The sequence below is a fragment of the Oncorhynchus masou genome, chromosome 9, assembly GCF_036934945.1.
Source record: "Oncorhynchus masou masou isolate Uvic2021 chromosome 9, UVic_Omas_1.1, whole genome shotgun sequence".
NCBI classification, from domain to species: Eukaryota; Metazoa; Chordata; class Actinopteri; order Salmoniformes; family Salmonidae; genus Oncorhynchus; species Oncorhynchus masou.
Window position 1 is genome coordinate 21618751 of NC_088220.1, and position 144179 is coordinate 21762929.

The following is a 144179-nucleotide window of genomic DNA, read 5'->3' on the forward strand; positions in this document are numbered from 1 at the left end:
ATGGCCCAAAGCCTACAGTGGTGATCCATGGCTCGAAGCCTCCAGTGAGTGAAGAATTCATAGACTCTAACCACTTCTGGGAAAATTGGAAAACATTTTTTTTTATTTCACCTTATTTTAACCAGGCAGGCCAGTTGAGAACAAGTTTTCATTTACAACTGCGACCTGGCCAAGATAAAGCAAAGCAGTGCGACACAAACAACAACACAGAGTTACACATGGAATAAACAAATGTACAGTCAATAACTAATCTATACACAGTGTGTGCAATTGAGGTAAGATTAGGGAGGTAAGGCAATAAATAGGCCGTAGTGGCGAAGGAATTAATATTTATCAATTCAACACTGGAGTGATAGATGTGCAGAAGATGACTGTGCAAGTAGAGATACTGGGGTGCAATGGAGTAAAAATATATATATATATGAGGATGAGGTAGTTGGTTGGGCTATTTACAGATAGGCTATGTACAGCTGCACTGATCTGTGAGCTGCTCTGAGAGGGATATATGAGTTTCCAGCTTCAGTGATTTTTGCAATTCTTCCAGTCATTGGCAGCAGAGAACTGGAAGGAAAGGCGGCCAAAGGAGGAATAGGCTTTGGGGATCACAAGTGAAATATACCTGCTGGAAATACACACTCAGGATACACACACACAGGATACCTGTATCCGTAACATACAGGAAGCAAATTTCTGTTTGAAAAAGCTAGCTTTTGCTTTCCTAAACTGCTTGTTAGTTGATTCCTAACTTCCCGAAAAAGTTGCATGTCGCGGGGTCTATTCGATGCTCATGCATTAAGCCACTAAACAAATAACATTTACATTTAAGTCATTTAGCAGACGCTCTTATCCAGAGCGACTTACAAATTGGTGAATTCACCTTCTGACATCAGTGGAACAGCCACTTTACAATAGTGCATCTAAATCATTTAAGGGGGGTTGAGAAGGATTGCTTTATCCTATCCTAGGTATTCCTTGAAGAGGTGGGGTTTCAGGTGTCTCCGGAAGGTGGTGATTGACTCCGCTGTCCTGGCGTCGTGAGGGAGTTTGTTCCACTATTGGGGGGCCAGAGCAGCGAACAGTTTTGACTGGGCTGAGCGGGAACTGTACTTCCTCAGTGGTAGGGAGGCGAGCAGGCCAGAGGTGGATGAACGCAGTGCCCTTGTTTGGGTGTAGGGCCTGATCAGAGCCTGGAGGTACTGCGGTGCCGTTCCCCTCACAGCTCCGTAGGCAAGCACCATGGTCTTGTAGCGGATGCGAGCTTCAACTGGAAGCCAGTGGAGAGAGCGGAGGAGCGGGGTGACGTGAGAGAACTTGGGAAGGTTGAACACCAGACGGGCTGCGGCGTTCTGGATGAGTTGTAGGGGTTGAATGGCACAGGCAGGGAGCCCAGCCAACAGCGAGTTGCAGTAATCCAGACGGGAAGAGTTATCTATCCAAAATGGATATGTATGGGTAAACCACTTCTCCAATCCTTTTAGCTCTATAACAAAGAACCAACAGGAAAAACATATACATGATCAAATACAAATCTTAGAATCAACTATTAAAGACTACCAGAACCCACTGAATTCTCCAATTACCTTAAATGAACAACAGGACAAAATAAAAACCCTCCAACCCAAAAAGGCCTGTGGTGTTGATGGTATCCCAAATGACATGATAAAATATACAGACATCAAATGTAAGTTGGCTATACCTAAACTCTTTAGCATCATCCTCAGCTCTGGCATCTTCCCTAATATTTGGAACCAAGGACTGATCACCCCAATCCACAAAAGTGGAGACAAATTTGACCCCAATAACTACGGTTGGATATGCGTCAACAGCAACCTTGTGGAAATCCTCTGCATTCTCATTAACTGCAGTGCATTTCCTCAGTGAAACAAGGTACTGAGCGAATGTCAAATTGGCTTTTTACCAAATTATCCTATGACAGAGCACATATTCACCCTGCACAACCCTATTGACAAACAAACAAAGAAAAAACAAAGGCAGGGTTCTCATGCTTTGTTGATTTCAAAAAGGCTTCGATTCAATTTGACATGAGGGTCTGCTATAAATGAATACACAAATAACAGGTCTGAGGTTAAAATTAAAAACACACACATTTCCTTCCACAGGGCCGTGTGGTGAGACAGGGATGCATCTTAAGCCCCACTCTCTTCTACATATATATCAACGAGTTGGCGAGGGCACTAGAACAGCCTGCAGCACCCAGCCTCACCTTGCTAGAATCTGAAGTCAAATGTCTACTGTTTGCTGATGATCTGGTGCTTCTGTCACCAACCAAGGAGGGCCTACAGCAGCACCGAGATCTTCTGCACAGATTCTGTCAGACGTGAGCCCTGGCAGTATATCTCAGTAAGACCAAAATAATGGTGTTCCAAAAAAGGTCTCGTCACCAGGACCACAAATACAAATTCCATCTAGATACCATTGCCCTAGAGCACACAAAAAAACTATAAATACAGTTGAAGTTGGAAGTTTACATACACCTTAGCCAAATACATTTAAACTCCGTTTTTCATAATTCCTGACATTTAATCCTAGTAAAAATTCCCTGTCTTAGGTCAGTTAGGATCACCACTTAATTTTAAGAATATGAAATGTCAGAATAATAGTTGAGAGAATGATTTATTTCAGCTTTTATTTCTTTCATCACATTCCCAGTGGGTCAGAAGTTTACATACACTCAATTAGTATTTGGTAGCATTGCCTTAAATTTTTTCGGGTAGCCTTCCGCAAGCTTCCCACAATAAGTTGGGTGAATTTTGGCCCATTCCTCCTGACAGAGCTGGGGTAACTGAGACAGATTTGTAGGCCTCTTGCTCGCACATGGTTTTTCAGTTCTGTTAACATATGTTTCCCATGCCAATAAAGACCCTTGAATTGAATTGAGGCTCTGTCGTAACCGCCCGCGACCGGGAGGTCTGTGGGACGACGCACAATTGGCCTAGCGTCGTCCGGGTTAGGGAGGGCTTGGTCGGTAGGGATGTCCTTGTCTCATCACACACCAGCAAATCCTGTGGCGGGCCGGGCGCAGTGCGCGCTAACCAAGGTTGCCAGGTGCACGGTGTACCCTCCGACACATTGGTGCAGCTGGCTTCCGGGTTGGATGCGCACTGTGTTAAGAAGCAGTACGGCTGGTTGGGTTGTGTGTCAGAGGACACATGACTTTCAACCTTCGTCTCTCCCGAGCCCATACGGGAGTTGTAGCGATGAGACAAGATAGTAGCTACTACAACAATTAGATACCACAAAATTGGGGAGAAAAAAGGGTTAAATTCAACAACAAAAAACAAAAAAAAGGGTAGACATCCATAATGTCAGCCGTTTGAGTCCTGCCATGGAGTTATATTAAAAGTGTCCTTCCAAGAAGGCTCAAGGTCATTGGCCACAGATAAAATTATGTCAAATCACGTTATAAAGTGAAGTCTGAAGTTTACCCACACCTTAGCCAAATACATTTAAACTCTGTTTTTTACCATTCCTGACATTTAATCCTAGTAAAAAATCCCTGTTTTAGATCAATTAGGATCACCACTTTATTTTAAGCCTTAAAATGTTTTAACTTGGGTCTAACGTTTTGGACAGCCTTCCACAAGCTTCTCACAATAAGTTCAACTGTATGTACAGTAGCTTTGATTGGAATGATTATGTTTCTTTCAAAGTCTTAGCTAGCAGTCATCATCATGAATCAAGTCTACAATCTACTGGCAAATTATTTTTAATCCTTGTGATATGAAGAGAAATAAAGAAGAGAATTTATAGATTAAACCTACCGGTGCTCATTTGCCCATAAAGATTACACAACAAGTTGGAAATCGCAAATTCAACAATGAGTGGTTTGTAAGGAATCGTTGGCTAACTGCAAGCATTGCAAAGCAACCTCTAAGGTTAGCCTGCTATTCAATGGAATGTTTTCTTTTCTTTGAGTTCCCACAATACATCCAGAAAGTGCAAGACTTTGATAACAAAGTTTGATGACAAAATTTGCCCACAAAGGACTGCAACGCCACCTTCACAAGGTGAGTCCAAAAATGTCTTGCATGCTGCTTCATAAATGATGTAAAATGCAAGGGAGATGTATGTATACTGTAGCTAAGAAAGTAATACTAAGTGTATGTTGTGTAGTAAGCTGTTAGTAGTCCATGTGCCTCACCCTAATCATTATTTTCACCAACGCTGTATTGTATAGACATCGTTCGTGGCCGGTGTGTGCTTGTTTGCACACTTTTTTGTACAGCATTGACTGTGCTGCTGATAGCACTACGGCCATTCATGTGCAAAGTATTGCATTTCCATGAGCATAGTGATCAGCTGTATGTACGATAGTGGAATTCCTTTTTGTCTCTCCCTTTCCCTCTCTTTTGAATCCTCCATTTTGTGTAATAAGCTGTCATATTGGTTTAGTCGTCTAGGGACCTTCCATTGCCTTGTGTTAGAAACCAATAACTATGCCGTGTGTGTTCATGTATTTCTGTGTGTTCATATAGTTTAGTTAGTAAATAAATAATTAAGCCAATTTGAATATCGCTGATTCATAATTCATGCTAGGAATCATGCAGATATCCAAGAATTTTGCAACATTCAGAATGAGACTGATCAGGTAAATAAGAATGAATGAATTGACTGTGACTGATGTAAGAGATATTTATATCTTTAAAGATTAGTCAGGAGATAGTAACATGTTAAATAACTTTTCCCGTGGTGCCCCAGATTACTAATTCATTAATTGTTATATGATTAATTGAATCGCATAATAATTGAACGTGGTATGTAATTATTTTATAAAATAACAGTCAAACACATTAATGACAGTCAAGACACGACATAGCAGTGGTCAGGTGTTGGGACTGCTGTTGGGACTGTTGGGACTCTGCTGATGTAGGCCCTAACAATTTGTGGGCACTGTTTGTCAGCGTTATAGTACAATTCATGTATTTTTTTGTGTTGTGTTGTGGCTTTTCTGGCATGCATCCCACATCTTTTTTCCCCCACCAAGATTTAAATGCTAAAATCGCCGCTGATTATTCAAAAATGGAATTTGCTAATCACAGATATCCCCAGACACATATACCTTATCGTTCATAAGTTTGTTTATTTACTCCACACTTATCAATCAGAATGACTAATGACTTGCAGGAGAGAAGTAGCCTATGCTGACAGACCACCTGCCAATAACAAATACTTTTTGCCAGCAGGTCCCAGAGGTTTCCATTACAGCATGACTTCCCTGCACCCAATTAAATCCTCCTCACAGCTGTTGTGACAGTTCGTCAATTAATAAGGATTCAAATTTATTAGGGAGGCATGTGAGAACATCATACCTTTGACGGAACCTTCAGTACTGCTTAACCACTGACAAGTTTTAATGGCACCCCTATTCACCTTACCAGTCACAACACACAGTCATAATTGGATAATAACAATTAAACCTGTGATGCACTTTGGAACTGGATCTGTGGTGTCCAATTAGCAATGTACCCCTTTGTACATACTCTCTCTCGTTCTCTCTCCCTCCATTTCTCTCTCCCTGTCCCATATTTTCATCTACTCAGGAAGTGACAGCTAAAGATTACGGGACAGGAAGTGTCTGAAGAGCGGTTTGTTGATTGGGGAGAAATTGACAGGCCATAGAGGAAAAGGCTTGCAGGCGTTCTCCAAAACAATATGTCAAATGCACATGCTGAGAGAGAGAGAGAGAGAGAGAGAGAGAGAGAGAGAGAGAGAGAGAGAGAGAGAGAGAGAGAGAGAGAGAGAGAGAGAGAGAGAGAGAGAGAGAGAGAGAGAGAGAGAGAGAGAGAGAGAGGGAGAGGGGAATCATAGCATCATCCAGTTGGTTGTCTCTTTGGCTTGAGTAAACGTGTCACGTTGTTGGTGTTATTGTGTGAGCAAAATACTGTACATCAAGTCGCCATAGTGAATCCTGTCCAGACCACAAAGTTCCAGTTTAATCACTGGAGAAAAGCTATTTTCCAGTGAACCAATCCAGGGATCACATTTCAACATTTGATTCCAATCACAGAAATTCTCAGAGAGCCAAAACGTCTCTGGCCGCCACCCCAAAATGTCAAAGCAATCACTCTTTGCACAATAACATGAACAATATAGCGAGGATGACGCAACACCACTTGGTATGAAAACATCAAGAATTAAGTTACATATTAGAGTGTGGAGTATTGGAGGAATATGCAGGAGATTATTTGATTCTCAAGTTCATTTATATTAATTTTATCCATTTCCCCTCACACTGTGCAATGCTGGACATTTGTGGGAGTTTGTAACAACCCAGAATGGCTTTAATCCATTTAGAGTGATTGTTAATTTATTTATTTTTTAACTAGGCAAGTCAGTTAACCTCTTGAAACTCCCCATCCCGGATCCGGGATTGTGACTAAGCCTCAGGCTCATTAGCATAACGCAACGTTAACGATTTCTGAAAATCGCAAATAAAATTAAAATAATGCGTTTGCTCTCAAGCTTAGCCTTTTCTTAACAACACTGTCATCTCAGATTTTCAAAATATGCTTTTGAACCATAGAAATTGACTAATTTGTGTAAGAGTATGCAAAGCTAGCATAGCATTTTGTGTAGCATGTAGCACGCAACATTTTCACAAAAGCCAGATAACCAAATAAATAAAATCATTTACCTTTGAAGAGCTTCTGATGTTTTCAATGAGGAGACTCCCAGCCACATACCAAATGCGCAGTGTTTCCTGAAAGCGTCTGTGTGTAGGAGAAATCGTTCCGTTTTCTACATTGCGCCTGGCTACCGAAACGAACCGAAAATGCAGTCACCTACAACATGAAACTTTTTCCGGATTAACTACATAATATCGACCGAAACATGGCAAACGTTGTTTGGAATCAATCCTCAAGGTGTTTTTTCACATATCTCTTCATTGACATGCAGTTCGTGGAAGCTTGCTTCTCTCTCTGTGCCCCATGGAAAAATACTGGCAGGTGACTTTTGCGCACCAATTTCGGCGCAGGACACCGGGCGGACACGTGGTAAATGTGGTCTCTTATGGTCAATCTTCCAACGATCTGCCTACAAATACGTCACAATGCTGCAGACACCTTGGGGAAACGACAGAAAGGGCAGACTCATTCCTCTTACGTTCACAGCCATATAAGGAGATCATGAAAGACAGAGCCTCAAAAATCCTTGTCATTTCCTGGATGCCAAGTCATCTTGGTTTTGCCTGAAGCTCACGTTAAAGGGCACGCACAGAGAAGATATTTGTATTTCTGGACACGTCAGAGTGTTTTCTTTCGAACAGTAGCAATTATATGCATAGTCGAGCATCTTTTTGTGACAAAATATCTTGTTTAAAACGGGAACGTTTTTCTTCCAAAAATGAAATAGCGCCACCATAAGTGTAAGAGGTTAAGAACAAATTCTTATTTTCAATGACGGCCTGGGAACAGTGGGTTAACTGCCTGTTCAGGGGCAGAATGACAGATTTGTACCTTGTCAGCTCAGGGATTTGAACTTGCAACCTTTTGGTTACCAGTCCAACGCTCTAAACACTAGGCTACCCTGCCGCCCCAGTTAGAGTGATTGTTAATGCCTATGTGTTTACTCCAGTTAGAATGATTGTTAATGACAGCCTATGTGTTTAATCCAGTTAGAGTGACTGTTAATGACAGCCTATGTGTTTAATCCAGTTAGAATGATTGTTAATGACAGCCTATGTGTTTAATCCAGTTAGAGTGATTGTTAATGACAGACTATGTGTTTAATCCAGTTAGAGTGATTGTTCATGACAGCCTATGTGTTTAATCCAGTTAGAGTGATTGTTAATGACAGACTATGTGTTTACTCCAGTTAGAATGATTGTTAATGACAGCCTATGTGTTTAATCCAGTTAGAGTAATTGTTAATGACAGACTATGTGTTTAATCCAGTTAGAGTGATTGTTAATGCCTATGTGTTTACTCCAGTTAGAGTGATTGTTAATGACAGCCTATGTGTTTAATCCAGTTAGAGTGATTGTTAATGACAGCCTATGTGTTTAATCCAGTTAGAGTGATTGTTCATGACAGCCTATGTGTTTAATCCAGTTAGAGTGATTGTTAATGACAGCCTATGTGTTTAATCCAGTTAGAGTGATTGTTAATGACAGCCTATGTGTTTAATCCAGTTAGAGTGATTGTTAATGACAGCCTATGTGTTTAATCGAGTTAGAGTGATTGTTAATGTCTATGTGTTTACTCCAGTTCGAGTGATTGTTAATGACAGCATATGTATTTAATCCAGTTAGAGTGATTGTTAATGGTTATGTGTTTAATCATGGCTTTAGAAGCTTCTGATAGGCAAATTGACATAATTTTAATTATGTCAATTGGATGTGTACTTGTGGATGTATTTCAAGGCCTACCTTCAAACTCAGTGACTTTGCTTGACATCATGGAAAACTCAATAGAAATCAGCCAAGACCTCAGAGAAAAAATTGTAGACCTCCACAAGTCTGGTTCATCATTGGGAGCAATTTCCAAACGCCTGAAGGTACCACGTTCATCTGTACAAACAATAGTACGCAAGTATAAACACCATGGGACCACGCAGCCTCTCAAGACATCAGTCAGGAAGTTAAAGCTTGGTCGCAAATGAGTCTTCCAAATGGACAACGACCCCAAGCATACTTCCAGAGTTGTGGCAAAATGGCTTAAGGACAACAAAGTCAAGGTATTGGAATGGCCATCACAAAGCTCTGACCTCAATCCCATAGAAAATTTGTGGGCAGAACTGAAAAAGTGTGTGAGAGCAAGGAGGCCAACAAACCTGACTTTGGTACACCAGCTCTGTCAGGAGGAATGGGCCGAAATTCATCCAACTTATTGTGGGAAGCTTGCGGAAGGCTACCCAAAACATTTGACCCAAGTTAAACAATTTAAAGGCAATTCTACCAAATACTAATTGAGAGTTTGTAAACTTCTGACCCACTGGGAATGTGAAGAAAGTAATAAAAGCTGAAATAAATTACTTTCTACTATCGTTCTGACATTTCACATTCTTAAAATAAAGTGGTGATCCTAACTGGCCTAAAACAGGGAATTTTTACTAGGATTAAATGTCAGGAATTGTGAAAAACTGAGTTTAAATGTATTTGGCTAAGGTGTATGTAAACTTCCAACTTCAACTGTATTTAGATTGTTGGGCTAAATGTTTACATTTTGAATATTGTTTTAATTTTAGACATTCAGTTACATGGTATTGCTTAAATATTCCCCATGTAATGTTAATGGAGAGCTAACATGGCGGCCATAGAATGTTGTAGTGTCATGTAAATGCATCATGATGCAGAAACCACATTGGCCCAACTCTCTAGATACATGGTTCTGATGGAACCAGATAAAAGGTTCAACATGAAAAAACTAATTAGCTCATAGTTCTAAAAGATTCCAAATTATCAAAATCAAGAGAACAGTAAATAGTGTAATTTCCCTCTTTGATGTGGGAATTAAATATTTATCAAGAGCAGAGTTTTCTTTCATCACTCGTCAAAGAGGCGCCTTTGAGAGATAAAGGTCCAATAAATTCTGAATTTGTTTTCAATTTCAATTTGAAGGGTAAGAAGGGAGTTGGGCTGTGTAGTACGTGCAGTATGCGATCTACTTGGGTGGCATGGCAATGTGTAGTCCTCGAGTGACTGCAAAACACTCCTAATAGTTATTGAATTGTTTGGATATCTGGCCCGTGCCCAAGGGGAAAGCTCTGACCCCTCCAGTCTCATTATATCCAAAGATACTTCAATGCCATTGAAGTGATTGTTTTTTGGTTCACTGGGATTTCTATTGCTTTCAGTTGTAATGATCACACTTGGCGCTGGGAAAGAGGTTGATAATGAGCGAAGGACATAATCAGATTCAGGGACTGCTAATCACACTGTCTTGTCTCTGCTCTGCCAGAGGAGTGATCCTGTTCAGGAACAGTTTAAAGTGCCATTAGAAGAAGTGTGGCCTCTGTCACAGTCACACTCACGCTGGTAGTCCAGCAGTTAGAGGCGAGCCGAGCCAGCAACCGGGGGGTTGCCAGTTCAAATCACTGGTCTGATCAGAAAAATTGAACAGGATGTGAGCTGGCAACCAGAGGGTTGCTGGCATTAAATCCTAGTGGCCATTGCCTGCTGTTGTGCCCTTCAGCAAGGCACTTAACCTCCCACAACAGCTCCCTGGGTGCCCAGTGTGAACTGCACTTCTCCAAAACATCTATACTGTATGTCTTTCGGAGGGATTCGGTTAAAAGCGGAAGTCAAATTTTAGTTGGACCAATAAAGTGATCTTAATCACATTTCCAGCCTGTTAATCTTGGCTCTGGTTCAACTTATACCACAGACGGCATGTTAGCCATGTCACTCTGTGCTAGCATGAGGGCAGAACATCATTCCACAGACGGCATGTTAGCCATGTCACTCTGTGCTAGCATGAGGGCAGAACATCATTCCACAGACGGCATGTTAGCCATGTCCTGCTGTGCTAGCGTGTGGACAGAACATCATTCCACAGACGGCATGTTAGCCATGTCACTCTGTGCTAGCGTGAGGACAGAACATCATTCCACAGACGTCATGTTAGCCATGTCACTCTGTGCTAGCGTGAGGACAGAACATCATTCCACAGATGGCATGTTAGCCATGTCACTCTGTGCTAGCGTGAGGACAGAACATCATTCCACAGACGGCATGTTAGCCATGTCCTGCTGTGCTAGCGTGTGGACAGAACATTCTTCCACAGACGGCATGTTAGCCTTGTCCTGCTGTGCTAGCGTGAGGACAGAACATCATTCCACAGACGGCATGTTAGCCATGTCCTGCTGTGCTAGCGTGAGGACAGAACATCATTCCACAGACGGCATGTTAGCCATGTCACTCTGTGCTAGCATGAGGACAGAACATCATTCCACAGACGGCATGTTAGCCATGTCCTGCGGTGCTAGCGTGAGGACAGAACATCATTCCACAGACGGCATGTTAGCCATGTCCTGCGGTGCTAGCGTGAGGACAGAACATCATTCCACAGACGGCATGTTAGCCTTGTCCTGCTGTGCTAGCGTGAGGACAGAACATCATTCCACAGACGGCATGTTAGCCATGTCACTCTGTGCTAGCATGAGGACAGAACCTCATTCCACAGATGGCATGTTAGCCTTGTCTTGCTGTGCTAGCGTGAGGACAGAACCTCATTCCACAGACGGCATGTTAGCCTTGTCCTGCTATGCTAGCGTGAGGAGAGAACATCATTCGTGTGGGCAGGCATGAGAGTGACGGGAATTGGACGCTGGTTTGTAGCTCAACTACATTATCCTCAATTGCATGGCCACTGTTACATAAAGTAACTTCAGAAAGTATTCAAACCCCTTGACTTTTTCCACATTTTGTTTTGTTTCAGGCTTTCAGCCTGCATTTAAAATGGATTAAATTGAGATTTTGTGTCACTGGTCTACAAACAATATCCCATAATGTCAAAATGAAATTATGTTGAAAAGTTGAAATGTCTTGAGTCAATAAGTACAGTTGAAGTTGGAAGTTTACATACACTTAGGTTGGAGTCATTAAAACTTGTTTTCAACCAGTTGACTGTGCCTTTTAACAGCTTGGAAAATTCCAGAAAAGTATGTCATGGCTTTAGAAGCTTCTGATAGGCTAATTGACATCATTTGAGTTAATTGTAGGTGTACCTGTGGATGTATTTCAAGGCCTACCTTCAAGCTCAGTGCGTCTTTGCTTGACATCATGGAAAAATCTAAATAAATCAGCCAGGACCTCAGAAAAACGTCCACAAATCTGGTTCATCCTTGGGAGCAATTTCTAAACGCCTGAAGGTACCACGTTCATCTGTACAAACAATAGTATGCAAGTATAAACACCATGGGACCACTCAGCCATCATAGCGCTCAAGAAGGAGACGCGTTCTGTCTCCTAGAGATGAACGTACATTAGTGTGAAAAGTGCAAATCAATCTCAGTACAACAGCAAAGGACCTTGTGAAGATACTGGAGGAAACAGGTACAAAGTATCTATATCCACAGTAAAACGAGTCCTATATCGACAAAACCTGTAAGGCCGCTCAGCAAGGAAGAAGCCACTGCTCCAAAACCACCATAAAAATGCCAGACTATGGTTTGCAACTGCACATGGGGACAAAGATTGTACTTTTTGGAGAAATGTCCTCTGGTCTGATGAAATGAAAATATAATTGTTTGGGCATAATGACCATCATTATGTTTGGAGGAAAAATGGGGATGCTTGCAAGCCGAAGAACACCATCCCAAACGTGAAGCATGGGGGTGGCAGCATCATGTTGTGGGGGTGCTTTGCTGCAGTAGGGACTGGTGCACTTCACAAAATTGATGGCATCATGAGGATGGAAAATGATGTGGATATATTGAAGCAACATCTCAAGACATCAGTCAGGAAGTTAAATCTTGGTCGCAAATGGGTCATCCAAATGGACAATGACCCCAAGCATACTTCCAAAGTTGTGGCAAAGTGTCTTAAGGACAACAAAGTCAAGGTTTTGTAGTGGCCATCACAAAGCTCTGACCTCAATCCCATAGAAAAGTTGTGGGCAGAACTGAAAAAGAGTGTGAGAGCAAGGAGGCCTACAAACCTGACTTAGGTACACCAGCTCTGTCAGGAGGAATGGGCCAAAATTCACCCAATTTATTGTGGGAAGCTTGTGGAACGTTACCCGAAACGTTTGACCCAATTTAAAGGCAATGCTACCAAATACTAATTGAGTGTATGTAAACTTCTGACCCACTGGGAATGTGATGAAAGAAATAAAAGCTGAAATAAATAATTCTATCTACTATTATTCTGACATTTCACATTCTTAAAATAAAGTGGTGATCCTAACTGGCCTAAGACAGGGAATTTCTACTAGGATTAAATGTCAGGGATTGTGAAAAAGTGAGTTTAAATGTATTTGGCTAAGGTGTATGTAAAATTCCGACTTCAACTGTATTCCACCCCTTTGTTATAGCAAGTCTAAATAAGTTCAGGAGTAAAAATGTGTTTAACAAGTCACATAATAAGTTGAATGTTTGAAGTTGAATAACCTGATTTGTGAATGACTACCTCATCTCTGTACCCCACACAATTATCTGTAAGGTCCATCAGTCGAGCAATGAATTTCAAACAGAGATTCAACCACAAATACAAGGGAGGTGTTCAAATAGCTCACAGAGAATGGCTCCTATTGGTAGAAGGGTTCAAATAAAGAAAAGCAGACATTGAATATCTCTTTTAGCATGGTGAAGTTATTACTTACATTTTGGAATGTGTATCAATACACCCAGTCACTACAAAGATACAGGAATCCTTCCTAACTCAGTTGCCGGAGAGGAAGGAAACCGTCAAAAGTGACTTTATAAGGTCTGTGATAGGATCAACAACATTGTAGTTACTCCTCAATAATAACCTAATTGACAGAGTGAAAAGAAGGAAGCCTGTACAGTAAACAAATATTCCAAAACATGCATCCTGTTTGCAACAAGGCTTTAAAGTAATACTGCAAAAAAATAGCTTGTTGTCCTGAATACAAAGTTATGTATAGGGCATATCCAATACAACACATTTCTGTGTATCACTCTCCATAATTTCAAGCATAGTGGTGGCTGCATCATGTTATGGGTATGCTTATAATCGTTAAGAACTGAGGAGTTTTTCAGGATAAAATATTTACGGAATGGAGCTAAGCACAGGCAAAATCCTAGAGGAAAACCTGCTTCGGTTTGCTTTTCACCAAACACTGGGAGATTAATTCATCTTTCAGCAGGACAATAACCTAAAACACAATGCCAAATCTACACTGGAGTTGTTACCAAGAAGATAGGAAATGTTCCTGAGTGGAAGAGTTACAGTTTTGACTTTTATCTACATGAATGACAAGACCTAAAAATGGTTGTCTAGCAATAATTACCAATGATTATGACAGAGCTTATAGAATTTTGAAAAGGCTAATGGGCAAATGTTGTGGAAGGAGCTTAGCCTTGTTCACGTTCGCATTTTGAAGTTACTCAAATCCATTTTTTTTTGCATATCCATCTCGAATCTCTTCTTGTTATTTTAGTCTGAACAGCCAACAAACATATGGAATCGGATATTTGAAGCCACATTTCCAACCACCTTTGTAGGTGGTTTGAAGTCAGATAAAAATCAGATTTCTGGCCGTGTGACTTGTGTCTGAATGGTCAAATCTGATTTATTTGCCCTCAAGTGGTTTTTATACTGTTAATCGGCACATTATGTTCCTTGCAAGCTACTCACTCTGTTGACAGTTTGATAAGAACATGTGGTAGCTAACTAGCTTGTTCATTGTTTACAAAGAAATTAGTGAATGTGCCAGAAAGCTAAACAGCCACCTAGATAGCTAGTTGACTGCTGTGGCTAGTCAAAATGGACTTGTTTTGAAAGTTGGATAATTTTATGAGGCTTTAAAAGTGTTTTCTTACAGTATGATTCTTAACATTAAAAGCAACCGGGTAGAATACATGTGTTTCTGCCATTTTCCTTCTTTCAGACACGTCCCCTCTGGGTGAGCTTTTAAAGGATGGACTCGTTATACTCCAGCGTCATATAGGAAAACATGTTATAAAGTGACTCCAGGTCTCCTATGCAGGATAACATGTTATAAAGGGACTCCAGGTCTCCTATGCAGGATAACATGTTATAAAGGGACTCCAGCATCATATGGGATAACATGTTATAAAGGGACTCCAGGTCTCCTATGCAGGATAACATGTTATAAAGGGACTCCAGGTCTCCTATGCAGGATAACATGTTATAAAGGGACTCCAGGTCTCCTATGCAGGATAACGTGTTATAAAGGGACTCCAGGTCTCCTATGCAGGATAACGTGTTATAAAGGGACTCCAGGTCTCCTATGCAGGAAAACATGTTATAAAGGGACTCCAGGTCTCCTATGCAGGATAACGTGTTATAAAGCGACTCCAGGTCTCCTATGCAGGATAACGTGTTATAAAGCGACTCCAGGTCTCCTATGCAGGATAACATGTTATAAAGGGACTCCAGGTTTCCTATGCAGGATAATGTGTTATAAAGGGACTCCAGGTCTCCTATGCAGGATAACATGTTATAAAGGGACTCCAGGTCTCCTATGCAGGATAACGTGTTATAAAGCGACTCCAGGTCTCCTATGCAGGATAACATGTTATAAAGTGACTCCAGGTCTCCTATGCAGGATAAGTGTGTAATTGGAATTTCCAGTTGAACAAAAAGAAGAGCAGTCGTAGGTAAAGTTAATCAAAAATCTATCTGGTTTAAGTTGCAAAAGGGAGACACCTCCAGCATAGAAGCAGAGAAAATGTAAAGTGTCTGCTTGATAATTGTCCCCTCTGGGCAAGCCTGCTTAGAGGATGAACTCTGGTATTCACCAGCATGGATAATATGTTTTTAAAGGATTCCTAAAATATTAAAAGGGGAATGGGCCTAAATGGATGAGCACAAGGTCATGTTGCACCAATGGCAATTATATATGCGATAGAACCAGATCCCACCAGATCAAACAGCATCCACTCAGAGGAACAGATGATGAACACCAGTCACTTCAGGTTCACTATGTTATTCTCAGAGTGGTGGTGATGATAGTAGTTATGTTCCTGTCACAGTGTAGACACTTCTCTTACCGTCACTAATGAGTCACAATCAACCTTTCACCCTCGACCCCTGTTTATTGAAGATGAAATCTCCCATCAGTCATTTCTGTATTATCTCATCAACCAGGCAGAGAAGAAGGAAGCATCTCTTATCTGTCACATTACGACTATATACTGTACAGATGAGTAACACCAAACCATGCAGTGAAATGGAAACATGTTCTTCTTGAATTAGAAAATACGTATTTATGTTCAGCTGAATAATGCAAATGAGTTTGGGCCAATTAACAAGAGCAAATCAGTCTCCTCAGTTTAGCTTTAGGGGATGACATTTACCACAGGCTGCAAATTGATATAAACATTTCTCTACTCCCATTAGGATGTTATTTTCCTGAACAATAACTGTGTATGGTATAAATAATATTTTGTAGCCATACTTTCATTCTTTCAATAATATATTGGATAGTCTTCCCTTGATGATAAGTGCTTGAGCTGCTGCTGCAAAGATAAATCATGCATTTCCACCAATTACATCATGGCTATGTGCTGTAATGCTGTGCTGTAATTTTCAGTTCCACCACCACAAAAGCTCTTTTAATTGCATGTTTAAGACAGAAGCGACTAGCTGTCCTTTAAAGCAGTGTGATATACAACTATTTCATTACACTTAATGTGCTGGAGTGATTTAAGCAATCTAGCAATGCCCCTGGGATGCATCTCCCTCTAATTCCACAATCTCATAGTATTATTATTATTATGATTAGCCAGTGTTTTTTCAGAAGTAGTGTCCTCATTCTAACTCAGGTCGTTATGATTCCTGTTTTAGCACCCTGCCTGCACCAGCACTTCCTTCTCTGACTTGGTAAAGCGTAAACAGATGGCCCTGTACCATCGGAGATTACAGCACATCACAGCAGATGGCAGTCTGAAGGGCACAGACCCCAACATCACCATGCTGAGGATAGAGGGAGGAGAAGAGGGACTGAACCTTGGGGTAATGATCTTACACCTCAAGTGATCTTACACCTTTCCTCCCAGTGTTCCTAAGGTCCAGTGAGATGCTTTCACATAGCACCCTAGTAGAAACTATACAATTAATCGATTAATTTAAGTAGATCGACAGGTTTCGGAAATTGGGTCATCTTTATTCATAAAACCTATAGCAAATTCACCACAAAAAAATACTTTTGCATATTAATTGATATTGGCACACACATTTGAATAACAATTTCAGACAGCAATATTATGTTTGTATGAAAATCTTAGAGGAAACTTCACGTAATTGTCTGATATGGAATGTTTTCACATGGAGCGTCAACTCTGGATCTGTTTTACTTTGTAATGCATCTCCATGGAAATGTTTATGACTGAAATTAAACATATGGTAGCTGTCAGTAGAAAAAGAGGTACAAAAAAGACGAATTATGCATCTTTGAAGTTACTCTTATTAAATACACAGACAGTCGGGTAAACAAGAGTCACAGATAGTAGGTCTATTTAAAGGACTGGCCAGTACAATAGTGTAAGTGTTTTTTTTGTGTCACACAACACAATGCCACAGATGTCTCAAATTGAGGGACTGTGCAATTGGCATGCTGACTACAGGAGATGTTGCCAGAGAATGTAATGTTGTTTTCTCTACCATAAGCCGCCTCCAACATTGTTTTAGGGAATTGTGTGTGTGTGTGGGAGGGGGGTGCTAAGGAGTATTTCTGTCTGTAATAAAGCCCTTTTTAGGGAAAAACGAATTCTGATTGGCTGGGCCTGGCTCCCAAGTGGGTAGGCCCTATGCCCTCCCAGGCCCACCCATGGCTGCGCCCCTTCTGTCACGTGAAATCCATAGATTAGGGCCTAATGAATTTATTTCAATTGACTGACATGAATTCCTTACATGAACTATAACTCCATAAATCCTTTGAAATTGTAGAATGTTGCCTTTACATTTTTGTTCAGGATATAAATAAAATCTTACAAACAAAAGCATTGTATTCTTTGAGACGTATAAGGGCTTTTGGAAGCCATCCATTATCAACACTGAAATATCCCCTTATTGCTACTGTATGTTGAGAGCATAGTAGTGACCACTTGTCTCCTATCCCAGGCGGCTCTGTTAAACACAGCTGTCAACATGATCACTACTGAGATAGTCCTCTGCTCTGGCTGTGGGCTACATCTCAGCTTCACTGTGCCAGGAGAGAGGGTGATGAAAAGGGAGGGGAGGAGGGGGGCATAGACTCTCTGCTGGCCTGGCTGGCGCTCTGCCTCACTAGGCCAGATGGAGGGCATCAGATCCTGGGCTGTAATATCTACCACACCATTCACTGGAGCACTGCTGTCTACCAGCCATATCCTACAGTACAACATCCTCTGGAGAGAAACACGGTCTACCAGCCATATCCTACAGTACAACACCCTCTGGAGAGAAACACTGTCTACCAGCCATATCCTACAGTACAACACCCTCTGGAGAAAACACTGTCTACCAGCCATATCCTACAGTACAACACCCTCTGGAGAGAAACACTGTCTACCAGCCATATCCTACAGTACAACACCCTCTGGAGAGAAACACTGTCTACCAGCCATATCCTACAGTACAACACCCTCTGGAGAGAAACACTGTCTACCAGCCATATCCTACAGTACAACACCCGCTGGAGATAAACACTGTCTACCAGCTGCTCCTCTCAGTCAAGCTACAAGGACAAGGCACATTTGCCCACGAGACATAGTGCATTTCATGCAAACAAATATACATACTGTACGTATAATGCAGTTTTGAGTTTGAGGAATAATATAGTTTCTAATTACCATATTCTGCAGGCAAGGACAGACAAATAAGATACACTAAATCAATGATAAAACATAACATTGGTCATTTTTGTAAATCTAGGTTCATAATGAATTGCTGGTGTAGGCCAGTTGTTTTGAATAGTTGCTGTGAGCCATAACCAATCTCAATACCAGACTGTGGAGACAGGCAACGTTCAAAAGAATGAGCACTTCATGAGCGAGCTCTCGCTCATAATGATCTCCAAGTCGCTCTGATTGACACCTATTACACTGGCAGACTAGTTCCTAACAGTCCAGCTGGCTTGTATGGGTTTGACATTGGGCTGCTATACAAGTCTCTACTCTCCCTCCTCCAGCAAGGTCCTGCTGCTGCAACTTGGGAGTTGCGTTTCTAAAACAAAGATCGGTTTTTCAGCAACATTCTCTCAATTCATTAATCGTCATCAAGCATTTTTTTCATGAATAAATTGCCATTACCCGCTACCCTAATAAGGTGCATCTGAATCAGCAAGACAAAGTGACACTAATTTGATATGGATTTCTTAATACCGACAAATGGGGATTGATTCCTAAACACAACTGACCAATCTGCATGTGATTTTCAAAACCAACGCTGGATGTATAACATTCATTCACCACACAGATATCACATGGTTGTATCAAAGTAATAATTATCTTAAGCAGTGACCCATTACCACATCCACATTGATTCCTTGTTTAAACATATTAACAGGTTTGCATGGTTAAAGTCCATCGTCTATCAGAGTTAGGTCACATTGTCTACTTAAGGGGAAAAACATTCCTGTGTGAGTCAATGAAGCGCTCCCCTGTCCTATTACATCAGGATGGTGGTGCAACTCAAGGTTGAGTGTCAGTGCCTGACAGATTAAAGTCAAATTAACCAATTTTAGTGTACGCACTACTTCAGTAGATCCACTCTTATGAAATAAGTAGTGAAGAATACACATTTGTATATAGGATTAGTTGAGTGGTAAGAATAATTATTTTTGGACAATATGTTTGAGGAGTTGCACATTCGCCAGATAACACTGTCTGGGAGCTGAAAGACACTGCCTCATTCACAGAGGAAGGAACCTAAATGGGGAACATTCTAGCAGAATTTGGAAACAGGAGTTGAAAGAGAATTAAAATCACAGATAAAGTTTGAGCACAAATGCAATTCCCCTTTGGCGCAAGCAATTAAAACAAGCGTCAAGCAGCCCATGGATCCATCTCCAACTGGCCTGACCTCACGTTTAGACTGCAAAAAACAAGAATGGAATTTTCCAGCCCAGCTGGCAATGAAGCCTGTCTGCTGGCCCTGAACACACTGGGGTGGATCCTCCGTGAGGACCAGTATTTTTCCTTCTACTGTACATTGACAAGATTATCCCCCCCCCCCTCAAAAAAAAAGGATATGCTTATTTGGATGAATTTGGTACAACATTTAAAAATATATATATGTGCAAAGTATGAACATGGATAGTTTTACAGTACAGCATGTTACCAACACCACCATGTTGGCCCTAATGATCTCTCCCTATATAAATACACATTTCACCAGCAGTTTGTTACAGTACATTACCTTATGCTTGATAAATAAGTCTGATCTCAAACTAACATACTGATAACCAGTGATCTATTGGAGTTGTTAGGTTCAATTTAGAGCTGATGTCAAATTCTTGCCATTGAAATTCACCATCAACATTCAGAAACCTGAACTGCTAAGACAAGGATTACACCTAAAAACTTAAAGTGCCAATAGAAGCTGAAACAATCCAGATAGGCACGTGCCTAGAATGGAAATATCCCTTATGAACACAGCAAAATAGTTCATTACACAAAGCATCATGCCATCCCTTTAGATTTATTCCCTGCAGTGAGGTATAGGAGGTGTTGTTTGAGGGTCTGTGCCCAGGGCTGCTGGCCCTGGCCCAGCTTGCAGAGCAGCAGGCTGTGCTCAGAGGTGTTGTACAGGTTGTGGTCCTGGCCTGGGTCTTCCTCCAGGAGGTACAGCTCCCCACCATGCACGTCTGACAGGTTAGCCTGGAAGCTAGCTGGATCGAAGCCCGCCCACACGGTGAAGCGATAGTCCCAGGAGCGCAGAGAATAGCCCATTATCCGGATGTCCTTCAGGTCGGGCAGGTCGGAGTTTTCCTGGGGGGTGTCGGCGGGCCGGGGGTACTGGCTGAAGGCAATGGCCTCAGACTTCTTGCGGTTGTCGTCGTTGAAGGTGTAGGCCAGGTCGTGTCCCTCGGTGCAGAGCTCCACGTCAAAGGAGTTGTCGGGACAGGGGAGCGGGGGCTTCAGCCCAGCCAGTACAGACACAGTGGGGAAGATATCTAGCAGCTCGTTCACGTTGCTCACTGTTCCTCCTGTGGAGAAGAGGTAGTGTGAGTCACAGCCCCACAACCGATAGTTTACTACATTATATGGGGAATAACAATGTTACATAGGCTGCCTGTAAATGCAGCCTAATGCTGATATTTTCACCAATGAGAAAAGCACTGAAAAAGATGATTGATCAAAAGCCCAATTAGTGGAAAAAAAAATCTGTATAGTGTAGATGCAGCCATAGTGGAGCACAAACTTCCTGCAATCTGCCTGGGAGAATGACTTCCAGAGAGAATAGAATAGTGTGTCTCAAAGGCTGCATTTACACAGCCAGCCCAATTCTAGCGTTTTCACTAATAGGTCTTTTGACCAATCACAATAGGTCTTTCCACATCAGCTCTTTTTCCAGGGCTGATCTGAAAAGTCAAGACCAATTCCTGATTTTTTTTATAGCAGAATTGAGATACCGGTCTAAACGCAGTCCATTTACATACTCCTCACATCCTTCTCAGAACCCATTGGATGAGAACACCAGAGGTCCCTCCTCTGCCTCTGCCAATGGGTTTTGAGAAGACAAGAGGAGAAGACGCAAGGAGTATGCAATTCAATCTTCCTAATGGCTTCCTCTCCTTCACTACCACTGATGGGAAGAAAAAAACTGGATTGGTTTCCACCATACTGCCTTCATCACCACATCTTGCCAGATCTGTGATAAAAAGTGCACGAGGAATGAAAACTAGTTATTGACTATAGGAGTGTATAGTATACCTCGTGTGAAGCGATGCGGTGTTGGGCCAAACACATTAATGTAAGGGAAGGTCTCTGGCCGAGGACGGACTGCAGTCACACCTGCTACGTAGAACATTAGTGGAATGCGAGTGGCCACGTCAAAGTTGCTGTATTTGGCCCATTCTCCATGCTCCCCAAGTGACCAGCCTGTAAGAGAAATGACTCCCATTACAAATACATACCCAAACAATATATTTAAACAAGACTAACATTTAATTATCACTATACAACATGCATAAACAGTTCCTAGTCAAGTTAACATAAGGTTTGAAGGGATCCAAGCTTGAGGCTGGTGAAGTCTGTCAACTCAGGAGTGTAAAGGCAGAATTTGTGTTGTCACAGCCCCATCTAGTGGACAAACTACACAAGAAATGTACCCGTTGACAAGCTATTATAGGCTAGACAGCAGTTTGATGCATGCAGCAGATTTCACATCTTTACAGTACATAACGTATTGAAACAGAAGGAAGAATTGACGTACCATGGTCAGATGTAAAGACCACAACAGTGTCTTCAGCCAGGCCAAGATAATCCAGAGTATTCAACAACCGACCCACTTGGGAGTCCAGGTATGACACAGATGCATAATAGTGCTGTTGAATCTGGAGCTGAAGCCAACATTTATGGTACATCAATAATACATAACAGTATGCAACCTGCTGTAGTATAATATGCTGCGTCTACCTGTAGGTTTCTGTAAGAATGTTTAAATAGTTCAACATTTATCTGCATCATATCACCTCGTGTAACAGATTGGAATTAAAGAAATCCACCAGTTGTGCTTCAACCATCTACAGCCACATTAAAAACCAGAAAAGACACCTTGCGCCTACAAATAATAACCGATACCTAACCAACCTGGAAATCTTTTGGGATTGGCCCATATGGGAAGCTGATGTTTAGAGCTTGGACATCTTCCCTTCTCCTGATGTCAGTCCAGGGATTGTAGGCCACACTGGGGAGGCCTTTAGGAACGTCAGGGTCTGGAGCCAGGCTCATCTTATCCAGGGGATAGAGTGTCAAGAAGTCCTAATACACAGTTAGGCAATTTAAATGCAAAGGCAGTTTCATCAGTATGTTACAAATCATACCATCACATTTATTGAGAGATGGTATTTATTGCTCACCTACATCATGGTTTAACCCAGCATATTCCAAACGCCGTCCTCAGGACTCCAAGTCGTGAACGTTTAGTTTTTTACCTTAACACTACACAGCTGATCCAAATTATCAAAGCTTGATTAGTTGATTTGAGTCAGCAGTGTAGAGCAAAAAAACAAAAACGTGCACCCCTTGGGATCTGAGGACCGAGTATGGAAAACCCTGGTTTAACCGCTCCTAGTGTAATGGTGAAGTAAGCCAGGAAGCTGCAGTACCTGTGGGATTCTGAAGGGAATGTGAGGTTTGTGGAATCCAACAGCCAGAAAGAAATTCTTGCCAGAATCCCTTGTGGACTTGAGCAGCCTGATGGCCTCCTCTGTGCTCTCCATGTCTGGCAGTGTCCCAAGAGGGGTTTCAGACACATTAACTGAGCACAACAGGTTGGCATGCAGTTTGCCATCACTGCCCTTGCAAACCTAAACAAAGCAGTACATTTCATTCATGCTAAACATTAAACCCTTCTGAATTTTTTTAAATGCATGAGAAACATTTACATTAGGCAGTTAAATTAGACATAATACACAGAGGGCTCAAATCAGACAACATGCATAAGCACATGTAGCAATTTCTTAAAATTAATGCCTACTGAATGGAATCCATTCACTAAAGTAAATAGACTATTCAGTATACTGACATCACTTAAGCCATATGGCTAAAGCATCTGTAGACCATGGAGTTATGGCAGCAGTCAAGACAAACACTGACCTTCATATTTTCATACTTGAAAGAGGGAGGATGATAAGGAGGTACAGACCAGCTGTACGGGTAATCATCTGAGTGATTAGAGGCTATGCCTTCAGCACAAAACACAGCGATATTAGTATTAAGACGACATGGGAAACAGCCTCTGACAATTTGATAGATTCACATCACATGACAAGAGATTTTGCTTATTTTGTGCAATAAGGGGGTTTTAAAACACTGAACACAGAAGCACAGAAGATAATTGTTACTAAATGTTCAATGTAGACTTCTAAGAATTCACCAACCAATAACATTAAGTAGGTCTAAGACAAACGGCAGGTTGGCATTTATCGGGATGAATCCTGTCCTGGCGGCAGCTCTGTTGGTTGGTCACTAGCCACAGATTTGAAAACTAAACACACTGCTAACTTTACACCCAACTTTCAATTAGGACCAAAAAACATTTGTGAATGGATTTAAAAAATACTATATAGCCAATTTTGACTTTGCGTCTGTCCCATCAAGCAGAAACCACTCAGCCTTCAGGAATAGATTCATCCCAATAAAATGTCAACCTGCTGACCAAATGTCTAGGATCCTTTTACCTGGGTGAAAAACCTTTCCAACAGACATGGTGGTGTAGCCCTTTGACTTGAAGTACTGAGGGAGAGTGGTGTAGTTCCCCGCATGCACTCTCCAGTAGGAGTTAAAGTCATATAACCGGGTTGTGTCAGGTCTACGACTTGTTAGTAAGGAGGTCCGACTTGGTGCACACACTGCTTGCTACAAATTGAATGAGAGATAAATTACTGTCCCATTTTGTCTATATAGTTACAATCACTGGTAGAAAATAAATTGCCAACTAAAGTAGGCTTGCGCTACAGCGTTAAATCACTTTGTTGCAGGACTACCTGGGCATATGCGTTGAGAAAGACGTTACTTTTAGAGGCAAGTTGATCAATGTTTGGTGACTTTACAATAGGATCCCCGTAGCATCCTAATGTTGGTCTCAAATCGTCAGCCATGATGAAGAGAACATTGCTCCTAACTAAAGAAAAACATATTAGTCAAGGTTACAATGGCTGCGTTAACACAGGCAGCCCAATTCTGATTCAATCGCCACTAAAATTGTTATTGACCAATCAGATCAGGTATTTCGCAAAATATCAGAATTTGGAAGGCATAATTGCCCCGCCTTAAAAATCAGCTACAACGTAGCAAGCTTTGAACGAACGCCATATATTGGGCAACATGACTAAAGTTATAACAAAGTTACTGATCAATAATACGCGCTCACAGAAACTCAACATCAACAAGAAGCGATTTACTATAAAATGTTTTTGAAAAGTGAGTTACCTGTTTTTGCAACAACGTCATGAGAGAACATATACAGAATCAGGACGCAAAACCATTTCTGGATAGCCAGAGTCATCGTGAGCCAACACAGCTTCGCCAAGCGAAAACAATTGTAAGCTAATGAAGCTGGTGCGTGGTCTATAAAGGTGGTGCATGGACATATATACACACGCGACAACTAATGACTGGGTCAAAACATTGATCGCATCGTGTCAGCTGAAATACCTTCCTGGTGAAAGGACCTCCCCTCTTTCAATTCCCATTGGTCGTTGGAAAGTCTACGTCATGCTCTGAAACGTAGACGCCCCGCCTTTATTTATGTAGTTGACAGGTAATCCTATAATTTTCAATATGCACAAATGTATTCTATACAAATAAAATCAGTGAGTAGCTACCTTTCCATCCATCCAATTGGAGACAGATTTCCATGCGAATATTCTAGAATCTGCATAACACATTTGGCATTTTCCCACAAGTGGCATGTTTCCACAAAATGGACTTGTTTGAGTTACAAATCAGTGAATGATGACGTAATGTACGCAATGTACTTTTTCGCTTAACTGTTCTTGGACGGAATAAAAAGCTAAAGTGCAATGTGTTTCCATCGCATTTTCAACTCTACGGATAGTTTTGTCACAAAAACACATCGCAAATGTGTCAACAGCTCGCAGATGCAGTGCTCTTCTAAGCTCTTCATGTAGGTTATTCTACATGAAGATATTATTATGGATAAGGCGGACAATATTTGTATTTGTCAAACGGCAGTCAAGCATCGATGATCATGTCAACAGAATAAGACCCTTGATAGGCTATTGGAAAGTAGCATCAAGCGCATCATCGTGCACTTTCACCACCCTGTGAAGTTCATCATAATTTATTTTATCTGTAGCCTAATAAACTGCATGGTTTCCCGGGTCGTAGTGGGAGGACCCCACCATATCATCACGAGAAAGTTAACGTCGATATGATGGTTATTGTGTCAACTTTTGCACGAAAGGCGTTTTCACCTCCATTTACCACATAATTAATTTGGACCATGGCTGGGAAGACAATGGGAACGGCTTTGGGCTGATGTAGGTTGACTTGTGTGCATATGTTGTTGATTGTGTGAGAATAAGGAAGCAGATTTTACCAAGGGGATTTCTGTTTAAATCTGACAGGTTTTAATAGCATCTTCCTATTCTTCTTTTCGGTAGGCTATTCATTCATATTACATTGCATTTGATAATTGCTCCATGGAGCTAGAAACACAACATTTCATGATTTTGAATTGCAGTGATGCTATAATCAGTGGCTTGAATTGTATTTTAGGAAAGCATTAAAAAGTGGTTTGATTGATTTATAAATATTTTCTTTCCGTAGGATCCAGGCGAAATTCCCAGCATGGCCCAAGGAGCACCAGCTGAAAGGTGTGTCTCACCCACAACTCTACTCTATAGTTTGATAGAAGCAGTGCTGGAAAAAGTACTCAATTGTCATACTTGAGTAAAAGTAAAGATACCTTAATAGAAAATAACTAGAGTGAAAGTCTAAAGTATTTGGTTTTAAATATGTGCCTACTTAAGTATCAAACATAAATGGAATTGCTAAAATGTACTTAAGTATCAAAAGTATAACCCATTTCAAATTCCTTATATTTATCAAGCCAGAAGGCACAATTGTATTTATTAACATTTTTATTGGCAGATAGCCAGGGACACACTCCATCACTCAGACATAATTTACAAGCAAAGCATTTGTGTTTAGTGAGTCCGCCAGATCAGAAGCAGTAGGGATCCCAGTGATGTTCTCCTGATAAGTGTGTGAATTTAGACAATTTTCCTGTCCAAATGTAAAAGGTACTTTTGGGTGTCAGCGAAAATTGTATTTTCTTTGGGAATGTAGTGAAGTAAAAGTTGTAAAAATATAAATAATAAAGTACAGATACCCCCCAAAAACTACTTAAGTACTTTACACCACTGGATAGAAGTAACGAGTTGCATGTTTGTTATGTTTGTGAATGCATGCATACCATGGCAAAAATCTATTGTCTGTGTCTTTTCAGGTGGGATTTCAGCCTACAATGTCAGGGACAAAAATGTTTGCACCTATGAGATAATGGACATGGGCACCACTGGGGGTGACTATTCCAATGAGTCGTTGCCAGATCTCAATGGTTCAAAAGCCAGGGTTATTGAAGAGTCCGGGGGTGACTATTCAAAAGCAATTGAAGTCGGGGGTTGCCAGATCTCAATGGTTCAAAAGCCAGGGTTATTGAAGAGTCCGGGGGTGACTATTCCAATGAGTCGTTGCCAGATCTCAATGGTTCAAAAGCCAGGGTTATTGAAGAGTCCGGGGGTGACTATTCCAATGAGTCGTTGCCAGATCTCAATGGTTCAAAAGCCAGGGTTATTGAAGAGTCCGGGACTATTGACTAATTTCCAATTATTGAAGAGTCGTGACTATTCCAATGAGTCGTTGCCAGATCTCAATGGTTCAAAAGCCAGGGTTATTGAAGAGTCCGGGGTGACTGACTATTTCCAATGAGTGACTATTCCAATGAGTCGTTGCCAGATCTCAATGGTTCAAAAGCCAGGGTTATTGAAGAGTCCGGGGGTGACTATTCCAGTGATGTTGTTGCCAGATCCTACTTCCTACAACTTTCTTGTACTTTTCCCCCTACTGTAGGCCTTTACCACCTGTCTTTGAGTCTGCTTATGGTGAAAATATCTCCATCTCTTTCAAGCTAATTGCAATGACTGATGTGTGGACTTGTTTAGTTGGACTTTAACTGCATGTTAGTCTCTTTGGATAAAATACTATGCCAAATTGCTAACATCTAAATGTAGAATACATGTATTCTATCTAGTTTCCGAATAAAATCATAATAGAATTGGTGTGTGGTCAACTTGTATAATGCATAGATTTGTCAAATTTTAAGACAGAATCATTTAAGATCCATACAAAAAACTACCACTAGAGAGCATTGCTGGCCATATATTTTCCCATCAATTCTCCTAGTTCCCCAGCACATATTATACACGGTGTTTGATTTGGGCAGGAACTCACTGGAGCTGAGTACCTGTACCATTTATAGAATATTAGCTCAAAAGTACTGTCGAGCTCCTGCACCTATAGAAACAGTACCAGCACCCGCAACTATTTCAGTCCGAGTCAAACACTGATTATCTATGGACATAAAATTACTTGACCAGAAAATCCGTAAAGATTTTTTTTTTTAAATACAGATGGAATTGAGACACAAATCATACAAAAAAACAATAGATAGGGACGCTAGGGGACAGTGCACTTGAAAATGTTGCATCTTTGAATGATACTGTTTGATTAAATTGTTTGGTTAATTTTACAGTTGATATTTATCTAAAGAAAATTCCCAGTGAGTCAACTGGTGCACACAACTCGTCGACTTTCTCGCGGACGGCATGGGCGGTACTCCAGTGCTTCTGCAGGCTCGTTGAAGACACGAGACCTCAATGGGCCAGATCTAATCATCACAAATCACCGAGGTCTTCTTGACTTTGATGGATGACTGCGTACTCTGAAATATATAACTCAGTTTGTAAGTACCATTTTCTTCAAGACAATTGTTTGATAGATATGCGAAGCTTCCATATGGTTCGCTCCAGTTTTCTATTTTGCTTTGTGTTAGATTCGCAAAAAGCCTGTTGAATTCAGTTAATATTTTCTTCAACTTCACCGAAGCGTTGTTATTGAATTATACCTCATTTGAAGAATCTCCTGGGACACAATTCGATGTTATATTTAGTTTGCGACTCATTATCCTCTTAAATATATTTTAAACTATCTTTAAAAAAAACATTTTTTACAATATCCTATTGCAACACATAAGGATAATGGTGATGAGTGTTTTTGCTGTTTCAGTAGGCTGTGGTCAATACAATTTAGTCCAGTTGCTTATTGCCAATAGCTATCTGGTATGATCTGTCCATTAATAACTTTACATTCCTTATTAGAATACAAATAACGCCTCATTTGAGGGATATAAAATGCTGTTCACTATTGCCAAGTACCTCAACTCCTCTACAGAGTTGAGCGCATAGGCTACTAGACTTAAAAATAAAACCTTTTTTTAACGAACCTCTGACTCAGAGTCCCTTTACATGATACTTAAAGAATGTACATTCTTAAACCCTTATCATGTACCTATGTTTGACCTCTGTTGTAGCATGCCTTTGTTTGCTGAAATCCATACTTTTGAATAAAACCTTAAACACAACCACCGACTCAGCAAGAAAAATAAATGGTTCCAATCGTTTTTCCACCATTCATTTTCCCATAGGGGATTTTAGAAACACTTAAAATAAGGTCTGTGTCTCATGTAGGCTTACCCTGGCGTGATGTTTTGATTACCATTAGTTTTTCTAACAACGATATATGGCATTATTTCTGAACATATTGGCATGAAGAAAGTGTATTGGCTTTGGCAGCTGGTCCACAAAGTTTTTAATAGGGGTCAGTTCTCAACCACACCCATTCGACCAGTAGAACCAACCAGATTGAGTCATGACACGAATTCCATGTTTTCAATAGAGGATATCACTAAGAGCACAACACTTAAACCATTTTTTTAAAAGCACAATTAGTTGATTATCACCATGCAATGAAACCCTTCAGATAAATACCTTCTCATGTGCCCTTAAGGCTCACACATGCTGTGGAGCAAATGATTTGGAATGGAAGGAATGCCTTGTGAAAGCAGCAACAACTGTAGGTTAAAGGCAGACTAGAGGGCCTTTAGCAGTTTAATCTAGCAGTAAAACCCAGTAGGATCCCTTTTCACGTGGAGAGTGGGAGAGCAGAGTGGGTCGTTTCAAGGGTCAGCTCTAAAAGGTTTCCAGCACCATGAGAAGGGAACCAGGCCAGACCGAGAGGAGAAGTGTGTGTTGTTGCTGCTGTATAGACATCCCTGTCTGTCTGTGACACATTCAGCCTCAGCCTCCCACCCAGCATCGCTAGCTCACTCGCTCAGTTCCACAGTATAATGTTGTTGTTATTTCCAGTTCTGCTGCATACATGGCCTTAATTCGAGTTGATTAGAGCCAGAGATCGCTGCTCGTAGAAGATGTGTCCCAGATGTGAGCAGGAATTCGGAGCGCTTTGTAAAGAAAAGAAACAGTACTCTGCAGGGGTTATCTAAAGAAACCCGAGTCAGAGAGAACTGTTGAGGGGATGAGGGATTCAAGAGATCAGGGGAAAAGGGCCTCCTGCTCAATCATGGGCAAATATTTCATTCTTAAGAATTCAACTTTATATAAGTAACTATAGTTCAAATCAGTGTTATTTTACTCTGAATATCAACTACAGTATCTTGGTAAACCACAAAGTTGAGGACAATCACAATGCTTGATATTTGCATTTGCACTGAGAAATGATCTCCTGTCCTTCTCACCATCGTTAGCTGCTTTACTTTCTCAGTTCTGAGCAAAGCAGTGGGTTTCTGTGGGGGCAGTTTAAAAATGGTTCAGGAAATACCACAAAAAAATCCAGGAGTAAAACTGACATGTGTTTTTGAAATTAGTCCACATATAGTTTGTATGAATTGAGATTTCCCATGTGTGATGATCTACTCTGTGTCTGGTAGTCTGTCTGGATGTTTCAATACTAAGATGATGATTGCTGTCGGTGTATAGAAGACACCAGATTGTATACATTGAGTTGATAAGCGAAGTCTATTGATTCTAATGATGTATTTGATCAATTATTTGTTGTCACCCAAGTCATATTCCTTTGGAATGTCATTAGGTAGAGTAAACGCTATGGTAGTGCTGTGGTTACTCTCTGTGACACAGGCTTCTAAGGTGTTTACACTTTCAGGATGAGGGAAATATTTCATTTTGAAATGGAGTCTCAGAGGTCTGGAGCTAATAGCGTTTCAGTGGATTGTTTACGTGAACACATTCTTTATTCCTAGGAAAATGGCTCCACTTGGGTAGATTCCAAGCAGTTCTGGCCATTTTGGTTGTATTCTGATCCAGCTTTACCAAATCCTTCACAGACCCCGATCTCACATAGAGATGTTCAGTTAAAAACTTCCAGACTGACTTGAGTTATTCATGAGTAAAACGTTGCATTCGTTTCATTTGACTATTGTTGTAGTAAAAGGTTTCTTGTCTTGCACAAGTTAGCATTCTGCCATAACATACTTCTGGGCAATTCCATGGTGACAGAATGATGCTGAGACTTAGAATTTTCACTTTAAAATCTCAAACAAAATCCACTGATTGGAAAGTTAAACAAACCATACAACTCTATGCACAAGGACAACTGTTAACATTTCCCACAGAAAAAGTTACAAAAACACATTTTACTTGAACAGTGCAGATGCAAAGTTTGGTGACAGAATGATGGTTTGTGCTGTTTATCTGACAATTAGGCTTTATTATCCAACCTGTGGATCAGTAGCCCATAATGATTTTCTACTTAGTCGTCCATATGAATTGACATCCCAACATGAATGACACAAAGGTTGAACCATAGTTAGCCATAGTTAGAGGTTAAGATTTAGACATCTGTTGTCTGTGTTGACTCAGACTCTATGGCAGGGTGGTACTCTTGGTTGGGCTGTTTTGTTTTTCTGATGGGGATAGGATAGAGTTCCTAGCCAGGACAATCCTCATCTCTCCTCACGACACCCCCTATCTAATTATCACAGAGACACGGGTCAGATCGGCTGGAAGTAAGCTGCCTGGTTGACAATAGCTGCAGGCTGCCGCTCGGGATTAGGCTAATGACGGGGGAGGGAGTGGGAGGAGGGAGGTGGAGATGGGTGGGAAAAGTAGCTTGGGGCGGGCTGTTAGTTCACACTAGTGTCCTCTCACTGTAGGCAGGTCACTGGGAGGGAGGGAGGGCAAATAGCCTCAGTTAGCTCGGTGTCTTTATGGTTGTCTTTCTGCCGTTCTGTCTTAATTCATGTACATGAAGAAGAGGGGTGTTTGTGTGTAGTGGACTGGTGGCCTTTAACGTTGCAGTTGGGGCTTGCACAGGGACTCTTCCACTTGCTGCCATCCCTCAGACAAGCTGGGAAAGGATGTACTGCCTGCTGGATCTCTTGAACATTCCCAACTAGAAACCATGGCTGGATTTTACGGCTGCTTGCAGGGAAAGAAGTAAGTCTGTTCTCTCTGCTTTTCTGGTTCAACTTGTTTGATATCCTGGCAAGGTATGAAGACAGAGGAAATATGTATCGCCAGAGCATTTATCTGAAGTGAACATAGTCATGTATGCTATTTGTTCCAGGCAGTCTTCTTAATGTACATGGCATGTGTGCATGTCTGTCTTTAGAGAAGGGCAATAGTTATGTTCTGATTCTGAACACTAATATTAGGACACAGTAGGCCTGCATTGATTCGGCAAGTCAAAAAAGATGAATAAATAGTTAATTTGTAACTAAGACCACTGTTGTAGCCTCGTGGACTAGATTGTAAATGCACTGTATAGGGGCTGTTTATTCGCAGTGTTAAAGAACCATCTCCCCCTTTATCTTTCCGTCTCAAGACATTAAGAAGACAATAAAAGCTTTATTGACCCCTCACTCAGTTCATTGATAAAATGTGAGAAAGAGAGCCAGGCAGCCTTTTCTTAAACTGTGAACTGACCCACTTAACAGTAACAGCCTGAAAGGGACCAGCTCTTCTCCCCCAGAGTGAGAAACTGACTGCCACGGTTTATTCACATCCATCCACATCCCAAACATCCATTTCATGGTTTGTGTCTGTCAGCTGTCCCAACTAAGTTCCTCTTAGCAGAAGTCTGGCTAAGTAATGGCTTTCATGTGACATCTTGTACACAGACTGACTTAGAAATGGAGAATGTATGACATACAGTATAGATGAGTACAAAACATAACATGCTAGTGTAAACAGCTTGGCTCAGATGTGTGGAACACCTGCACCGTTTCACATGGTTCTCGTTTAAACATTCATCTTTCCTTGATATTGGACCGTAAAAGCCTCACTTTTTCCAGATGGAACTTGTCTGATCTGGTTTAATCCTCCTTGTCCTACAGAACAGGGGTAAGGAAGGCTGTGTTGAACTATGCTCTACTACTAACACCAACATGTTTATTTCTCCTCTTGTTGGATTCATATGTTCAAGCTATTACTGAAGATTAATGCATTCACGCATGTTAAGCCCTGTTGCACACAACATCATGTGAGCGCAACACACAATGTCTCTCTTGCTACACACAACATCATGTGAGCGCAACACACAGAATGTCTCTCTTGCTACACACAACTCGTATTTGGGAAAGATGTGTGGCCGAACCCTTCCGTACTGAATGCACCCTTGATACAACTTGTAAATTCAATAAGCTTTTTTTCAAAGTCAAACTTAGTCACTCCTCTCATTTAGAAAGAGTGAGGAGAGGAAATTCCATGGGTTTGTGGCTCTGGTTCAAGACAAACATTAAGGTATGTGAGGTTTTACTCAACAGCTGAATTTTTTTTTGAAAAAACAAAACTGTACTGTGATGAGCAGACCATCCACTTGGATATGCAGCCTCATATATGGGGGCGCCACCCAATGAAAAGTGTTCACTCAGCATAGCAGAGAATGGTGGGTTGAACCTCCAATAAAAAAAAGACAGCACATCCTTCCTTGATATCCTGAAAGTCCGCCCATTGTAACTACTCTAGGAGTTCTTCCTTCCAGGCAGCTGTGCCCTGCAGTAGCCTTGTCCTGGGTACTGTGCTTCTCCTGTTAAGTTTCATTGGAGCTCCTGTTTGGTTGCTGTGATCATCTTGTATGTTCTGGGGAATCGATGGCTTAGCCAGATTGCATTCAGTTTGGACATCTTTATGTAGGGCTACTGGCCTACTACACCCACTACTAATGAACTACACTGCACATCATCTACGGTGCCTTCGGAAAGTATTCAGGCCCCTTGACTTTGTCCACACTTGGTATTATTATTCTAAAATAGATTTTTTTTTATTCACTCATCAATCTATACACAATACCCCATAATGACAAAGCAAAAACATTTATTAAACCCTGAAATATCACATTTACATAAGTATTCTGACCCTTTACTAAATACTTTGAAGCACCTTTGGCAGTGATTACAGCCTCAAGTCTTCTTGGGTATGACTCTACAAGCTTGGCCCACCTGTATTTGGGGAGTTTCTCCCATTCTTCTCTGCAGATCTTCTCAAGCTTTTTCCAGGTTGGATGGGGAGCGTTGCTGCACAGCTATTTTCGGTGGTCTCCAGAGACGTTAGACCAGGTTCATGTCCGAGCTCTGGCAGGGCCATTCAAGGACATTCAGAGACTTGTCCCGAAGCCACTCCTGCGTTGTCTTAGCTGTGTGCTTAGGGTCATTGTCCTGTTAGAAGGTGAACCTTCACCCCAGTCTGAGAACCTGCTCCAGAGCGCTCAGGACTTCATCAAGGATCTCTCTTTGCTTCTTTCATTTTCCCCCCGATCCTGACTAGTCTCCCAGTCCCTGCCGCTGAAAAACATCCCCAGAGCATGATGCTGCCTCCACCATTCTTCACCATAGGGATGGTGCCAGGTTTCCTCCAGACATGACGCTTGGCATTCAGGCTAAAGAGTTCAATCTTGGTTTCATTAAACCAGATAATCTTGTTCCTCATGGTCTGAGAGTCTTTAGGTGCCTTTTGGTGAACTCCAAGCGGGCTGTCATGTGCATTTTACTGAGGAGTGGCTTCCGTCTGGCCACTCTACCATAAAGGCCTGATTGGTGGAGTGCTGCAGAGATGGTTGTTTCTCCACAGAGGAACATCGCGTTCTTGGTCACCTCCCTGACCAAAGCCCTCCTACGATTGCTCAGTTTGGCCAGGCGGGCAGCTCGCTTTGTCATTATGGGGTATTGTGTGTAGATTAATGAGGAAGGCTGTAACGTAAGAAGATATGGAAAAAGTCAAGGGGTCTGAATACTTTCTAAATGCACAGTATATCTGTCCTCGGCGCTCCACAGGCTATGTGTATAATTTAGACTGCCAGAGGACTCTTGCGCCAGTTATAATTTAAAGGCATGCCTGTATAAACCATCAAACAAAATGGCCAGTATCATTGCTTGGCATTACTGCTAAATATATTCACATGGAGCGTTTTATTTTTTACCTTTAAAAAAACATGCATTAAAAACCTTGGCGTTTCTGAGAATTTTTGTGTTCAACATAACTGGGTGGAATGTGTTGTGTACCACCCCTACTTAAGATAATGTAATTGCTTATTTATTTATTTCTTTGCGCTGTTACATAGGCATATTAGTCTATATTGGATTGACTTCAGATATGGTTTGATATAAAATAATGTGAACTCCTACAAACTCCCTATTTCCTTTTCCACAAATACTAGAAGTATCCTGGATGTTGAGAAGAATACGGTCTCCGAGGACACTGAGAGTGTGTGAACATTAGAATCAAGTTGTTGTCTGTCTCGTACACCCTGCTAGTTGCTTGATTGCAAAACATAGGTGACTCCTCATATCTGGCTCTGAAATAGGGGATCGCCCGGTACTGAAATAGGGGATCGCCCAGTACTGAAATAGTGGATAGCCCAGTACAAAAACAATACTCAAACCTGGCTGTGTCTTGGAACTGGCCGACTCACCTGTTGAACACCCTGTGATCAAGTATTTTCTCATCTTCTAAATAATGGTTTTGTTTATCTAACAAGCTCTTTTGTTCTCATAATGTAATACTGCTCCTTCCCACCAACTCTCTTCCCTTTCAACCCCTGAAAAGTTAAGACATGAAACAGAGGACGTCATCGCTGTTGGTCAGTATTGGAGTCAGTCCAAGGTCAGTCCATTAGCCCAGCTGAACCCTCCTGCCCCTGAACCATGTTGCCCCACTGCGTCGTGCGTACTCAGTTGTGTTCTCTCCTTTTCTAGTGGATGTTCATCTGTGGAAGCAGAGCTGTGTGACTGGGGTTGGTCACATGGTCAGACCCTGGGAAGTTATGGTTCATAGGCTAGCTGTGACAACAACCCCAGGCTGCATTCTCCCCAGAATGCTCTCTGTTGGTCACAAGTAGTACTCCTTCCCATGGTCTAGTCTATAAAGATCCCCAGTCTCTCTCTTATTATCCCCTAGTCTGTGTGATGTGTCTGTGTGTTTGTGTTGTAGATGTATTGGTAGTGGGGGGGTTTCAGTCTATCTCTGAAGTGTCATTTCTCTGTGAAGCAGGTAACATTTACTCAGAGATACAGAGGAAATGAAGAGGCCGATTGGATCTCTTTCTCTCTCTCTGTCTCAATTCAAAGGGCTGACAAACATCGTGGAATGTTTCAACTCACAAAATAATACTTAGAATGTTTATAACATCTTTAGTTCAGTAAAGTTACTACTAGACAACACATTGTCTGAGAAACTGAACTTTTTTTCAGGTGCTTTCTGTTAGATTGGTTTTCATAACTATTCTAACAGAAAACACCGAGAGAAGGTTCAGTTTCTCAGACAATGTGTTGTCTAGTAGTAACTTTAGCTAGTCTGGAGTGGGCCTGTCTGTTGTACTGTTTGGTACAAGCATTGCCAGGGGAACAGGGAAGCCAGTTTGAATGTATGTTTATTTATAACTGTCAAGGGTTTGTAAATGGTTGAAATAAACAAAATCAACTAATGTAATCAAATGCACTGAAAAGGGCCTGCAGTTAGGAGTTCAACATATGATATTCTCACAGCTGGAATAATGATGTTGCCATGTGTTGATTGATTAGTGAAGAAGATTTCAGAGACAGAAGGCACATGTTTTATCTCACACAAGGATCATTCTGTTCTTATTGAACAACAATGACACGGATGGGGTAGTCTCAGGCTTGAATTGAATGCAAGCTATTGGGACAGGGCCTTGGACTTCAGCGGCGATGTAACTGTAGATGTTACGTCACCGCTGACCCAGGAGGCTTCCAGCAGCTTATGTCACACCAGGAAGTGGAGTCCAAGTACTGCCTTTGAATTTTCTCAGCTGGGTTTATATTTATTCTCTGACTGCCTCCGGTATTTGTACTACGCTTCTGGGTGTAATGGTTACAAGTTTTAGTATTGTAACTTCTAATCATTTCGTTCACTGTTTCTGTTGAGTGTTCCTTGCTCTTATAATCATCACATCCAGACTTAAGCTAATGTGGAAATAAACAAGTCAATCCTGAGATATTATATTTGAGCGCCCCCGAGACATGGATATAGATTTTGACAAACATAGCCGCTCTGAGCTCATCAGGTTCTTGACAGAGTTGGCATGAAGCCATATAGGCGGAGGAGGTAATTACCTTATTAACAGAGTAACTCATTTTGCATGTGCGGTCGAAATCCAAATTGCCTCCACATCCTGTTTAACCATTCCGTGGGGCCAGGGGTTGAGACTAGCTGTCACTGACCGCTGATGGCTTCCTCCTGCTGGGTCGGCATGGCGTGTCTGAGGCTATCCTGCTGGGAGCTCCAGACCAGCGCTAGCTCCAGCCCCAGGCAGCCCCCTCCAATAATCTGCCCCAGGCACAGGCTGCTTATCTCTGCCTCAGCCTGTGACATGACAGGGCGGTGTCACTGAGGGCATTGTAGTAGAGAGAGATTGGTAGGCTGAGACCATCCCTGATCTCTCCTTCTATAGAGAGCAGGGTTATGGATGTGGTTGTTGCCCTCAGTGGAGATACATACAGCTGAGTTACAGTAAATAGGGATGAATGAAATAGTGCCTGATTTAATCTACATTGTGCTCAGCCCAAACTGACTGTGGTCTCATTATTAGTTGCCCAAATCCCTGGAAGGCTTTCTTCTATAATATAGCTAATTATCTCTCCCTCTGCTCCACAGTCAATGGCTCTCTCCCTCTGCTCCACAGTCAATGGCTCTCTCCCTCTGCTCCACAGTCAATGGCTCTCTCCCTCTGCTCCACAGTCAATGGCTCTCTCCCTCTGCTCCACAGTCAATGGCTCTCTCCCTCTGCTCCACAGTCAATGGCTCTCTCCCTCTGCTCCACAGTCAATGGCTCTCTCCCCACAGTCTGCTCCACAGTCAATGGCTCTCTCCCTCTGCTCCAATGGCTCTCTCCCTCTGCTCCACAGTCAATGGCTCTCTCCCTCTGCTCCACAGTCAATGGCTCTCTCCCTCTGCTCCACAGTCAATGGCTCTCTCCCTCTGCTCCAGCAATGTCACAGTCAATGGCTCTCTCCCTCTGCTGTAGTCAATGGCTCTCTCCCTCTGCTCCACAGTGGTCAGGTAGCCTAGTGGTTAGTCAATGCTCTCTCCCTCTGCTCCACAGTCAATGGCTCTCTCCCTCTGCTCCAGTCAATGGCTCAAAATGATTGCTAGTCAATTGAATCCCAGTAACCAAAAGAGCTGACAACAAGGTACAAATCTGTCGTTCTCCTCCTGAACAAGGCAGTTAACCCACTGTTCCTAGGCCGTCATTGTAAATAAGAATTTGGCTTGCCTAGTTAAATAAAGGTTTAAAAAAATGACTCTCTCCCTCTGCTCCTTAGTCAATGACTCTCTATCTCCCAGCAGTGACTGCAGTATCATGGCCTCTGGACCATCAGATGTGTTGTCCAACCAGGATCCAGCAGACACCACTGAAGAGTGCACAGGTAAACCCATACTTTAACTAATTGCTAGCTCTTCACTTTTCTCTGGTCATGGAACTCTGTCTGTCTGTGGTAGTGCTATGGTCAATGTGTGACAGCAGATTCTATTTGATCAGATTTACAGTATCTAATCTTTACAGTATCTAATCTGTGGATCTATGCCTCCCCTGAAGATTTGCGTCTGAGAAGCCTTGTGGTTCATTGCAAGTTGAAGTGAGATGATTTTATCATGATGAGAATCCTTCCACAAGATCCATGCTCAAGTATCAGTGTTTCTTCTCGACCAGTGTGCTATTATCTCTTTATTGCAGAGAGCACTGGGCTTCAGGGAGGATCAGGTCAAGCTTAGGAAGGAGATTTTCTTAGTTTTATTGGCAGGAAATGAAGTACAAAAAATAAGAACATAAGAACACATTTTCCCACTGTCTGTCTGCCAACCCTTCACCCTGCTGTGATGCGCTCTGGGAACAAGGAAGTCAGGATCTGCAAGGTCAGGCTGGGAAGCGTCTCTGGAGGGCTAGCTGGGACGTGGATTAGCCCTGTCCTTCAGGAATAGCTCCCACTGAAAAGGGGAATAATCTACTCGATCAGATTGAATTTCTAAAGCAGAGCACGGAGGGCGAAGTCCATTAAAATAAATAATTAGTCAATGGCTGGCGGTGGGCTGGCCGGGGGATCATTTGGAATACCCTGATGGGCGGCTGCCTCATGGCAGTATCCTCGTGACGACCTGGGAGGATAGTGGGGGACGGGTGAATATTCCAAGGAGTTAATCTTCAGTCAAGATAGTAGTTCTTCGTGTACTACAGACTAGGTCTTGGTCATGACTCTTCCCAAGATTTTTTGATTTATAATACACAGTTTATTAGGTACAACCATCTAATACTCCCGAGTGGCGCAGCGGTCTAATTACTGCCTCTGTGCTTGAGTCATCACTACTGACACCCTGATTCAAATCCAGGCTGTATCAAAGGGTGACGCACAATTGGCCCAGCGTCGTCCGGGTTTGGCCGGTGTAGGCCGTCTTTGTAAATAAGAATTTGTTCATAACTGACTTGCCTAGTTAAATAAAGGTTCAATTAATAACATATTTTTTTCATAAAAGTACTGCGTCGGACACCACTTTGCCTCCAGAACAGGGTGAATTCTTCAGGGAATAGATTCTATAAGGTGTCGGAAACGTTAGTTGCTGAATTGGTATCAAGGGACTTAACGTGTGTGGGGAATATTTTCCTGGGACCAGTATACCACCGGCACCAGCCTGTACGAGGCAGGATGGGTCCATGGACTCATGCTGCTTACACCAAATCCTGACTCTGCCATCAGCATGATGCTACAGGAACTGGAATTTTGTCGAACCAGGCAATGTTTTTCCACTACTCAATTGTCCAGTGTTGGTGATTGTGTGCCCACTGAAGACACTTCTTGTTTTTAGCTGATAGGAGGGGAACCTAGTGTGGTCGTCCTTGGGTAATAGCCAATCCGTGACAAGGACTGACGAATTGTGCGTTCCAAGATGCCGTTCTACACACCATTGTTGTACTGCATCATTATTTGTTTATGGTCTGCCTGTTAGCTTGCATGATTCTTTCCATTCTCCTTCCACCTCTCTCATCAACAACCTTCTCTGTAAACCCTAGACACTTTCGTGCTTGAAAAGTCCAGGCACCGACGATCATACCACGCTCAGTCGCTTAGGTCACTAGTTTTTCACATTCTAACGTTCAATGGAACAGTAACTGAATGCCTCGATGTCTGTCTGCCTGCTTTATATAGCATGCCACGGCCACGTGACTCACTGTCTGTAGGAGCGATACATTTTCATGAACGAGGTGGTGTACCTAACAATAAACTGAGCAGTGAGTGTATATAATATTATTATTATGTCAATTAGCAGACGCCTTTATCCAAAGTGACTTAGTCATGTGTGCATACATTTTCTTTATGGCTGGTCCCGGGAATAGACCACGTACCCTGCCATTACAAGCGCCATGCTATACCAACTGAGCTACAAAGGACCACGTTTACCTGGGATAACAGTTTGTAATAGGTTTAACATCAGCTCAAGGGGAGTAAGTTGTGGTTGGGTACGGCAGTGGTCTCAAGATCAACAAGTAAATTCAGTTTCTGTTTCTGACTGTTTATCTCCTGGTCATGCATCTCCTTCATGTGTCCCATCTAGGCCTACATTTAGCCTGTTTGACAAAAAGACCCTCTCTGAACAGAATGTCTTCGTGTTTACATTTTCAGCTATATGTACAGTATGCATCCAAAATATGTAGTACCTCTCCTATTGGGATGACGTTTTCCATGAATTGTTGACTTTTCCAGCCATACTGAATGGGCCAGTTTAAAGTGTGTGCTCATACCAGCTCTAGGCCTTGTCTACAGTTGGATCTCAGTCTTTTCCAGAGCATGTGAGCCAGTCACGGGATGGTGTGGCTTTGTATATAAATAGTGTCTCACTAGCAAGCTTCAATCCTCCAAGCAGCACTCACTCTTTAATCAGACGATTGCATTCCTGGCTGCTGAAGGTCTCCATCCGAGGATTGTTCACGTTGCAGTCATCCCCTCCCAAATATTGGCAACATTTCTATGGATCCAACTAACTTGACCTTCTCTTTTAAGAATTGGCCATTCTGCTTTGTTTCTGGTTATGCTGCTACTTTGGCGTAATCAACATATTGTTTCTCAAATAGCTTGATGTGTTGTATCCATGAGCTGTAGGCACCACCCTTATCACCTAGCAAATGTCTCAGATCTTGGCCTGCTATTATTCTCAACAAAGGAGTTGAGAGAGTTTCCTCTCACAAAAAAACACTTGAAGTAGTTAAAAAGAGGTGTTGAATTTCTGCTGTGGTGCTCATGTCAATGGAACAGTGGGAGTATCTCTACTGTGGTGCTAATGTCAATGGAACAGTGGGAGTATTTCTACTGTGGTGCTAATGTCAATGGAACAGTGGGAGTATTTCTACTGTGGTGCTCATGTCAATGGAACAGTGGGAGTATCTCTACTGTGGTGCTAATGTCAATGGAACAGTGGGAGTATTTCTACTGTGGTGCTAATGTCAATGGAACAGTGGGAGTATTTCTACTGTGGTGCTAATGTCAATGGAACAGTGGGAGTATTTCTACTGTGGTGCTAATGTCAATGGAACAGTGGGAGTATTTCTACTGTGGTGCTAATGTCAATGGAACAGTGGGAGTATTTCTAAATGTCAATGGAACAGTGGGAGTATTTCTACTGTGGTGCTAATGTCAATGGAACAGTGGGAGTATTTCTACTGTGGTGCTAATGTCAATGGAACAGTGGGAGTATTTCTACTGTGGTGCTAATGTCAATGGAACAGTGGGAGTATTTCTACTGTGGTGCTAATGTCAATGGAACAGTGGGAGTATCTCTACTGTGGTGCTAATGTCAATGGAACAGTGGGAGTATTTCTACTGTGGTGCTAATGTCAATGGAACAGTGGGAGTATTTCTACTGTGGTGCTAATGTCAATGGAACCGTGGGAGTATTTCTACTGTGGTGCTAATGTCAATGGAACAGTGGGAGTATTTCTACTGTGGTGCTAATGTCAATGGAACAGTGGGAGTATTTCTACTGTGGTGCTAATGTCAATGGAACAGTGGGAGTATTTCTACTGTGGTGCTAATGTCAATGGAACAGTGGGAGTATCTCTACTGTGGTGCTAATGTCAATGGAACAGTGGGAGTATCTCTACTGTGGTGCTAATGTCAATGGAACAGTGGGAGTATTTCTACTGTGGTGCTAATGTCAATGGAACAGTGGGAGTATTTCTACTGTGGTGCTAATGTGGTGCTAATGTCAATGGAACAGTGGGAGTATTTCTACTGTGGTGCTAATGTCAATGGAACAGTGGGAGTATTTCTACTGTGGTGCTAATGTCAATGGAACAGTGGGAGTATTTCTACTGTGGTGCTAATGTCAATGGAACAGTGGGAGTATTTCTACTGTGGTGCTAATGTCAATGGAACAGTGGGAGTATTTTCTCATCTCATTAATGCTACCTGGGTTTATGACCAGCAGGGTAACTACTCTCACTTGAGTTCGCATGAGGGAATAGTTACATTTCAAATAATGATTGAGGTTTGTTACAAAGCTTTCAGTTAGGTGGTCTTATTTGTTCAGTGGTGGAAAGATGTGAAGGAAAATGATAAAGAATATGGTTAAAAACTGGTGAAAACTGGTAGTGAAGGAATAGGTCCCATTTGTTAACTGGAGATGAATAACCTCTGCCATGCTCTATTCTTGATGTGATCTTCAATGTAGGCAAGAAGAAGTCCAAGTTCCAGACCTTCAAGAACTTATTTTCTAAGAAGAAGAGAAAGGAGGCCACTGCTCCTGCCGGGGGGGACAGTGGGTTGAAGTGTAGCCAGTCTAGTGATAATGTCAACGCCCCCGAACCTGCACTTCTCATCCGCTCTGAGAAAGACGAGGGCTCTGGGTAAGATGACTTTCTTTACACAATACAGGCAATTTAATTTTATTCCAAAGGAACAAATGCGTCATTGAATTTCTACCGGATAGTGTGAAGTGTCCCCTACATATGTTTACAACTTTAAAGGTACATATTTGTCCTAATTTAGAGTGGACTGCTGGAAATGAACGTTCTCCCTACCACTTAGTCACCTGAATAATAAACCCAGTCTTCTCCGCTCATTCTAGAGCTTAGTGAATCTTTATTGTTTAAGCATGCAGCCTTATAGGCTACCTGCTGCAGATTCTGGGTTTGTGTCCTAAACGGCTCCCCATTTGATGCACTATGTTTGACCAGGGTCCATAGGGCTCTGGTCAAATGTAGTGCACCATACAGGGAGTAGGGTACCATTTGGGACAGAGGCAGGGCTAGGGACTTGTCATTCTGCTTTTTAGGTTTTTCTACAAACTTTATTAGACTTAGTCCTACATGATTGAATGGAGATGACCCAGCCACTGCCTAGAAGCGCAAATGTTCTGATCTGTCATTTTTTTTTTCTATTTCTTTCTTTCAAAGGTCAAAAATAAATATGGGTAATAAGGCTCTGTCACATGACAGTGTCTTTGTCTCTGAATCTCCCCTGTCAGAGGTGACTGAGGGTCTGGGAGTCTCTCAGGACCGCATCCATGGGAAGGTCACGTCTCTACAGGTGGGTACTAGAGCCTCCGTCCTATTCCTCCACAATGGGACTGTAATATGACCGGTTGTAGCTATTAGTCCTGTACTGTACTATCTCCGACATTCAGGTCTCTCCATCGGTATTAGCGTTGCCACTCCGTCTGTAGAACCTGGGTATAAAATTAGCCCGTCTGGTCATAAGCCGGTTAGACTGGGTGCTAGTTAGCCAAGGCTCATCCTTAGTTGTCACCTGTTGTAGACAGCATCCCACCGAAGGTCAGAGTGTACGTACAGAACTCTGAAGCACAACACAGCTAGTGTTGGCTAGGCACAACAACATGCTAGAACAAGGAGGAGATAATCGAGAGAGAGACTTGGCTGGTGTTGTTCAGTCATTTTGGAGAAGGATATGGATTCTAAAGCCTGGGAGGAAACAGACCTCAGACTGTGTCCTAGGGAGCAGCTGAGCTCATACTAATAGAGTATTTTCAGTTTGTGTGTCTGTGGTACTGCTTTCTTTCACCACACACAGTCTATTTCTCGGCTAGAGAGGACCTATTATTTCTTTAACACACTTTCACTTAACATTCCACTTTGAAAAGAGTTCTCTACCAATGGGTTGGATAGCATGGTCTTGGAGAACACTTGGTCTGACAGGAAAAGTCACTCTGCTTAGTAAACTAATCCTGCACACACATCATGATAGCCACTCCCTATGAACACATAAAAATACTGAAAACGCTTGAAAATAGCTAGGAGTGGTTGATAAGTATGTTATTCCCCTGCAGCTCCAGCTGAAACGATCAGGCTCTCCTCCGTCTCTATTGAAACAGGTCATCAGACTAGGCTCTCCTCCGTCTCTGTTGAAACAGGTCATCAGACTAGGCTCTCCTCCGTCTCTGTTAAAACAGGTCATCAGACTAGGCTCTCCTCCATCTCTATTGAAACAGGTCGTCAGGCTAGGCTCTCCTCCGTCTCTGAAACAGGTCATCAGGCTAGGCTCTCCTCCGTCTCTGAAACAGGTCATCAGGCTAAAAACAGGTCATCAGACTAGGCTCTCCTCCATCTCTATTGAAACAGGTCGTCAGGCTAGGCTCTCCTCCGTCTCTGAAACAGGTCATCAGGCTAGGCTCTCCTCCGTCTCTGTTGAAACAGGTCGTCAGGCTAGGCTCTGCTCCGTCTCTGAAACAGGTCATCAGACTAGGCTCTCCTCCGTCTCTGTTGAAACAGGTCATCAGACTAGGCTCTCCTCCGTCTCTGTTGAAACAGGTCATCAGACTAGGCTCTCCTCCATCTCTATTGAAACAGGTCATCAGGCTAGGCTCTCCTCCATCTCTATTGAAACAGGTCATCAGACTAGGCTCTCCTCCGTCTCTGTTGAAACAGGTCATCAGGCAAGTCTCTCCTCCGTCTCTGAAACAGGTCATCTAGGCTCTCCTCCGTCTCTGTTGAAACAGGTCAGGCTAGGCTCTCCTCCGTCTCTGTTGAAACAGGTCTAGGCTCTCCTCCGTCTCTGTTGAAACAGGTCATCAGACTAGGCTCTCCTCCGTCTCTGTTGAAACAGGTCATCAGACTAGGCTCTCCTCCGTCTCTGTTGAAACAGGTCATCAGGCTAGGCTCTCCTCCGTCTCTGTTGAAACAGGTCATCAGGCTAGGCTCTCCTCCGTCTCTGTTGAAACAGGTCATCAGGCTAGGCTCTCCTCCGTCTCTGTTGAAACAGGTCATCAGGCTAGGCTCTCCTCCGTCTCTGTTGAAACAGGTCATCAGACTAGGCTCTCCTCCTTCTCTGTTGAAACAGGTCATCAGACTAGGCTCTCCTCCGTCTCTGTTGAAACAGGTCATCAGGCTAGGCTCTCCTTCGTCTCTGTTGAAACAGGTCATCAGGCTAGGCTCTCCTCCTTCTCTGTTGAAACAGGTCATCAGACTAGGCTCTCCTCCGTCTCTGTTGAAACAGGTCATCAGACTAGGCTCTCCTCCGTCTCTGTGTGTGAAGAAGATGGATGATGCAGGAACTCTTTCAGAAGATGACGGCCTGCCCTGCAGCCCACCAGAGTACTCCACCCTGCACACTGTCCTGGCTGGGGTGTCCCACAGGGTACGCATCATTATGCAGTCAATACTGGCATAGTATTCATGGGGTCTGTGCGGTCAACTTCATGTTAGCGATCATTGCACCAGATTAGCTACTTAGCTAATTCTTGTCTTCAGTCCCTATTATAATTGTGTGGTATGTACTACGTGACTGCAATCACACGGTCCCTGGCACATACAATAGATATACAATACATACCACACATTCATTCTTCATGAAAGCTACCAAGAGGATGACTCCATGCAGTCATGCTTACTTCTAAAGCACAGGAGGCTGTTGAGGGGAGGATGGATCATAATAATGCCTGGAATGCAGTGAATGGTATTAAAACGTATGGAAACCATGTGTTTGATACCATTCCAGGAATTTCGTTCCAGCCATTACAATGAGCCCGTCCTCCCCAATTAAGGTGCCCCCAGCCACCTGCGGTCTACAGATCTATTACTGCCAATCACCCTTTTTCTAACTGCATTGTCTCATCCCATCTGTCTCTAATTCCAGTCGTCCAAACCGGTGCAGAGGAACAGCTCCCTGAGTCTGGAAGGGACCGACAGTGATGAAGACCAGGTAATAACCAGTTATCCATGTCTCTAGTTTACTTCTTTGTTTTTGTTATGCGCTTCCTGTTCAGTGGACAATCTTCCTGATCATTTGATCACCATGACCAATCAGAATATGAGTGGGCTATTTTGTCATTTGATTTTAAGAATAAATGAATGTCCTCCAGACGAATTACATGAGTTGATGTCTCAGAGCACATCTTTCTTTTGATGAAGTATGAAAGCTGTGTGTCTTTTGATGAGGTATGAAAGCTCTCATGTCAGATGCAGTGTCGAGCAATAGGAGTGAATCAGGATGGAGACATTGTTGAGCTTCATACATCCACAATATGTAGACCAGTGATGGGCCACTGGTGGTCCGGGGTGCAATTTCGAAGTTTGGTTGTGCATCACCAGTCACTCAATTAGCCCATGTCAGCAAAAAAAATATGCGATTGGTAAGTTAGTCTAGCGGCCAGCTATCTAAACTTGTAGTAAGCATGGTTAAATTACCCGACCGGGCAGGGGCCCATTGATCATCAGTTATCATATTAAAAACGGCAAATCTTTGCCTCCACACTATGGCAAAATGTGTAGAATTGCACATAGCTTCTATTACTTTTCTATCAATGATGGCAGACCATTTTTCTCTTCCGCTGTCTTTTCCACATAGCCATGAGTTTAACAGGAGGTCATGGAGGGGAAAACCTCCAGAGTACCTGACTCCATTCAGCGTTTTAACATCTAATTTGGTTTGTAAACAACCAGTGAAGACTAACAATAAAATGCTTACAGTCCTTCCCAACAATGCAGAGAGAAATAGTAGAAAAAATAATAACACAAGGAATAAATCCACAATGAGTAATGATTGGATACATACATGGGATGCCATTACCAGTGGATGTACAGGGATATTGGGTAGTTGAGATAGCTATGGACATATAGGTAAGGATAACGTCTTAACTGATGCCTTGTGGGATGTCAGAAAGATAGGGGATAGTCCCATGGGCACATAAAACAGGACTATATCTTACCATGTGTGATTTTCAGAAGTTGGTGACTGTTCATCCTCAATGACACACACAGACACACACACACACACACACACACAGACAGATGCAATAGTTAGTGCCTGAAGCTCCAAATAGTTGTCAATGTGCTTGTGTTTTGCCTTGTTAGAGATGTTTCAGCTTGACCCAGAGCTGTAACAAGCTAGAAGATGGTTTTTCAAGCCATAAGAGGGAGCGTACTGTTGAACAAGCCATAAGAGGGAGCGTACTGTTGAACAAGCCATAAGAGGGAGCGTACTGTTGAACAAGCCATAAGAGGGAGCGTACTGTTGAACAAGCCATAAGAGGGAGCGTACTGTTGAACAAGCCATAAGAGGGAGCGTACTGTTGAACAAGCCACAAGAGGGAGCGTACTGTTGAACAAGCCACAAGAGGGAGCGTACTGTTGAACAAGCCATAAGAGGGAGCGTACTGTTGAACAAGCCATAAGAGGGAGCGTACTGTTGAAAGCCATAAGAGGGAGCGTAAACAAGCCACAAGAGGGAGCGTACTGTTGAACAAGCCACAAGAGGGAGCGTACTGTTGAACAAGCCATAAGAGGGAGCGTACTGTTGAACAAGCCACAAGAGGGAGCGTACTGTTGAACAAGCCACAAGAGGGAGCGTACTGTTGAACAAGCCACAAGAGGGAGCGTACTGTTGAACAAGCCATAAGAGGGAGCGTACTGTTGAACAAGCCATAAGAGGGAGCGTACTGTTGAACAAGCCACAAGAGGGAGCGTACTGTTGAACAAGCCACAAGAGGGAGCGTACTGTTGAACAAGCCAAAGAGGGAGCGTAATGTTGAACAAGCCATATATCTAATGTCAAGCCACATCCACTGTTGAACAAGCCACAAGAGGGAGCGTACTGTTGAACAAGCCACAAGATGGGAATTTACTGTTGAACAAGCCATAAGAGGGAGCGTACTGTTGAACAAGCCATAAGAGGGAGCGTACTGTTGAACAAGCCATAAGAGGGAGCGTACTGTTGAACAAGCCACAAGAGGGAGCGTACTGTTGGTTTTACCTCTGTGTGCAGTGAGCACCACTGAGAAGCCCAGCACAAATCTTTAGTTGAAGATGTTGACCTGACAGTAATATTGCTGCATGTCATTTGACTGCTCCGTTTCTGCAGGATGTATTGTTTAACTCGGAGAGAGGAGGAGGGGGGGAGGTTGTGTCTCCTGTGTGGTCTGAATTCATTCCAATAGTTTTCTCTTGCATTCAGACTGTCTGCTACAAATGGGGACATAACACAACTCTGCCAAGTTGAGCTCTGGTTGTAGTCTGGCTATAGAACAAACAAAACATTAATTGACTATATATCTAATGATCTAATCCACTGCTGAATACAATAACAAACACAACATGAATTTACTATATATCTAATGATCTAACCCACTCTGCTGGATACAATAACAAACACAACATGAATTTACTATATATCTAATGATCTAACCCACTCTACTGGATACAATAACAAACACAACATGAATTTACTATATATCTAATGATCTAACCCACTCTGCTGGATACAATAACAAACACAACACATTTAATTTACTATATATCTAATGATCTAACCCACTCTGCTGGATACAATAACAAACACAACACATTTAATTTACTATATATCTAATGATCTAACCCACTCTGCTGGATACAATAACAAACACAACACATTTAATTTACTATATATCTAATGATCTAACCCACTCTGCTGGATACAATAACAAACACAACATGAATTTACTATATATCTAATGATCTAACCCACTCTGCTGGATACAATAACAAACACAACATGAATTTACTATATATCTAATGATCTAACCCACTCTGCTGGATACAATAACAAACACAACACATTTAATTTACTATATATCTAATGATCTAACCCACTCTGCTGGATACAATAACAAACACAACACATTTAATTTACTATATATCTAATGATCTAACCCACTCTGCTGGATACAATAACAAACACAACACATTTAATTTACTATATATCTAATGATCTAACCCACTCTGCTGGATACAATAACAAACACAACACATTTAATTTACTATATATCTAATGATCTAACCCACTCTGCTGGATACAATAACAAACACAACACATTTAATTTACTATATATCTAATGATCTAACCCACTCTGCTGGATACAATAACAAACACAACACATTTAATTTACTATATATCTAATGATCTAACCCACTCTGCTGGATACAATAACAAACACAACACATTTAATTTACTATATATCTAATGATCTAACCCACTCTGCTGGATACAATAACAAACACAACACATTTAATTTACTATATATCTAATGATCTAACCCACTCTGCTGGATACAATAACAAACACAACACATTTAATTTACTATATATCTAATGATCTAACCCACTCTGCTGGATACAATAACAAACACAACACATTTAATTTACTATATATCTAATGATCTAACCCACTCTGCTGGATACAATAACAAACACAACACATTTAATTTACTATATATCTAATGATCTAACCCACTCTGCTGGATACAATAACAAACACAACACATTTAATTTACTATATATCTAATGATCTAACCCACTCTGCTGGATACAATAACAAACACAACACATTTAATTTACTATATATCTAATGATCTAACCCACTCTGCTGGATACAATAACAAACACAACACATTTAATTTACTATATATCTAATGATCTAACCCACTCTGCTGGATACAATAACAAACACAACACATTTAATTTACTATATATCTAATGATCTAACCCACTCTGCTGGATACAATAACAAACACAACACATTTAATTTACTATATATCTAATGATCTAACCCACTCTGCTGGATACAATAACAAACACAACACATTTAATTTACTATATATCTAATGATCTAACCCACTCTGCTGGATACAATAACAAACACAACACATTTAATTTACTATATATCTAATGATCTAACCCACTCTGCTGGATACAATAACAAACACAACACATTTAATTTACTATATATCTAATGATCTAACCCACTCTGCTGGATACAATAACAAACACAACACATTTAATTTACTATATATCTAATGATCTAACCCACTCTGCTGGATACAATAACAAACACAACACATTTAATTTACTATATATCTAATGATCTAACCCACTCTGCTGGATACAATAACAAACACAACACATTTAATTTACTATATATCTAATGATCTAACCCACTCTGCTGGATACAATAACAAACACAACACATTTAATTTACTATATATCTAATGATCTAACCCACTCTGCTGGATACAATAACAAACACAACACATTTAATTTACTATATATCTAATGATCTAACCCACTCTGCTGGATACAATAACAAACACAACACATTTAATTTACTATATATCTAATGATCTAACCCACTCTGCTGGATACAATAACAAACACAACACATTTAATTTACTATATATCTAATGATCTAACCCACTCTGCTGGATACAATAACAAACACAACACATTTAATTTACTATATATCTAATGATCTAACCCACTCTGCTGGATACAATAACAAACACAACACATTTAATTTACTATATATCTAATGATCTAACCCACTCTGCTGGATACAATAACAAACACAACACATTTAATTTACTATATATCTAATGATCTAACCCACTCTGCTGGATACAATAACAAACACAACACATTTAATTTACTATATATCTAATGATCTAACCCACTCTGCTGGATACAATAACAAACACAACACATTTAATTTACTATATATCTAATGATCTAACCCACTCTGCTGGATACAATAACAAACACAACACATTTAATTTACTATATATCTAATGATCTAACCCACTCTGCTGGATACAATAACAAACACAACACATTTAATTTACTATATATCTAATGATCTAACCCACTCTGCTGGATACAATAACAAACACAACACATTTAATTTACTATATATCTAATGATCTAACCCACTCTGCTGGATACAATAACAAACACAACACATTTAATTTACTATATATCTAATGATCTAACCCACTCTGCTGGATACAATAACAAACACAACACATTTAATTTACTATATATCTAATGATCTAACCCACTCTGCTGGATACAATAACAAACACAACACATTTAATTTACTATATATCTAATGATCTAACCCACTCTGCTGGATACAATAACAAACACAACACATTTAATTTACTATATATCTAATGATCTAACCCACTCTGCTGGTTACAATAACAAACACAACACATTTAATTTACTATATATCTAATGATCTAACCCACTCTGCTGGATACAATAACAAACACAACACATTTAATTTACTATATATCTAATGATCTAACCCACTCTGCTGGATACAATAACAAACACAACACATTTAATTTACTATATATCTAATGATCTAACCCACTCTGCTGGATACAATAACAAACACAACACATTTAATTTACTATATATCTAATGATCTAACCCACTCTGCTGGAACAATAACAAACACAACACATTTAATTTTATATATCTAATGATACAATAACAAACACAACACATTTAATTTACTATATATCTAATGATCTAACCCACTCTGCTGGATACAATAACAAACACAACACATTTAATTTACTATATATCTAATGATCTAACCCACTCTGCTGGTTACAATAACAAACACAACACATTTAATTTACTATATATCTAATGATCTAACCCACTCTGCTGGATACAATAACAAACACAACACATTTAATTTACTATATATCTAATGATCTAACCCACTCTGCTGGATACAATAACAAACACAACACATTTAATTTACTATATATCTAATGATCTAACCCACTCTGCTGGATACAATAACAAACACAACACATTTAATTTACTATATATCTAATGATCTAACCCACTCTGCTGGATACAATAACAAACACAACACATTTAATTTACTATATATCTAATGATCTAACCCACTCTGCTGGATACAATAACAAACACAACACATTTAATTTACTATATATCTAATGATCTAACCCACTCTGCTGGATACAATAACAAACACAACACATTTAATTTACTATATATCTAATGATCTAACCCACTCTGCTGGATACAATAACAAACACAACACATTTAATTTACTATATATCTAATGATCTAACCCACTCTGCTGGATACAATAACAAACACAACACATTTAATTTACTATATATCTAATGATCTAACCCACTCTGCTGGATACAATAACAAACACAACACATTTAATTTACTATATATCTAATGATCTAACCCACTCTGCTGGATACAATAACAAACACAACACATTTAATTTACTATATATCTAATGATCTAACCCACTCTGCTGGATACAATAACAAACACAACACATTTAATTTACTATATATCTAATGATCTAACCCACTCTGCTGGATACAATAACAAACACAACACATTTAATTTACTATATATCTAATGATCTAACCCACTCTGATGGTTACAATAACAAACACAACACATTTAATTTACTATATATCTAATGATCTAACCCACTCTGATGGATACAATAACAAACACAACACATTTAATTTACTATATATCTAATGATCTAACCCACTCTGCTGGATACAATAACAAACACAACACATTTAATTTACTATATATCTAATGATCTAACCCACTCTGATGGATACAATAACAAACACAACACATTTAATTTACTATATATCTAATGATCTAACCCACTCTGCTGGATACAATAACAAACACAACACATTTAATTTACTATATATCTAATGATCTAACCCACTCTGATGGATACAATAACAAACACAACACATTTAATTTACTATATATCTAATGATCTAACCCACTCTGCTGGATACAATAACAAACACAACACATTTAATTTACTATATATCTAATGATCTAACCCACTCTGCTGGTTACAATAACAAACACAACACATTTAATTTACTATATATCTAATGATCTAACCCACTCTGCTGGATACAATAACAAACACAACACATTTAATTTACTATATATCTAATGATCTAACCCACTCTGCTGGATACAATAACAAACACAACACATTTAATTTACTATATATCTAATGATCTAACCCACTCTGCTGGATACAATAACAAACACAACACATTTAATTTACTATATATCTAATGATCTAACCCACTCTGCTGGTTACAATAACAAACACAACACATTTAATTTACTATATATCTAATGATCTAACCCACTCTGCTGGATACAATAACAAACACAACACATTTAATTTACTATATATCTAATGATCTAACCCACTCTGCTGGATACAATAACAAACACAACACATTTAATTTACTATATATCTAATGATCTAACCCACTCTGCTGGATACAATAACAAACACAACACATTTAATTTACTATATATCTAATGATCTAACCCACTCTGCTGGTTACAATAACAAACACAACACATTTAATTTACTATATATCTAATGATCTAACCCACTCTGCTGGATACAATAACAAACACAACACATTTAATTTACTATATATCTAATGATCTAACCCACTCTGCTGGTTACACAGGACAAATACACTGTTATGCCCATAATCGGAGCAATCCTGTTTGGTAATATGTTTGTGTTAAATCTGTATAATATATATACTATTTATCCTAAGCATCCATTTTTAGTATGAAAGCAAGATCAGAGGTGGCCCATTGGTGTCTTCTTTTGAGCTCACTATTCCTCACTGTCGGATTGACATGTTGGCATATTAGATCACTTAAAGTAAGTCAGGGTGTCACTGAAGGTCCTTCACCCTCCTGTCTCCCCTCCATCTCTTTACCTTTTAGGGTGAATTGTTGTCAGAAACAGTAGATTAGACCTACATTCCAGTGGGCTGAGAGCAGAGGCCTGTATTTGTTCAGCTAATGTATGGGGGAGCCAGGCAGAAACATGCCAGGATGTAGGTCTGCCTGGGACTTCAGTGGCTGGGTATTTTTAGCTGCTGAGAGGTCTTGATAATGGCGTCCCTGACATTGTTTATCCAGCTGTTTAGACAGTCAGTCCTCCCTCTGATTGACATTGTTTATCCAGCTGTTTAGACAGTCAGTCCTCCCTCTGATTGACATTGTTTATCCAGCTGTTTAGACAGTCAGTCCTCCCTCTGATTGACATTGTTTATCCAGCTGTTTAGACAGCCAGTCCTCCCTCTGATTGACATTGTTTATTCAGCTGTTTAGACAGCCAGTCCTCCCTCTGATTGACATTGTTTATCCAGCTGTTTAGACAGCCAGTCCTCCCTCTGATTGACATTGTTTATCCAGCTGTTTAGACAGCCAGTCCTCCCTCTGATTGACATTGTTTATCCAGCTGTTTAGACAGCCAGTCCTCCCTCTGATTGACATTGTTTATTCAGCTGTTTAGACAGTCAGTCCTCCCTCTGATTGACATTGTTTATCCAGCTGTTTAGACAGCCAGTCCTCCCTCTGATTGACATTGTTTATCCAGCTGTTTAGACAGCCAGTCCTCCCTGTGATTGACATTGTTTATCCAGCTGTTTAGACAGCCAGTCCTCCCTCTGATTGTCTGAATGCTTTTCCTTCGTCTTGAGTAGGAAACTGAGCCATGTCTCTGGATAGGGTTCATCTGCATCAGGAGAACCACAATACAGCACTCTTGAATCTGTTTAGCTGGTATCTGGCATCAGCAGAAAGTTGTGATGTGTGTAGCCAGAGATGTCTGAAGACATTGAGGTTGTAATAAGTTTATTTACTGTATCAAAATGGCCTCTCCCGTCATGTGTAGATGTCCTGTGAGACGGGCTCCAGATCGGTCAGTCCCCTGGTCTTCCTGCCTGTAGACTTCAGCCAGCCTGCCAGTCCCATGGGCTGTCTGGACAACACTGCCGCTCGCCACCGCCTGGCTGTCCGACACAAGGCCTGTGCCAAGACGAGGAAACCCACCACTGTAAGATATGTCCATCCCCTTCCAACACAACCATCCGCTCCACTTCCCTAGCCAACACACCCCCACCACCCCTGTTCCACACCTAGCCTAACTCTGATCACTAGAGCAGAACCACTCAAAAAATCTATCCAATGAGCCAAGAGTCCAGCCCATGTAGCCCAAACACAACACACCAGCCTGCCATCAGCGTGCATGGCTCATGAGTCTACGAGATCTGTGTAAAACATGGAAAGCTGGAAAGCTTAATGATCTTTAAATGAACTGTATTGTTTATTAAGATGAAATGACTCTTCTCTGTTCAGAGGGTTGATGGCAGGGCTGAAGGAGAATCATTCCAGGAGGAAAGACAGAATTGTATCATTCCAGAATCTGTGGAGGAGGATGAGGAGGAAGGTAATATAAATGATCCTTATCACAGTAACATTACACAGATGTACAAAAGCGTAAATATTAGTAAAATATCAGAAAGATGATCATTCTTACCCAATACAATGATTGATGACAGGATAATGATATAGGAACTTAGTGGGGCTCTGCTCTGATGTAGTTATGTATGTTCCAGGTGTGAAACGCGAGCAGGCTGGTGTTGCGGAGGAGGAGGAGGAGCAGACAGATGGGGTCGTGGTGTCCCAGCAGGCCGAGCGGTCAGCCTCAGATGAAGAGGATAAGCAGGGTGTCCAACAGGAATTGTCTCATGCTCAGGATGCCCCCTCCCTCTCCATACAGAATGACTCTGACTCTGAGGAATGTCTTTCATGCCAGGCTGAGGTTTCAGCTCCCCGGCTCCAGACCGCCCCACTGCTTGGCTCCATGAAGTCTCTGGAGCCCCCTACTGGAGATGACTTCCTCCAGACCCCTCCTGGGTGTGAGGTGGCTGTGGAGGGAGGCTCTCTACTCCAGGAGGTGTTGATCTCCCTCAAGGGTCCACTGACATCTGTCCTGGGGCTGGAGACAGAGGCTGTGCTCCTGGAGGTGGCGGTGAACATGGAGGGGTCAGAGGCTGAGAGCGGGGTGGATGAGCTGGCATTGAACCCACAGGAAGAAGCGTGTCTCCCCAGTGATAGACCGGACTACCCAGCAGAGCCCCGAGAGGAGGTGGAAGGTGAGCCTTATGAATCTGAGGAGGAGTTAGTGGTGGAACGTTTCAATCCAAAGAAGGAAGAGGAAGATGCCGAGGAAATCAACCCTGAGTACTTAACCAAAGAAGATCAGGACATGCCTTCAGTGGAAAAGGAGGAAGAAGAAGAGAATGAAGAGGAGAGGGAGGAGGTGGCAGAGGTAGAGGAGAAAGAAACAGAGGAGGTTGTGGAAGATGAGAGGAGGGAAGAGGAGGACAAAATGGAGCCAGTCTCAGATGTGCCAGTGCAGACAGCCTTATTGGAGCCAGGGGAGGGAGAGGATGTAATGTCAACCTCTGTGGAGGATGATTTCCAGCAGGTTCCAGACAGAGACCCTGAGAGAGCTTGTGAGAGCCCTGAGTGCACCACTGAACTGTCTGACCAAACAGTCACAGACCAAGCCTGTCTCCCCCAGCTTCCAAACAGCAGTATACCTCCTCCAGAGTCTCTGGACCAGCCTGAGGCCCCAGCACACACCACACAGGACCAGGAAGAGCCCAGTGTAACAACTTACCAGCCCTGTATAACCAGTCAGAGTGCAGCCGCCGGCCCAGAGCAGAGCCCCCAGGAGCACTGCAGGGGACCAACTGCCACCGAGGATCCTGGGAAACCATCTGGTGGTTCTGAACATAATAGACCCAGGTATACCATTGCCCCTGCCTGGCAAAGGTTGGCTACCAAAGAGCTAACCTCCCCTTCTCCATCTCCCTCGGTCACTGTGCCTGGGGCTGTGGAAGCAAAAAGAGACCCCCCAAGTGGAGTGGAGCCACTTAGCCCTGTGGGGACTGATGTCCCTGCTAGTCCCATCCCAACACAGAGCACCACAACCCCCATCATGTCACCTGAAGACACTCCCCCTGCAGCCCAGGAGGAAGAGACCCCTGAGAATCTGTTTGGTGTCAGGCTGAGGAAGACCTCTGTGGGTATGCTTCGCTTAGGCTCAGAGAGTGAAACTCCCCCTGCATCCCCAGCACACTCACTTCCCATAGAGCCCCAGAGGGCCTCGTTCACTGAACCACAGTCAAACAGCAAACCTGCCCTGCCCAGAAAGCCCTCAGATCTGGATGGTATGGTCAAGCCAAAGAGAATACCAGGTACTAAAACCATCTTAGTCACCATCACATCAGTCAGTGATTCCAGACGTGTGCTATTTGGCATATCCTTCACTTGCAAGGTCATCTTTGTTTATATCTATTTTACAATGTTGAGCTTAAGACTTTTGACAAAACATTTAGCCTGTGTATGTTATAGGAATATGGACTCATGCTGTTCTTACTTTGGACGAACAATTCATACTGAAACAGGGCCATGAGTGCTGTTGAGTGCTGACTTATTGAGAGCTATCTAAACATAGACTCATTAAAACCAAGGAGAGATTCCTCCATATGACTATTTAGAGCGACAAATTAGTTGGAATTATATTGCTTTTCTACATTTTGCCTTTCATTCAATCGTACCTCTAACTTCCATTTCCACTCCAAACAAAATCATTATGCCAAATGAATTTACCAGGCAGCTCCTATATATTCCACACCAGTTGAAGACATTTCTCCTGTGTTCTTTTGTTTCAGATCTGTCTGTGGGTCGGGAGCCTAGTGGGGGACCTGGTGGGGGATCTCAATCGCCAAGCTGGATCTCAGTGGCCAGACAAAAGCAGAGGATCTTAAAAGAGAACTCATTGGAGGAATCCACGGATAACAAAGACCCTGTAGAGATGGTAGGGGTGGTGCATATTGTTTCATGTGTTCTATTGTTTACCGAGAAGCCTACTGTTGGAGAGAGGAAAACAGTTGACTTGTCAATCAATCCATTCATTCATTTGTTCATCCAGTCCTCACACTTGAGCAAAATACTTATTTTTGATCTTGTGCAGGTTCCATTTACTTTGTTATATTTGAATGAATACAGTACAAATAAAGTACATAATTCAAACTCTTCACAACCTACATTTCCAGGAGGAGCTTAACAGAAAAAAATCAATTCGTACATTGACAAGGCCTGTCAACAAAGACCAAGCCAAGCCTCCAGGATCTCCTGTTAAAGGTTAGACTCATCAGTATCCCACTCTGCTACACACATGCATCACTTTCTTATTGAAGTGTTTTCATTGTTCTCATAAGTGTGATTGATCCACTGCTGCCCCCTTGTGGACCACACCTGCAAATAGAATGTTCCCATTGATAATAATCCATACCTGACCACTACTAATCTTCAATTACATGCCTGAAATAAGACAAAAAAAATATTATAGGCAATTTTGATAAAAATGTACTTTGTGGTAGGACTACTTTTTGGGGGACAATGCTAAAAGTCATTGTATCTTTAAAGATGTTCTCTGCTCGTTGTCCATAGTGTTGTGTTCCCTGGAGATCTCCAAGCCTGTCGTGGTTGAGAAGGAAGGGAAGAGAGCCCTGGCTCACCCAGTCCCTACAGCCCTGGCTCAGGACGAGCCCCCGTGGTTGGCCCTGGCTAAGAAGAAGGCCAAAGCCTGGAGCGAGATGCCCCAGATAGTGCAGTGAAGATGGGCCAAACCATCCGTCTGCTGATGGATCAGAATGCATTTGCACACCCAGAGTATAATTTTGTTTTCTACTTCTTCTACTGTTCTAATACCTTCAAGCTTCTGATTGGTCAGACACTGAAACCCTCAAATCACACGCTTCAATGAAAGGAGTGAGTTGGGAATTGGGCCAAAAGAGTAAAGGTTTTGAATTATTGATTGATACGGCATACAATTGGATTCAGTTGACATGATATGTCTTTAAGTAGACAGACCCATGACTAAATTAGTTATTTGTTTTAATTTCTTAACTGACAATGTCGGTCTATATGAGGTGAGGTTCAGGTGTGTCAAAACCTTAAACCGAGCCTTGATCTTTGATTTGGGGATGAATAAGAATGGATGGAAAGAAAGAGATGAAGGTTTCTTCTTTTTATTTATTAAATCTCATGTTTGATGTATTTTTTTTATTTTTTGTATTATCTTTAAACGTGTGTACATGACTTGTACATAAAATGTTCGGTAATGAACAAATGCTGTTTCTCTTTGTCATCTGAACTCAAGAACAGTCAAATAGAAGGAAGTTACATCTGACAGTTGCTCCTCTTTGTACCTACTGACAATCGAGCTGACAAATATAGTTTATCACAGATAATCTTTTTTTTATACTGTTTAGCTGATGCCCCACTTCACATTTTAACCCCCCCTCCTCCCCCAAAATGGAAACCGATTTATTTTAAACTATTATTTTTGACGAATCGAAGATTCACTTCGCTTTTGTGTGGTAGTTCGTATTCGGTTAAATCGTGTTGGACCAAATCATGGGTAGTGATTCCTAACAGTAACCCTAGTAATTTTTTTTACAAGGGATTCAAATAGTAATTTATTTGCTCACTCGCCTCACTGTTCTAAAAATGAACTCATTTTATAATGTATAACAGTGGGACAACCTTACTGTAGTGACCCTGTGTTTTATAAGCGCGGATGAGAACTCTGCCACTATAATTATTTTGTGGCACAGTGAATATCCCACTTCTGACACCACACCAGTGTAATGAAACAGGCAGGGAGAGTGAGCTTGTTCCCTCAACCTTTTGGCTCAATTAATGAATTTGTGAATATACAGTGGGGTTTGAAATTATTGAATTCATTGATAAAGAGCAAAAAATACTATTAAAACAAATAACACAAATACTGAGCTATATTGTATGAAAATAAAGTTAAATTATATTATTTTTTACTAATACAATTGGAAAAGTTTTATGATTTTGGAGAACACGTTGGGAGGGATCTTAGACCAGTCCTCCATACAGAATCTTTCCAGATCCTTGATATCTGTCTGTGCTTATGGCCTGCTTTCTTCAATTCAAACCACAGGTTTTCATTGAGGTTCAGGTCCGTGTGGGACCAAGAAAGGATGTTTGCATAGAGTGGACACTTTGCATTGGCAGCACACACTTCAGTGGACACTTTGCATTGGCAGCACACACTTCAGTGGACACTTTGCATTGGCAGCAGACACTTCAGTGGACACTTTGCATCGGCAGCACACACTTCAGTGGACACTTTGCATTGGCAGCACACACTTCAGTGGACACTTTGCATCGGCAGCACACACTTCAGTGGACACTTTGCATTGGCAGCACACACTTCAGTGGACACTTTGCATTTCAGTGGACACTTTGCATCACACACACTTCAGTGGACACTTTGCATTGGCAGCACACACTTCAGTGGACACTTTGCACACACACACTTCAGTGGACACTTTGCAGCACACACTTCAGTGGACAGCACACACTTCAGTGGACACTTTGCATCGGCAGTGGACACACACTTCAGTGGACACTTTGCATCAGCACACACTTCAGGGACACTTTGCACACACACACTTCAGTGGACACTTTGCATTGGCAGCACACACTTCAGTGGACACTTTGCATTGGCAGCACACACTTCAGTGGACACTTTGCATTGGCAGCACACTTCAGTGGACACTTTGCATTGGCAGCACACTTCAGTGGACACTGCATTGGCAGCACACACTTCAGTGGACACTTTGCATTGGCAGCACACACTTCAGTGGATACTTTGCATTGGCAGCACACACACATCAGTGGACACTTTGCATTGGCAGCACACACTTCAGTGGACACTTTGCATCGGCAGCACACACTTCAGTGGACACTTTGCATTGGCAGCACACACTTCAGTGGACACTTTGCATTGGCAGCACACACTTCAGTGGACACTTTGCATCGGCAGCACATGCTTCAGTGCTCTGGGAGTATTTATAGCCCTGTGAGTTTGACACTACATTATCGAGAGCTGTCCTTCATGACCCACAACAACCATTACTTTTACCACCTTCTTCATCTAGATATTTTCACTAACTTTCTAGGTAAAAAAAACAACTATTTATACACAAATGATGTGACTCCACTACAGGGTGTCTTGAGAATTGATGAACCCATGCATTTTGTAGTCATCAAATCTTTGTCAAACATTGACGTTGAGGGAGAATATAAGCAATCAAATATTGTTATTTTTTCAGAAACAAGGGAACAGATCATTGGGACTCAGATACCATCTAGATTCAGTGGCAGCGGAACTTCTAGTGATATCATTCTGCCCACCGGTGGAGTCCAGACTGAAGGTGCTGGGACGTACTGCAGGTGCGGAGGGAGAATTGAAGAGAACGTGACATGGAACACTGACTGAACACCCACCTAGGAACCCAGCCAGCTCCTGATGTGGGCCACCAGGCTGATAAAAATACAGAGGTTAACAGAGAGACAGCTGCCAGGTGAAGGATGGAATCTGAGCATCAACAAAAGCCAAATAACTGTTTCAACTCAGAGCATGGGAGGACTTGCTGCTAGATCCGTATCGGTCCAGCAGAGCATCGAGATTAGTGCAACTGCAACTCTTCTCTCTCCTTCCCATCGCAGGATGACCACTAGCACACACAGCAGAGCTACTGCCACTCTGAGGATGTTGTCTTGGGGTTAGCTTGCTTCTACTATATGTTGGTGCTCAACCTCATCTTCAAAAGGCTGTTAAATCAGGGTTTCACCATCATCGTCTTTCATCAAATAGGGCTATCTACTGTATATGACCCCTACCATGTCACAACACAAATGATAGGCTTAAACGCATTAAGAAGGAAATAAATTCCACAAATGAACTTTTAACAAGGCACACCTGTTAATTGAAATTCATTCCAGGTGACTACGTCATGAAACTGGTTGAGAGAATGCCAAGGGTGTGCAAAGCTGTCATCAAGGCAAAGGGTGGCTACTTTGAAGAATCTCAAATATAAAATATTTTTGGATTTGTTTAACACTTTTTGGTTACTACATGTTTCCATGTGTGTTATTTCATAGTTTGATCTCTTCACTATTATTCTACAATGTAGAAAATAATACAAATATTTTAAAAAGCCTTGAATGAGTAGGTGTGTCCAACATTTTGACTGGTACTGTATATAAAACTCAAAGCATACCTTGTTGATCCATTAGAACTGCAGTAGCATGGAAACAAAGTCAGAGGGAGCATTAACACTGCCTGTTGCTATTAAGCTATTCCTGCATTGCACAGTACACATTCCACATACTGTACCTGAAAATACCCTTTAGTTTGTAATGACTTAGATGGAACTTAATTTTACATGATATGATTAAGCAGGCACACTATCTTCCTTCCTGTGTACTAGTATTTATAACTAAGTAGCCTACTGTACCCAATTACATGTTATACAACCACACTTGGAACGGCTTGGCTCGCTTGACCTTCTTGGGCTGCGCTGCCATTGCAAACCTCTGTGCCATTTTCTGCTGTGTTACACAAGCACATTACTCACATCCAGGGCTTTATTATGTCTAGTGAATAAGGCACCTACACACCCAGTGGATGGCCCAGGCCAGGTACTGTTATATAAAGGCTGTTCAGCTGCAGCCGTCTAAGTGCAGATATGTCAGCCCAGCCATTTGCTTCTATGGTCAGAGTGTTGAAGGGTTACAAACCTTGTTAAATGCTAGGTATTATTTATTTTTGACAACTTAGTGAATTGAGCTTCACCTCACTAAAGAAGTGTGATTCTACAGTTTTCCTGATGTGTCCATAGTGTCCACTTTTTGACTACTGCACCGCACTGACAGTGACCTGGCTGGAGAGGGGGTATTTGTTACATCATGCACATAAAAGCATGTACAGTGCTGTGAAAAAGTATTGGCCCCCTTCTAATTTTCTCTACTTTAGTATATGTTTGATACTGAATGTTATCAGATCTTCAACCAAAGCCTAATATTAGATAAAGGAAACCTGAGTGAACAGATAACACAACAATGACTTACTTATTTCATAAATAAAGTTATGCAACACCCAATGCCCCTGTGTGTAAAAGTAATTGCCCCCTTCCACTCAATAACTTGTTGTGCCACCTTCCACTCAAAACTTGTTGTGCCACCTTAAGCTGCAATGACTCCAACCAAATGCTTCCTGTAGTTGTTGGTCAGCCTCTCACGTCGCTGTGGAGGAATTTTGGCCCACTCTTCCATGCAGAATTAATTGAGATGTTGTGGCAGAACTTGAAACGAGCAGTTCATACTTAAAACCCCACAAATATCACTGAGTTAAAGCAGTTCTGCATGTAAGAGGGGGCACAAATTCCTCCACAGCGATGTGAGAGACTGATCAACAACTACACATGTTGTATTCGGCGCATGTGACAAATACAGTTTGATTTTATTGTAGCTAAATGTGGAACAACCGGTTATTGAATGTAATGGGGCAATTACTTTTTCACACATGTGAATTGGGTGTTGCATAACTTTGTTAATTAAATAAATAAAATAAGTATATTTTTTGGTTATTTGTAAACTCAAGTTCCCTTTATCTAATATTACATTTTGGTTGAAGATCTGATATGCCAAGACAGAAAAAATCAGACAGGGCAAATACTTTTTCATGGCATTATACTTCCAGATGACAAAAGTGGTTCGGAGAGGGGAGATAACCGAGGCACTGACTCATGCAATCTCTTTTGTGTTCCACAACCTTCCATTTCAGCCCATGGGTTAAGCTCGTGTACATGGGGTGTTTTGTTGGAGGCACAGACCACACATTCCCAAGAGTCAGGAATGTTTCAGTGGCAGAGATGTTTCCTGTGTTTCAGCTCATGTTGATAGCCATCTCAAACGTTGCTTTTGAAAAGCCTTTGCAGTCTAATGGCCCCCTCATCTGGTGTTTAAAGAATATGTATTTATTTAAGTGAATTAGAGTAGACAAGTGTAATGCAAGATAAGACTATGGCCACATAGACACAATGGTTGTGATACAACAGTCTGCCTGCACAAAAATCATTACACAATCATTGGGTGGTGTCTCCACATTGCCTTTGTAAAAATGTTTTTGCGGACAAACTCTCTGTTGTATCACAACTGTTGTCACATGTTGTAAACTAGGATGTGTACTCTTTAGTTTGACTATTACTCATCACAGACAAAGCTTTGAGGGATACAAAGACAAGCCCTGCAATATCCGCTGCAATATGATAACCATTATACAACACTTTGATTAGGCACATTAAAATAGCATGCATTTATTCGCAGCCTCTTAAGGCTGAGGGCAGGCTGTCTGCACAGTACAAGCACAGCCAGCCCAGTGTGACAGCATGCAAGTGTTGGCAGCATTGAAGCGATAGGAGACAGTATCGAAGCCAGAGCCCACCCTCTGTGCCATCCATCCACTGGTAGCATCTCAGAGCTACCAGCCACAGGCAGCAGCATCTCAGGGCTATACATGGAGCACCTAACACTGTATCATATGAGCTTGTGGCACACACAGTCACACACTTCTCACATGGGCACACTCTAGCCCTTTGACACACTGCCCTCTCTCACGCAGTTTCCCACACTGTTTACAATGGACGATCTAGCACTAAGTGTGAGTTCTGTCGTCACATCAGCACACAGACAGGCACTTAACCTCCCAGATGCCTTTTCTGGGTAGGTTAGGTAACCAGTTTTCCCACAATGCACTGCTTTGCCCTACTTATGTCAGTGTGCTACATGTTTTATAAAATTGGGGGAAGGTGTATCCGCCAAGTTCCAATAGCAATCCCTCTAGTGGCCTTATCATTTCAGTTACATAACCTTACTTGGCGTGTAACATAGGACTAGTGTTATGTGGCCAGTCTGGCGAGGGCACACTGATGAGGGATCTGTTGTTTTTTAAATTTTTTTAACCTTTATTTAACTAGGCAAGTCAGTTAAGAACAAATTCTTATTTTCAATGACGGCCTAGGAACAGTGGGTTAACTGCCTGTTCAGGGGCAGAACGACAGATTTGTACCTTGTCAGCTCGGGAGTTTGAACTTGCAACCTTCTGATAACTAGTCCAACACTCTAACCACTAGGCTACCCTGCCGCCCCAAGGTGCATGCTGAGAAAGCGTATCTTTATACTCTCTAGTTCCAGTGGGGCTCTCAGTACAGTTGAATAATGTCTGGCTTAGTCGCTTCACACCTTTGAGATCCCATTTGTCACTCACCAAAGTTTGTTCATGCATTTTTCTGTCCTGAACAAACAAAGCATGACGCCTTATTCAAAATAACAAAGATGGGGGGGGGGGGAAGAGTCCCTTGCCATTTTGGCACGATTCCTGTACCGACTGCTGAAGAATGCCCTCTCAAAGGCAGAACAAGATACCCTGATCCTCTGCAGATGCTAACCCCATTTCAAAGTTTACGTAACGTCTGACTGCCCCGTTATGTAAGCCCTATTAAATATATCCCCATGGCTACTCCCTCCCTCACTCCCACCAGACTGCTAATTACATTGGTGCTACTTGTCCCCTCTTCCTCGGAGTCCATTATCCCTCCCAGTCAGGGAGGTGCGGTTCCGTATGGGTAAGGTCATCTCCTCCAGCAAAAAGGCAGAGCTGCAGAATGTGGGGCAGTGGGGCAAGGGGAGTGGAATAGTGTTTCCTTCCTCCTAAACCGTGACCTACATTCACACTGTTGTGTAAAGTCAATGCAGCCTTACATAAGCTTTCTGTTATGTCCCAACATTCTAGACGTTTCTAACGAGCGATATTGATACTACTTTAGACTAACACCTAACCAAAGGAGAAAAATGTTGAACACGGGACGAGACAAATGAAAGACCATCGGTTTAGCTCTTATGCCACTAATTAAGAGCCTTTTTTATTCAGACGTGTGTTTTCTGTACATTGTATAACATTGCAATGACTACATTTCCATCAAAACAGAAATATCACGTCAGATAAGATGCCTACAACATAACATTGCATTTTTTTTGGAAAGACATACAGTTCGAGGCAATTATACCTGTGTTATACAATCACCCCAAAAAGACTTCATCCGTGGTCACCTCATCTCCATAGAAACAAATGACATGTCCATTTTAATTAGCATGTTCTGTGGTGGAAGAGCTACAGGTCAGTGTGTCAGAGGTAGAAGGCTTCAATCATTAGAGCAAGGTTCAATGTGGAATTCAAAAAGGACAGGAAGATACTACCTTTGAATTTCTATTGTTTTGGCATTTTCTGATGTAAATGAGAAGAATGCATCTTTGCATAGAATTTGGCTTACATGCAACAGCCATATCAAATGTATATACATGCAAATGTGTGATGTTTGAGAGGAAAAATAATCTACTTGAATTGACATGCCCATCAATTAACTTTTATCCTGACATTTTTTAACTCAACCAAGGCTCAATATTGTTGTTGTATCTGAAAGTCCAGCTGAAAATATTCAAATTGTGTTCTTGCGTTGAGATGATTTTCATTTAGTTGGGATAAAATACACAATATAATACCAATATTTGTAACAACAACAATACTCACAATAAACCAGGACTGGAATTGTTTAAATTACTGATTTTCTCCTCAGTAATAGTTTGGAATTTAAGCCAAGTCTTCCTCAGTGGAGCGCTACCTTGAACCCTGAATTCTGCTACATAGTTTGAGCTTTATGGTACTGGCATCATGAAGGAAATCCAACTTAAGGCACTAAATGTTGAAAAAGATTAGAAATCACTGAGTGTTTGATGCTACCGTTTATGAGGCCTGCCAGTGGACAATAACTGGAATGGCAAGATGACAGTTCAAATATCAGAAATAACTATTCCAACTCCTTCATGAGTTTTTAGAATGGTTAGACTACTGCCTGTTTCATCTGACTGTAATGTGTGTTCAGAAAATAATTTCAGAGTGTTTTGAGCTTAGGTCAGGACAACCTAATGCAAAACGTTTTTCTAAAACCAAACTGAGAATAGTGGAAAGTGGTAATAGTGGCAAGGCTGATAAATCCTGCACGCTCTACACGTTGATATTTCCCTCGTCTACAGTTATTTGCATGTTCACATTCATGTCGTAGTCTTTTGTATACAAGCCAGGAATCACGCTGCACAAGTGGTAACCATTATTGCAATCACTCTGAGTTTGTTCGTCACGTGCGTCATCCCTAATTTATGACCATATAATGTTGCAAATAAGAAGAGACAAGGCAGCCCTATATGAATACAATAACTTACACTTGGCCCTTGGAATACAAAACATAATTGTTGTTCATTAACACATTTCCACAAGATTTAACAACAACATAACCATCCTGGTTCAACATTGTCTGTATAAAAAGGTGATCATCATAACATAAAAATAACAATAGAAAACTATTTTTTTTTTAAGTGTCAGACAAAGAATGATGTAACGTCCAACAAAACAATAAAAAGGTTTTCCTTTCTTAAAGGCAAATCCCACGACCCATCTTCGCTCACCATGTGAGTATCACTGCTGCTGCTGCAAAGTAGGTCATATAAACAACAATACACATTCCACCGTAAGTAGGAGATCGCCCCATTCAACTGGAGGTGTATCACACTCATCTCCACCAGAACAGGGAGGAAATCCTGTTATCTGAATGATAGAGTTAAAGCAGCAGCAGAACCTGTTCTGTATCTGCATTTTGTTCACTAACTTTCTACATTTTCAGGGGTTTTGGTTTTGATAATATGTCATTTGTGGTGGTTAACAAACCCTATGGAAATAAAAAAAAAAGTTATGTATGTAATAGTTTAGAGTTTGTCATCCCTCCCAGGCATGTAAACATGTTACATGCACATGCTGTGTTTATAAATAATAAAGAAAAACTAAATCAATCATTATTGTCTTCAAAGCACACTGATTAAAAGATTCAGTCCATAAATATCCTCTTCTAATCCTTGGAAGGAAGAAATAATCAGCATCACATTTTGGTAATCTAATCAAAGCTCACTTGCCAATAACCTATTTACGCAGAAGGCTTTCGTTAACATTTGGTCTTTCTGACAAAACAGACATCCACATGGAGGAGATGGATGGTTGTGTGAGGGTTGGAGTCACCGAGAGGAGCGGTTGCGGGTCATGAAGAGGAGTACTCTGCGGATGCCACTGAGTCTGTCCTTCAGGGAGGTCAGGGCAAGGAAGGGCAGCTGGGCTCGACCCTGCAGAGGAAGGACTGCCAGCAGCCACCAGCACCAGGACGGCCCATTGGGACTGGCCTACAGGGGACAACCAGAAGAATATATCTATAACCTGTTCAATACAAACTGTGTCGTATCAAAATAGAGTGAACACAAATACGATCTGTATCCAGGGTTCACATATTTACCTGTGGTTCAGAGTTTTTCTCCGGCATGGGCCCAAAGTGACCCACGATCCTCTCCATCTGTTCTGCTCTGAGGGAGTTGACCCAGATTAAGGCCTGGTCGTACACTGCATCATGGAGACTCTGCAGCTCCTTCTCTGTCACACCCTCCACCTATACAGAACAAAAACAGCCTTTATTAGCACAGCGAGATACACTAACACACTTTAAACATGTTCAAACAAGTTCAGAGAACATTCACGCAAATGCTTGAGTTTATGTGATTAACAAATGACCTTAATGTCTTCCAGGTATTCAATGTCTGCTGTGTTGTATCCATCTCTCTGGTGGTGCTCAATGACTTTAAACCTTCTTTTCCCGATGGTGTCAACAACGGAGCGGCCATCTGCAAAGAATTCCACGTTTCGGATCTCCAGGAGGCAACCGTAATCTGCAAATCTATGGGGAAGGAAAAAAAGTAGATATGGTAAGCAAATAAGACCAAAAATGTGCTTAAGGCATTCACAGGGGGACCAAACAATAAAATAGGCTATATAAACTATCTGAAGTTGCTTATACAAAATGACATGCAAGACCTGCTCAGTTCTGATAATACCCTAAGGTCCTCAATGGGGACAAACAAGAAAATTAACCCAATGGGGCCAGACAAGAGAGTTGACCCAATGGGGCTTCTGAGTTGTTAACATGAACTGCCAGATGATGCCGATATCCCCTGTCTGACTGAGGAACATGCAACACAATGTCTCTCTGCTTTGTACAGGCTTTACTCACCCTTTGAGGTTATCATCGAGGCACATTCCAAACTGCTTGGTGCCCATCTCCATACACCTGCGGATCATTAGCCGGTAGCAGGGCTCGAAGACGTGAAGAGGGCATGGAACTGTGGGGAAGGCCATGGTGCAAACAAATATAGGCACGTTCTTGTTTAGACTGCAAAAAGAAGAAATCAAAGTAGAGAAAATTATTAGTTTGAGGAAATAATATATCCCAAGTTACAGGTGAAGAAACATAAATGCCATGTTACATGTCTTTGTTACACAGTACTGGATCAATGGGGTAGTGTCTGTATGCTGACGTGATTCTTACTTCGATAAGTCTGCAATCTCCTCCGCGTTGACTTTCTGCCTATCTATGAGCTCGGATGGCAGATACGTGCAGATGAGGTTCTCCACCAAGACAGTCTTGTTGTATTTACTTTCTGACAGATACTCTTTCAGACCCATCTTGCAGAGAGGACACTTGGGATTGTAGTCCAGACATCGCTCGAGGCATTTCAGACAGAAGGTGTGTCCACAAGGAGTGGTGACTGGTTCATAAAAGAGCCTAGGGTATACCATGGAGAGAAAGGATACTCAGAACGTCTCACACTACTCTAGTGTTGATTACTTTCAGGTTATTATTTATAGTGCATTGCATGTCAATTAGAATGTTTGATAATGAAATGTAAGCTATAACGGTGAAAATAAGGCTAGATGTTTACCAATGCATCTTTATTGCTTAATACTATCGGAAAGGAAGATTGATATCTTGTGTTCACTTGTAAAATAATTGACTTGTATCACGCTGAGAAAATAACTTTTAATCCTAGAATATCAGAATCAAAAGCAGAACACTATATTACTATCCTTTTAGCCTTAAGTGGCAAATACTATAATTCAGCTACAAGTATTGTCATGGATGGTAGTACTCACCTCATACACAGAGAACACTCCAGGTCAGTCGGGTCTATGAGGCCAGCAAGCACTGTACTCCAGGAAGTTGCCTGTTCATTCTGGGTCACTTCTGTAAAGGAGAACCATTTGAGTTAGAATGTGAATCTCAACGACTACTTCACTTACAGTAGACATCATGCCAATAAAGCTCCATTGAATCGAAGAGCAGAGACAAGAGGCATTTAAACTTACCATATCTGGAACGCTTGCAGATGTCGCTACTGTCTCCTTGGCTGTCCTCGGACGAGCTACGTTTGAGGAAGACGCTCCTGTTGGTGACGCTGGGATGGCAGACATTCACCTGATTTTCTGTTTTCTTTCCGCTGCATGTCTCAAATGAGCCATCTGTCTTAGATTCACTCATCGTGGGCGACGTCAACTTCTCGTCAGAGGCGATGATATTCTTGTATTCCTGTGAGAAAGGGTGATGATAGGACATTTTAGTAAGTTCATAAGTTCATGAGCTCAACTCCAGGCACTATATGATAGTAATGTATTATATAGAAAAACTCAGAAGATAGATGACTTCTCTTACCTTGTAAGATGTGGTGATGATGCAGCTTGAGGTGTTCAGGGCACCACCTTTAAATCTACTTCTGGAAGATAGTAGACTTGTGCAGTCCAGGATTCTTTTGTGTACTTGATCAGTGACAGGGGCCAGGAGATCACTCAGAATATTTTGCGCCTCTGTTTTTGCCAGTTTACTCTCAGGGTCTAATGCAATGACGACCAGGTACTCTCTTAACGCTTCTTCACATTTCCCCAGAGTGACAAGAGCTTGTGCTTTTCTAATATGTCCCTGGAAGAAAAATAATGTTTAGTAATCAGTACAATCCTACAATTTCTTTGCATTGTGAAGTTCTGATGATAGATCTAAATTAAACATGGCAAAACATCCAACCCTCACCATGGACCAAAGAGGCATGAGCTTGCATGCCATCTCTGCATCATGGAGGGCATCCTGGTAATTCTTCAGACTGGAATTGATCTGTGATCGGTTGCTGTACAGAACATGGTCCCTTGGAGCTGGAAAATAAATACAACATACTGAAAATGATAATCTATTAATTATTCCATCATTCTATCATTGAATGTCACACAAGACCAGTGTTCTTTAGATCACAGTGAAAATGTGGGGATTTTGATTGTTGTTGTTGTTCAACATTTGAAAAAGTATATGTTTAATCAATAATGACAGTGGAACCAATACTCCTGTGTCTACTGTTTAACTTTAATTACCCTTGACCCACATTTATTTTACTGTTTGTTACACGATCACAACAAAATGCCAAGGCTCACATGTCACTCAATGTTTGGTCGCCAAGCCCAGTGTTTCCCAAACAACCCTGGCCTAGCCTACATAACATTTTATTTAACCTTCACACGCCCATGTCTGACAAAAGCACGACTCTCTCCTAATTAAGGGGTTATAGCCTAGTAAAACAGGATACATTGTTATAATTTCCCCATCGAAATCTTACAATGTAGCGCAGTTTACACCACACGCTGCTGATTCAGCTGTCAATTAAACCAGCCCAGGGGAACTGAAAACAGTACCCTACATACTGTTGCAACATTGCATAGGATTCAATTGAATTTAATTCCATTTAGAACATTGATTTAAATGAAAAGGTAAAATACCATACCTATTTGTATTGCTTTGTTGTATTTTTCCAAAGCAGAATCCATTTTCTCTGAATATAGTCCATTCCCCTCACGTCTCAGATGAACAGCAAGTAATTGAACTGGAAACCACTTTGATAACAAGTTACTAAGAACAACATTTACTCTATAATTGTCCACATCATTGAATTTGGTCATGTCATTGCACTCTTTGCAGCAGACAGCCGTTTTTTCTCTGTCCAGGCACTTTTTGCAAAAGCAGTGTCCACAAGGCAAGGTAACAGGCTCGTATAGAAATCTGTAACATATTCTGCAGGTAAATGCATCATATTCAACGCAATAAGAGTTCGTCTCCTGCCTGTTGCTTTGACTGTGAGTCCCATCATTTCTTTTAATACTGTTAGAGAGATATTTAATAAGATTCTCCAGATGGACTGGTCGGAGTCTCTCGATTTCAGCCGCTTTTCGGTAGATTTCGAAAGCTTCGTTCAATTTGCCAGCAAATGCCAGGGCATCGGCTCGTTTCACCAACAGATCTTGCTGCTTACCAGGGTCACGGAGGAGCAGCATTTGACATTCGTATATGTCTGCTGCGAGCCCGAAGTTTTTAGATTTAAACGCTTCTACCGCAAGAAGCAGCATACAATCTGTACTATCCGTTCCCATGATGACTGCTGTTGTGTAGTATTCTCGCGAAATTAATATTTCCTTTTTGGAAGTAACAGGTCGTTCTCTATTTATCTCATTTTCTGAGGTCTTCGCCCCTGTTCAGCTCACTACTCAGACGATATGATAGCACACCATAAATAATATTCTCACTTTTTTTTATTATAAATAAATAAATAAAAGTTACATAAACTGTCATGTGACCACAGCCAGCTGTTTGTATTGGACAGGTTTCTAACGCGGTTGCCTAATAACAATTCAGTTGTAACAGAGCGTCTGGACTGAGGATAGAAGTCGGTCAATGTGCTGAAATGGGTCTAATGCGTAATACTTGTATAGATGTACGTAGGCTGATGGCATTCCATCACTGGTCTCTTGGACAGTAGAGCATATGGCGCTGCAGGCTGCCTAGTGGTTAGAGCGTTGGACCAGTAACCGAAAGGTTGCTAGATCTAATCCACCGATTGGACATGGTAAAAATCTGTCGTTCTGCCCCTGAACAAGGCAGTTAACCCACGAAAACCCTCTAAAATAGGATTCTGAGAACCCTTTTTGGTTCCACATAGAACCACCTCAAGGGTGATATTTGGAAGCAGATGTTCTACCCAAAAGGGTTTTATCTGGAACCTTATTTTCAGAGGGTTCTCCTACAGGGACAAAAGGTTCACATAGCACTCAGAGTATGTTGCAGTAGGCTATATAAAGTGATATAATAGATAGTCTATTATAATTACAAATTCTTAAGCTTGTTTTAATGTTTTTATTTTATTTTAACTGTGTTATTTTACCAGGTTGACTGAGAACACTTTCTCATTTACAGCAACGACCTGGGGAATGGTTAGAGGGGAGAGGAGGGGAATGAATGAGCCAATTGTAAACTGGGGATTATTAGGTGACCGTGATGGTTTGAGGGCCAGATTTGGAATTTAGCCAGGACACCAGGGTTAAGCCCCCACTCTTACGATAAGTGCCATGGGATCTTTAATGACCTCAGAGAGTCAGGACACCCGTTTAACGTCCCAACCAAAAGACGGCACCCGACACAGGGTAGTGTCCCCAATCAAACCATTTTGATATTTTTTTAGACCTGAGGAAAGAGTGCCTCCTACTGGCCCTCCAACACCACTTCCAGCAGTACCTGGTCTCCCATCCAGGGACTGACCAGGACCAACCCTGCTTAGCTTCAGAAGCAAGCCAGCAGTGGCATGCCGGGTGGTATGCTGCCGGCATTAATGTGTCACATTAATAGGCACTGTGCTAGAGGCAGTATTACATGGAAAATGTGTTTTTATTCATTCATTCATTCAAGGACTAAAGACTGTTAGTGGGTTACATTGTTACCCAAATTCCTCCACACAGGTAGGTCTCTGAGCTTGCAAATGAACTCAATCCCATTTTCAGACAGCCAGGGACAGGTCAACCTTTTACAGTGACTGAAAGTGGGCCATCGGTGTAACCCAGTCAGTCTAGACCTGGATGAGGTTTAGCCTTCATCCTGTGGCTGACCCATAACTTTCCCCCATGTCACCTTAGCAATTCTAGGTCAACTTTACTTTGTAATTTAAATAAACACATGGTTATAAACACAAACAATACATTTACTGTTAACACCATTAAAGTCAAGTGCTAATAAAAATATCTGATATTTAAAACACAACACCCATTTTAGTACAATTGATAATATTTAATATCTACAGTATGACATGTCAAAATTATATAAATCCTTTTTATGGCAAAAACCTTGCCTGATGAAACCATCTTCTAATAACCTTACTGACATGCACGGTTAATCTTGAATCTTCAAAACGCTTCTCTTCTCCAGATCGTTCATCTCTTTAAGAATAAGCGCAACGTTGTATCGGAGTTCTTGGAACTTGGAAACAGGCACCTAGAGAGAAAAAACCCAGACATATATATACAAAATAAAATAAAAAGAAGGTAGACTGGTAGAATGACGTTGCCATGAGCAGCATGCCGTGTTCTCTTCCCTCATTTACAACGTGGTAGCCACGGAACCAAAACAGCGGAGAAGTTGAGCCTCGTGCTTCAACGTCAACATCCTTAGTTGTTGCGGGAAATTGACCCACTATGCTGTTTTCTTTCTGCATCTAGGTCATATTGCTGAGTCTACCTTTAAAATTACCCAATTGTATTGAAGGAAATAACACTATTGTTAACACTATGAATGCTGATATCAAGCTCTGTCATACAAATGGACTATGGAATAAATGCAATGTCTGATTACTTGTTTGAACACAGTACAATATTTATGTTTGAGGGAAGTGTTGGACATGCCAGACAGTTCCCATAATCCTTCACCATAAGATGTTGATAGTCTAAAACAGATGTAGCCCATATACTAGTCTATGTTGTACACAGTTGTATAAAGCAGGGACACACTGTTACATAGTAACCTACTTGCAACTGTGATAATCCACCATATTTACAGGCTGAGTAATTACACACATCTTTACATGCATTAGACAAACTTATATCAACCCTCACCCTAGTAAGCCAGTGAGGAGACGTGCATATGAAAGCCATAACCAGCAAGTTGTTTGTGTTTTTACCTCAAAGCGATGGGCCTTTCCATCTGAAAGCTTCATCTGCATTAAAATGGAGGGCTGCAAGGCACGAGCTAGGGAGCTTCCAAGAATAATAACAATGTGATGCATGTATTATTAAATCAGAGCCTTCTAAGCAATACCGTTTGCTTTTTAAATTCTCACTATACAATGACATGTGATAACTATTTATCACACCATTTATTGTACTACTATATAACGATAACACTGCATGCATTTCATGCACATTTCTAGTTCTCACAATATTTTCTCAGTTTAATTCTCTGTTCAATTTCTCCATCAAAAAGTTGACCCTCCTATGTGATAGTGAACAAAGTATAGTGTACCTTGTTGATATGGCCACATCCACTCTCCATCTAAAATCCTTCAGGGAGGGTAATCGAGGCCCCTGCTGTGTAGCCACTGCCTCCAGTGCTGTTCGTCTGAAACCCCCCCCAGAGAAAGCAAGGGACAGTGAGCTGATCCACAATCACAGAGTGAGCACCACAGGGGTCTCTGTGCACAATAAACCCACCACTTAAGTGCTGGAAACCTGGATTTTAGTTTAAGATAAACCTTTTCATTAACTTTGTCATTTCGTGCATTCGGAAATTAAACAGACCCCTTGATTTTTTCCAAACTGTTACATTACAGCCTTATTAAAACATTGATTTGATTGTCCCCCCCAGCAATCTATACCCAGTGGTGGAAAAAGTACCCAATAGTAGTCATACTTGAGTAAAAGTAAAGTTCCCTCTTAAGGATCTGCCCCCCCCCCTTTTTTCCTCTCTCCAAAAATGACATACCCAAATCTAACTGCCTGTAGCTCAGGACCTGAAGCAAGGATATGCATATTCTTGATACCATTTGAAAATAAACACTTTGAAGTAAGTGGAAATGTTAAATTAAAATGTAGGAGAACACCACATTAGATCTGGTGAAAGATAACATAAAAAAAACACTTTTGTTGTTGTACCATCATCTTTGAAATGCAAGAGAAATGCCATAATGTATTACGCCAGCCCGAGCGAATTTATTTTGGCCACTAGATGGGAGCAGTGCATGTGCAAAGTTTTAGATCGATCCAATGAACCATTGCATTTCTGTTTAAAATGTTGTAACAAGACAAATGTGCCCAATTGGTTTATTAATACATTTCCAAGTTCACAACTGTGCGCTCTCCTCAAACAATTGCATGGTATTCTTTCACTGTAATAGCTACTATAAATTGGACAGTGCAGTTAGATTAAATCTTTCTGCCAATATCAGATATGTCTATGTCCTGGGAAATGTTCTTGTAACATACAACCTCAAGCTAATCACATTAGCCTACATTAGCTCAACCCTCCCACGGAGGTCCCACTGATCCGGTATTAATAGAAAATTACTCAAGTAAAAGTTACCCACTAAAATACAACTTGAGTAAAAGTCTAAAAGTATTTGGTTTTAAATATACTTTTGTCTCAAATGTAATTGCTAAAAAAAATAAAAAAAATACATATATTATAGAATTTACAAATTAAGCATTTGTGTTTAGTGAGACCACCAGACCAGAGGCAGTAGGGATGGCCAGGGATGTTCTCTTAATAAGTGTGAGAATTTGACCATTTTCCTGTCTTGCTAAGCATTTTTTTTAAGTACTTTTGAGTCTTAGGGAGAATGTAAGGAGTAAAATTTACATTGTTTTCTTTAGGAATTTAGTGAAGTAAAAGTAGTCAAAAATATAAATAGTATAGTAAAAGTACCTATACCCCAAAAAAACAATTTAAGTAGTACTTTCAAGTATTTTTACCTAAGTACTTTCAACCACTGACAATACCACATAGTGACAAAGCAAAAACAAGTTTAGGCATTTTTACAAATGTATAAAAATTAAAAAAAAAAAAAAAAAAACACCAAACTTAAATATTACATTTATATAAGTCTTAAAAGACCCTTTACTCAGTATTTTGTTAAAGCATTTTAGGCAGCTATAACAGTAGAGTCTTCTTGGGTATGACAACAAGATTGTATTTGGGGAGTTTCTCCCATTCTTCTCTGCAGATCCTTTCAAGCTCTGTCTGGTTGGATGGGGAGGGTCGCTGCACAGCTATTGTCAGGTCTCTCCAGTGATGTTCGATCGGGTTCAAGTCCCGGCTCTGGCTGGACCACTGCACTTTACTCCGTTCATCTTCCCACGATCCTGACTAGTCTCTCAGTCCTTGCCTCTGAAAAACAGCATGATGCTGCCACCGCAGTGCTTCACTGTAGAGATGGTGCCTGCTTTCTTCCAGATGTGACACTTGGCCTTCAAGACAAAAAGTTCAATTTTGGTTTCATCAGACCAGAGAATATTGTTTCTCATGATCTGAGTCTATGTGCCTTTTGGAAAACTCCAAGCGGGCTGCCATGTGACTTTTACTGAGGAGTAGCTTCCGACTGGCCACTCTACCATAAAAGGCCTGATTGGTGGAGTGCTGCAGAGATGGTTGACCTTCTGTAAGTTTCTCCCATCTCCACAGAGGAACTCTGGAGCTCTGTCAGAGGGACCATCGGGTTCTTGGTCACCTCCCTGAACAAGGCCCTTCTCCCACAATTGCTCAGTATGGCCGGGTGGCCAGCTCTAGGGAGTTCCAAACGTGGTTCCAAACGTCTTCCATTTAAGAATGATGGAGGCCACCGTGTTCTTCAGAACCTCCAATGCTGCAGAAATGTTTTGGTACCCATCCCCAGATCTCTGCTTCGACACGATCTGCATCGGACCGCTACGGACAATTCCTTCGACCTCGGAGCTTGGTTTTTGCTCTGACATGCACTGTCAACTGAGGGACCTTATATAGACAGGTGTCTGCCTTTCCAAATCATGTCCAATCAATTTAAATAAAAGGTGGACTCCAATTAAGTTGTGGTAACATTTCAAGGATGACCAATGGAAACATGATGCACCTGAGCTTAACTTCAAGTCTCATAGCAAAGGGTCTGAAAATGTACAGTACCAGTCAAAAGTTGACACACCTACTCATTCAAGGGTTTTTCTTTATTTGACTATTTTCCACATTGTAAGATAGTTTTGATGTCTTTACTATGAAATATAAATAATATGTAGTAACCAAAAAAAAGTTATTCAAAGTAGCGTCGCCTTGATTACAGCTTTGCACACTCTTGGAATTCTCTCAACCAGCTTCATGAGGAATACTTTACCAACAATCTTGAAGGAGTTCCCACATATGCTGATCACTTGTTGGCTGCTTTTCCTTCACTCTGCAGTCTAACTCATCCCAAACCATCTCAATTGGGTTGAGGTCAGGTGATTGTGGATGCCAGGTCATCTGAGGCAGCACTCCATCACTCTCATCTTGGTAAAATAGCCCTTACACAGTCTGGAGGTGTGTTTTGGGTCATTGTCCTGTTCAAAAACAAAATTATAGTCTCACTAAGCGCAAACCAGATGGGATGGCATTTCGCTGCTGAATGATGTGGTAGCCATGCTGGTTAACTGTGCCTTGAATTCAAAATAAATCACAAACAGTGTCACAAGCAAAACAGCCCCACACCTCCATGTCCATTGCTCGTGCTTCTTGGCCCAAGCAAGTGTCTTCTTATTATTGTCCTTTCGTAGTGGTTTCTTTGCAGCAATTCAACCATGAAGGCCTGATTCACAGTCTCCTCTGAACAGTTGATGTTGAGATGTCTGTTACTTGAACTCTGTGAAGCATTTATTTGGGCTACAGTCTGAGGTGCAGTTAATTCTAATGAACTTATTCTCTGCAGCAGAGGTAACTCTGCGTCTTCCTTTCCTGTGGCGGTCCTCATGAGAGCCAGTTTCATCATAGTGCTTTATGGTTTTTGTGACTGCACTTGACGAAACTTTCATAGTTCTTGAAATGTTCCAGATTGACTGACCTTCACGTCTTAAAGTAACGGACTGCCGTATATTTTTGGTTATTTGAGCTGTTCTTGACATATTGGGCTATCTTCTGTATATCACCCCTACCTTGTCACAACACAGCTGATTGGCTCAAACACATTAAGGAAAGAAATTCCACAAATTAACGTAAGGCACACCTGTTAATTGAAATGCATTCCAGGTGACTACCTCATGAAGCTGGTTAACAGAATGCCAAGAGTGTGCAAAGGCATCAAGGCAAAGAGTGGCTACTTTGAAGAATCTCAAATATAAAATATATTTTGATTTGCTTAACACTTTCTTGGTTACTACATGATTCCATGTGTTATTTCATAGTTTTAATGTCTTCACTATTATTTTACAATGTAGAAAATAGTACAAATAAAGAAACCCTGGAATGAATAGGTGTCCAAACTTTTGACTGGTACTGTATGTAAATAAGCAAAAATGTCCATAAACCTGTTTTCGCATTGTCATTATGGGTTATTGTGTTTAGATTGAGGTGCAAAATGTTTTACTTTATACATTGTAGAATAAGGCTGTAACGTAACTAAATGTGGAAAAGGGGAAGGGGTCTGAATACTTACCGAATGCATTGTATAACAACAAAATGAATTGTGGAAATATAGGCTAATGTTAATCCATAACAGTCAACATACCGATTGCCAAACACCACACTTGCAAAGTCTGTGATGAATTCCTCAGGTATCCTACAATGAAAGAATGGAATGTCAGCTGAAAACAATTCAAAACATTTCCAGATAATATTTTGACGGCACAGTATGAATCATTTCTTTGAATAATGTAGACTGCCAAGTGTAGAGTCAGTGTTTCATATTACGATAAATGCAACAAAAAAAACAAACCTTTGGGGTTAATTTAAACAATGATATTTTGTAATAATGTCTATTCTCATATACCGCCAGCTCCTTCTGTGATAAACAAATTATGGGGATCTTGGATTGCCTATTGCAGGGTTCCCCAACTGGTGGCCTGTGGGACAAATTTGGCCCGCATGTGGTTTTATCTGTTATCTGAGCAAATAATAGACTGTAAAAACACCAGGAAATCAGCTTCAAGTGATTTTAATTTAGGAAGTCTGTTTCCAAGTACTCCCACACATAATAGTGACATAATTGATCATATACAAATACAAGCAGGGTTTGAAATTATTATGTTTTGGGCAAATCTATTTGGGCTTCACATGGACAATTTGCAGTCTACAAATTATTTGTAATTAGGCCCCCGACCATCCTTGGCTGAATCTAGTTGATGATCTCTGGCCTATTGTAAGCAGTTGTTCAATTCCTTGATACAGGCAAGATAAACTGATGCTTCACAGCTTTGAGATGTGATGAGGTGATGAAGGTGACACATGGAAGAAGCTACCTTAGTTCCCTTAGATCTTCTTTGAAGACCTAAAAAAAATATTTTATTGTAGATGTTATGTAGGAGTCATGAAATCAGACGTCATCTAGAAATCCAATCTGACCATGGTCTATGAGAGTATGGTTTCAATACAACATAAACAATAACCAGTTCTTTACCTCTTGTTTTAAAGATGATGTGGGGATACGTAATGCCTCTTTTAGGAGTCTGTACATTCCAGCCACAACATAACTCAACCGTTCTTCAGAGAGGGCAGCATTTTCCGCGATAGCCTTCATTGCTTCTCTGCAGTCCTTGCCCTCAATAGCACTCACCACCGCTAGGAATACACACAAGAAAAGTGATGTCAAAATGGTTTGCGCGTGTGTGTGTGAACAAACGAACGGAAGAGAAATTAAAACAAATTAATTGAACACTATACCAAAGTTAATGGCATGCAATTTAACAAACCTTTCAGTATTTTTCTAAACATTTCTTGGTCTAAATCCTTCAGCTGTTTAGCCATGATTTCGATTTCTGATGGTATCCTTCCTCCCAAAAAACTTGAGTCTTTGGATGCACCAACCGCGACTTTGGCATGGCTTGACGACATTATACTTCATATATAGCTAAACTTCTTGAACAAACCTAAATGAGCGTAACCTCTTTTCAAATGATGATGTTTGAGTTGACTAGCTTGTCGGTTTATTTATTCCAGAAGATTTCTGTAATGGTAGATCACATGACATGCCTTCTTCTAATGGCGGTCTGCAAACAACCGTGCCTCTGCCGCCACCTACTGTAGTGGAGGGTGTGGTCAAGCATAGTTTACAGGCTAGAATAAAAGAAAACAAACAAACATACAAATAATCATGTACTACTAAGTAAATAAAAAAGTAAACAAAAAACAAACCCTCCTGTATCTCCATAATCCCTTCCAACCTTCCCCAACCGAGATGCATCCATCTGCAACCCTGCAGCATAGCCTCTGACTAATATTAGCCTGTCACTAAACCCAATACTATTTATCGCCATCTACTGGTCGTGGTTAATCCCTTACACAAACTGTACATGTGAACTCCTCCTTTTCATTCCTAGATTACTTTCCTTCTTTCCTCTCTCCCTTTCCCTTTCTCCTTTCCTAATTTCCTTTCCTCCTTTCTTAGCTTCCCTTGGCAGCAGGTAACCTAGCATTACAGCATTGGGCCAGCTGGTTCGAATACCCAAAGTGAGCAAGGCATTTAACCCTAATTTGCTACTATGGCTGACACTGTAAAAAAACACATTTGCCTGCACATATCTGGTGTATGTGACAATAAAACATATTTAAAAAAAAATCCTTCCTGACTTCCTTTCCTAGCTTCCTTTCCTTCCCCCCGTTATATTCCCTCGATACCTGCACTCCTTTCCTAGCTCCCTTTATTTTCCTCCTGTCTAGCTTCCTTTCCTCTTCCCCTAACTCGCTTGATTTTCCTCCTTTCCTAGTTAGGAAAAAGGGAAAGAAATGGAGATAGGGAAGGAGGAGAGGAAAGGGAGGTGGGGAAAGAAAGGAAGCTTGGCAAGGATGAAAGGAAGCTAGGAAAATATGAATAGAAATTAAGCTAGGAAAGGAAAGGGAGAGAGGAAAGGAATCTACAAAATAAAAGGAGTTCACGTGTATGTGGTAGGGGTTAAACATGGTCAGTAGATGGCGATAGTAATAAAAAAAATATATATTTTTTTATTTTACCTTTATTTAATTAGGCAAGTCAGTTAAGAACAAATTCGTATTTTCAATGACGGCCTAGGAACTGTGGGTTAACTGCCTGTTCAGGGGCAAAATAATACAAATATTGGTCACGTTCACATATTTAAATCGGACCAAATCAAATTGTATTTATCACATACACTTGTTAATTAGCAGATGTTATTGCAGGTGAAGCGAAATGCTTATTGGTTTTAGTGACAGGCGGGTTGTAGTAACAGGCTAGCTCTGTTTTATTTATTTTTACAGAAAGTAGTTTGAATTAGTTTTTATTTTATTTTGTAGTTTGTTCCGTTTTTTGGGAATCATGTTTCCAGCCTGCACAGTGGGTGGCGGGATGCATATTAAATTCTGCGATCGCCAATATACTGCTGCTGCTGCGGGGCTGCAGCTGGATACTGTTGAGTACCACAGAATCATAATACCAATTAAAACCAGTAAATGGTTCCAATTGTTTTTCGACCATTCATTTTTCTATAGGGGATTTTAGAATGACTTCATATAAGGTCAGTGCTCCATGTAGGCTTACCCTGGTGTGACGTTTTGATAACTACCCAAATCTCTCTCAGACAATGTCAATTTGATCAATATATTCACCTGTAATCATCCCTCCTCCTCAAATTAAATGCTAATTAGCAGCTAATGTGGCTATCATACAGAACTACACATCCTTTCACTAGCTTTGAAGTAATCGCTCAATGTGCAGGGTGGGAAAAAAACAAATTTCTCCATGCAAACTCTCCTTGACAAGTAACAAGTAACCTAGCAAGTAGAAATTATAGCCTTTTTAGTTTCTCGTGTAAATAATTGATGTTGTGTTTTTCTCGTGTGTATTCTTGTTTAGCATTTTGAAAATTACCTATCTAGCTACTTTATTTTTATAATTATCATTATTTTAATAATTTTATTTCACCTTTATTTAACCAGGTAGCCTAGTTGAGAACAAGTTCTCATTTACAATTGTGACCTGGCCAAGATAAAGCAAAGCAGTTCGACACAAACAACAACACAGAGTTACACATGGAGTAAAACAAACATACAGTCAATAATACAGTAGAAAAATAAGTATATGCAATGTGAGCAAATGAGGTGAGATAAGGGAGGTAAAGGCAAAAAAGGCAATGGTGGTGAAGTAAATACAATATAGCTAGTAAAAAAAATGTGTATGAACTACGTGGAATATTTGTGAACCATTGGCTTCCCTGAAAACAGGTACTGACAGGAGGCGTAACGAGAATGCTGCTGATTGGAATAAAACCTCAAGGTAAGAACTGATTTGTGTTAAACTATTTACAAGATATGCAGTGCTAACTCTAGGAGAATGTGGTCCTTGAAAACTCCTCTAGTCCAGCAATATGAGTCTGCCAGAGGTCACCACTTTGGATGGGAATGGTGATGGAGGCTTTGGAGGCCCACACAACGAAGAAGCAAGTGTCCCTTCCAGTGATGTGGAGCTGCCCATGGACCTGGTGCCAGTAAGGATAGTCTTCAGAGACTGTAAGACCCTCCCTCCTGGATATAGAAATCCTTCGACTTCACTGCCTTTTAGCAATTTAAAAAACTTTTCTAACCTTTATTTAACTAGGCAAGTCAGTTAAGAACAAATTCTTATTTTCAATGACGGTCTAGGAACAGTGGGTTAACTGCCTTGTATTAGTCAAAGGGGTCCAACTCAGTCTGTAAGTATGGATCAGGGGTCCGAACAAACTAGGAGGTGGGCAGAGCCAAGCACGAGCTAGCGAGAGCCTATTGGCGCGTTCTAGCATTCAATTACATATTTCCGTTAGGACACGCCTACTCTGAAGTGCGCAATAACGCAATTAGCCTTTGCACTCCCTAAACAACGTATTTTGGCAAAGGGTAAAGTCTACAAAACTTAGTCCACTATGTCCGTAGTAGTTTTATAGTTTGGATAACAGAAAGTTGTATTGAGATGAAATGTTGCATCGATGAAAACATTTTCAGACTGTCGGCCAAAATCCATCTAATTTCATCTTCTCCCACTGCCGACCTCTTTGCTTCCTCTGGAAACGCCAAGTGGATGCTCCAGATTTATACGTTCGGCGAAATAGAACAATGAAACAGATATCTGTCCTTCTAGTCTCTTCCATGACATGCCATCTACTTCCTATTTTCACTTGCAAGGGGGCGCAGTCGTTTTCAAAGCGTTGAATTGACGTGCGTGATTGCGGAGTTGCGTAGTGTTTGCAAATGGAGGAGGAAATAACTGTTTTTCTCTGAACAACTGCAGGTTTGTTGTTTGGTCAACTTCTTTCGACCAGGCAAGGTCTTCCGTGGCAAATGATGTTGGGCATATTATTAGCGAGTTGATTATTATCTCGAACAGGCCAGCTAATGTTAACTCTCTGCCTTTTCGATTTCGCGGAGGATTTAGCTAGCGAGGCCTCGATGTTTCCCTTCAAAATTATGTACTTTTGTCCCAAAATAACTAGCTAGCTAGATCATTAGCATGTAACATGTTAACATTTGAAATTGACAAGTTATCCATCTACTTGTTAGTTAACTGACTCGAACTAACTCGGAAGCTTGCTGGGGACGCTAGCTAACTAGGTAGTTAGCCGTTGTTAGCAATGTTTTGTTAACAGACCGCTAGTCGCTACGCTGCCAGTTAATTTGTCTTGCCAGCCAATCTTAGATACACTATGTACAAAATAATGTGCTTACCGCTTCAAATGAGTGGATTCGGAAATTTCAGCCACACCCGTTGCTGACAGGTGTATAAAGTCGAGCACACAGCCATGCAATCTCTATAGACAAACATTGTCAGTAAAATTGTCTTACTGAAAAGCTCAGTGACTTTAAACGTGACACCTTTCCAACAAGTCAGTTTGTCAAATTGCTGCCCAGTCAACTGTAAGTGTTGTTAGTGTGAAATGGCAACGTCTAGGAGCAACAACGGCTCATCAGAGAAGTGGTAGGTCACACAAGCTCACAGAACGGGATCGCTGAAGCTTGTAGTGAGTAAAAATCGCCTGTTGCAACAGTCACAATAGCTGTTAATTGAAATGGGTTTCCATTCCAAATGGGTTTCCATGGCTGAGCATCAGCACACAAGGCTAAGATCACCATGAGCAATGCCAGGTGTCGGCTGGAGTGGTGTAAACTCACCGCTAATGGACTCTGGAGCAGTGGAAATGTGTTCTCTGGAATGATGAATTACGCTTCACTATCTGGCAGTCCGACGGATCTGGGTTTGGTCGAATGCCAGTAGAACGCTACCTGCCTTTGTGGAGGAGGAATGATGAGTCTTGGGCTGTTTTTCATGCTTTGGGCTTGGCCAAAGATTAAGATTCCTTTGAAGGGAATCTTAATGCTACAGCATACTACAGCTTGGGGAATCAAGTCTCCACAGCAATGCTCCAACATCTAGTGGAAAGTTTTCCCAGAAGAGTGGAGGCTGTTATCACAACAAAGAGGGGACCCACTCCATATTAAGGCCCATGATTTTGTAATGAGATGTTTGATGAGCAGGTGTCCACATAGTTTTGGACATGTAGAGTAGGCTAATCTGCTTAATTATCCAAGTGGAAAGAGCCTTGTTTAACAGTTCCCTGGCTAGCTAGCTACCTATAAAACATTTTCTAATTACACTTATTTCCCACTGTTTTTCTCAGGTGGAGAAAACAAAAATGTCTGAGGCTCTTTATGAAAAGTTCCTCTCTCCAGAGGAGCCCTTTCCACGGCTGCTGTCTCAGCGAGGGAACATTAGTGAGACGGGCACATTGGATGTCAGTGACTTTGGCTGTCAGTTATCCTCTTGTCACCGGACAGACCAACTGCGCCGCTTACATAGTAACAGGTAAGGCTGATGGCTAGCTACCTGTTTTTGACATGCATTCCACTTTTTAATGCAAGACGGTAGTGGAACAGGCTAAACTAACCACAACAAAATGTTGCTTTTGTTGACTGTTTTCAGATGGAACCTGACGTCTTGTGGAACCAGTGTGGCCAGCTCTGAATGCAGTGAGGAGCTGTTCTCCTCCGTCTCTGTGGGAGACCAGGAGGACTGCTACTCCCTTTTGGATGACCAGGAGTTCACCTCCTTTGACCTGTTCCCGGAGGGCAGCGTCTGCAGCGACGTGTCTTCCTCTATCAGCACTTACTGGGACTGGTCAGACAGCGAATTTGAGTGGCAGGTATGTGCCCCCCAATGTGATAACTTGACAAAAATATTTATGTTATGTTGGTAGTTGTTCCATTTGGGTTAATGTTTTTTGTTTATCCACAGTTGCCTGGAAGTGACATAACCAGTGGAAGTGATGTACTCTCTGACATCATACCCAGTGTTCCGAGCTCCCCGTGCCTCTCCTCCAAGAGAAAGACCAAACCACATAGAAATCTGGATGAGCTCCCTTGGAGTGCTATGACCAATGATGAACAGGTATGGAGACCAGCTCTCAAATTCACAATGCCAGAATTGTAAAGCAGTGGTTGCAGATGTTATAGGCTTTGTCTCTCTGTCAGGTGGAATATATTGAATATCTAAGCAGAAAGGTCAGCACAGAGATGGGGCTACGAGAGCAGTTGGACATCATCAAGATCATTGACCCGTGTGCACAGATATCCCCCACAGACAGCGAGTTCATCATTGAGCTCAACTGCCTGACGGATGAGAAACTGAAACAGGTGAGTGAATAGCACATATGGTACACACTTTTTAAAAAATGTAAAAAATATTGGATTGTGACACTGTGCAGTGTATTCACATCTAAAGAAATAGTACAACTTTTCAGATGTAAGTTGAACCTGAAGCATTGACTTTCCTATCCTCCAGGTGAGGAACTACATCCGGGAGCACAGTCCGCGGCAGCGCCCCAGCAGCACCCGAGACAGCTGGAAGAGGAGTGGCCACAGCAGTGCTAGCACTAGTGGGGTGAGCAGCAGTAATGCTAGCTTGGTCAGCAGTGCCAGCAGCTCCACTGGATCCACAGGCTCCACCGGCAACTCCACGTCCAACTGCAGCACAGCTAACATCAGCCGTGCCCACAGCGACGGGAACCTGTCCAGTGCAGCTGAACGTATCCGGGACTCCAAGGTAAGGCAGGGACTTCACTCTGACTGTTGAAGTTCACTATGGCTTTTGAATAGCTCCTCAAGTTTTCCATACCTACAGATTAAACAGCAACTGAAATTGCAATTTGACTGAAATCAACAACATACAGTGCCTTGAAGGATGATCTTTGGAAACACGATGCACCTGAGCTTTAAATAAAAACAGACAGAAGTAGGTATCCTCCCTAGAAAAATGGACCAATGATTTGGACATCTCCCTCGATAGGGAAGCTCAGAGGAGAGGAAAGTATCTACCAGCGCCAACAGCATCTTGCGTAATTAAAAAACACATTTTATCTAGTATTACGCAGTGTTGTGTTTTGCTAGCTTAATCTCCCTCGAATAGGTTTTAAATAAAGAGATAAAGATTATTTACATGAAGTTATCTTCTTTCCTTCTTCCTGTAATTTATTGCCTGGTTGAGTTGTTAGCTTAAAAATGCTAAAAACTATGCTAGCATACTAGCTACTAACCCACGGATGGGAGGCATAGACAAGTGGAAAAATAAACCAACACTGAAATGGAGGATGTTGACAAGGCAGAGAGAGACCTGCATTTTGAAAAAACGCAAAGAACGAACGTTCACTTGGGAGGCTACAGTGAGGTTCAAAAGTATTTGGACAGTTTGTTTTAGCTCTGTACACCAGCACTTTGGCTTTGAAATGATACAATGACTGAGGTTACATTAATGTAGAAGTGTTTAGAAGCATATTCTGAAAAGATCCTCAGATTAAAGCTGACACCGTTTACACTTTAACCTCATAGTCATTTAAAATCCAAGGTGCTAGAGTACAAAGCCAAAACAAACATGTCACTGTCCAAATACTTTGGGACATCAATGTATGTATTCCTCCTTGCATTATTATTGCAATCACTTCCATGTGGCATCAATGTGGTGCGCGTTACTCTACATGAGTTATTCAAATGGGTTTCTATTTGATATGTACACACTCCTACAGTTTTGCACAGTGATAACAGGGAAATATTCTCTATGTAGGTGACCTACTGTAGGATGAAGTGACCAGATATAATGGAAAATGGATCTCCTGCCTCAAGTAAAAAACATTACCCTACATTTGAGTCATGGAACCTGTAGCCTGAGCCTTTGTTTTGCACTGCTTGGTGTGCTGTCTGTTCTCTTGTGTGTGTGCTTGGTGTGCCACTGCCACACATTGCTTATCTTCTTGTCCTATTTGTGTTGGAAGAAACGCTCTAAGCAGAGGAAACTGCAGCAGAAAGCCCTGCGTAAGAGACAGCTGAAGGAACAGAGACAGGCCCGCAAGGAGAGGCTGAGTGGCCTGTTCCTCAATGAAGAGGTGCTGTCACTCAAAGTCACCGAGGAGGAGGACCATGGGGAAGATGTGTTGGACGTCTTCATGTGACAAGAATGAATGAGTCAGTGTTCCCTCTAAGCCTCACAATAACGTCCTCCGCTAACATCACAGCTGGTCCCACATCCTAGAGCCCCATTCACATTGAAGCAAAGCTGCCCTATTGGGACCGTTCTGGAGTTCTAGTTTATATCCTTAGAATTGGACACCTGCACATAATTATTATTTTTAAATGAAGCACCTTGTTTTGAAGAATCTAGTTCTCTTTTTTTTTTTTATATAAAGTTTTGTCTTAATCTATAAACATTGGTAGTATGATCCTGCTGAGGCAAAGCACAGCACTAATATTGAATGAGTATTCAATTAAAACTACCAAATGTATCATAAGATGAGGTTAACTTCCTACTTCTGTGGTTCATTTAATGTTGATGGCATAGATGGAACACTGAGTCACTTCATGGGAAGTGATAACTCAATGCCAACAGAGATAAGTGCTTAAAAACTGCTTCTTTTTTTAAATATTTTTTTTTATAAATGCGGTTAATCATAAAGGACAGTTTTTGCATCAAGTCTTCCCTTTAAGTTAAAATATGAAGGCTGACACATTCATAAATGCAACATGGTAACACAGTATTCACCGCTAACAAATCTTTAGTTTTTTTCTTGTGGTTTGTGCATGGGGGCCAGGGTTGAGCATGACATGTAAAATAATGCAGATATCCATTGCATTGCACACAGGAGATATTTTTATGTTGCCAAATTGTCTTTGAATGGGAAGGTTTTTCATGATGTCTTGGCTTACTCTCCTTGGCTACTGATCCTATCCTGTCGAACTCATTACTCTTTCCACTTCAACAGTTAACACTAACTGCTGTACATTAGAACATGTATTTACCTTAAAGAAGCTTTACTTCGCTTGTCTTTTTCCTGTATAAAGTTACGCATTTAAGTCATTCTGAAAACAATATAATAGATCAACTAGATATTGTGAGTAGATCTTTATTTTGAATGAAGCGATGAATTGCCATAAAACAACTATTTCTGTGTATATTGTACCATTCATTCTGGGGAGGAAAGTTCAACGGACCAAGATGGGATGTTTTTGTTGGTTCTTTTTTGGAAGTCCAATTATAAATTGTATATACCACAACCATGAATTACTGACCTGACTGCGGTGTTGGCAATATAGTGTTGCAGAACAGACACAAACCAGAACTGTTTCTGTTATGTACTCAATAGTAATGTAACGCATAATGAGAAATAAATTGATATCGACGCATCATATTTTCCTTGATGTTTCTTTTAATTTTCATTAGAGAGAAATATATCAATGGATAAACTACTTATTGATTGGCTTTTGCAATGCAAATTGCAATGTCCAATATTTGTTAGAATGACAATTTTACAGAATCTCAGACAAATTAGAATTACACCTCAATATAAATGTATTCACAAAAGACATGCTAAATTTAAGCAATAAGGCACCAGGAGGTGTGGTATATGGCCAATATACCACTGTTAAGGACTGTTCTTATGCGCAACGCGGAGTGCATGGATACAGACCTTAGCCGTGGTATATCGGCCATATACTACAAACGCCCGAGGTGACTTATTGCCATTATAAACTGGTTACCAACGTAATTACAACAGTAAAAATAAATGTTTTGTCATACCTGTGGTATACGGTCTGATATACCGTGGCTGTCAGCCAATCAGCATTCTGGGCTCGACCCCCCCCCCCCAGTTTATAAATGACTATTGCACATAATTTTACTAGCCTATACTTAGTCATTACATGAACTGGTTTCTTCTTGGGCTGACATTTCTTAAGACTGATCTACTGTATGTCATTGTGTTACAGCATGCAATGGCTACGGAGTTCATCATTTGAGCTTCATTGCAGATCAGTTTCCTCTGTCATAGACTGAAGGTCAATAGGTAGTGCATTAGAAGAAATACATTATAGGTTTAAACTGACACAACCGTTCTAAAGGGGAACATAGTGTGTGAATGAAAGCAATGAAATTGATCTGTGATTAATCAGTGTGTTAGTGACTCCTCACTGTCCAGGGTACATTAGAAATGTGTTTGCTTAGCTCCATTAGCGTTATCTGGAAGAGATACAAGCACATACTCAGCGAGACTGTAATGGTGATGGTGCCATATCATATTGATTGGATCCTAAAAAAATGTCTATTCCACTACCTAAAAACAGTGGATGCTAAATGATCTGATTAAACTTAGCTTGATACGATGTTAATCAAGAGAGTAATAGTTCATGTGCCCTATCTGACGTCTACTGATTTAGAGACCTATTTCCCTGAAATTGATGTCTGAACTCAATCAAATCTGGTTATTTTGTCTGCAATGGGAATAAGGTATAGCAAGTATCACTCCAGTGTTTAATTGCTAAATTGTAATTATTTCGCCACTATGGCCTATTTATTGCCTTACCTCCCTAATCTTACTACATTTGCACACACTGTATATCGATTTCTTTATTTTGTGTTATTGCCTGTACGTTTGTTTAGTCCATGTGTAACTCTGTGTTGTTTTTGTTGCACTGCTTTGCTTTATCTTGGCCAGGTCGCAGTTGTAAATGAGAACTTGTTCTCAACTGGCCTTCCTGGTTAAATAAAGGTGAAATTAAAAAAATTAAAAAAGAGGAAGAGACGAAGCGAGATGATTTACTACACCCAAAATCGGTCCTTGTGAGATAAGCCCTTTTTGTACGGAGGTCTATGAGGGAGTGTCGATTTACATCAGCCCTATCTGATGGAATATACGTTTTGTAATGTTTAGGCTGTTACGAATGTACTGATATAAGTGGATGCATGTGGCATTCCGGGCACTTTGAGAAAAACGACGACTGTAAATTAGATGTGCCTGTTGTTCACACGCGCATCTGTCGTCTAATTGACTAGAATGGTCCCACCTGATCTCCCCTGCCTTCTATCTTTGTGTACATGTATTTCCATTGTTAGACCAGCTACTTGGCTGTCTTGTCAATATAGTAGGTTATCTTTGGTATATCCCATTATTCCACTGCCATAGTTTTTGATGGGAGGTTTTAAATTAACATTGAAGTTAATTGGAAGCAGGTGCAGATTTCAATATAGATGCTTTTCACTGTAATTAACTAGCAGACATACACTGGTGAGTAGGAGGGCTGGGAATTGCCAGGGATTTCACGATACGATATTATCACGATACTTAGGTGCCGATAAGAAATGTATTGAGATTCTATATGTATCACGATTTATCAAAATGCTATATATGTGTTGTGTTTCGATACTGCGATTTTTATGGAAATGTATTGTTCTGCGGCAGAGGGACAAGAGAGAGCTATAATAAAAACGAGTTTTGATCAGTCATGAAAATAAAATTGCTGTAAAGGTTGGCTGGACATTTAAAAAATAAGATTGAGGCCAAACTATGGGTGGTGAAATACTAACGCTTTGGCAAAGGTACAGCAACTAGCGTTAGCTAACGTTAACTACCTTGCAAAAACGGTCTGAGAATGGCTGCCACAGGGAATGGGACCGTTACACAATTGAGCCATCGACAATACTACTGCAACACCAATGCATCAAGCCTTATATCATGAACAATGTAATGTCTTTTTTTAATCAATTCTCTGTTGGCCCAAACAATTGAATAGTATACAATTTATGGAGCAAGAAATGCTGAAGAACTGATGTAAATAATAGGGAAACTCAGTGGCAGGAAACAGAGGATGCCAGAGCATAAGCTTCTTGTGGTTATTTATACTTAGAAATCTTACTGAGAAAGGATAGTCCCTTTTCAAATCACCACATCCTCTTTTCCAAGAAAAGCATCAGATGCATTACTGATGAACCCACTATTTCTCTGAATTGCGCTGAGGGTGGCAAAGTCTGCATAACTTAAAAATAATCTGTATGAGAACAAGCTACTGCCAATGTTGCCGCTCCCTTTGGTTTTCTGTAGTGTATGTACACAGACAGACTGTCCTGCAGAAATAAGTATTTGGTCATGCGTCATTGCCTTTCTGATGGTTGTATTTGTTCCCATCAAAGATAATAGGTGAATCAGAGCCACAAATTGGTGCCTGTGCTTCTTAATGAATACTAAGCACACCAGAAATGTTTACAAACCTTATCGGAAGCAATACACTTCCATTCATGTATTTATTTTAAGAGAACATAATGTAGGAACACTAGTGCTGATGATATCAGTTAGAGCAGATAGTGTGAGTAAAGTTTATTTTGAAATACTCTGAGTCAAGATGGGGTCGTGAACGTCAGTCTCATCACCCATGAAACATTTGAGTGGCCCCGGTCTGCATGGCTAGTTGAACAGTAATGGTCAACAATATGTGTGTTATTTGTCTGTTAAGTTAAGGCAGGACCTAAGTCATTCCCATCTGATTTCAGCGGGCATTTGAAGCTTTGCAGTCATTTATTGCCTTAATTGTTTCCCATTGACAGGTAGGCTGCTCCTGAAATCCAAGCTGACTATTGTTTAGAGGAGCCTAACGGACTCGTCTATCAAAGAATGGTGTCCCATTGTTAGCTGGTCTATTGCTTTTGAAATTGTGTTTTTTGTGTGCAAGACATTTGAAGGATGTTTTGATTGACCATCAACTAGAGTGATTGTTAAAAGGGATCGAGACATAACAAAGTCAATAATGTTATCTGAAAGCTTGGTCAATATCATTTGTGGATGAACATAACCTGAAAAAAAAACGTATCCACATGCACTGGACTGTATTTGCCACTAGTTCCGTCTCTCACAGTTGAAGTGTACCTATGATAAAAAATTACAGACCTCTACATGCTTTGTAAGTAGGAAACCCTGCAAAATCGGCAGTGTATCAAATACTTGTTCTCCCCACTGTATATAGTACAGGTATTTTGTAAGATGTCCAACATGTTTACATTCAATCAATAAACCATACAGGACAAACTACAAATACTAAATCAATAAATCATACAGGACACACTACAAATACTAAATCATACAGGACACACTACAAATACTAAATCATACAGGACACACTACAAATACTAAATCAATAAATCATACAGGACACACTACAAATACTAAATCAATAAATCATACAGGACACACTACAAATACTAAATCAATAAATCATACAGGACACACTACAAATACTAAATCATACAGGACACACTACAAATACTAAATCAATAAACCATACAGGACACACTACAAATACTAAATCATACAGGACACACTACAAATGCTAAATCATACAGGAGACACTACAAATGCTAAATCATACAGGACACACTACAAATACTAAATCATACAGGACACACTACAAATACTAAATCATACAGGACACATTACAAATACTAAATCATACAGGACACACTACAAATACTAAATCATGCAGGACACACTACAAATACTAAATCATGCAGGACACACTACAAATACTAAATCATGCAGGACACACTACAAATACTAAATCATACAGGACACACTACAAATACTAAATCATACAGGACACACTACAAATACTAAATCAATAAATCATACAGGACACACTACAAATACTAAATCAATAAACCATACAGGACACACTACAAATACTAAATCATACAGGACACACTACAAATACTAAATCATACAGGACACACTACAAATACTAAATCATACAGGACACACTACAAATACTAAATCATACAGGACACACTACAAATACTAAATCAATAAACCATACAGGACACACTACAAATGCTAAATCAATAAATCATACAGGACAAACTACAAATACTAAATCATACAGGACACACTACAAATACTAAATCATACAGGACACACTACAAATACTAAATCATACAGGACACACTACAAATACTAAATCATACAGGACACACTACAAATACTAAATCAATAAACCATACAGGACACACTACAAATACTAAATCATACAGGACACACTACAAATACTAAATCATACAGGACACACTACAAATACTAAATCATACAGGACACACTACAAATACTAAATCATACAGGACACACTACAAATACTAAATCATACAGGACACACTACAAATACTAAATCATACAGGACACACTACAAATACTAAATCATACAGGACACACTACAAATACTAAATCATACAGGACACACTACAAATACTAAATCATACAGGACACACTACAAATACTAAATCATGCAGGACACACTACAAATACTAAATCAACAAATCATACAGGACACACTACAAATACTAAATCAACAAATCATACAGGACACACTACAAATACTAAATCAATAAATCATACAGGACACACTACAAATACTAAATCAATAAATCATACAGGACACACTACAAATACTAAATCATACAGGACACACTACAAATACTAAATCATACAGGACACACTACAAATACTAAATCATACAGGACACACTACAAACACTAAATCAATAAACCATACAGGACACACTACAAATACTAAATCAATAAATCATACAGGACAAACTACAAATACTAAATCATACAGGACACACTACAAATACTAAATCATACAGGACACACTACAAATACTAAATCATACAGGACACACTACAAATACTAAATCATACAGGACACACTACAAATACTAAATCAATAAACCATACAGGACACACTACAAATACTAAATCAATAAACCATACAGGACACACTACAAATACTAAATCATACAGGACACACTACAAATACTAAATCATACAGGACACACTACAAATACTAAATCAATAAACCATACAGGACACACTACAAATACTAAATCAATAAACCATACAGGACACACTACAAATACTAAATCAATAAATCATACAGGACAAACTACAAATACTAAATCATACAGGACAAACTACAAATACTAAATCATACAGGACACACTACAAATACTAAATCAATAAACCATACAGGACACACTACAAATACTAAATCAATAAACCATACAGGACACACTACAAATACTAAATCATACAGGACACACTACAAATACTAAATCATACAGGACACACTACAAATACTAAATCAATAAACCATACAGGACACACTACAAATACTAAATCATACAGGACACACTACAAATACTAAATCATACAGGACACACTACAAATACTAAATCAATAAATCATACAGGACAAACTACAAATACTAAATCATACAGGACACACTACAAATACTAAATCATACAGGACACACTACAAATACTAAATCATACAGGACACACTACAAATACTAAATCAATAAATCATACAGGACAAACTACAAATACTAAATCAATAAACCATACAGGACACACTACAAATACTAAATCAATAAACCATACAGGACACACTACAAATACTAAATCAATAAACCATACAGGACACACTACAAATACTAAATCAATAAACCATACAGGACACACTACAAATACTAAATCAATAAACCATACAGGACACACTACAAATACTAAATCAATAAACCATACAGGACACACTACAAATACTAAATCAATAAACCATACAGGACACACTACAAATACTAAATCAATAAACCATACAGGACACACTACAAATACTAAATCAATAAACCATACAGGACACACTACAAATACTAAATCAATAAACCATACAGGACACACTACAAATACTAAATCAATAAACCATACAGGACACACTACAAATACTAAATCAATAAACCATACAGGACACACTACAAATACTAAATCAATAAACCATACAGGACACACTACAAATACTAAATCAATAAACCATACAGGACACACTACAAATACTAAATCAATAAACCATACAGGACACACTACAAATACTAAATCAATAAACCATACAGGACACACTACAAATACTAAATCATACAGGACACACTACAAATACTAAATCATACAGGACACACTACAAATACTAAATCATACAGGACACACTACAAATACTAAATCATACAGGACACACTACAAATACTAAATCATACAGGACACACTACAAATACTAAATCATACAGGACACACTACAAATACTAAACCATACAGGACACACTACAAATACTAAATCAATAAACCATACAGGACACACTACAAATACTAAATCAATAAACCATACAGGACACACTACAAATACTAAATCAATAAACCATACAGGACACACTACAAATACTAAATCATACAGGACACACTACAAATACTAAATCATACAGGACACACTACAAATACTAAATCATACAGGACACACTACAAATACTAAATCATACAGGACACACTACAAATACTAAATCATACAGGACACACTACAAATACTAAATCATACAGGACACACTACAAATACTAAATCATACAGGACACACTACAAATACTAAATCATACAGGACACACTACAAATACTAAATCATACAGGACACACTACAAATACTAAATCATACAGGACACACTACAAATACTAAATCATACAGGACACACTACAAATACTAAATCATACAGGACACACTACAAATACTAAATCATACAGGACACACTACAAATACTAAATCATACAGGACACACTACAAATACTAAATCATACAGGACACACTACAAATACTAAATCATACAGGACACACTACAAATACTAAATCATACAGGACACACTACAAATACTAAATCATACAGGACACACTACAAATACTAAATCATACAGGACACACTACAAATACTAAATCATACAGGACACACTACAAATACTAAATCATACAGGACACACTACAAATACTAAATCATACAGGACACACTACAAATACTAAATCATACAGGACACACTACAAATACTAAATCATACAGGACACACTACAAATACTAAATCATACAGGACACACTACAAATACTAAATCATACAGGACACACTACAAATACTAAATCATACAGGACACACTACAAATACTAAATCATACAGGACACACTACAAATACTAAATCATACAGGACACACTACAAATACTAAATCATACAGGACACACTACAAATACTAAATCATACAGGACACACTACAAATACTAAATCATACAGGACACACTACAAATACTAAATCAATAAACCATACAGGACACACTACAAATACTAAATCAATAAACCATACAGGACACACTACAAATACTAAATCAATAAACCATACAGGACACACTACAAATACTAAATCAATAAACCATACAGGACACACTACAAATACTAAATCAATAAACCATACAGGACACACTACAAATACTAAATCAATAAACCATACAGGACACACTACAAATACTAAATCAATAAACCATACAGGACACACTACAAATACTAAATCAATAAACCATACAGGACACACTACAAATACTAAATCAATAAACCATACAGGACACACTACAAACATTTGAACTGAATCTGATGATGCTGACATTCAGCTAACAAAACACTGCACCAATATAAGCCAAGCATGGACAAGATGGACTGGATAATGTCCCTTAATCTGTTGGACTACTGTTTGTGGACTGAGTACTGCTTGGTGTGGGCAGTAGCCTCCTGTCATTACCCAGTATGGCTGCTGGTCTGGTCTGGGATGGTCTGGTAGCTTTGGTCATCAGGGTTGGAGTGTTACCCGAAGGATTCATCACAGTTAAAAACCTTAGGGGATAAAAATAACTTCAGGTTCATATACCCTTAGAAAAAAAGGTGCTATCTAGAACCTAAAAAGGGTTATTCGGCTATCCCTATAGGATAACCATTTGGAGAACCCTTTTTGGTTCCAGGTAGAACCCTTTTGAGTTCCATGTAGAACCTTATGGAGACAGCAGAATAACCCTTTTGAACCCTTGTTTTCTAAGAGTGTAGTATATTGACAAATTAAAACACCAAATGCATAGTCCCATCTCCCACATAGCGTTAGGGTTGGTTTAGTCTGTCTTAACCATTACCAAGATGTGTAGCTATGCAAGTGTTTTTCAGATCAACCACTGAGTAAATCCAAATTCTAATCGCTACACATTACGTAACATATGCCTGTATCAACAGAAGACTGATATATACTACCTGCTGAAGTTTGGATGGATAAGAGGATGTCCACACAGTGAGACCCAGGCCGGAGTGCCAATATCCAGGGTTCCCACAGAGTCAGGCCCATATAGAGAGACTGTATGTGGGGTTCCCCTCCAGGCCTGGTGCAGGGGGACATCCAAGTACAGGCTCAGGGGGTTGGTTAGAGGTAGCCCAGGGGCCGAGCTCAAAACACCAGCCTTCTCAAGCTTACGCCACTTGGCTCTGCGGTTTTGGAACCACACCTGGACACACAGGTATAGCAAGTGGAGAAATGTCAGGAGCCTATTGATGGATCCATGTCTGACTACTATGTGTTGCAGCCTCACACTAAATAAGAATCAGCTCCAAGACCAACATTTACAGTATAAAAACTAATGATTGAGTATGTGTACCTGGACCCTTGCCCCTGTCAAAGTTAGACTTGTCGCCAGTTCTTCTCTAGGGAAATAAAGAGCCATTGATCTATGAACAGTTTGAATTGTCTTTTAGAATAAACACGATTGAAAGGTGAGGTATGTGGTATACTACATAGCAACAAGACCCCCACTACTAATGTCAATAACCAGTAGTAAGGATAGCATAATGTTATTACCTGGCAAAAATGTCTGGATAATGAGATTTGTGGAAAGCCCTCTCCAGTTGGTCCAGCTGGAAATGAGTAAAGGTGGTTCGATAAAGTCGTTGCTTCTTTGAGTTGATGTTGTGTCCATCTAGACTTTCTGCTGTCAGCTGCTCTGTTTGGTCTCTGCTGGAGCCCACCTCTGTCTCTCTACTAGTATTTACTGGGAGCTCCATCCTGGTATCTTCTTGTAGCTGTGAAGTAGCTTTTTTGTTCTCCTCAGGAGCAATACGATGTGTTACTGATATCTGCTTGGACTTGTTGGATTGACTCTCAGTCCCTTTGGGAGATGTAGGACCCATTGTATCCACTGCTTGGAAAATGTGCACAGTTATTCATTTATTGTGTAACAAATTATTTTCACCTTTTTAGAAATTTCACCATTCACAAACAATTTCCCCTGCGCCACTTACAAAAGTTAATTGACAATTTTCCCTAAATTTAGTTTAGGTACAGTACCTCCTCTGTTGATCCCAGTGTCTTTGGTTGCATCTTTGCCCAGAATGGAATCAATCAAATAAGACGATGAAAATGTAAATGTCTGTAGCCCATGTGATGACTTCTGGTTTGTAGGATGGTTCTTCTTTTCCCAATCCTGTGGTTTAGGAGACCACCTTACAGCCCTCTCACTCATTTCTGTCCACTACAGATGAGATCTCTGAGGTACCCTGACAGAAGAGTTAGATGTGAACAAAGCATTGGCTCTCAAATAGTGGAAGCTGTGCTGCTCTCTATTGGTTCATCACTGTAGGGTTGTCAATGTCATTAGCATCTTTACTTTACTGCCAGGATAGGGAACATGCAGGATGAAGACTTTATGTCCAGTTGTTTGTGAATTTGTAGATTGATAGCCCTACTTTACCATGAATGAACAAAAATAAGTAATACTACTAGCAATATTAATATAATTTGTTTTAGTATCAGCTCGAGCAATATAACAGTAGCTGTAATAGATAACTGTAGCTGTATCCTTGTAAAGGGGGTTGATAGGTTATATAATTGTTTATTGGTCCTGAATTATTTTATTATGAAGGACTTCAATTTACTGACCATATAAAGTAATTACACTTAATTTGAAATTTTATACCACTAAATGACATTCAATGATGATGGGAGATGAGTGCACTCTAGTGGCCACCTGTGGAAATCAATGTGGAAAGAAAAAGATATCTGAACCACAGTTTGTAAACCCAGAGGCGCAACATTGCGAGACTTTCGGGTACGCTTGCGAAACAGACCAGGCAGGGGTTTGATGTTTGAGAATCAAAGACAGAATGGAAAAATCTTTCCTTAGTTGTTAATTTTCTCTAACTCTAAAGGCACAGTCAAGATTCGAGCTGTCGTAAGTAGTTGAGCACGTTGTTACTCCGACCTCGTAAAAGTGACAAACTGACACGTATATAACTTTATATCGAACGAGTGCCTTTGATTTGACGGCATGCGCAGCTCGCCGTGAAACGACTGGTAGACCCTATGACGTTTTTTACGCATGAGCTTAGTTTGTCAACGTAACCATGACATCACCTAAAAGATGTGATAAGGGATGTGTATTAGAGATGCAGTTTTAGCCCATCGTCATACTGTACTGTCTTTGTCTGAACAGCAATTTTTATCAAATGAAATCAGTTTATTGGTTGCCTACACAGATTTGCAGATGTTATCACAGGTGCAACAAAATACTTATGTTTTCTAGCTCCAACAGTCAGTAATATCTAGCAATACAAATGAAGTTGGACATTTACATACTTAGGTTGGAGTCATTAAAACTCCTTTTCAACCAATATCAGGACTATGAAAATCAGCTAATTTAATCAATGAGGAGGCAGGCATATTGAGGCCAGTCCACAAGTTGGTGTAAATGTGGTTTAATTGAAGCATGGAGGGGGCTCTGATAAATGTACAGATTTATGACAGTAACTATCAGTAGGGAACTGCCAGGAAAGGATCCTATTTGAAACTCCAAACCTCAATTTCTCACTTTCTTACGCAAACACAGGGTGTCAATATTGCCACGCACATCGATTTGGAATCCCAGCCAGCCTGTCCTTCAGTCAGCCAGCCATAGCCTGCTCCCTGCTGCACAGCTTTTAGCTGTAACTTAGAAAATGGCAGCATGCAGACTAACTAATTGACCAAGCAGTCTTTTTGATGATGCCCAGGTCCTATTCGTTTAATCTGGGCAATACTCTGGGAATGTGCACCAGCATGGCTTCACTTATGCAAATCATATTTTTGAATTAACATGCCACTGGAGGGGATATTTGACATAATATGAATCAGTGAGGATAATGTTGTGTGTGTGTGTGTGTGTGTGTCTGCATGTGCACTGCATCACCATGTTTGATTTTCAAATCAACAAGTTCAAAACTAACCAGTCTGAACCATTTTCTATCAGATTATGTAATTCATTTGTCCTATGACGTTCCTCTCCGGGAGAAAAAGAAGCCTCACAACGGATCGAGTGGTTTATTCCACTGGATGGCAGTAGTACACCATATGGAGAACTATCTAAGGTACATTCTAAATCTATATTTGTAAGATTTAGGCAATCATATTTAATCCACACAAATGAACCCTATGTTTAAGACTTGATCACACAGTGAAAACATGAATATTTAAAAAATGGGTGTGGTCATAAGGGTTTACATCATTAGATGTCTCTTCTCTTGTGTAATAGCAAACCACATTGCTTTATGTTGACACTTGGCCAAAGAAGAATGCTTGATTGTTGGATCATTGCTCAGAACCATAGTGGTGCTCCTGTCACGTTCTGACCTCAGTTCTTTTGTTATGTCTTTCTTTTAGTATGGTCAGGGCGTGAGTTGGGTGGGTTGTCTATGTTAGTTTTTCTATGATTTGCTATTTCTGTGTTTGGCCTGGTATGGTTCTCAATCAAAGGCAGCTGTCAATCGGTGTCCCTGATTGAGAACCATATTTAGGTAGCCTGTTTTCTATTGTGTTTCATGGGTGATTGTTTTCTGTTGTGTGTCTGCACCAGCCAGAACTGTTTTTGGTCGTTCTCTTTGTTAGTTTTGTTGTTTCCGTGTTCATTTAATAAATATGGACACATACCACGCTGCACCTTGGTCCTCCTCTTCTTCCACTGTCAACGGCCGTTACAGCTCCGCCCAATTTAGCCCATGTGGCAGTCAATGAAACACCTCTGGGATCTGGGTCTTTGTGACAAACAAGGACAGAATGTGCTCAGCCCTGAATTGTTCACTTTTCAGAAGAAGTTAAGCGGAGAAGTGTACATGTGTATCGAGAGAATAGGAAGAGAAGGGGTGACTCTTTGGTTTCTCGGGTGGAAGAGAAGAAATTCTGACATCTTGCTCGGAGACTGTGGAAAACAAGTTATTTTCTGTTGATGTACAATTCAAAATATTTTTTTAAACTGTGGTCTCATTCGATCTACTGACCACCACTCTACCACTGTTCAGTCTTCAAAATCAAATAAAATGTTACTGGTCACATACACGTGTTAGCAGATGTTATTGTGGGTGTAGCGAAATGCTTGTGTTTCTAGCTCTGACAGTGCAGTAAAATCTAACAAGTAATATCTTCTCTTCCCTGTAATGTCTGACATGTCTTTTGTAATGCCAAATTCATTATCTTTCAAAATTCAATCTTACAAGCCAGCATGGAATCATTTGATGATAATCGTTCATCACATTTATTTTTGCTTTAGCTATTCTTCTATTTTCACAGATTGGGTTTGTGTCCAGATCAGCCTATTGCCCTATATCATCACACACCATTCCCTCATTAGAGTCCTGTGAGGACTGACCTGTAGAGACCTCATTGGAGTCCTGTGAGGACTGACCTCATCACAGTCCTGTGAGGACTGACCTGTCCCTGTGAGGACATTAGAGTCCTGTGAGTCCTGTGAGGACTGACCTGTAGAGACCTCATTGGAGTCCTGTGAGGACTGACCTGCAGAGACCTCATTGGAGTCCTGTGAGGACTGACCTGCAGAGACCTCATTGACCTGTGAGGACTGACCTGCAGAGACCTCATTGGAGTCCTGTGAGGACTGACCTGCAGAGACCTCATTGGAGTCCTGTGAGGACTGACCTGCAGAGACCTCATTGGAGTCCTGTGAGGACTGACCTGCAGAGACCTCATTGGAGTCCTGTGAGGACTGACCTGGACTGACCTGTGAGGACTGACCTGCAGAGACCTCATTGGAGTCCTGTGAGACCCTCATTGGAGTCCTGTGAGGACTGACCTGCAGAGACCTCATTGGAGTCCTGTGAGGACTGACCTGGAGTCCTGTGAGGACTGACCTGCAGAGACCTCATTGGAGTCCTGTGAGGACTGACCTGCAGAGACCTCATTGGAGTCCTGTGAGGACTGACCTGCAGAGACCTCATTGGAGTCCTGTGAGGACTGACCTGCAGAGACCTCATTGGAGTCCTGTGAGGACTGACCTGCAGAGACCTCATTGGAGTCCTGTGAGGACTGACCTGCAGAGACCTCATTGGAGTCCTGTGAGGACTGACCTGCAGAGACCTCATTAGAGTCCTGTGAGGACTGACCTGTAGAGTCTCCTCATACAACGCCAGACTGGGTGCCATCCCCCTCCATCCCAGGCAGTCTGGTTGAGGAACCTGAGGCAGGAAGAGAGAGAAAAAGGGAAAAGAAAGATAGAGAGAGAGAGGAGACTTCCTCCTTAAAAAATACTGCCGGGTCACCTTGATCATTCACCAATTTGCTGTCGGAATTAACATTTTAAACTTGGTGTGAATTAGATTAGTTTTCTATATGAAATGGTTAACAATAATCATATTGTTTATCGTGGGAACATGTTGTCTTGCATGTGAATGAGTCCCAGGTGTTAATCCCACTCTGGCACATTTCTCAATTACAACCCTCTCTCATATGTCAAGTGTTTGCTTTAATAATGACCTCAAAACACCACTGTCAATTATTTGCCTTTCACAGGATTAGCCCCAAGGCAATCTTGGTTTCAATTCCATTCTATATTTTGCTATGCACCCATTTTTGTCTCTCTTAACTGTTAGGTAGGTTGAAATATTGTTTAATTTTGCAGCTTTTTGATGGTTCACACTGATTTAGATACAGCGCTAATTCATTGGACACTGTCTGATAGAGGAAGGCAGCCATGTGTTTGACAGTTTTTCTAACACTAGTTTAGGACCGATTATTGGCCCTTTATGGGATGTAAAGTGCTGATTTGCTGGGCAGCAGGGAGTCAGAATTAGTGGGCCATAAACCTGATGGTGCATTACAACGTCTTTAATATGCAATAATGGCCAAATATGCTCTCAGGGTAAGAGCCAGAGCCCATGGGAAGTCCTGTTAACTGTACATTACCTATGTACTGTGTTGGTTGTTTGCAGTGTGTTTGCTTATATAGTCCTGTACAATATTGTCCATGTTGTGTAATAAATGTACAGAAATGAGCGCATAGTAGTTTTTGCAGTATGTTGTTTAAGTTAGGGTTCTATTGGCCATGCTAGTTTTCACAATACTATCTTCAATTTCATGAGAATTATACTCTGTAGACTGTTGCATCTATACATGCGTAGTTGTCATGAAACAGATGAGTCAATCTATGAATCCTATCTCTTCTTTCTCAATATGTTCTCATGGCATATTTAAAATATTGGAATTATGGGAAGGAGAAAGTAGGCTACATAATCAATCTACATCAGATGTATGAACAGAATGAACCCTTTTCTGCTCATAAAATATATGTCTTTTTTCTGGAAGAACATTGGGTTTTCCTCTGGAAGAACATTGGGGTTTCCTCTGGAAGAACATTGGGGTTTTCTCTTGGAGAACATTGGGTTTTCCTCTGGAAGAACATTGGGTTTTCCTCTGGAAGAACATTGGGTTTTCTCTGGAAGAACATTGGGTTTCCTCTGGAAGAGCATTGGGTTCTCCTCTTGAAGAGCATTGGGTTTTCCTCTTGAAGAGCATTGGGTTTTCCTCTGGAAGAACATTGGGTTTTCCTCTGTAAGAACATTGGGTTTTCCTCTGGAAGAACATTGGGTTTTCCTCTGGAAGAACATTGGGTTTCCTCTGGAAGAACATTGGGTTTTCCTCTGGAAGAACATTGGGTTTTCCTCTGGAAGAACATTGGGTTTTCCTCTGGAAGAACATTGGGGTTTCCTCTGGAAGAACATTGGGGTTTCCTCTGGAAGAACATTGGGGTTTCCTCTGGAAGAACATTGGGGTTTCCTCTGGAAGAACATTGGGGTTTCCTCTGGAAGAACATCGGGTTTTCCTCTTCAAGCACACCCCAAATGTGCCTAAAGTTGACATGATTGAAAGGTATAAAGCAATAGTCATATTTATGGCTGTGAAAATGAATTCATAAGCAGGATTTAGCCTCATGCCAGATATGAAGAACTAGACATTCAATTACATTTTCTGTATATGTTTCTTAATGTTGACAGTAATTTGTGGTCTCTGAAGCCAGCTGTGGCACAGCGGTTGAACCAAAATGGCTTTTTGTTTCCTTGTTCATCTAAGAGAAATGCAATATAGGCTAGAGACAACTACTGTAGTCTGGGCTTCTCTCCTACTTGTTGTACTTAATAACGTTTATGACAAGCGTGGCTATGTTTTGATTAGAGTGATATTCCTAGCTTTAGCAATAAAATGGGTAAAGCAAGCACACTGTCTGCTGAAATAAAATACAATTGCTTCTTTAACAAAATGTGTTGTACATCTAGCTGAATGCTCTTTAGGGACCAGTGTTTGAGAAGAGTTTTAGACCTTATGAGCCACCTTTGATCACCGGTTATGTCTGTGTTTCAGATAATTGGACACTAATTACAACCATCGAACACATTCTGCTCTCACTGCAACAGATCTGTTCCTCTTCAGGTCTCACTGTGTACAACATAGCTAGACTGTTTACTTCTGTTGTGGTAGGTTCATGTTGTTGTCTTTTTCCTTCAAATCATTAGACTATATAGGAATGTATGTATAAAACCAGCCTCTTGAGCTCCATGTTTAATGGCATCAAGAGCCAGTGGTTCAAGGCTGTCGTGCGTGTAGGGCGATGTGGTGTCATCACCATCAGCACATCAACTAGAGACACCTTAATGGCAGCCTTCTCTCTCTTGTTCACACACACACACACACACAGATCCCCACTCCAAACCCAACAGTAAAGTCACCTACGGAGCCCATCACACAGGGAAGCAGGTCTCTGAGAACAGCACAGACCCTGTCACACTTAACTGATCCATCAGGCAGGCTGAGCTGCCAGTGATAGCAGAGTGGGCCCCACCATCTCGGCTTCCTGCCCAGGAGGGTGTCACCGGAGGAGGGGACACTGCAGATGGGTCTAATGTCACTTAATGTGGAAGCATGAAGGCTCCTCTTAATTAGCCTGTGAGTCTGATTTCTTGGATGGAAACAAAGAGGGCACAATAGGAGGGCTCCTTCAAACACGTGGCGTTTGCTTTTCTCCTTGATTATAGGAGTTGCAGTGTGATGTAGGCCACCTAATGGGCACACTGTGGTCCCCAACGCTAGCTGATGTATGGCATCACACTCTGAGGATAGTCATCACTCGACTGGTTCCTCAGTTACCGTGTAGAATCACAAAAGACAGGTATAAATTATTGTTAAGCTAGTGTTTAGCAGGGGCTAGACGGGAGGATTATTATCAAATCTAAATAAAGGATAGAATTGCTTGGGTCTTAATATTCTCTTGCTCTCACATAGAAATGTCAAATGTTGTCCTCTGATATTGACTGTACCTTTAGGACAGTGAGAGAGTACACTTATTAGTGAAATTAAGCAATAATCCCAGTGACTATAATTGCAGGTGGAGGGAATTTAGGCTTTGATTGAATGTGATTCTTTTCCAGCCTCTAGCTACCAGTAGCTGGTTTAAGTTCCTGAACTCTTAGAGATGATCAAATCCTAGAGCCTAGAGCCAGCCTCGATGATTGTAGGTCATGCCAGTCAACACGAGTCAACACTAGTCTCATCAGGCAAAAGTAATCCTGACAGGAGTGATGAGGCAGTGGATGCATGCTAAGACCATCCTGGTTGATTGACACATGACAGAGGAGAAAGGCTTCTCGGGTAAATGTAAAGTACTGTATATTATAGTGCTGGAATTCATTTGACATCTATGTGTCACCGTATTGTTTTATGTATCCATCCGATATACGATAGTATTGTCATAGCATTGACTATCATTAAATGTGAAGACTGTTATATCATCAAATCAAATCTGTGTAATTATTCCTTACGTGATTAAACTAATCATGTAACTTTAATTAACTATGAAGTCGGGACACCACAGGAATTTGTTTATAGAGTCTCTATTTCCCGAATTAACTCTTCAGATATTTTCATATCTTATCGATACAGTCTTCTATTAATGTATTATTACCTCATCAGTCTCATTCCTGAATGTCGCAAACCCTTTGATATCTGCACGAACTCTAACATAAATCATGAATCAGCGATAAACATTGGCTTAATTATTTATTTACTAACTATTCAATCACAGAATTACATGAACACACACACAATTAGTTATACATTGGGTACTAACATGACACAATGAAAAGTCCCTAGTGGACGAAACCAATATGACGGCTTGGTAGACAAAGGAAAGGGGTGGGGTCAGCTCAAGAGTGGGAAAACTCAGAGTTTTTAATTACACTCATGGAAATGCTAGTACTTTTAACATGAACAACTGCTCATTCGAAAATACATAGCAATTTACATATTTACGAGTGCATGCTTTTGTTGTCCCGTCTGCTGGATAGTTAGTCAACAGAAAGCCTCTGGTTTATCCACCAGAGATCAAAATCTGTTGAAGTTGTAGGTTGATATAATGGATACATCACCGAGTACCAATCGGGAAATATTCTTTGATCGGATGCATTTACCAGACTAAAGTATTTAAACAGCTGCAGCCTGAGTCATTGATCTTTAGTTTGTAGATTTCTTCACCATTTCAGCGTGGGAATGATCTCCACGTTCTCTGGTTTTGTCCTATGTAGTTTAAACCACTTCACACACCAGCGTCACCTGCATGTTTTGGTCTAATATACATTTTGTCGGAAGTAGGTTTTATACTTTTAGTAGAAAAGGGGACGTTCCATGATGCCGATATAAAGGTCTGTGCTCACGGGGTGTGGTCACTGACTAGTTAACTTTTTATATGAAAACCCATACTCTCATTTAGAAGGCAAACATCACATTTCATAATGTCAAAAGTATCCATATACTCAATAATTAATTTTATACAACATTCAGAGGCAAACCCAATACTTGAGAAGTGTATACAAACAAAGAAACAGTAATGTGTGTCTCCTGTCCTTCATGAGGTCACCAAATGAAGCAAACTCGACATGACTGTTCCTTAAGTGTCCACGGACCACTCCAACTGCTTGGAATACAGAAACACTGTTCAATTATTCAACCTTTTGACGTTACCGTACTGCAAAGTCTTTTTCTGTGGTAACAAAGGAATTCTCAACCTTCATTTTGGCCGAGTGGGATAAAGAGTTTTAGGTATTTATGACCATCATAAACCTGTGGTGGGTGGGTGGGTGGGTGGGTGGGAGGGAGAGGGAGAGAGAGAGAGAGAGAGAGATGTGATCCTCAACCAAAAAGAGCATGTCGTGACAGTATTTTTGATGGATGTTTTGATATTTGGATTTCTTGCAGACTACAGGAAGCTGTACTTTGCAGGTCAGAACATGAATCTAAGCACCTCACTCGTTGTATTGCCCTTTCTTAGTTGTCCAGGATCTACGGTTCCTCCTTGCTTCACTTGTTATCTATAGTTGTAACAGCCTATAGGGAAGTCATGAGAATTACAGAAACATTTCAGGTATTTACAGTTGAAGCACACCAGTCAAAACCAACACATATTTTCCAACAAACACACAATTATTTCTTCAGCATTCAAAGACAATGTCACTTTTTGTCCTTTTCATTATTTACACTAGTAAGTAATTCCCAGAAGCACAACAGATGGGCTTGTTGAGCTGAAGTTAATGCGTCAGGCACAGTTGATGTGTGTCATCCTGGCTGCTGTGTTTTATCTGCCCTTGTCTCCTTCAGGAGGAACACACCATTAAGGGTTTCTTCTAATTGTCGGGTTGAGAACTCAGTCCTCACACAGAGCAGCTAGCTGAACTCTGATTAAACATGCTCTTTCTTTCTCTCACTCACGCTCCTCTCTCTCTCTCTCTCTCTCTCTCTCTGTCCATCTTTCTTTTTTTCTTTCTCTCTCTATCTCTCTCTCTGTTGCCCTCTCTCACCCTCTCTCTCTTTCTCTCTCTGGATCAAAAAGCTATCCTTCATATTTCATAGATGAGAGTTGCAATAAGATCATTGGTCATGACTTACCATAAAAAATAATCACACCAGTGCATTGCAACACAATAGAGCATTTATCTAGGAAAGACCAGATGAAAGATGAAAGGCTATTTTGTAAGTGTTTTTTAAAGACAGAAAATACCCACCATATGATTGTCTTATTCCTTCAAATATTAATGCAGTGAAGAGATCAATGGAATTTGACCAAAACAATGGAAACGCCACATACACAAAGATTCAGAATCACCTCATTGCCACCCATCTCATTTAGCCTACATTTCGGCTATTGTTTATATGTGTATTTCACACATGTTTTTGTTCAGTGTATGTTCATGTCATCATCACCAATCAACTGAATTACATTTAAAAATGGCTTCAACTACCACCCCCAATTTCTATACCGAACAAAAAATATAATCGCAACATGTAAATTGTCTGTTTCATGAGCTGAAATAAAAGATCCCAGAAATGTTCCATACCCACAAAAAGCTTATTTCTCTCAATTGTTGTACGCACATTTGTTTACCTCACTGTTAGTGAGCATTTCTCCTTTGCCAAGATAATCCATCCACCTGACAGGTGTGGCATATCAAGAAGCTTATTAAACAGCATGATCATTACACAGGTACACCTTGTGCTGGGGACAATAAAAGTCCACTAAAATGTGAAGTTTTGTCACACAACACAATGCCACGGATGTGAGGGAGTGTACAATTGGCATGCTGACTGCAGGAATGTTTCCAGAGAATTGAATGTTAATTCCTCGACCATAAGCCGCCTCAAACGTTGTTTTGGAGATTTTGACAGTACATCCAACTGGCCTCACAACCAGAGACTATGTGCTATCAGCTCATACAAAACAGTAGCATTTAGCAGAACTTTTTTTATAAACCAAACCAAGGACAACATCTAAATATTATGCAACGAAAACAGACAAATATATCCAAATCGGATTTTAGTAACCAAATTGTGCACCTATTAGAATACATGAATAATGATGGATTTAGCGAATATCCACTTTGTTAGATCAAATATTTGGAATGGTGTCCTTGCGCTTTCCCACTTTGATCTGCATTCCATTGACCTCTTTACTGCATGTATGCCCACTGTGTTCTATATGTAGACACCTATGAGCATGAGATGTTTCTTCCTCCTGTTGTCATGAGGTTCTTGGTTATGGCTCCGAATTCACTATGAAGCATGAAGCTAAACTTGTTTCTTGCTCTTAAAAAGTGAAAGTGAAATCATTCCTGAGATGAGACAGTAATCTGAAGCTCCTTCGCTTCCCTGGTTCTCCTGCCAAGTTGGAGATTCAAACTTGTTCCTTTAGATCACATCTAACAAGCGGTTCAGTATCTCTCTCTCTACATTATCCAGAGTAACTTATAGTAGTGAGTGCATACATTTTCATCATACTGGTCCTCTATGGCAATTGAACCCACAACCTTGAGAGAGAGAGATCTGCACTCTGGACAGTGGTGAGACAACTACAACAGGAGCAGGAGAAGAACAGAGCACTAGAGGAGAGGTTGAGGGGGATGGCGTGTGACAGAGAACAACCCACTAGAGAGGTGGCCACCCCCACAGAGAAGCCAGCAGAACAGCCCACCTCAGCACCCGACAAAAGTCTCGACACCACAGCAGAACAGTCCACACCAGATCCTGACCATAAGAGTCGACATCACAGAACAGACAAACGAAAAAACCCAAGCCCAGCGGCTCTCACCCCCTCTGAGCACCCCCACTGTCAGCCACCCTGATAGCCCTTCTGACAACCCCCCCACACCCACTGAGGACAAACACAAGACACAGATTGTACTCCTTATGGACTCAAATGGGAAATATCTAGAAGAAGAAAAAAAACGACCTGAGAGCACAGCATGAAAGGGTGGCCACAGCACTGAAGGGAGTGATTGAAAAGGCTTCTTCTACTTTCCCCAACACACAAGTGGTTATCTCCACCCTGCTACCACGAAAAGACTTCCACCCTGCCACAATACAGTGGGTAAATGCAAGTATTCCCCGTGACTGTGCCTCAAAACCAAATGTTTTCCTGGCCAACCACTCCACCCTGGACTTGAACAGCCTCTATGACCAGGTCCACCTCTACAAGGCAGCAGTGCCCACCTTTGCCCGGACTCTAAAGGACATCGCTCTCAAACGTATCCCCAACACTTCACACAGGAGCAACAGATCAATAGACACCCCACCCAGACCAGCGAGACACCCTCCAAGACCTGCAGGACCCCCCCCCCCCCCGGACCTGCACATAGAGGACCCACGCCAAGAGGACTTACATCCAGACCACAGCACCCTCAGACACATCCACATCCACACCCCCACCCCAACCAATCAACACCCCCCCACGTCAACCATGCCCACACCCCATTTAGGCCCCCTCAGATCAGACCTATGCCACTCCTGCCCACCCCATGCACCCCACCCCCGCAAAGAGGGCCTCAACATGGAAGTCACACATACGCCCAGGTAGTGAGCGGGCAAACAGGCCCAACTCCCACTCTTACACTCGCCCAAGCCAATGACATGTACCAGATGCTCAGCAGGCTCTGCTCACACTTACTGGCCTGAGGCCAAACCACACGACCAACAACATTGGACACTTTATGGAACACAAAGCCTTCACTATATCATCCTGGAATATCCAAGGCCTGAGGTCATCTGCTTTTGGCCTAAAGAGCAGGAACCCAGACTTCACCAAAGAAATCAGTAATACAGACATTGTCATCCTGCAAGAAACCTGGTATAGAGGAGACGGACCCACTGGTTGCCCTCAAGGTTACAGAGAGCTGGTAGTCCCATCCACCAAACTACCAGGTGTGAAACAGGGAAGGGACTCAGGGGGTATGCTAATTTGGTATAGAGCAGACCTAACTCACTCAATTAAATTAATCAAAACAGGAACATTTTACATTTGGCTAGAAATTCAAAGGAAATTATCTTAACAGAGAAAAATGTGCTCCTCTGTGCTACCTATATCCCCCCACTAAAATCCCCATACTTTAATGAAGACAGCTTCTCCATCCTGGAGGGGGAAATCAATCATTTCCAGGCCCAGGGACATGTACTAGTCTGTGGCGACCTAAATGCCAGAACCGGACAAGAACCTGACACCCTCCGCACACAGGAGGACAAACACCTCAAATCAAAATCAAATCAAATTGTATTTGTCACATACACATGGTTAGCAGATTTTAATGTGAGTGTAGCGAAATGTTTGTGCTTCTAGTTCCGACAATGCAGTAATAACCAACAAGTAATCTTGCAGGTGACAGCATTCCCTCCCACATATGCCCCCCTAGGCACAACTATGACAACATAACCAACAAAAACGGGTCACAACTCCTGCAGCTCTGTCGCACGCTGGGTATGTACATAGTCAATGGTAGGCTTCGAGGGGACTCCTATGGTAGGTACACCTATAGCTCATCTCTTGGCAGTAGTACTGTAGACTACTTTATCACTGACCTCAACCCAGAGTCTCTCAGAGCGTTCACAGTCAACCCACTGACACCCCTATCAGACCACAGCAAAATCACAGTCTACTTGAACAGAGCAATACTCAATCACGAGGCATCAAAGCCAAAGGAACTGAGTAACATTAAGAAATGCTATAGATGGAAGGAATGCAGTTTGGAAACCTACCAAAAAACAATTAGGCAACAACAAATTAAATCCCTTCTCGACTATTTCCTGGGTAAAATGTTCCACTGCAATAGTGAAGGTGTAAACTTTCAGTAGAAAATCTTAACAGTATATTTGACCTCTCAGCTTCCCTATCAAATCTCAAAATCTCAAATAGAAAACCAAAGAAAATGAACAACAATGACAAATGGTTTGATGAAGAATGCAAAAATCTAAGAAAGAAATTGACAAACCTGTCTAACCAAAAACATAGAGACCCGGAAAACTTGAGTCTACGCCTTCACTATGGTGAATCACTAAAACAATACAGAAATACACTACGAAAAAAGAAGGAACAGCACGTCAGAAATCAGCTCAATGTAATTGAAGAATCCAAAGACTCGAACCACTTCTGGGAAAATTGGAAAACACTAAACAAACAACAACACAAAGAATTATCTATCCAAAATGGAGATGTATGGGTAAACCACTTCTCCAATCTTTTTGGCTCTATAACAAAGAATAAAGATCAAAAACATATACATGATCAAATACAAATCTTAGAATCAATTATTAAAGACTACCAGAACCCACTGGATTCTCCAATGTCCTTGAACGAGTTACAGGTCAAAATAAATAAAATAAAAAACAAAAAGGTCTGTGGTGTTCATGGTATCCTTAATGAAATGATCAAATATACAGACAACAAATTCCAACTGGCTATACTAAAACTCTTTAACATCATCCTTAGCTCTGGCATCTTCCCCAATATTTGGAACCAAGGACTGATCACCCCAATCCACAAAAGTGGAGACAAATTTGACCCCAATAACTGCTGTGGAATATGCGTCAACAGTAACCTTGGGAAATTCCTCTGCACTATCATTAACAGCAGACTCGTACATTTCCTCAATGAAAACAATGTACTGAGCAAATGTCAAGTTGGCTTTTTACCAAATTACCGTACAACAGACCATGTATTCACCCCACACACTCTAATTGACAACCAAACAAACCAAAACAAAGGCAAAGTCTTCTCATGCTTTGTTGATTTCAAAAAAGCCTTCGACTCAATTTGGCACGAGGGTCTGCTATACAAATTGATGGAAAGTGGCGAGCGGGTAAAACATATGACATTATAAAATCCATGTACACAAACAAGTGTGCGGTTAAAATTGGCAAAAAACACACACATTTCTTCACACAGGGTCGTGGGGTGAGATTGGGATGCAGCTTAAGCCCCACCATCTTCAACATGGGCGGCAGGGCTGCCTAGTGGTTAGAGTGTTGGACTAGTAACCGAAAGGTTTCAAGTTCAAACCCCCGAGCTGACAAGGTACAAATCTGTCGTTCTGCCCCTGAACAAGCAGTTAACCCACTGTTCCTAGGCCGTCATTGAAAATAAGTCTTAACTGACTTGCCTAGTAAAATAAAGGTAAAATAAAAAATTTAATATATATCAACAAATTGGCGCGGGCACTAGAAAAGCCTGCAGCACCCGGCCTCACCCTACTAGAATCCGAAGTCAAATGTCTACTGTTTGCTGATGATCTGGTGCTTCTGTCCCCAACCAAGGAGGGCTTATAGCAGCACCTAGATCTTCTGCAAAGATTCTGTCAGACCTGGGCCCTGACAGTAAATCTCAGTAAGACCAAAATAATGGTGTTCCAAAAACGGTCTCGTCGCCAGGACCACAAATACAAATTCCATCTCGACACCATTGCCTTAGAGCACACAAAAAAACTATACATACCTTGGCCTAAACATCAGCGCCACAGGTAACTTCCAAAAAGCTGTGAACGATCTGAGAGACGAGGCAATAAGGGCATTCTACGCCATCAAAAGGAACATAAAATTCAACATACCAATTAGGGTCTGGCTAAAAATACTTGAATCAGTCATAGAGCCCATTGCCCTTTATGGTTGTGAGGTCTGGGCTCCGCTCACCAACCAAGATTTCACAAAATGGGACAAACACCAAATTGAGTCTCTGCATGCAGAATTCTGCAAAAATATCCTCCGTGTACAACGTAGAACACCAAATAATGCATGCAGAGCAGAATTAGGCCAATACCCACAAATTATCAAAATCCAGAAATTCTACAACCACCTAAAAGGAAGCGATTCCCAAACCTTCCATAACAAAGCCATCACCTACAGAGAGGTGAACCTGGAGAAGAGTCCCCTAAGCAAGCTGGTCCTGGGGCTCTGTTCACAAACACACCCCACAGAGCCCCAGGACAGCAGCACAATTAGACCCAACCAAATCATGAGAAAACAAAAATATAATTACTTGACACATTGGAAAGAATTAACAAAAAAACAGAGCAAACTAGAATGCTATTTGGCCCTAAATAGAGAGTACACAGTGGCAGAATACCTGACCAAGGTGACCGACCTAAACTTGAGGAAAGCTTTGACTATGTACAGACTCAGTGAGCATAGCCTTGCTATTGAGAAAGGCCGCCGTAGGCAGACATGGCTCTCAAGAGAAGACAGGCTATGTGCTCACTGCCCACAAAATGAGGTGGAAACTGAGCTGCACTTCCTAACCTCCTGCCCAATGTATGACCATATTAGAGAGACTTAGAGAGACATATTTCCCTCAGATTACACAGATCCACAAAGAATTTGAAAACAAATCCAATTTTGATAAACTCCCATATCTACTGGGTGAAATTCCACAGTGTGCCATCACAGCAGCAAGATTTGTGACCTGTTGCCACAAGAAAAGGGCAACCAGTGAAGAACAAACACCATTGTAAATACAACCCATATTTATGCTTATTTATTTTCCCTTGAGAGCAGGAGAAGAACAGAGCACTAGAGAGAGAGAGAGAGATAGAGAGAGAGAGAGAGAAAATATGTTGGTTTTCCCACCATTGGCTGTGTCATTGAGAAATGCTCCAGGGAAATGGTATGTGTAATCGAATCAATGGGAAAGTCCGTTGTACTCATTAAAAGTTCTCCGCTGCATTTTGTCCAGATGGTCAAATTTCTCTCCAAATCAACAATTTAGAGAGTCTCCACAAACACCGTCCCTCCTCTAGCATGTTAGAACAAAGAGAAAATATGCTTCCCCGCTGAGGATGGGAATAGAGGACGCGTCTTTGCCTGCATAGGATGAAACAACTGAATTAAAGTTTAATTCCAAAAAGTGTGTATAACACCAAGTAAGGTGAAAATTTATTTCCATAACATGCTAATTTCCTACATTTTCTTTGTCCCAAATCCTAAAATGCACAGTGGTACAGGGAGCCATTAATCATCCTCCACAAATTGGAATTGATGCACTGGGGTGAGGCAGGGCACTGATTGAAGGATAAGGACAGCCCAACAAGTGAATAAGCCCTCTATGTCACTTCTGCTAAAAAGTTAAACAAGTCCAACAAAGCCAACTAAAGACGAGTCAGAACTTCAGAACTTGTCACCCTTGCCTTTTTGTTTGTGCCAGGGTCTTTTCAGTGCCGGTTTAAGGTTGTCTTGACTTGATGTGATGTCTCTAACATGCTAGTGACACCCGTGGGCAGGTTCTATTCAACAGATGGAGGAGGCCAGCTGGATCTTTCTCTTCATAACTATGGGGATGCACTGTGGAATAATCAAGGGCTGACTGCATGCTGCATCATTATTTATCGAGCGCTAGGTTTTTTGTATTTGATTGTTTCATAAGTAAAGTTTGTGTAATGTCTAACGTAATCTACAGTAGTTACATACATCTGATGTTACAGTAGCCTAAATGTGGAATGTGGGGGTGTGTGACTGTGTCCCCATTAAAGATGTATGGCTGATGCTGCAGTGTTGGTGGGGAACAGGTGGTGGCAAACCCTCTACTCTGTGGGTGGGTGGATGGGAGAGAGGAATGTTAAAACACTTCCAACCAAAAGAGCCCTCAGTTGAGCTGTCCTCTCCTCTGCCGCAGAGCCCAAGTTGTTTCAAAGTTGAAAGGCAACCATAATGCACTATTCCCTTTTTAGATTCCCCCTGTTTTTATCAAACTAGAGGGTGACGACCCCATCTCCAACAGTTTTATATCATACTAAAGGGTAACGACGCCATCTTCAACAGTTTTATATCATACTAGAGGGTAACGACGCCATCTTCAACAGTTTTATATCATACTAGAGGTAACGGCCCCATCTTCAACAGTTTTATATCATACTAGAGGGTAACGACCCCATCTTCAACAGTTTTACATCATACTAGAGGTAACGGCCCCATCTTCAACAGTTTTATATCATACTAGAGGGTAACGACCCCATCTTCAACAGTTTTATATCAAACTAGAGGGAAATGACCCCATCTCTGTAATGTGGTGCGTGCTGGTGGCAGGGAAGTCAGGCGCAGGAGAATGAACTTGGTAAAAACGAAGCTGTTTAACAATAAACATCAAAACCTCTGAAAACCAAAGTACACAAAATAACAAATAGAGGGTACAAAACCCGTCGCCCAACAGAATATACAATAAACACCTACATACAACAAACAATCTCCGACAAGGACATGAGGGGAAACAGAGGGTTAAATACACAATATGTAATTGATGGGATTTGAACCAGGTGTGTAGGAAGACAAGACAAAACCAATGGAAAATGGATCAATGATGGCTAGAAGGTCGGCGAGCTGCAGGGCGACCCGGATGAAGACGGTGGAAATCTCGCAGCATAGAAGGATCCAACACATCCTCCACCAGAACCCAGCATCTCTCCTTCTGAACATACCCCTCCCAGTCCACGAGGTACTGAAGGTCCCTCGCCCAAAAGTCTCGATGCCAGTATGGAAGGAACGGAGTACGCAGGGGCCCCCTCGATGTTCAGAGGGGGCGGAGGAACCTCCCGCACCTCAGACTACTGGAGTGGGCCAGCCACCACCGGCCTGAGGAGAGACACACGGAACGAGGGGTTCATACGGTAATTGGGGGGAAGCTGTAACCTATAACATACCTCGTTCACTCTCCTCAGGACTTTAAATGGACCCACAAACTGCGGACCCAGCTTCCGGCAGGGCAGGCGAGGGGGCACGTTTCGGATCGAGAGCCAGACCCGATCGATCCCCTGCTGTGAACACCGGGGCCCCACTGCGGTGACGGTCTGCACCCACTTTCTGGCACAGCACGGTTCGCTGAAGATGTACATGAGCAGCGTCCCATGTCTCCTCCGCGCGCCGGAACCAGTAGTCCACCGCAGAAGCCTCGGTCTGACTCTGATGTCAAGGATTCAGAACTGGCTGATACCCCAATATACACTGGAAGGGGGTGAGGTTTGTGGAGGAGTGGCGGAGCGAGTTCTGGGCCATCTCTGCCCAAGGCACGAACGCTGCCCACTCCCCCGGCCGGTCCTGGCAATAAGACCTCAGAAACCTACCCACATCCTGGTTAACTCTCTCCACCTGCCCGTTACTCTCAGGGTGAAAACCTGAGGTAAGGCTGACCGAGATCCCCAGACGTTCCATGAACACCTTCCAGACCCTTGAAGTGAACTGGGGACCTCGATCAGACACTATATCCTCAGGCACCCCGTAGTGCCGGAAGACGTGTGTAAACAAGGCCTCCGCAGTCTGTAGGGCCGTAAGGGAGACCGGGCAGAGGGAGGAGATGGCAGGACTTAGAGAAACAATCCATAACGACCAGGATAGTGGTGTTTCCCTGTGAAGGAGGAAGATCAGTCAGGACATCCACTGACAGGTGCCACCATGGCCATTGTGGAACGGGTAAGGGTTGTAACTTACCTCTGGGCAGGTGTCTAGGAGCCTTGCACTGGGCGCACACCGAGCAGGAGGTAACATAAACCCCTACGTCCTTAACTAAAGTGGGCCACCAGTACTTCTCACTAAGACAGCACACCGTCTGACCGATACCAGGATGACCAGAGGAGGGTGACGTATGGGTCCAGTAGATTAGCCGGTTGCGGACAGCAAACGGAATGTACAGACGCCCAGCCGGACATTGAAGGGGAGTGGGCTCTGTACGCAATGCCTGCTCAATGTCCGCGTCCAGCTCCCACACGACCGGTGCCACCAGGCAAGAGGCCGGGAGTATGTGAGTGGGATCCAGGGGCCGCTCCTCTGTATCATACAGGCGGAACAATACGTCTGCCTTAGCGTTCTGAGAGCCTGGTCTGTATGAAAGGGTAAATACAAAACGGGTGAAAAACATGGCCCACCTTGCATGGCGAGGGTTCAATCTCCTAGCCACCCGAAAGTACTCCAGATTACGGTGGTCAGTCCAGATGAGAAAAGGGTGTTTAGCCCCCTCAATCCAATGTCTCCACGCCTTCAAGGCTTTGATGACAGCCAACAGCTCCCGGTCCCCCACATCATAGTTTCGCTCCGCCGAGCTGAGATTCTTCGAGAAGAAGGCACAGGGGCGGAGCATGCGGTCACTCTCCATCTCCGGTCACTCTCCATCTCCACCCCTGAAGTGGAAAGGCATATCTCAGCCTTGACGTACAGGTCATGCTCCAACAGGCGACCAAGCACTCTGCGCACCAGGGACACATGCTCAGCGTGTGTTGCGGAGTATATCAAAATATCATCAATATACACCACTACACCCTGCCTGTGCAGGTCCCTGGAAATCTTGTCTACAAAGGCTTGGAAGACTGAGGGCGCATTCATCAACCTGTATGGCATGACGAGGTACTCATAGTGCCCAGAGGTGGTACTGAAAGCCGTCTTCCACTCATCTCCCTCTCGGATACGCACCAGATTGTAAGCGCTCCTGAGATCTAGTTTGGTGAAGAAGTGCACCACGTGCATTGACTCTATTCCTGTAGCTATGAGCGGTAGTGGGTAACTATACCTCACCCTGATCTGATTCAGACCCGGATAGTCAATACACGGGTGCAGACCCCATCCTTCTTCTTCACAAAAAATAAACTCGAGGAGGCGGGTGAAGTGGAGGACCGAATGTATCCCTGACGCAGGGATTCAGAGACATATGTTTCCATAGCCTCCTGTGAGAGGGGATACACGTGACTCCAGGGAAGTACAGCGTCTACTAGGAGGTCTATCGCACAATCACCCCGTCGATGAGGTGGTAATTGAGTCGCCTTCTTTTTAGAGAAGGCGAGAGCCAAATCGGCATATTCAGGGGGAATGCGCACGGTGGAGACCTGGTCTGGTCTCTCCACCGTTGTAGCATCAACGGAAACCCCTAATCACCTACTTGAGCACTCTCATGACCATCCCATGAGAGCCCTCTGTGGCCAAGAAGCAGTGGGGTTATGAAAAGCTAACCAGGGTAGGCCAAGCACCACGGGAAACGCATGAGAGTCAATGAGGAAGAGACTAATTTTCTCCGTATGGCCCCCGTGCGTCACCATACCCAACGGTGCGGTAACCTCCCTAATTATCCCTGACCCTAATGGTGGACTATCTAAGGCATGAACTGGGAAGGGCACATCCACGGGAAAATGGGGGTCCTTAAACTATGAGCTAACGCTCTATCAATGAAAATCCCAGCCGTGCTTGAATCTACGAGCGCCTTATGCTGGGAATACGGAGAATACTCAGGAAAAGTGACAGACACAAACATATGTGCAACAGAGGGCTCTGGGAGAGAATGGTGCCGGCTACCCTGGGGCGACGCCAGAGCACCCTGCCTGCTGCCTCGATTCCCAGAGGAACCAACCCGGCACCGACCGGCAGTGTGACCTCTGCGGCCACAGATGATGCATGAGCTGGAATCCCCGTCCTGTCTCCCTGCGCACCACCCCTCCCAGCTCCATAGGTATCGGAGAGGTGGTGCGGGAGGATGGAACCACCAGACCCCCGATCTGGACGTCCACGAGTAGCCAGCAGGTTGTCCAGCCGGATAGACAGGTCCACCAGCTGGTCGAACGTGAGGTTGGTGTCTCTGCAGGCCAGCTCCCGACAGACGTCCGGCGCTCACCCGCCAATCTACCCTCCAGCCCACTCCAGTGCTCTCCCGGTGAGATACGAGACGAGGGCGGACAGCCTATTGAGATCCGTTGGAGCCGGATGGACGGTGGCCAGATAAAGGTTTAATTGCTGTAAAAAACCCTGGCAGTTCGAGGCCTCCCGTCATACTCCTGCGGCAAGGAGAGACAGATCCCACTGGGTTCAGGCGGGAAAGGGGAGCTCAAGGGAGACCCCAGTTGTGCTGGTGGAGGCGCTGGAAGAACTCCCTGTCTCTCCCAGCGTTTGGACAACGTGATCCATGGCAACGCCAAGATGGTGAAGCATAACTGCATGCTCCTGGACGCGCTCCTCCACATCAATGGCCGGGGTACCCTCTCCTGCTGACTCCATAGTAAGGTCGGAGATTCTGTAATGTGGTGCGTGCTGGTGGCTGGAAAGTCAGGCGCAGCAGAATGAACTTGGTAAAAACGGAGCTGTTTTATAAACATCAAATTCTCTGAAAACCAAAGTATACAAAATAACAAAAAGAGGGTGAAAACCTGTCGCACACCAGAAATAACAATAAACACCTACATACAACAAACAGTCTCCGGCAAGGACATGAGGGGAAACAGAGGGTTAAATACACAATATGTAATTGATGGGATTCGAACCAGGTGTGTTGGAAGACAAGACAAAACCAATGGAAAATGAAAAATGGATCAATGATGGCTAGAAGGTCGGTGACGTCCACCGCCGAACACCGCCCGAACAAGGAGAGGGACCGACTTCGGCGGAACAATCTACAGCAGTTTTATATCATACTAAAGAGTAAGGACCCCATCTGCAACAGTTTTATATCATACTAAAGAGTAAGGACCCCATCTGCAACAGTTTTATATCATACTAGAGGGTAACGACCCCATCTCCAACAGTTTTATATCCCACTCGAGGGTAACGAAACCATCTCCAACAGTTTTATATCAAACTAGAGAGTAACGAAACCATCTCCAACAGTTTTATATCAAACTAGAGAGTAACGAAACCATCTTCAAAAGTTTTATATCAAACTAGAGAGTAAAGAAACCATCTCCAACAGTTTTATATCAAACTAGAGAGTAACGAAACCATCTCCAACAGTTTTATATCAAACTAGAGAGTAACGAAACCATCTCCAACAGTTTTATATCAAACTAGAGAGTAACGAAACCATCTCCAACAGTTTTATATCAAACTAGAGAGAGTTTTATATCAAACGAGAGAAACCCATCTCCAACAGTTTTATATCAAACCAGAGAGTAACAAAACCATCTCCAACAGTTTTATATCAAACTAGAGAGTAACGAAACCATCTTCAAAAGTTTTATATTAAACTAGAGAGTAAAGAAACCATCTCCAACAGTTTTATATCAAACTAGAGTGTAACGAAACCATCTCCAACAGTTTTATATCAAACTAGAGGGTAACGAAACCATCTCCAACAGTTTTATATCAAACTAGAGAGTCATGAAACCATCTCCAACAGTTTTATATCAAACTAGAGAGTAACGAAACCATCTCCAACAGTTTTATATCAAACTAGAGAGTAACAAAACCATCTCCAACAGTTTTATATCAAACTAGAGAGTAACGAAACCATCTCCAACAGTTTTATATCAAACTAGAGAGTAACGAAACCATCTCCAACAGTTTTATGAGCGGCTCATGTCATGACTATGAACATCATGCCCATTATTTCGTCAACATTGCTTCTCTGTAAGTTAGCAGAGCATCTCTCTGCTCACATGATTTCCTCCCGGTGGAATGACAAGCAAATTTGTGATGTTATGTTGGCAATCTTATCCACAAGGAGGAGCTGTGAGATTGTGGCAATTAGTTTAAGCATCGCCCTAAATTATTTCTAATTGTGAGTTTTAATCGTTCTGTGCCTCACTGTGCCGTGAGTGAAATATCCAAGTCCCTGTGACTGTACTCATAGTGTAATAAAACACATACTAACTAGGCGTAACACTAATACTGAGTGAATCATTGAGAAAAAGAAAGCCAGCTTCTTCAGCAGGGCAGGACATGTATGTCCTTCCTGTGCTCTACCATTGGTACAAATACTTTTTACTTATGTCTGGGAGGGAATTTAGAAGATGTGTTGTTTTCACTGTCTTGCTATCTTTCTGGAAGCTGCTATGAAGAAAATGTCAGGCTTACAGTATACAAACATGATTTGGAATGAGATATTGTTATCCAGGGGTTTCATGACAACATTATTATCTCTTTGCTTGTAGTTTGTTTTGTACAGTATGATTAGCAATCCAAGTCAGTGGTGGTTGAGGTTCTCACAAAGATGGCAGTTTACTGTGGCTTGTAAAGCGAGGTGATGGGACATTATCCATTGTGTATGTGGCAACCATACAGGAGGACGGTCTGAAGGGAGATAGTGACCCTCCCTGGACTCTGGTGTAGAATGTAGACTAGACCCCACAGAGGACTGAGGAGGTGTGGAACTGTGTCAGGATTCGGTAACAGCATCACTGTCAAACTGGACCCTGGATCAAGGGGTCTGTTGCAGGTAGACACTGTGGAGACATCCCTGTCATTGACAGCTGAGTGGAGGGGGACATGAGGGGATGTGATATTGGCACGGAATCTAGCCGGCGGTTCAGTTGTGGATGGCTGGTTGTGGCACCTGTCAGTTCACCCTGCCCTACCTCTCCAACTGGCACATCATTACTTGAAACAGCATGCCTGGGTGAGTTAGAATGGTCGTCACTCCAGCATCACAACTCACTCTCCATGAACTCAAACTTTCTTCCTGGAGGACAAAAATCCATTGAATGGCCCCATTGTCAGAAATAATCCATTGAATGGCCCCATTGTCAGAAATAATCCATTGAATGGCCCCATTTTCAGGAAGAATCCATTGGATGGCCCCATTATCAGAAATAATCCATTGCTTTAAGTCTCTAAGTAGTATATTCGTTGTGTATGCATGGGTGAGCGTATGTAAGCATGTGCATGCGTGTGTGCGTGCATATGTGTGTGCATGTTTGAGAGCGTGCATGTGTGTGCGAATTCTGCATGCATGTATGTCTGTGACTTAGTCTGCCTTATACATTGCATTCGGAGGGTATTCAGACTCCTTCCCCTTTTCCACATTTTGTTACGTTACAGCCTTATTCTAAAATGGATTAAATAAAAACATTTCCTCATCAATGTACACACAATACCCCATAATGACAAAGCGAAAACAGGTTTGTATAAATTTCAGCCCAGCCAAACTGAGCAATCAGGGGTGAAGGGCCTTGGTTAGGGAGTTGACAAGGAACCCGATGGACACACTGCCAGAGCTACAGAGTTCCTCTGTGGAAATGGGAGAACCTTCCAGAAGGACAACCAACTCTGCACTACTCCACCAATCAAGCCTTTATGGTAGAGTGGCCAGACGGAAGCCACTCCTCAGTAAAAAGCACACGACAGCCCGCTTGGAGTTTGCCAAAAGGCAACTAAAGGATTTTCTGACCATGAGAATGAAGATTCTCTGGTCTGAGGAAACCAAGATTGAACTCTTTGGCCTGAATGCCAAGTGTCACATCTGGATACCTGGCACAATCCCTACGATGAAGCATGGTGGTGGCAGCATCATGCTTTGGGGATGTTTTTCAGCGACAGGGACAGGGAGACTAGTCAGGATTGAGCGAAAGATGAACAGAGCAAAGTACAGAGAGATCCCTGATGAAAACCTGCTCCAGAGTGCTCAGGACCTCAGACTGGGTCGAAGGTTCACCTTTCAACAGGACAACGACCCTAAGCACACAGCAGGAGTGGCTTCGGGACAAGTCTCTGAATGTCCTTGAGTGGCCCAGCCAGAGCCCGGACTTGAACCCGATCGAACATCTCTGGAGATACCTGAAAATAGCTATGCAGCAACGCTCCCTCTCCAACCTGACAGAGCTTGAGAGGATCTGCACTGAAGAATGGGAGAAACTCCCCAAACACAGGTGTATCAAGCTTGTAGGGTCATACCCAAGAAGACTCGAGGCTGTAATCGCTGCCAAAGGTGCTTCAACAAAGTACTGAGTAAAGGGTCTGAATACTTATGTAAATGTGACATTTCAGTTTTTTTTTATATATATATATATATAATGCGCAAAAATGTATAAAACCAGTTTTTGCTTTCTCATTATGGGGTTTTGTGTGTAGATTGATGAGGGGGAAAAACTATTGGATCCATTTTAGAATAAGGCTGTAACGTAACAAAATGTGGAAAAAGTCAAGGGGTCTGAATATTTTCCAAATGCACTGCATATGTGTAAGTGATACCACGTATGTGCCTCAGTATGTCGTATCATTAGTCCACATTTGTTTGTGCGTGATTTTGCTGTAACTACCAGCACAATGTCATAGGACATGCTTGGCATGAATCATTACTATTCCAGAGCACTGCCGTCGGCAACTGTAGATCAGCAGCAATAGAGATGTAGGGGAAGTGGAAAAAATATGAATTACCTGTAAATAACATGAGAGCTGTCTTATTTAACCTGTACTGTACAGTTGAGTAGAGTACAGAGGTTTCCAGTATTCAACCTGCTGTAAGAGCAGTTAGCGGTAGTTGGCTGGGCTGTCAGTGATGGATGCCCTGCAGATGTTCCCAGGTACATCTCATTATGCTGTGTACATTGGAGAGGTTCCCATCTAAAGGTCAGAGAGGACACCACCCCTGCAAGACCTCTATTAACACAGAATCCAGTGTTCAGCAGGAAAGTGAACTCTTGCTGGATTCGAAAAGGCCCCTCGGTCCATCCCAAATGGCACCCTATTCCCTAAAGAGTGCACTCCCTTTGACCTGGATCTATATGTTCCATTTGGGATGCAGTCCTCATCATACAGTATGCTGCAAGGTAGGTCAATGATTGCATATCAAAGCCTTTTGGAATTTTATTATTTTGGAATATCGATTTACAGGTAGTTCAAGTCAAAGTGTTCTTCAGATACAGTATACCTACACACATTACAACTCTCCCATTCCTTCAGACTGACTGTAGTAACCCTAACACTTCAGATACAGTATACCTACACACATTATATGAAAGCTCTCCCCTTCCTTCAGACGGACTGTAGTAACCCTAACCCTTCAGATACATTATACCTACTCACATTACAACTCTCCCCTTCCTTCAGACGGACTGTAGTAACCCTAACCCTTCAGATACATTATACCTACACACATTATATGAAAGGTCTCCCCTTCCTTCAGACGGACTATAGTAACCATTACCCTAACCCTTCAGATACAGGATACCGACACACATTATATGAAAGCTCTCCCCTTCCTTCAGACGGACTATAGTAACCATTACCCTAACCCTTCAGATACAGGATACCGACACACATTATATGAAAGCTCTCCCCTTCCTTCAGACGGACTATAGTAACCATTACCCTAACCCTTCAGATACAGGATACCGACACACATTACATGAAAGCTCTCCCATTCCTTCCGACTGACTATAGTAACCCTAACCCTAACCCTTCAGATACAGTGTACCTACACACAGTACATAAACAACTCTCCCAATCCATCAGACTGAGTGTAGTATGACATTAAATTCAACCATTTGAAGTTAGGGATTCTCAATTGTAGCCTGGAGATTTAGGCTGGTCTCGTGGAACAGACGTAACATAGTAAATGTAAATCTGGGACACTCAAATTAGTATGATACAGTATGTGACTCATTTCAGGAAACTAGTTATATGTTGCACATCACTACTTCACAGAAGAGGCATTTGAACTTAAACATTTGTTTTTTTTATCAAAATGCATTTTTTGGAAGAAATGCCTTCTGGAAAATGTGAACTTTCATGTGCCAAACTTGTATGCCATCTGTAAATACAAATAAAATTGTTAAATTACGAGCTTAGTTGGTTTAGCCACGGAAAAAGACAGGAACCTTCCCGCTAGCCATGATTGGCTGAGATAATGTGTGGGCTGGACATGCCGAGAGATGAGTTCGGATTGGTCTGCCATGTAGCACGCTTCTATCTATAACATGTGCTGGTCAGTATGTGTAGGTAATCCTTTTCTAATGAGGCTTTTTTTTAAATATATATATCACGTAGTAGAACTGCAAAAGTGTTGCTCTCCACTTTCTGTAGGACCAAGTTTTGAAATCAGTGGAATTTGAGTATGATAGCTAAGGAGATGTATACAACTCTGGCGTTTGATTGCAAATATGCAGAGGGAGTCAAAAAGAGAACACACAGAAGGCGTCAGCTACATTTTCAGATATTATACGTTAATAATTTTGTCAGAAAGTCGTTTATTGGGCTTTAGGTGAGGCAGATGAACAAGTTATGATGACAAGTTAAAGCATACTTAGCTAGCTAGCTAACGTTAGCTGTCTGGCTCACTAGCTAACGTTACGTGTATGATCTATATATTAATATTATTTGTCTCAGAGACATTTGCATTACTAGGTATAGCCTAATGTTAGACAGCTAGCTAACATTGAATCTGGTTGGTTAGCTACCTGCAGATTCATGCAGGGTAGTAACGTTATGAGTTGGGATTATGGTTCATTGGTTACCGAGCTAGCTAGCTAACAAAAGACTCCACTATTCAAGTAACCATTTCACTGTACCGTTTACACCTTATGTATCCTGTGCATGTGACAAATAAACTGAGATTTTATTTGATATAGTACATGTTTACCAGAGACGGTAATGTGAAGAACAACATGACCAGCACCAAAGTCAAATTTGGATATAACGTTAGGCCAAGTTCTAAAATTCTGTGGTAGAATTCCCTGCTTTTAATTAGTCACACTCACAACCACAAGCTATTTTCTGTAATTGACTTGCAATTAACTTGTAAATATTTATCTATTTGTGAGTTTATTTTCCTGTAATAATGAATACAAATATGCTAAAGTGAAAACATGTCAGCTATATGATATGCTCATTAGTTGAAATGGCTAGCCAGCTAACTTAACATTAGCTAGCTAGCTAACAAGCTAGAAACAAACCAACATATTGTTGAGAAAGTTTATTTTAGTTGCCTGGTTTGTTGACATAAATTAAATTCCTTTTTAAACAGGTGGGTTTATTGGTTTTAAAATACACCAGTTATACTATTTTTGGACCACCAGGCTGCTGATGTCATGTAGCCTGTAGTTTTTGTGTTTATACTTTTTCATAACGACAAGTTTGATGTTGGACAACAATAGAATGTTCACGCTTTTAGTATTTAAATCTTTGGTTGTTTAAAAAAAACATATTTTGGTCGTTTTGAACCCCCCCCCAGCATGATGCTGCCACCACCATGCTTCACCCATAGGGATTGTGCCAGGTTTCCTCCAGATGTGACGCTTGGCATTCAGGCCAAAGAGTTCAATCTTGGTTTCATCAGACCAGAGTCCTTTAGGTGCCTTCTGGCAAACTCCAAGCGGGCTGTCATGTGGCTTCCGTCTGGCCACTCTACCATAAAGGCCTGATTGGTGGAGTGCTGCAGAGATGGTTGTCCTTCTGGAAGGTTCTCCCATTTCCCCAGAGGAACTTTGGCGCTCTGGCAGAGGGACCATCGGGTCACCTCCCCGATTTCTCAGTTTGGCCGGGATGCCAGCTCTAGGAAGAGTCTTGATGGTTCCAAACTTTTTAGATTGATGAATGATGGAGGCCAATGTGTTCTTGGAGACCTTTAATGCTGCAGACATTTTTTGGTACCCTTTCCCAGGTCTATAACTTGACACAATTCTTTATTATATATATTTTTAAATTATACCCCTTTTTCTCCCCAATTTCATGGTAGTTATAATCTTGTCCCATTGCTGCAACTCCTGTACGGACTCAGCAGAGGAGAAGGTCGAGAGCTGTGCGTCCTCCAAAACACAACCCAGCCAAGCCGCTCTGCTTCTTGATACAATGCCTGCTTAACCCAGAAGTGTACAACTGGCGACCGTGCTAGCAGGCATTGCGCCCAGCCCACCACAGGAGTTGCTAGTGTGCAATGGGACAAGAACATCCCTGCCGGCCAAACCCTCCCTTAACCTTGACGATGCTGGGCAAATTGTGCTCCACCCCATGGGTCTCCTGGTCGCGGCCGGCTGCGACAGAGCCTGGACTCGAACCAGGATCTCTAGACCACTGTGCCACTCGGGAGGCCACCTTGACACAATTCTGTCTCAGAGCTCTACGGACAATTCATTTGACCTCATTGCTCGGTTTTTGCTCTGATTATGGGGTAATTATAATAAGGCTGTAAAGTAACAAATGTGGAAAAAGTCAAGGGGTCTGAAAAGTCTCTGAAGGCACTGTATATTCAGAACCACATTCCTGTAAAGCTTAGAGATGATCTCATGTTAAATACTGTTGAAGTAATATGTCTACAGGTTCATCTGCCTCGCCTAAAGCCCATTTTTGTGGGAAGCTGCTATAGACCACCAAGTGCTAATAGTCAGTATCTGAATAATATGTGTGACATGCTTGATAATGTATGTGATATCATCAGAGAGGTATATTTTCTGGGTAATTTCAATTTTGACTGGCTTTCATCAGTGCCTGAAAACTGGTTCAAGTTATCAGTCAACCTACCTGGGTAGTTACAAACAGCACAGGAATGAAATCATCAATACGTTTTGATCACATCTTTACTAACGCTGCAAAAAGTTGATTTAAAGCAGTATCCAGATCCATCAGAGGTAGTGATCACAATATTGTAGCCATATCTAGGAAAACCAAAGTTCCAAAGGCTGGGCCTAATATACTGTTTAAGAAGTCATACAATACGTTGTTGATGATGAAAATAATATTTCCTAGTCTGTGGTGTGTAATGAGGAGTAATGAGGAGCAACGAGACTACACTTGACACATTTATGAAATTGCTTATTCCAGTTGCTAATAAGCATGCACCCATTAATAAAATGACAAAACAATTGATTGATTGATAAGGAATTGAAATATTGTATGGTAGAGAGGGATGAGGCAAAAGGAATGACATTTTGGGCAGAAAGGCAAACTCAGCTCCATCATTCATTGAATCAGATAGCTCATTCTTCACAAAATCCACTGATATTGTCAACTATTTTAGTATTTTTTTTTCATTGGCAAGATTAGCAACAAATGCCGACTCTACACATCCAAGTACAACTGACCAAATTATGAAAGACAATTATTGTTGTCTATCATCAATGACAAGCCACTGGGGTCTGACAACTTGGATTGAAAATTACTGAGGATAATAGCGGATGATATTGCCACTCCTATTTGCCATATCTTCAATCTAAACCTACTAGAAAGTGTGTACCCTCAGGCCTGTTACCAACCCTTAATAAACATATGGGGAAAAAATGTGTTTGACCAGATACAATGCTATTTTATAGTAAACATATTGACAACAGACTTTCAGCACGCTTATAAGGAAGGACATTCAACAAGCACAGCACTTACACAAATTATGATTGGCTGAGAGAAATTGATGATAAAAGATTGTGGGGTCTGTTTTGTTAGACTTCAGTGCGGCTTTTGACATTATCGATCATAGTTTGCTGTTGGAAAACATGTATGTGTTATGGCTTTACACCCCCTGCTATATTGTGGATAAAGAGTTACCTGTCTAACAGAACACATATGGTGTTCTTTAATGGAAGCCTCTCCAACATAATCCAGGTAGAATCAGGAATTCCCCAGGGCTGCTGTCTAGGCCCCTAACTTTTTTCAATCTTTACCAATGACATGCCACTGGCTTTGGGTAAAGCCAGAGTGTCTATTTATGCAGCTGACTCGACACTCTACACATCAGCTACACATCAGCTACAGCAACTGAAATGACTGCAACACTTAACAAAGAGCTGCAGTTCGTTTCAGAATGGGTGGCAAGGAATAAGTTATTCTTAAATATTTCTGAAACTGAAAGCATTGTATTTTGGACAAATCATTCTCTAAACCCTAAATCTCAACTAAATCTTGTAATGAATAATGTGGAAACTGAGGAAGTTAAGGTGACTAAACTGCTTGGAGTAACCCTGCATTGTAAAACTGTCATGGTGAAAACATGTTGATACAACAGCAGCTAAGATGGGGAGAGGAAAAGTCTGTCCATGATAAAGCACTACTCTGCCTTCTTAACAACACTATCAACAAGGCAGGTCCCACATGCCCTAGTTTTGTTACACCTGGACTGCTGTTCAGTCATGTGGTCAGGTGCCACAAAGAGGGATTAGGACAAATTACAATAACCATCAGAACAGGGCAGCATGGCTGGCCCTTAAAAGTACACAGGGAGCTAACATTAATGATATGCATGTCAATCTCTCATGGCTCAAAGTGGAGGACAGAGTTCATCGCTAGTCATCGCTAGTTGATTTTGTAAGAAGTGTTGACAAGCTGAATATACCGAGGTGTCTGTTTAAACTACTATCACACAGCTCAGACACCCACACATACCCAACAAGACATGCCACCAGAGGTCTCTTCACTATCCCAAAGTCCAGAACAGACTGCGGGAGGCGCACAGTACTACATACTATAGAGTTATGCCTATATTCCACATCAGGTAACTGATGCAAGCATTAGAATCAAATTTTAAAAACAAATTAAAATACACTTTATGGAACAGTGGGGACAGTGAAGTGACACACACACACACACACATATATACAGACACACGCATATGCACACACACGCTGGCACATGCACTCTACACACACATACATTGTAATATTGTTATATGGTGGTATTATACATTTTGTATTGTAGATATGTTGTGGGGTAATAATATTATATGATGCACTGTTTTGTCTTTTTTATGTGTGAATTAAGTGCCTTAATGTGTTTGGACCCCCGGAAGAGTAGCTGTTGCCTTGGCAGCAACTAATGGGGATCCCTAATTAACCCCAGGAAGAGTAGCTGTTGCCTTGGCAGGAACTAATGGGGATCCCTAATTAACCCCAGGAAGAGTAGCTGCTGCCTTGGCAGCAACTAATGGGGATCCCTAATTAACCCCAGGAAGAGTAGCTGTTGCCTTGGCAGCAACTAATGGGGATCCCTAATTAACCCCAGGAAGAGTAGCTGCTGCCTTGGCAGCAACTAATGGGGATCCCTAATTAACCCCAGGAAGAGTAGCTGTTGCCTTGGCAGCAACTAATGGGGATCCCTAATTAACCCCAGGAAGAGTAGCTGCTGCCTTGGCAGCAACTAATGGGGATCCCTAATTAACCCCAGGAAGAGTAGCTGTTGCCTTGGCAGCAACTAATGGGGATCCCTAATTAACCCCAGGAAGAGTAGCTGCTGCCTTGGCAGGAACTAATGGGTATCCCTAATAAAAACAAATAGCCATGTTATTTTTAATCGTTATTGTTATTTATTATTCACTGTGTATTAAAGGGGCTAAGGACAACTAGCAACTATTCATCTGTGTTGTAGAGAAATGACTGAAGAGCTGTACAGTTTGGGGTGGCAGTGTAGCCTAGTGGTTAGAGCACTGGACTAGTAACCGAAAGGTTGCAAGTTCAAATACCCGAGCTGACAAGGTACAAAATCTGTTTTTCTGCCCCTGAACAGGCAGTTAACCCACTATTCCTAGGCCGTCATTGAAAATAAGAATTTGTTCTTAACTGACTTGCCTAGTAAAATAAAGGTAAAATAAAAATAAAAAACACCCTGACCATAGTTTGCTTTGTATGTTTACATGTTTTGTTTGGTCAGGGTGGGCATTCTATGTTGTGTGTCTAGTTTGTCTGTTTCTGTGTTTGGCCTGATATGGTTCTCAATCAGAGGCAGGTGTTAGTCATTGTCTCTGATTGGGAACCATATTTAGGAAGCCTGTTTGGTGTTGGGTGTTGTGGGTGATTGTCCTTATGTCCTTATTTCTGTTGTGTGTTAGTTTGCACCAGTATTAGGCTGTTTCGGTTTTCGTGTATCGTTTATTGTTTTTTGTATTTGATTCGTGTTTACTTCATTTTCATTAAACATGGATCGCAATAGCCACGCCGCATTTTGGTCTGACTCTCATTCACATACAGAAAACCGTGACAGAATCACCCACCACAACAGGACCAAGCGGCGTGGTAACGGGCAGCAGCAGGAGCAGCGAAATAAGGATTTCTGGACTTGGGAGGAAATCCTCGACGGTAAAGAACCCTGGGTACAACCTGGAGAATATCGCCGCCCCAAAGAAGAGCTGGAGGCGGAGAAGGCGGAGAGGCGCTGGTATGAGGAGGCAGCACGGCGGCGTGGATGGAAGCCCGAGAGTCAGCCCCAAAAATGTATTGTGGGGGTGCTCACAGGAAGTATTTGCGTCAACTTCCTGTGGTTACCGGGGGGCTACAGAGACCGGGCAGGCACCGTGTTTTGCTGTGAAGCGCACGGTGTCCCCAGTGCGGGTGCATAGCCCGGCGCGATACATTCCAGCTCCGCGTATCGGCCGGGCTAGATCTGGCATCGAGCCAAGTGCCATGAAGCCGGCTCTACGCATCTGGTCTCCAGTGCGTCTCCTTGGGCCGGCTTACATGGCACCAGCCTTGCGCATGGTGTCCGCGGTTCGCCTGCATAGCCCAGTGCGGGCTATTCCACCTCGCCGCACTGGCAGGGCGACCGGGACCATTCAACCGGGTAAGGTTGGGCAGGCTTGGTGTTCAAGAGCTCCAATGCGCCTGCACGGTCCGGTCTATCCGTCACCACCTCCACGCACCAGCCCTCCGGTGGCAGCCCCCCGCACCAGGCTGTCTCTCCGGCTCATCCTTACAGGTGCTCCCGCCTCTCCAGCGCTGCCAGAGCCTTCCCCCTCTCCAGGGCTGCCGGAGTCTCCCGCCTGTCCAGCGCTGTCAGATCCTTCCTCTCCAGCGTTGCCGGAGCTTCCCGTCTGCCCAGCGCCATCAGAGTCGTCAGTCTGCCCAGCGCCATCTGAGCTACCCGTCTGCCCAGCGCCGCCTGAGCCAACCGTCTGCCCAGCGCCGCCTGAGCCACCCGTCTGCCCAGCGCCGCCTGAGCCACCCGTCTGCCCAGCGCCGCCTGAGCCACCCGTCTGCCCAGCGCCGCCAGTGCCGCCAGTCTGCAAGGAGCCGCCAGTCAGCCAGGGGCCGCCAGTGCCGCCAGTCAGCCAGGGGCCGCCAGTGCCGCCAGTCAGCCAGGGGCCGCCAGTGCCGCCAGTCAGCCGGGGGGCCGCCAGTCAGCCGGGGGGCCGCCAGTGCCGCCAGTCAGCCGGGGGCCGCCAGTCAGCCGGGGGGCCGCCAGTGCCGCCAGTCAGCCGGGGGGCCGCCAGTGCCGCCAGTCAGCCGGGGACCGCCAGTGCTGCCAGTCAGCCAGGGGCAGCCAGTGCCACCACTCTGCCCAGAGGCGCCAGAGCCCCTCAGCACAGAGGCGCCAGAGCCCCTCTGTCCCGAGCAGCTGTCCCTCTATCCCGAGCAGCTGTCCCTCTGTCCCGAGCAGCTGTCCCTCTGTCCCGAGCAGCTGTCCCTCTGTCCCGAGCAGCTGCCCCTCTGTCCCGAGCAGCTGCCCCTCTGTCCCGAGCAGCTGCCCCTCTGTCCCGAGCAGCAGCCCCTCTGTCCCGAGCTGCCCCTCTGTCCAGTGGGGTCATGTAGTAGGGTCGCCGTAGTTAGGAGGCCAAGGAAGCGGACAAGGTGGCGGACTAAGACTATTTTGAAGTGGGGGCAACGTCCAGCACCAGAGCCGCCACCGCAGACAGATGCCCACCCAGACCCTCCCCAATAGGTTCAGGTTTTGCGGCCGGAGTCCGCACCTTGGGGGGGGGGGGGGTACTGTCACACTCTGACCATATTTGCTTTGTATGTTTATATGTTTTGTTTGGTCAGGGTGTGATCTGAGTGGGCATTCTATGTTGTGTGTCTAGTTTGTCTGTTTCTGTGTTTGGCCTGATATGGTTCACAATCAGAGGCAGGTGTTAGTCATTGTCTCTGATTGGGAACCATATTTAGGTAGCCTGTTTGGTGTTGGGTGTTGTGGGTGATTGTCCTTATTTCTGTTGTGTGTTAGTTTGCACCAGTATTAGGCTGTTTCGGTTTTCGTGTATCGTTTATTGTTTTTTGTATTTGATTCGTGTTTACTTCATTTTCATTAAACATGGATCGCAATAGCCACGTCGCATTTTGGTCTGACTCTCCTTTGCCTATAGAAAACCGTGACACAGTTGCCTTTGTTGGAAAGACGGAAAAGATAGAGGAGATGAAAGGTATTTGAACGTGGTCTCATCTCATCTCTATGGTTATGCGTTAATCTACTACAAGAATTAGATGTGTTTTGCTAAAATATTCACATGGTAATAATTGATCAAGATAGTTGTTTAGGTCTCACCTGAGACAATGGAAACCCTGTAGCTCTTTGTGAGCAGCATGTCCCTCTGCCATTCAGACAGCATTTAACCATCCACCATGGGCATTCTCTGGATGACTTCATGCGCTCCAGTGAATCACACTGTGAATTCTTCAAAGGTGTTACATAATTACAGTCTTGAGATGTAGCCTATTTTTCACAGATGATTGTATCACATCAGGATAATGTGATAATGTGCTGAAAACAGGAACTCCACCAAGACTATTATTCTACATAATGAAGAGACATTGGGGAGCTGTGATGTAGGATGTTACAGCCTGAAAGGTATTTGTTGTTGTTGTCTTCAGTTAAGATTAAGTTGAAACAATTGTCAAAAAACAGGAATTCACCCCTCACACACACCAAGCATAATTACACTGGTTGTGAAATAGATTACAGCAAATTCCACGGTTGTAAGAAACAACCATTTATTTACTTATTTTGGAGCAGCCAAAAACCAAATAAATGTTTATTCTGACATGTAATTAATTGCACATAGTGTTTGAATAAGGATTACTGTGTGAACACAGCACATTCTCTCCCGTGGGTTAATTGATCAGACTTATGGGAGTGAATCATTGCCTCTGTCAGTTAGTCTCTATACCCCTCCATCCACAGTAGGCATTCAGTGCCTGTTTCAACATCACAGCACTCACCAGCCAGCAAGGCATTGTGATGTCCATAAAACATTGATAGAAATCAAACAGCTATGATGATGGTGATGGAATCTAGACAAGTTAGTGCTACCTCTAAAGTTATGGTCAGGTTTGGATGAAGATCAGAGCTTTCCAACAAGAATTGCAATGAAAGGCTTCTATTTTTCAGTCAATTCAGCTGTCGTTCAATACCCATCATGGCAAAATGGTAATTGCAGTGTTATGAGTGTGATTTATTGATATGTTGCAGGGCTTGTCATTTCCTCTTTCTGTGTGGATATACTTGTCTTGAAATGAGATAATCCACACAGAGCATGACCCTTTGGCCAGCCGGTCTCTTGACTGGAGAACATTTTGACCAAGAAGAAATGCGGTCAATTCTCAAACAAGGAACGTCATGAGAGAAAGTCTAATGGATTTGACAGAACAAATAGACTTTATTTTTTTAAAGAAACAGTCAAAAAACAATATTATTAAAGATTGACACAAAAGGAAGAGCCAGCTTGCTTACAGTGTGGTGAACCTTGTCTGTCTAGCACTGTTTACTCCAGTGGTGGGCCGTCAGGGCCAGCAAGGCCTTCTCTGCTGGCCTAAACATTATCAGAATATAATTTGTTTAAAATATATTTTCCCACAAATATGTATTAAATTATTCCCCAGAGTAAGAGTTACACTCTTCATTTCATAGCGTTCCTCTTGGTTGCACTGCTTCCAGCCCCAGGTTGAGATTTGGAAGGCTGGTCTTTATGTTAGATATTTTATCCAATCATATTCAGCCATCATGTGTTGCCAGGGGTCTAAAAGCTGTCCTCAGGCCTTCAGTATCAACAGTGTGGGCGCTTGTAGCTTAAAGTGAATGGAAATTAAAATTTAGTGTCAACCAATCAGCTTTAGAGTTGGCTATTGTACGCCTGCTGGCTGGCTCCAGTGTTACACAGGAGCCAGCTAGCAGGCGTAGTGCGTGCACGTCTTTTGATTGGATTACCAATATTGAGAGGCAGGTCCTATATGGGCAGGTCTCAGAACTAGGAAACTGAAATTGATCAACGAATTAATTCGCGTACTACTAAGCTGTTTTTTCAACCCACAATGGCGGAAGGAGAAGATATCGATTTGGTCGAGGATATAATTATAACGCCATTCTCAAGACAAACTTTTCAAGAAAAGTTAGACATTGTCAGGAGAGGTAGACGCCGACGCTACAAAGCCTGTCACAGGCGGGAAAGGGGTTTGTTCGCCACTTTCAATTATGGGCGCTATCAATGACTCACAGGCTCCGAGAAGCACTGCAAACTATACTGCTGGGAATGCCTATTATTGGCAAGTGATCGATTCGGTGTTTGGAGCCACACCGGCTTTGCAAACCTGAGTTGTCTAACCAAGGCAGCAACGAGACACCAAAGTACGGCTGGGCACTTACAAGCAATGGTGCTTTTGAAAACTTTTGGGGACACTCGAGTGGATCTACAGCTCAACGAACAAGCGCGCAGGGCAACGAAGCTGCACAATGAAAAGGTATTGTACTCTTCCCCTGCAATTCTCTGAATAAAAATGTCAATTTCAAGGTGACGCAACGCCTGGTTATACTGCGTTTCTGTCTAAATGTATAGTGTCTAGAGCCATGGCATCATAATGATGGTAATAAGTGGTGGATTAATTTGGGTGGGACTGTGTATGACTTCACTGAAGGACCAGGCCCCAGAACCACGGCACGCTACTGGTTTACTCCCATTTCAGATCATCCCTCAGTAGTCTCAAACAACAGATTTTTCAGTTTCATTTCTGTCAGATCCACTATCTACCTTTTATGCCTTACAACACCCAGGATCATTAGGTTTTACCCCTAATCATATTAAACTGTAGGGAACTTGCCACTGTCACTTTGATTAGACTCCATGTATTTTTGGTCACCACCCAAAGCCCTGTGTTAGGCTGCCTCCAGAGAGAGGGGCATGCAAGCCCTGTGTTAGGCTGCCTCCAGAGAGAGGGGCATGTAAGCCCTGTGTTAGGCTGCCTCCAGAGAGAGGGGCATGCAAGCCCTGTGTTAGGCTGCCTCCAGAGAGAGGGGCATGCAAGCCCTGTGTTAGGCTGCCTCCAGAGAGAGGGGCATGCAAGCCCTGTGTTAGGCTGCCTCCAGAGAGAGGGGCATGCAAGCCCTGTGTTAGGCTGCCTACAGAGAGAGGTTTCATGCAAGCCAAGTGTTAGGCTGCCTACAGAGAGGGGCAAATATTTACTCTGAGCTGCGCTTTGATCGGTTGGTCGTAGATGGGAGGCCGGGTTGTCCGGCATGGATCTCTGGTCCTCTGAAGACTGTCTCGTGGTGAACTGGAGCGTAGTAGAATGGATACTCTGTCTGTCCTCTCCTAGTCCACGTTTAGCATGACTGCAGCTAACTGAACGGCTAGGAAGTATCACTTCTGGAGTGAATAAGAGTGTCATCTGCCATATGAGTTCTGTTATACTCCCAGACATCATTCAAACAGTTTTAGAAACTTCAGAGTGGTCTATCCAAATCTACTAATAATATGCGTATATTAGCAACTGGGACTGAGTAGCAGGCAGTTTTCTCTGGGCACCTTATTCATCCAAGCTACTCAATACTGCCCCCCAGTCACCAAGAAGAAGTTAACAAACTATAGTTTTGGCAAGTTAGTTAGGACATCTACTTTGTATTGTTTACAGACAGATTATTTAATTTATAATTCACGGTATCACAATCCAAGCGGGTCAGAAGTTTACATACGCTAAGTTGACTGTGCCTTTAAACAGCTTGGAAAATTCCAGAAAATGATGTCATGGCTTTAGAAGCTTCTGATATGCTAATTGACATAATTTGAGTCAGTTGGGGGTGTGTCTGTGGATGTATTTGAAGGGCCCACCTTCAAACTCAAGTGCCTCTTTGCTTGACATCATGGGAAAATTTAAAATAAATCCTTCATTGTGAACCTCCACAGGTCTGGTTCATCCTTGGGAGCAATTTCCAAACGCCTGAAGGTACCACGTTCATCTGCACAAACAATAGTACGCAAGTATTAACACCATGGGACCATGCAGCCGTCATATTGCTCAGGAAGGAGACGCGTTCTGTCTCCTAGAGATGAACGTACTTTGGTGCAAGAAGTGCAAGTCAATCCCAGAACAACAGCAAAGGACCTTGTGAAGATGCTGGAGGAAACAGATACAAAGTATCTACGTATATCCACAGTAAATTGAGTCCTATATCGACATAACCTGAAAGGCCGCTCAGCAAGGAAGAAGCCACTGCTCCAGTACTGCCATAAAAAAGACAGACTACGGTTTGAAACTGCACATGGGGACAAAGATTCTACTTTTTGGAGAAATGTCCTCTGGTCTGATGAAACAAAAATAGAACAGTTTGGCCATAATGACAATCGTTATGTTTGGAGGAAAAAGGGAGAGGCTTGCAAGCCGAAGAACACCACCTCAACCGTGAAGCACGAGTGTGGCAGTATCATGTTGTGGGGATGCTTTGCTGCAGGAGGGACTGGTGCACTTCACAAAATAGAAAATCCATTCAGGAAGTAGGATTGTTTTAAATGTTTAGTTTTCTATTCAATGCCATTACAGTATCCATTAACTTAGGACTCAAATTGCAGTTCATATGCCTTCCACTAGATGTCAACAGTCTTTAGAAATTGATTCAGGCTTATATTCTGAAAAATGAGGGAGTAAGAGCAGTCTGAATGCGTGGACCCTGCCGTGTCACAGAGCTTTTTCATGCGCTCGACCGAGAGAATGCCTTTCTTGTTTACCTTTTATATTGACGACGTTATTGTCCAGTTGAAATATTATCGATTATTTTTGGCTAAAAACAACCTGAGGATTGATGAACATTGTTTGAAATGTTTCTACGAACTTTACGGATACTAGTTGGATTTTTTGTCTGCCTGTTGTGACTGCGTTTGAGCCTGTGGATTACTGAAGAAAACGAGCGAACATAACTGAGGTTTTTGGATATAAAGAGACTTTATCGAACAAAAGGAACATTTATTGAATAAATTAATGTCTTCTGAGTGCAACCATATGAAGATCATCAAAGGTAAGTGATTAAAATATCTCTATTTCTGACTTGTGTAACTCCTCTACTTGGCTGGTTACTGTTTGTAATGATTTGTCTGCTGGGAAATAATCGTAAGGTATGCTTTCGCCGTAAAGCCTTTTTTAAATCTGACACCGTAGTTGGATTCACAAGAAGTTCATCTTTAAACATATGTAAAATAGTTATATGTTTTCTGAATTATTATAATGAGTATTTATGTATTTGAATTTGGAGCTCTGCAATCTCACTGGATGTTGGCCAGGTGGGACGCTAGCGTCCCACCTAACCCAGATCTTGATACTCCCCATCCCGGATCCGGGATCGTGAATAAAGCCTCAGGCTCATTAGCATAACGCAACGTTAACGATTTCTGAAAATCGCAAATAAAATGAAAATAATGCGCCTGCTCTCAAGCTTAGCCTTTTCTTAACAACACTGTCATCTCAGATTTTCAAAATATGCTTTTGAACCATAGCAAATCACTAATTTGTGTAAGAGTATGCTAAGCTAGCTTAGCATTTTGAGTAGCATTTAGCACGCAACATTTTCACAAAAACCAGATAACCAAATAAATAAAATCATTTACCTTTGAAGAGCTTCGGATGTTTTCAATGAGGAGACTCTCAGTTACATAGCAAATGTTCAGTTTTTCCTGTAAGGTAATACCCCCCTGAAATGGACAAAAATGAATGGGAAACCATTGGCATAGTACAAACCATGTACACGATGGACAATACCACCCAAATCGACGTTGATTCATGCAAAATGTTTTGCAAATGCCATATGGCAATTGCCAGTTGTAACACTTCAAAAATCCAACAGGTGACGTGTGCGTTCCACCGTGGTTTTTCATATAGGAAATGGACCCCAAGTCAACATCCAAAAGCCAAATTTTGAAAAAATAATTTTTTTGTCAAAAACTTGGACCGTTTTTCGAATTTCTTTCGCTTTTTTTTGTCAATTACACATGTGTAAGAACTGTATCAACATACTTTAGTCATATTTTATTATTATAATTTTTTTATTTTTTACTTGTGCATTAGGCATATGTTTTCTCCATTTGGAACATGATTTCATAGGAAGTCAAAAGTCAAAAATTGCAAAATTTCATAAACTTCACACACCCCTAAAAAAGTGCTTTCTGGACCGTTTTTCGAAATTCTTTCGAATTTTGTGTCAATTACACACGTATAAGAACTGTATCAACAGACTTTAGTCATATTTTATTATCATAATTTTTTTTTTTTACTTGTGCATTAGGCATATGTTTTCTCCATTTGGAATATGATTTCATTGGAAGTCAAAAGTCAAAAATAGCTAGATTTTATAAAAAACTTCACACACCCTTAAAAAGTGGCATATGTTTTGTGGGGGCCAAATGTCATAAGAAATTTGACATGCTTAAAAATCCTGCAGAAATGCAAAATTGACTGGCCTGATGAACTCGTGATGGCCGGGCAGTGATTGTTGTTCCTTTCCATCACTCGTGGTGTTGATTTCGTCATGTCCATTTGTTGATGTTTTCTCACTTTTGCAAAGTCACTGTGCATTTGCAATATGGTTGACTGGGCATTCACCATCACGAATTTGTCATGCTATAAAAATCGTGCAGGAATGCCAAATTGACTGGCCCGATGAACTCGGGATGGCTGGGCAGTGATTCTGGTACCTCTCCATCGCTCGTTAGGGTTGATTTCAGAATGTCACTTTTGGTGATGGTACCTCACTGTTAAAACATATTGCAAATGTTTTCTCACTTTTGCAAAGTCACTGAAAATCGTGCAGGAATGCCAAATTGACTGGCCCGATGAACTCGGGATGGCTGGGCAGTGATTCTGGTACCTCTCCAACGCTCGTTAGGGTTGATTTCAGAATGTCCATTTGTTGATGTTTTCTCACTCTTGCAAAGTCACTGTGCATTTGCAATATGGTTAACTGGGCATTCACCATCACGAATTTGTCATGCTATAAAAATCGTGCAGGAATGCCAAATTGACTGGCCCGATGAACTCGAGATGGCTGGGCAGTGATTCTGGTACCTCTCCAACGCTCGTTAGGGTTGATTTCAGAATGTCCATTTGTTGATGTTTTCTCACTCTTGCAAAGTCACTGTGCATTTGCAATATGGTTAACTGGGCATTCACCATCATGAATTTGTCATGCTATAAAAATCGTGCAGGAATGCCAAATTGACTGGCCCGATGACCTCGGGATGGCTGGGCAGTGATTCTGGTACCTCTCCATCGCTCGTTAGGGTTGATTTCAGAATGTCACTTTTGGTGATGGTACCTCACCTTTAAAAACATATTGCAAATGGACAAGAGTCACCAGCAAGTCACCGTCCATCAGTCAATTTGATATCATTCTGACACCAAACTGATACAAACTGACACCAAACCCACTTTTCCCAACTCGTTTAGGAGCCAAGTATCACATACTTCAGAGCTGGCCCAAAATTCACAACGCCTTCGGTTCAAACCATAAAAAAAACATAAAACACGTAGTTACGTTCTAGCTGCGGGTCCATTTCTTGTGTTATGTGTAGGCCTAGCTGAGGCGACCCCGAATCCCAAGTTTCGGCTCGATAGGTCATTTGGTGTCCGAGCAAAACCCTAATTGGTGCTGAAAATCCACTTTTTTCCATGACTTGCTACGGGGTCCTTGAATGAGCTATCGGACAGAAACGTTGGGTTCTGTCTCTATGGGCCGAGACGGTCACAATGCACCTAGTCTTGTGACTCTGGGACATTTCTAAATGTCGCCATTTTCGTAATGGTCAAAATGAATTGAAGTCATTGCAAATGTACGAGACTGTTTCTCGGTCCGAGAACCTTCTAGAGCAACGTAACTCACCACGCACTATCGACCTGAGGTCTAGAACAGGATTCTAAAGTTTCGGAACTCTAGGTCTGACGGTTCTTTAAAAGTTCCAACAAGGTTAACTAATGCAGGGAGTGTATGTCTCTACGCACCCCAATATGTCCCTCCTTCCAAGTTGTGTATCTGTGTGATTTAGTTTTCCTTTGAATTTGTATGGGAAAAATGACTGATTTACAGTTCATGGGGGTTGCCTCATCACACATATGAAGTTTTGGACAGATCTGATTTTTGTAACCCTTCCAAACAACCCCTGAGACACCAATTATGGCACTTCCGGTTGGCACAGGAAGCTATAAGTCAACACATATCCTCATTGGGGTATGCTTTTACAGAATCCTGAGTTTTAAGTCTTTACGTTAACTTCTTGGAACTCTAGGGGCGCAATTTCATTTTTGGATGAAAAACGTTCCCGTTTTAAACAAGATATTTTGTCACAAAAAGATGCTCGACTATGCATATAATTGCTACTGTTCGAAAGAAAACACTCTGACGTGTCCAGAAATACAAAGATCTTCTCTGTGCGTGCCCTTTAACGTGAGCTTCAGGCAAAACCAAGATGAGATGGCATCCAGGAAATGACAAGGATTTTTGAGGCTCTGTTTGTCATGATCTCCTTATATGGCTGTGAACGCAAGAGGAATGAGTCTGCCCTTTCTGTCGTTTCCCCAAGGTGTCTGCAGCATTGTGACGTATTTGTAGGCAGATCATTGGAAGATTGACCATAAGAGACCACATTTACCACGTGTCCGCCCGGTGTCCTGCGCCGAAATTGGTGCGCAAAAGTCACCTGCCAGTATTTTTCCAAACAATACAGAAAGTAAAGCAAGCTTCCACGAACTGCATGTCAATGAAGAGATATGTGAAAAAACACCTTGAGGACTGATTCCAAACAACGTTTGCCATGTTTCGGTCGATATTATGTAGTTAATCTGGAAAAAGTTTTACGTTGTAGGTGACTGCATTTTCGGTTCGTTTCAGTAGCCAGGCGCAATGTAGAAAACGGAACGATTTCTCCTACACACAGACGCTTTCAGGAAACACTGCGCATTTGGTGTGTAACTGAGAGTCTCCTCATTGAAAACATCAGAAGCTCTTCAAAGGTAAATGATTTTATTTATTTGGTTATCTGGTTTTTGTGAAAATGTTGCGTGCTACATGTTATTCAAAATGCATTGCTAGCTTTGCATACTCTTACACAAATTAGTCAATTTCTATGGTTCAAAAGCATATTTTGAAAATCTGAGATGACAGTGTTGTTAAGAAAAGGCTAAGCTTGAGAGCAGATGCATTATTTTCATTTTATTTGCGATTTTCAGAAATCGTTAACGTTACATTATGCTAATGAGCTTCAGGCTATAACTGTATACAG

The 144179-nt window shown here is 41.7% G+C and overlaps 5 protein-coding genes across 9 annotated transcripts; 2 read left to right on the forward strand and 3 right to left on the reverse strand.

Annotated features, from left to right (window-relative positions):
- Window positions 1-16754: 16754 nt before the first annotated feature.
- On the reverse strand, window positions 16755-24985 carry ids (iduronate 2-sulfatase). Its single transcript, XM_064973454.1, has 9 exons — window positions 24748-24985; window positions 24303-24439; window positions 23997-24174; window positions 23413-23501; window positions 22923-23123; window positions 22405-22575; window positions 22028-22154; window positions 21526-21693; window positions 16755-20798 (listed from the first exon to the last, which is right to left on the reverse strand). Exons 1-9 carry the CDS (start codon window positions 24821-24823, stop codon window positions 20272-20274), a joined length of 1674 nt encoding a protein of 557 aa, XP_064829526.1. The 5' UTR covers window positions 24824-24985; the 3' UTR covers window positions 16755-20271.
- Window positions 24986-28156: 3171 nt separating this feature from the next.
- On the forward strand, window positions 28157-59347 carry LOC135545674 (CRACD-like protein). Of its 4 annotated transcripts, none has more exons than XM_064973457.1 (12): window positions 28157-28306; window positions 38238-38320; window positions 42612-42786; window positions 43336-43468; window positions 45392-45532; window positions 46031-46096; window positions 54974-55135; window positions 55438-55528; window positions 55698-57347; window positions 57825-57970; window positions 58209-58296; window positions 58606-59347. In XM_064973457.1, the coding sequence occupies exons 2-12, from the start codon at window positions 38254-38256 to the stop codon at window positions 58770-58772; spliced, it is 2886 nt and encodes a 961-aa protein (XP_064829529.1). In that variant the 5' UTR covers window positions 28157-28306; window positions 38238-38253; the 3' UTR covers window positions 58773-59347. The 4 variants fall into 4 exon arrangements, with proteins under 4 accessions (XP_064829529.1, XP_064829530.1, XP_064829527.1 ...); XM_064973458.1 differs by having other exon boundaries at window positions 38241-38320; XM_064973455.1 differs by lacking the exon at window positions 28157-28306 and adding an exon at window positions 31587-31874.
- Window positions 59348-65923: 6576 nt separating this feature from the next.
- On the reverse strand, window positions 65924-73016 carry LOC135545676 (LON peptidase N-terminal domain and RING finger protein 3-like). Its single transcript, XM_064973459.1, has 10 exons — window positions 71785-73016; window positions 71046-71164; window positions 70674-70937; window positions 70331-70550; window positions 70118-70208; window positions 69513-69749; window positions 69198-69356; window positions 68702-68864; window positions 68430-68579; window positions 65924-68319 (listed from the first exon to the last, which is right to left on the reverse strand). Exons 1-10 carry the CDS (start codon window positions 72425-72427, stop codon window positions 68158-68160), a joined length of 2208 nt encoding a protein of 735 aa, XP_064829531.1. The 5' UTR covers window positions 72428-73016; the 3' UTR covers window positions 65924-68157.
- Window positions 73017-73696: 680 nt separating this feature from the next.
- Window positions 73697-81021, reverse strand: commd5 (COMM domain containing 5). Its single transcript, XM_064973460.1, has 7 exons — window positions 80717-81021; window positions 80425-80585; window positions 80267-80295; window positions 79537-79587; window positions 75339-75434; window positions 74998-75073; window positions 73697-74315 (listed from the first exon to the last, which is right to left on the reverse strand). The coding sequence occupies exons 1-7, from the start codon at window positions 80856-80858 to the stop codon at window positions 74214-74216; spliced, it is 657 nt and encodes a 218-aa protein (XP_064829532.1). The 5' UTR covers window positions 80859-81021; the 3' UTR covers window positions 73697-74213.
- Window positions 81022-84130: 3109 nt separating this feature from the next.
- On the forward strand, window positions 84131-89673 carry fam199x (family with sequence similarity 199, X-linked). 2 transcript variants are annotated; one of them, XM_064973463.1, is made up of 7 exons: window positions 84131-84240; window positions 85625-85809; window positions 85927-86146; window positions 86239-86391; window positions 86475-86636; window positions 86785-87045; window positions 88060-88392. In XM_064973463.1, exons 2-7 carry the CDS (start codon window positions 85640-85642, stop codon window positions 88081-88083), a joined length of 990 nt encoding a protein of 329 aa, XP_064829535.1. In that variant the 5' UTR covers window positions 84131-84240; window positions 85625-85639; the 3' UTR covers window positions 88084-88392. The 2 variants fall into 2 exon arrangements, with proteins under 2 accessions (XP_064829535.1, XP_064829534.1); XM_064973462.1 differs by having other exon boundaries at window positions 84132-84240; window positions 88268-89673.
- The last annotated feature ends 54506 nt before the right edge of the window (window positions 89674-144179 follow it).

What these genes read in the sequence shown, in the direction of transcription:
- ids (XM_064973454.1), bottom strand. Translation starts at nt 24,823, where the DNA reads ATGACTCTGGCTATCCAGAAATGGTTTTGCGTCCTGATTCTGTATATG. An exon ending in TGACGTTGTTGCAAAAACAG is followed by an intron (nt 24,440 to 24,747) that starts GTAACTCACTTT and finishes GTTTTTCTTTAG; the next exon opens with TTAGGAGCAATGTTCTCTTC. An exon ending in ACCGCATCGCTTCACACGAG is followed by an intron (nt 20,799 to 21,525) that starts GTATACTATACA and finishes TCTTCTCCACAG; the next exon opens with GAGGAACAGTGAGCAACGTG.
- LOC135545674 (XM_064973455.1), top strand. Translation starts at nt 31,840, where the DNA reads ATGGCTGGATTTTACGGCTGCTTGCAGGGAAAGAA. An exon ending in GGCTGCTTGCAGGGAAAGAA is followed by an intron (nt 31,875 to 38,237) that starts GTAAGTCTGTTC and finishes TCTATCTCCCAG; the next exon opens with CAGTGACTGCAGTATCATGG. An exon ending in AGACGAGGAAACCCACCACT is followed by an intron (nt 55,136 to 55,437) that starts GTAAGATATGTC and finishes TTCTCTGTTCAG; the next exon opens with AGGGTTGATGGCAGGGCTGA.
- LOC135545676 (XM_064973459.1), bottom strand. Translation starts at nt 72,427, where the DNA reads ATGGGAACGGATAGTACAGATTGTATGCTGCTTCTTGCGGTAGAAGCG. An exon ending in GAGTGTTCTCTGTGTATGAG is followed by an intron (nt 69,750 to 70,117) that starts GTGAGTACTACC and finishes GGTATACCCTAG; the next exon opens with GCTCTTTTATGAACCAGTCA. An exon ending in GAGATTGCAGACTTATCGAA is followed by an intron (nt 69,357 to 69,512) that starts GTAAGAATCACG and finishes TTCTTTTTGCAG; the next exon opens with TCTAAACAAGAACGTGCCTA.
- commd5 (XM_064973460.1), bottom strand. Translation starts at nt 80,858, where the DNA reads ATGTCGTCAAGCCATGCCAAAGTCGCGGTTGGTGCATCCAAAGACTCA. An exon ending in GAAGATCTAAGGGAACTAAG is followed by an intron (nt 79,588 to 80,266) that starts GTAGCTTCTTCC and finishes CTTTCATTGTAG; the next exon opens with GATACCTGAGGAATTCATCA. An exon ending in GAAAGGCCCATCGCTTTGAG is followed by an intron (nt 74,316 to 74,997) that starts GTAAAAACACAA and finishes TTTTCTCTCTAG; the next exon opens with GTGCCTGTTTCCAAGTTCCA.
- fam199x (XM_064973462.1), top strand. Translation starts at nt 85,640, where the DNA reads ATGTCTGAGGCTCTTTATGAAAAGTTCCTCTCTCCAGAGGAGCCCTTT. An exon ending in ACAGCGAATTTGAGTGGCAG is followed by an intron (nt 86,147 to 86,238) that starts GTATGTGCCCCC and finishes GTTTATCCACAG; the next exon opens with TTGCCTGGAAGTGACATAAC. An exon ending in CTATGACCAATGATGAACAG is followed by an intron (nt 86,392 to 86,474) that starts GTATGGAGACCA and finishes TCTCTCTGTCAG; the next exon opens with GTGGAATATATTGAATATCT.